The sequence below is a fragment of the Condylostylus longicornis genome, unplaced genomic scaffold (assembly GCF_029603195.1).
Source record: "Condylostylus longicornis isolate FDR11 unplaced genomic scaffold, ASM2960319v2 ptg000038l, whole genome shotgun sequence".
Classification (NCBI taxonomy): Eukaryota; Metazoa; Arthropoda; class Insecta; order Diptera; family Dolichopodidae; genus Condylostylus; species Condylostylus longicornis.
In genome coordinates, this window is record NW_026578007.1 from 7,343,290 (window position 1) to 7,487,468 (window position 144,179).

Here is a 144,179-nt window from a genome sequence, read left to right on the forward strand (position 1 = left end):
TAAATTCGGTAGAAAAATTCATTTGAAAAGGATTAATGTAAGTACTTTTCAATATCCTTCCATTTAGAATACAGAGAAATATTTTAAACTTAAAAATTAAAAAAACGTAAACGTATTACCTATCAAGCCACCAATTAAACTAATTTCCGAAATATTCCGAAATAATAAAATTTAAGAATATTTCCAAGATGGCTTTAAATAATATATTAAAAACATGAGAATGCTTAATCCATATAACAGAATTTAAACATTCTTGTAAATTTTATTACTTAAAATAATTTCGATTTAGTTGGTTAATAGATTACATTCAGCATTAGAAATTACAATAATTCATAATCGTGATTTACATGATTTTTTTAAACACATTGTGGAAGAGAATTCATGTAGCTCTCTCTAATTGAGAATACAACAAAATCTTATATGTAAATGTTTGTCTTTTAATTTTTATAAAAAAATATATTATAGAATATAAAAACAATTTGCAAAATATTAAGTTAAAATTTATAAAATTAATACATTAAAACTAATTATAAATAATAACAAAAAAAACATTCTTAGGTTATATTTTTATAATAACGAAGTTGGAAAAGTTTTCATCACAATTTTTTTCATATTTTTGTCATACTTTAACTTTTACAATAATTTTTGAGTATACAGAAACAATTAGCAATCAAATAATTCAATCAATTATAATAAAATATCTTAAAACTAACTGACTGAGTTGAGTTTAATACGCAACAGTTTCCAAAGTTATCGTTCTTAGACTAAAACTGAACCAATTTTATAAACCTAAAATTAATAAAAGTTTTTATTCAAATAGCAATAAGGAAAAAAGTAAATAATAAATACTTACAAGATTTAAAATTATTATCAAATATCCATTGTGAGCAACATGATTCGGTCCACAATCTCGCCATCATCTTATCCATTGAGCCTTTAGTTATTAAAGTTGACAAGCACAGCTGCAAAAATAGACCACGTAAATGCAAAAAAAAATTAGAAAATTTGTTAATGCAAGAAATTGGAATAAAAATCTAAAATATAAGTAAAGTATAAATTCATTAAGGGGATTTGTCTTTTATATATAGTAAAAATTATGCCGAATTTTGCTTTTGCATTAAAATAAATCTTCCCATTCAGTTAGTTCATAACAAGAATTTAGTTGATGAATAATTTATAACTATATTGATATTTGATGGTTGATCCTCTCAAAAAAATCACTAAATATAATAAAAACTGTTATACAAATTTCTGACTTTTTTTTTGTAAACTTTTGTATAAAATTTTACCTAATTAACTTAAAGGAGAATGATAAACTCATATGAACCGTGTATAATTAAATAACAGATTGATTTTACTTAAATGTATAATAAATTTCAAAAAAAAAAAACAATCATGCTTTTTCTTTACAATAAAAGAATTAAAAAAAAAAACTAATAAAAATTTTCGTTACGTAATAAATTTTGAAAATACATACATTAATCACTATCAAAAATTAAAACAAAAAAAACTAACTTACAAAAACTGAGACATATATAACTAGACGTGTATGTATAATAAAATGTGTAATTATGTATGTATATATGTATAACGAGAAACGAAACTATTATACTATATAATTTTCTTCGATGACGCAGATAACTTAAAACAAAACCAAATTAAATGCAAAATTTTTTTTTGAAATAAAAATATCGCCAATGGAAAATTGTACGCTTATACACATATACGCATAAATATACAAATATACATATATTATATACAAAAAGTACATCATAAGCTATATGACATGCATTGAAAATCGTGTTTATAAACGGTTAATAAAACATCCATTATAGCGTGAAATTAGTTTTACCTTCTAATTTGCAAAAAAAAGTAGTATTTATAGTAGTAGTCGTAGTAATAGCAGTAGTAGTTGATAACTATTTTAAGTATGTAATAGTACCTACTAGAACAAATTTATCTAACAATCAGTTATTTATTATGAAAGTTAATATACATAGGAGTGGGAAAGAGACAGGAAAATTAAAATGGTGCCGTGCTGCTTTTTATTTTTATACAAATGTATTTATACTTGTATAATATGTGTACATGAAATCAAATATATATTACTTGTACATACATATAAACCATTTAATATAAAAGAAATATATACATATTTATAAATACATATTTGATTATCTATATGTATATGATACAAACTTCATGTCGTGCATGTTATTATTATCGTTATAATCAAAAAATAAAACAAAAAATGTACAAAATATCTCAAATAAAATCTAAAAGAAAATTTTTTCAAAATAAAAATGAATTTCTAAACTTCTTGCGTTCTAATAAATTTAAACTGTTATATAAGTATGATATACACATTTATATATGCGTATTATGCAAACATTTCTTTTATATATAATTGAAATAGTCAAATATAAGATTGTGAAGATTTTAAATTATGCAGATACTTACAGGAATACGACTCTGTTAAAAAACTCATTAATAATTTCAAAATACATCAAATATTATAGTAGGGCCATACTTGTATAAAAAGGAAATTGAATTAAAAACAGTATCGAAATCGCAGAACGATCAGTTCTTCATAAAAAACGACGTTAAACAAATTATGACTTCAATTGAATACTTTAAATTTTATATATAATTATATAGAATATTGCTTCCTGAAACAATAATATTGATTAAATTAAATTTTTTGTGGAATTTTTCTTCTGATTATAAGGCAATTCCTAATAAAGAATTTTGCTGTATTTATAGGTTGTTAATAAACTGCACAAAATACTACACATCTAAATATGTCTACTATTAAATTTAAAACTGTTATACATATTAATTTTTTTAATATCTACATGAGCTTTCTTTATTATAGCATTTAAAATTTTAATAAAAGAATTTTTTTTACATATACGTATACACACATATTCTATTTAACAATTTTTATACACACGTCTATATTATCAACCACCCCCTTCTTTAGATAACGAAAACCCATAAATATAACTAGTATTTGCAAGTAACCAAATAAAAAAATACAAAAATCGTGAACTACCACTGCTATTATTATCACTTACCACTGTCGTCGACAATATATTGATTAAACTTTTCTTTTATCAATATAAAAAAAAAAATAAAAACAAAAAAAAATAAAACGAAATTGTATAATAAAACAAATAAAAAAACACAAGAAAGTAAAAAAAAATTAGCCTTAAAATCACTGTAATTTGCGTTAAATGTTCCTTTATTTCGTTTTTATATTTTTTTTTTTATTTTTTTTTTTACTTTTTTTAGTTTTCCTATCATATAATAATCATATTTCATAGGTTAAAGAAAGTAAAATAACAAGTAAAAAAGTAACGTAACTAATTTAGTATACAGAATTGCAGTTAAAAAATTTGTAATCATGCAATTCAGTTATATTAATGTATACGTTCGTACCATTGTATAACCTGACTATACATATACATATTTTCATACATATATCAAATAGTCTGTTAATTTACTTAATAAATATTTATTCGGTCTTTATGTGGTGCCAACTTTCTTAATCGAGTTCACAATATTATTCATTTCTATTATACGAATAATAAAATTACACATGAACATAAATTCTTCTATTTAATTTATATTTGAACTATAAAAAATATTTTGTATTTAATTTAATTTCTCTTTTTCTTGATTATTTTTGAATTTTTAATGAATTTTTAAAACTTTTATAATAACTCCTGTAATAAAAAAAACTATTACTACTCATACATATATGTATAAAAGTGTGTGCCAAAGGACTCATATTTAAACCAAAGGGGAAAAGGTAATAGTATTATATGTGTGCATTAAATTTATTGCACTAATATCGTTACATAAAAATTTTTAAAATGATCATTATAACCTAAAATAAATTTAATTGAAAATTTTAAAGTATTAAAACAATTACTCTTGTACTCGTATAACAGTTTTATTCTGTATAACAGTTTCGTGCAAAACTGTTATACACTTTTTTTCATAATAAAAGTTTATTTTTTGTTTTCCTTTCACATAATTTAATAATATCAAATATATTATAATATATGTATGTTAATGTTCACTAAAACAAAATATGTATTTTAAATTTATACTTGCATTTTGATTAATGGGTAATTAAATACATAAATGTATTATATGTATATTTAAATAAAGTTAAATAATAATTTTTTCATGCTTTATATTATTAAATTTCATTATTAATATATTTTATATTATGGTTCCATTGTTCTATTTAATATTATTATAATGATGATTAATTTTAAGAAAATAAAATAACTGAAAATTTATATTTATTTTAGGGGGTAAAAAAGGATGAAAACAATTTATTTTACTTTAAACAAAATTATATACATATTACGTTTGCCCAAGGTATATATACATATATATTTATATATGTGTAACGTAGTAGCATTCAAAGTGCAAATAAAATCAATTGCGCGATGTATAAGTATATGTTTTTAGTGTTTTTGACTGACATTTTCAACATGAAAAGGAAATGAAATTCGAAAAGAATGAAAGAAAAGGTGGAGTAAAAAGATTTCTAATCGCATATATAATAAGGATAATTACCTCCTAAGTTCTTTCTGTTTTATTTAACATACTGTTATAAAACAATTTTAGAGATTTTGTGAAGTATTATACATTTATATTGAGAAAATATTAACAATTTCCACTGATATTATAATATTTTTGATTTTAATTATACATTTTACATTATGTGGAGACTCAATTTTAAGTATTGGAATAATTTATTCATAAATATAAAACAAAAAAAAGAATCTGATATGATCAGCACGTAATCGATTTTAAACTGTATTTCTTGGTTTGGCGAATTTCATACACAAGGCTATAAGAAATGTGGGATATAGTGAGAATTGTAAAACAGACTATTATTGAAACTCGGTTTCCAGCCCTAATATTCCTATAAATTTACTAATTGATTATTTAGAAATTCTGGCAAAAAGAAAGAAAAACTGGTTAATTACTTCTCTTTATGTGTAAAAATTTAAATTCGGTATGTACTAATACTTCACTTGCTGACACCTGATTTTCTCAAAAAACTAGGTGACTTTATTTTCTGATGAAACTTATAGATAAAAGTTCAAGTAGCTCTTTTTACTATATTTTTTTTTATGAAAATGATTAAAAAAGGAAAATGAGCCTGTAGTGAAGCTCCAGCTTCAGAAATCTAATATAAATCAAAAGTTCATCAGTTCCTGACATAAAAAAACTAAACTCAGCTACAATTTTCAACAAAATCAGTACAGACAGTCCGAATAAACGACATCTATCAAAAAGTAATTTATTTTAGGTTACCGTACCATGGAGAATACTATATCCGCCAACGTACCACATTTGGTGCTATTGCATGACCTCCATTATTTCATGCAATACGGTCAGCAATGATTCATTAATTATATATACAACCAGTATTTGTGATTTGATCAATAAGTATTTGGAATTTGATTTTAATCTAAAATTTTGATTTAAATTAATAAAAAAAAATTTTTAACATTACCTTTATGATTTGCTTTTGTTATGATTCTTTTTGAAATATAGTCAATTTTTTAAATCTGAAATGCACCAGCTTGAAATTCGTGTTCATAGTACATCTAAAATTTAATAACAAAATCGATTATGTTAAATATATTTTTAGAATTTTAATGAAGGAAGGTTACTTATTTTAAAATTTACACGTATTTTATTTATTTTTTGTCAATTTTGTTATACTATTTTTCTAACTTCTATTAAAACAAAAAAAATATTGAACTAGTTAATTAAAAATAAAATTAAAATGATTTTCCATTCTTAAGTTAAATAAAATATTTTCAGTTCCTAAACTAAAATTTTGAATGGGAAAATTCTTTAAGAAACATAGCTATTTACTTACCATTATTAGTTTAAAAAGCTAAGGTATCTCAATTTCAAAATAACCTTCTTAGAAATAAACAATTAATCGATTAATCGGCAAAAATATTATGTTCGCCCAACTTTATGCAATTTGGTTGAATATGAAAAATATTTAAAACAAATACAAAGTTCGTTTGTATACCCATACAGTTTTATAAACTCTGTAATAAACAAAATTTGTATTAAGCTATATATGACATAAATCAATTTATAAGATATAAGTTATAAAATAAAATAATGATCCCATTAGTACTTCAAACTGATCTAAAACAACATAACGGCTGAAAAAAAAAATAATTAATATTTTGTATAATTAGCTCTATTCGAGTATTAAAAAAAAAATCGTTGCTTACTAAATCAAAACATTATACTACAATATCTTGTATTGAGTTTAAAGAAAATAAATTTTGTATAAATAATTTGTTATCTAATACCACATTTTTTGTTCTGAATAACAGAATATATAAATATAACAGAAATAATGATAAATATTAATTAATTGATTCCAAATTGTTCAACAAAAAATAAATCAATATGAACTATATGAACTCATTCTAATCTCTTGAATTGATTCTGCTTTATTATATATAAAAATTTTCAACCAGAATAATTAGTAAATGAATCAAATTAAATATTGAAATAAAAACTATTACTGGTTGATATAAAGAAATAACCGGTTGATTATACTATCTCTTACATAATTTTTCAAAAATTTGTACGTCATTTTATTTGGAAGTGAAACTGTTTCTTTTATACTAAATAGAAAACATAGGAAAGGAAACAATAAATTAATGGTCTTATAATTATAAACTTAATAAAATTTTTCCAAAAAAATCAGTAAAAGAAATTGTTTTTTTTTTTTAATTTTAACACATGAATTTTAGTGGTAAAGTCTTCAGGAAATATTTAAATAAAACCCGCATTAATGTATTTTGTAATACTATACTCATTAAAATTGAAATGTGAAATGTAATTTGAAAGACCTTTAACAAATTTCGTATCATAAAAAATGTGAATTTATTTTTATTTTATAAAAAATTTCATTTTGATATTTTAGCATTTATTTCCGAAATTTCTATTCCATTCCCAAATAATACAATGAATTTATTAACCGATTAAAATGCATTTATATATTAAGAAATTTACGCTGATGATAATTGAAAATAAAATTTGAAGATTAAAAAATTAATATTGAAAATATTTGTTCAACTGAAACGTGTAAATATGAGCGCATAAATAATCTCAGAGAATTGATTTTGTACGAGCAACAACATTGCTAAGATACGAAGCTAACATACGAGACTAAGATTTGACAATATAGTCCTTGACTATAAAAAATTTTAATATTAATACTTTTCATATGTAATTTATGATAAAATCATATTTCTATAAGCACAACTTATTATTTAGCAAAATAAAGTATTTTTCTTAATTCCATTTTTTGTTATCGAATATGTGAGTTTTTAAATTTATTTCAAAATTGTCGGAACTATAGATGCATTTTTCAAAATTCTAAATATTTTTTAATACGTTTTTCAATAATTTTGAATTTCGTATATTAAAATTTTGTAATGTATACTTTTGCAGTAAGTTTTTAAAAGGTTTGTTACATTAATTCTAGTATGATTATAAAAAATTTAATTGTTTTCTTTTAAAATTTTCAACACAATTATTTAAAATAAAAAATAATTTAATATAGAAAATATGTAGAACATCAACTTTTTATTTAAATTTCTAAAATATTTAAATTTTTAATTTTTCCATAATTTTAATTAAAATTTTTTTTTTTCGTAAAGAATTCATATTAAAAAATTCTGTTGTATAATAATAAAATTATTATTATTTTGTAATTATTTTAATGATAGCCCAAATAAAAAATAAAATAAATATTTTATGTATTTGTAAAAATTCTTAAATTACATTTTTCATATTGCGACCCCACACATCAAATTGAAAAAAAAAAAACAATAAAAAAAAAACAATTTAAAAATAAAATGTTAAAAAATATAAAAATGTATGTAAATTTGTTTGGGATGTACATATATATATTTGTACAAGTGTAAACCCTGTAACATGCATACATTATATATTCGCATTAATTATGTAACACGCAAGCATTAATAAAACATGAACAAAAAACAAAAATGAGAAATTTGAAAAAATAAAAAAAGTTTTTTTTTGTGTTTTTTTTTTACTTCCACTTTTGATTTTTGTTGTCTTTTCTTAGTTTTCCTTTCAAAATTTTTTAATAATTTCCTTACTCCACCCATATAAATAATTTTTATTTTTTAACGTTTTATTACAGTTTATGTTAAAAGTATTTATATATTTTTAATTAGATTTTTTTATTTTTTAACAAAAAATAGAATTTAATGTTCTAGTTAACAATTAGTTTAGTATATCCTTTCCATTACTTACTTGATTAAAAACAGTGATTTACGAATAATGATATGCAAAACGTTAAGTTAAAATTCGAATATATTAAAATTCGTGTGAAATCATGAAATTTTAGTTAATTTCAAAACCAGATTTTGTGATATAAACATAAGAACTAAATTATTGACAAAAATCTGAACTTATTTAGGATATTGTAAAAATACTTTTAATACCAAAGTTAATTGTGCGGGAATTCGGAAATTTATTGAATATCAAATATTCAAATATTATAAATATCAATTTTAAGTAGATAAATTATTTATAAATTTAGAATTACAAAGCTCTCAAATTTCATATTTGATTTTTAGTTCGAAAATGAAATAAATTTATATATAATATGAAATACATTTATATATAATAAAATTAATTCAAAATAATTTGAAATTTAATTCATTAAACAGTAAAACCTCTTTATTTCGTATACCTTTCCTTTCGAATACTCTATTTGTTCCTATTTTTAACCAAAAATTAAATGAAATTTACATAGGTGTGCTGCATTTTTATAGGGTTCAAAACTTTATATATCCGTAATTTAGTTTAGGTTTTCAACTCTAATCATTTTTATTAAAATCTTATTAAAAATTTTTCATTTAATTTAAATAAAAAAAAATTATTATAAATTTTATTGATTAAAATTTGTTACTTTTTTAATTTAGAAAACACAGTAATTCGAAATACTTATTGAAACATTATTCTAAATATATTAACTTCCATAAACTCAGCAGCAATAATATAAATATAAATTCAATTTTAAGTAGATAAATTATTTATAAATTTAGAATTACAAAGCTCTCAAATTTCATATTTGATTTGATTTCATATTTTAGTTTAATCTGGATTCCTATACTGCTATTTCAAAAGTAATATATAAGTTTTAATATATAAGCTGATGATATGTACTGCGATATGTATATTATTGTGAATACAATATCAAAACTATTACCTATACAATCAAAGTTATTACATATTCTTTTGTAAAATAGCGAAAAATATTCAACTATAGAATAACAATACTGACACAAAATGCAGTATGGCAAGAATAATCTAGTTTAACATCATTCTCAACTTTACTCGAAAATCGTCGGACCGATTTATTTGTAATACTTATGATTATTGGCATATAAAACAGTTTCCTCAACTAGTTCTCATGAAGAATTCATTGCATTTAAACAAAAACTCCAATTTATCAAATGAAAGTTTTCTTACTTTACATAAACACAGTTTTAGTGCATTATTTTTGCAGTTTATTGTTTTAACAATAAATACATTTTAGTAACAATCTCTTCTTAATCTATAACAGCACCAAAGTAATATTGATAATTACTAAGATTTAAAAACCCCGTAAAACACAAAATTTTAGTGTATAGGCGTAAAAATTAAAAAAATTTTGGAAAAGTACGAAAACGTGAAACGAAACTCTAAAAACAATTGCATATAATAGTTTAAAGCTCGACTGAAATAAAGAATATGCAAACAAGAAAAGACATGCTATACACGTTTATATGTATATTCTAAGAAAATTCACCCCGTGAATAAGAAACTTTCAACTTATTTTTATTAAAAAAGTTTTGTAAATTCCTTGAGCAAAATAGGGGGCCCAAGAGTTTCGGAAAATTTTGTTAAATATTTAGGAAATTCACAAATGGTTAGAGAACTAAAATTTCACTAATTATTAGAAATCACGTCATATTCATATTTTATGAGAAAAAGTCTCAAATTCTAATCGAAAAATATGTAATTGTAAAAGTTTCAGAAATGGCTCCAGACTTAAATACAATAAAGCTGAAAAATGTTATATTTATCAAAACCATTCTAAGAAAACTATTTTATAAGGCCTATTACAATTTGCCCCTTTTTTCCGTACCCCGTCGCCCCCCTAACACGCCCCTAATAAAAAAAACAGTCACTTACATTAAAATTATATCAAAAAAAAAAACGTAAAATTTTCTTCTCTCCTTGAAGTTGATGACTGTTTTTTGTTCTTTTTTTTTTATTTTCGGTGTTACCTTAAGAAAACGAACAGGTATGATTCATTCAAAATATCATATAACCATTTTACCTTCTCTTTTAATTTTTTTTTATATATTAATTTTCATTTTATTGTTTACTTTGCTGTTTCCCTGCGATGATTTTTCCTTTTTTCCTTATATAATAATATGTTATGCAATTTTAATTATAACTGTTGGCTTTTCATATACAGAAATATATTTGTTTATATGTGTGTGTTTAATATATTTTTAATGTTTTTAATAATAAAAACTCACGTAAAAATTAATTTAATAAAAATATTCTTTCTTACAGTTTTAGTTTTTTTTTAAGTTTATTTATTAAATTGTCAGCAATTATTTTATTAAAATTTTATTATTTTATTGTTTTTAACAATTTTTATAATTTTGTTATATTTTTTTAACTTGTGTATTATATTTTTATTTTTATACATAAATTGAATGTAGTTCTAATGTAGGTTGTACCCTAAACTTTGGCACAAAAAGATCCACAGATTTTTTAATATAAATTTGACTGTGAATTCTCCCAGTGCCAAGGTTTATAACGGCATATTTGTTTGCATATATGTTGCTGATATATTTTAAAACTAATTTTTTTTTTAGTATATAACATTTTTAAATATGAAGAAAATATATTTTTTAATAAAATAGAAAATAATAACTGTTATTAAATATTCAATAATTCTAATTAATTACCACATGCTTTATTACAAAAAATTAAATAAAAAACAAAATGTATAAAATTATTTCATACATTCAATAATTACATAATAAATCAAAATTAAAATTGAATTTAATTAATTTATTTTCAATAATTACTTAAAATAAATTTTAAATAATAATTAAAAACTAATAATTAAAAACTAATAAAATAAAAAATTATTATTGAAAAAAATAAACTCAAATTAATTAATTAATTTATTAATTAAACAATTGTTTTATTGTTTTCTTTTGCTTTCTTTTACTGAAAATTAATTATTCATGCAATCAAAATTAATATTAAAATAAAATTTCATTACAATAGCAAAAAAAAAACGAAAAGAATAGCAAAAAAATAAAATTATCATACAAATTTTTTTTTTTATTTTTTCTTTTAAAATTTTTTTATTAAAAATATGGTCTCCTTTTACTTATTTTTTGAATTATTTAAAGGACCTTTCCGAATCAAAGGAACTAATCAAACTAAAAAGAAATGCGCAATACTTTCAAGCTGAAAGCCTAGAAAAAAAGGAAAATAAAAATAAAAACAAAAGACGAAAAAAAAATTTTGTTTTTTTTTATTTTTCTTATTTTTGTGTTTTTATATATTTTTATTTTTATTGTTAAAAAATATAAAAAATAATAAAAAATTCGATTCGCAGGATATTCGGTTAAATTTTATAAGTTTCTTACCACCTTTTTTTTTCTTTTCATTATAGTTTTTCAGTGTTTTTCTTTTGTTTTTTTCTTGTTGTTGTTTTGTTTTGAAAAACAACCACTACTATACCACTCTCTTTAATATTATTTCTTTTATACTAACTTTATTAACTAACTAATATAATTTATTTATTACATACACATACATACTAAAATTAACTAATAAAACTAAGTTAAAATATGTAAAACATGCAATACACCTATACCTCAATATACGATCGAAAAATTTTATCAAAGCAAATGAATTGACGAACGACGTGCGGCAAATCATAATATTATGCATAAAAAACTGATTTTAAAAAATGCTATATATTTCAGCATATTCTATTACTGATAGCACCAAATGTCAGATGTCGGGTTTTTAGTAGGAACGCATTAAGTAGGAATTTACATCTTCCTGGAAGGGAAATGTAAATAGACTATTTTGGAGGGAAGTCAGTCTGTTTGTCTGTGTGTAAACACGTTTATCTCAAGTTCGGCTGAAATTTTATTTATGAGTTTATTTTGACTGACTTTCCTAAATAATCAACGATAATTTTCTTGAAATTTAATATCCAAATAGATCTAGGAGCTAATTTTACATTTTTTAGCATATCTGCGAATTTAATTTTTGAGTTCTGACTGTTAGCTGTTAACTAACTGGCGAACTCTTCAGGATATTCGAATTGCTCAAATCAATACTGCACTAACAATAAAATTTACATTTTTCTCGGTATACTATCCAAAAGCTTACTAGTATCCTTAAAATTATAAAGAATTGTTTAAAAGGTATTTTATTTTCATAATTTTTTAAAACACTTTCGTTAAACTACGCAATACACATTGCAGTCGGCTACATATTTTCCACATAAGATTTTTTTTCAATATACAGGTATCCAAAATGCAGTTATAACGCGTTATTGCTTTGTGTATTAAATGCAAAGCGGCATTATTGAATATTTGTGAACATTTTGAAATTTTTTGTTATATGAATAAATTAAAGTGTAGATGTAGTACAGGTGTAGTATGTATATATTATTTACATACATATGAATAGAAATGTAGATTTGTTTATTGTAATATGTTAATCATATTTATACAAAATGTATAATACATAAGGTGATATTTTCTAATGATAATTTTTTCCTTGACTTTATTTTTGATTTTTATTTAATATTGTGAATTAATATTATGTACTTACGTATATCAGTATGCTATTTATATATACATAAATTAATATGCAGATATTATTTAAAGATTTTTTTTTTTAATTTTTATTATACATTTACAATATTACATGAGTTAACATATGTATTTTATTTGGGTATATTGAAATAAAATCAAATTAAATTTTATAAAAAGTTTGAAGTGATTTCTATGCTCCTATGAAAGTCTTCTTGATAACGTTTTGAGATAAGAAAACCTAATCATTTGCACTTTTCAACTTAATATTACCTTAATTTTTTATCTTGAGAACCACCTGTGAAGACTACCCGGTGTTCACTTTACAAGAGAAGAAAGGGAAACCTTGGCGAATAAAATCGGGAGCATTTCAACTTTACAAAAGAAACGAAGCATCTGTTTTAAAAAATTTGAGCGTTAAATTTTGTTAAGGTTAGCATGATAACTGACAGTGACAGCTACAATGACAGTAATATTGACGGTAAAAATGACAGTTACAATAAGGATATCATTATATTAACTTCAATTGAATCCTTCTGTTTTCTTATTTGCGTCAAAATTTTTAAGCTATAATAACTCAGCTCCTAGATGGCTTAGCGAGTTGGGAGAAGGTTCGTTGGAAATGTCTCGGTGAGAGTTTTTTTTTCATACCTTGAAACCGAATCTGTCGCTAAGAGTGATAGGGAGATTATTACAGGTATGAATGAACATGATAAAATTATATGAAATTTCGATAGCTGAGCATTATATAGAAAGCATTATATTCGTTAAGAACCGATTTTTTATATAACTAATTTCAAAATAAAATTCTCTATAGTTGAATCCCTTCTATATATAATAATTCTTTGGAAATTTGCTTAGTTTATCTGAATTAGATCAGAAGTAATTATAGTTCAAATAAAGGAAAAATTTCATGTTTTGAAGAAATTCGAATATAAATTATCAAGTCTGAAAAGGTTTTCCTATAGCAAATTCTAAATTTTAATTGATTGGTATTACAAAAGATACCGATTTTTTTGCTTTGAAATAATTCTTAACTTCTTAGACTGTAGTTTTCCGTGAAAATATTTATTTAGCACTGCTGTCATTTAATATTTTTGTGCGAAGATCGGTGTTATGTAATAAATGATCGTTTTTTTATATTTCCCTATATATTATCTCTATTCTTTCTGAAGTTCTTTACTTAAAAATCGCGTTTTATTTAGAAGATTTAGCATAAGTCATTTCTTTTGAACATTTAATTTTAATACTTATGCATGATTTTTATATTGTTTTAATATGTATATATATGTATGTATGTTTGTTTGAGTGTATTCATATATGATATATGAAAAATACTTAATTTGCACGAATTGATTATTTCTGTTATTTAAACATAACGATAAAAAAATACAAAATAAAAAATAACTGTAATAAAAAAAAAAGAATGATTTTTCATTTTTTATTTGTGTTTTTTATATTTCTGTTTTAGTTAATAGAAAAAAAAACAAGAAGGCTTCAATCATACACGGCATTTATTATAAACACGGCGAAGGACATTCTGTGTTGACTAAAATTAAAAAAACAAAAAAAAAATTTTTTTTATTTTTTCTAATTTTTTTTTTTTTATAATTTTGTTTTGTTTTTCTTGTTACTATAACAACTTGTTATAGTCTCCTTGGCTACTAAACACTAACTAAAAACTATTTGATGAAATTTTTATTATTATTTTTCTAGTTTTTCTATTTTTGATATTATTATGGTTATTATTATTTCTTTTAAAGGATAATGATATGAAAATTAAAAAAAAAGTACTGAAAATACCAAATAAAAAACACAAGTAAAGTCCTGCACAAAATATTGTTTTTACATACAAACATACAAAAGTGTATATCTAAAAAATATACTACATACTTACATAGCAAAAAAATATACTAATAATTTGGTTATATTTTACATTTTTATTACTTTCTGTTATTTTGTAGTTCCTGCTGCTATTCTGTAGGTGGTGTCACGGTTCGTTTATTATATATGCATACACATGTATATAAAAACCATTATAATATGTACGTATGTACATATAAACTCCAGCAGCGGAATATAATTTTTTAAATATATCACTTATATATGTGCACACATTTGTTTTAGAATAGGCCATGCAGTAATACAAGGTGTTTACGTTAGAAAAAAAAACTAGAAAATAACTCTAAATGAAAATAGAGTTATTAATTGCCATCATAGCATTTATTTAAAAAAAGAAACTTGCATAACATTGTAATTTTATTGTACAATGCAAGTATACTTTAATTAATATGGGATTTTGAAAATATTATCACTCTCGGAGTCTGCTACTTCTTCCATTATTACATCTATGATAGCATTCGCTAATTGTGCATAACACTGAACTTAAATATAATTTTAATTTTGAAATAAATTCAAAAGAAACGAATCAAACGTATATATATTGCAGTTAATTTATTAAAAATCAAAATAATATTAGATTTGACTGTATCAAATGGTATGATTTTCAAAAATTCGACGATATTTAAACTAGTTTGACCCATATCTACCCCAATTTTTAAATTTGTCCATGTCATGAATTAAGTTCACAGTAATTTTGTTCCTTCTTCGTATTTTAAAACGATGGTGGAGATACATTTCGTTAAGATTATCGTCACATAAAAAAATTACTATTTTTGTATATGAGCATGGTAAATATTTTGATTCCGAATATCATTAACTTCCGAATATCATTACATTACATTAGGCTAATTAGACTAAGGGCTAAGTATAACATTAACTTTTTTTAAATTTTAAAATCATGAATCACTTACGAAAGCAAGTTTTTCATGATTTACGAAGTCTACTTGCAGGACACTTACGAAGTCTACTTGCAGCACATTTTTATAACATCGTTAAAACCACATTATAATGTCTATGTGGTTGCGTAAGTTCTCCAGGTAATTAGACATTTTGGACAGTAAGAAATTTTTCAGGCAATAGGATAGGTTAATTCCTTTTCTTTAATGCGAAATCGAAGTTATTATGGAAGAAATTTGAAAATAAATTATTTTACGAATATGTACGTCGAAAAAATTTTCACACCTTCTAAATTATCGTTCATTTAGTATTACAAAAGATACTAATTTTTTTACTTTGAAATATATAAAATTACTTATGTATGTATGTATGTATATGTAGGTAATTAAGTTCTTACTAAATATCGTTTTGTGTATACAGCAACTGAGATGAAACACCATGTAGTTAGTGGATACAATATACATACATACATATATAAAGGTAAATTTTAATATAAATTAATGTAAATTTACTATGTGTGTTTGTACATAATTGTGTATATAGAAATATGCTGTCTTAAATTATAACTAACCTTTAATATAAGTTAAACCCACCTGCCATACTTTCGTCCTGTCGCGTTTATTCGTTTTTAATTTTTCTTCTTTTTTGCTTTATTATTTTTATTTTTTACATTTAATTTAACTGACGTATATTTTGTTTTTGTATTTTTGTTTTGTTGTTTCAATTCTTATGAGTCTATTTCTTTTCTTCTTAGTTGTTTTGTTGTTGTTTGAACTATAACTGTATATTATCTAAAACGAGTTACGAATTTATTATTTTTTTTTTTTGGAAATTTCTCTGTTTTGTTTTATTATTTTTTGGTTACTATAACATTTTTCTATTTTTTTTTTAAACACTGATATGTCATACATTTCGTATATCTAAAACGATTGCTTTTTTTTATATTTCAAACATTATGGGGCAGAGATATTATGGTATGGTGAGCGGAATGAGAAAAATGTTTACTGTTCTTTTACAAGAAGTCCGCGAGGCCAAAGAATTTCTCTTTTTTTTGTTTGTTTTTTTTCTTGTTTTTTTTTTAGATAAAGATCAAATATTTCGATCGGTTAATAATCGATATTGTATTTTTACAGTCAATGGTTAAAGTCAGAGTACATTCGATAATTAATTTGTTTTTGTTTTTGTAATAAATGTTTTTTTAACGCATTCTATTTTATTACTATTTTATTAGATTTGACGTAAAACTCTACAATTCGTTTTACTCCTTTTATTACTTATCATCACTAAATCTTAAAAATAATTGCTGGGTTCAATAAAATCAGGTGCATTTTTAAAACATACCGCGAATATAATTTATTTTGCGCTATTTTATTATAGAACATAAAAATTCAAGTTATTACTTTAAATGTAAACAAATTACAATTGATTTCGACAATAACAATAAATTATAAAACCAAACATTTGCTTCACAGTTTCGGAATAATTTCTAAAAACAATCGAAAAAAAGAGCTCTTGGTTAGAGTCTCTAGAATTTTAATGTAAAATTTTAATACGTTATTCCCACAAGTTTTTGAGATATCTAAAACTTGTAGGAATAACGTATCTTTTCTTAATTTTGTTTGATCACGTTCCGAAAAATTGTTCGAATTATATCAATTTCAAATAAAATTAAATTTGAATATTTATAAATTAAACTATGTATACATGTTTTGCATTATAGCCGCAGAATTTTTGAGTATATTAGAAATATTAAAATATAATTATAAACAAAATCTTTACGATATTAGCTTTGTATTTTATAGAAAATATTATTAAAATTTTCAATGTCTAAATTGAGTTTAAGTAATCGAAAATTTGTGTACAATTTTAATTAATGAGTAAAGTATATTTATAATTGTAATTAATATAAAATATGTATATTCAAAAAATATAGCCATTTACAAAATTTTTAATTAAAAATTATACAAATTTTAGTTAAACTGATTAAGAATACTATCGATTTCGTTAGAATAATTAATATGTATTAAAAACATTATTAAACAATAAATAACATTTCGATATTCATAATTATAAATAATTATATAGACTCTGTATATGATTTCGTAGACTCTGTAAGAGTTCCGTTATATCCAATTATTTTACAATAATCTATAAATTTCCCCATTCCAAACAAATAAATCACTTTGTAAGATTTTAAAATTTCTAAGATTTGTTACCATACCCCTACCCTCTACTTAATATCATTAATATCAAAATTATTCGTAAGTATGTAAACTATTTTCTCTTTATTTTTCTTTCTTTGTACCTATTTCTTTTTTTTTATAGTTTGATAAATATCGCGTTTGTTCCTTTCTCTCTTGCTGTTTTCTGTTTTTTTTTCTTTTTGTTTAAATTCTTACCTTTTATTTTTTTATTTAATTTTTTATTTTTATTATTGTTATTCTTTCTGTTATTTTAACATTTTTTTCCCCGAGACCAAATAGAGTCCTGCATGTAATGAGCAATATTGGAAATTTATTTTGTTATATTTTCGTTTTTTAGTATACATAAATACAAATTTTAAATACACAACCTTACAATCTATATAAATGTGTATATATGAGGGTGATTTTACATACATCTCTACATCATGTACATGCAGATATAAGTATAAATATAGTTAATATCTATTATTAGAAAAAAGAAATGTAAAAAAGTTACTGTTTTGGTCAAAAACTAGTCATTTTATAATAATAGTTACAAAAACAAAACATATAGAAACATATGGGTTGTTTTACGGCAATGCCCTCTCAGTACTCAATATACATGTGGTATGTACATGAGAGCCGAAAATAAATAAAGTGAAAAGGAAAAAAAAATTATAGTTTTCTTTTAGTTGAATTTTTTTTCGCGTTCATTTCTATTTTACATTATAGTTTCCACTACATATCTACATAATATATGTATATCATATAAATATACACATTTATGCATACTAGCATTACAAAAAAAGTACAGAATAATTTTTAGTTTTAAAGTATAACGCGAAATACGAAGCAATTACCGACTATATTTTCTTTTTTTTTTCTTATTATTCTTCCTTTATATTTTGTATTATTTAGAAGGGTGTTAGAAAATAATAGTAATATGATGGTTAGTTTACACTTTAATAAAATTAAAATGAAAAAGAGGGAGAATAATTGAAGAGAACATGAGAGAGTAAAATACAAAAAAAAAAAATTTTTTTAATAACATGTTCAAAGAAATTATTCTAAAATTTGCAAAGTATGTGCCATCACTGAAAATACTATATGTATAATGATCACTATATTATGTAATTTTGTATATAATAAAATTTTAAAACGTTATATTGTTACACGCTTGATTAGTTTATATAGAAGTCTATTTGGATTATAATTAATCTAATTGATTTTCAAGATAATTTAATTTTATGAATTAAACTTTATTTGAAAAAGAATTTTCAAATTAACATTTGTCAGGTAAAGGCTTAGTTTATGTCCCTTACTCTAATGAATTATGTAATTAAATAACTAGAAAATATTTCGTCTGAAAATTTATAGAATATTTCAAAGGGGGCAATTCATAGAATTTGCTTTCTAATATCAATTGATTTAAAATGATAATTGTTTTCGAAGCTAATATAAGATATAATCAGATGTAAAAATGATCTCATTTGTAAAACTGATCTCATTGGGAATGTATTAGGGAAAATATCTCATCTACTTTGGCAGAATTTATGTTAGACACCTTAAAATTTTTGTGAACTATAGAATAATTTTTTTTAGTTTATTTCTTTATACTTGAATTATGGAGAAATTAAATTCTAGGTTTCACTTGTTAACCATTTTTTTTTTTAATTATAGAACATTCTATTTTCAATAGAACCTTATAACATAACAGAAATTGTTATAAAATCTTTTTATAAGCCCTATTATAAGCCCTATTATAAGAAACTATTTCATAAGCCCATTTTCTATAACTTAATACAAAACCAACACATGTTTTTGACAAAAATATTTAAAATTTTTGAATCTTTAAAAAGAGTGGAGTCTGAATTTGAGTAAACATAAAGCAATAAAATTTAGCAGAGTAAAAACGACGCAAAATAGTCATTTTCCCAAATAGCTCCATATTTTCTAAATGGATTCCTAATATTTTTAAAATATATTTAAAGCGTTAAAATTTTAAAATTACAGCTTTTTTTTTTCAGAGTGTTCTCTCAATTCAATTTAAACTAAGAAATACTAAAAACATTATTTTTACTTCAAAATTACAAGAATTTTGGGGTTCTTCTTCACTTGATTAGGAGGAAGGTGAGGTATAGAATGAGGATTGAAATAAAGAAATTTAAATGAAAATTGTATAAAAACGAACCTAGTTTTTGAAGTACTTAAAACTAATTAGTTATTAGCAAAAATTAATCAGTTTATTGATTAAACTAATCGAATAATAATGAAGCATATCAAAAATTTACCATACTACGAGTATGTTATATCTTAAGATGAAGGAATTTATTAATATTTCAATTATATTAAATTACATATATTTTGTTTTGCTTAATTTAAGCAAAAATTTTGCTTTATACATAAAGACTGTTAATTATTAAAATGGAACGAAATAAATTCTATATCATAATAAGCTGTAGTTATTTACATTATCCGTGACTTCCAAAACGCAGTGGAAACGTAAAATTTATAATATATCGTATATTATATTCCAAATTGTATTTTAAACACTCTGGACATTGTGCAATGTACACTGTTCTAAAATGTATCGAATACGCAGTCAAAACGTAAAACAAAAGCAGAGCGTGTAACACAAAAATTTAGACTACTTTTTATACACATATGTAATAATAAAACTGTTATAATTATTTATTGCAAAAATTTTTAATTATATTAAAACATTTTAAACTGCGTTTTGGATGTCACGGTACGAGTATCTTATAAATTTTAAAAATATTATTATTAAGTTCCTATATTACAAAATAAAAACAACCGAAAGTGTGTACTTCTCGCTAAAATTAACTCATTCAAAACTGAATAAATACAAATTTTTAAATAAAACTGTATTAAAGAGCTAATCCAACATTCCATCAATAAAATTATACGATTATAAAAAAAATTTTATGAAACGAAAATGAATACAGATCTGTTAAACCTTAAAAAACACAAAGTATTAAAGTCAGGTGGTTTTTTTTTTGTGCCTTCCTTTTATTAAAACACATTTTTATAAATGATTACATACACGATATCTGCAACTTGTACATTCTTATGTAGGCGCTACAATATTCTGTAACTATAGTATATAAAAAATGGCATATTTATAGGCGCCATCATTATTTAATATTTCTGTGTTTATTTTGCATTTTTTGTGTTCTTTACTATAAACTTGATAAAAATACAAAAATAATAATCGAAAATACAATATCATATGATTAATGAAATCCTCAAAAACTATGCATATTATTTGACTGTTTTTTTTTAAAGTCTCATGACATGATTCACCAAAAACAAAATATTATGTATGATAGGCACCTATATTCTTGATGTGAATCGTGACACGACAATGAATGAATGAATAATTTTCTTAAAAATTTTTATTTTCTATATTCTATTATAGAAAAATTTTTGTTAAAGTCCCAGACAAATATGCCTGCAACCTGATATAAACTTCAATTACAAACTGCTAACTTTCAAATATTTTAAATAACGCGTTTATAATTTTGTTTTTTTATTCATTCCTACCTTATAATTTTGTGTAGAAAAGACTTTATAATTAAAGTTTTTTACTTTTAAATAGAGATAATAGCAAAATTGCTAATAATAGCAGATCCAAAAAAAAAAAAAAACAAATAAAAATTTAAAAATTTCTTATAAAAAAAAGAACTAATTTAGCGTAATTTTTCAAATATAAAAAATAACAAATTTTCCAATTCATTTTTTAGTTTTCCATTTTTCGCTGTTATTTCGTTGCTAAATTAGCACGTCATTTTCGATCAATACAAAATTAATGTTTTGTTTCTTGTTGTTAAGAACGGTCTAGGTGTTTTTGTTTTCATCCCCTTACCCTCTACTATTCTTCTTCTATTCTGTATAATAATAGTATGTTAGTTTTCTTCAGGGGGTAGCTACGTACAAAACATACGTAATACGAGTATATATATACATTTCTGTAAAAATCTAGAAATTTTGGTTGTATACATAGATTTCTAAAAAACAAAAACCAAAAACACAAGTTGGATCGTTAAATTATAAGGTTAATTTTTATATACATATAAATTTACTTAAACGCTTTATGGTTATATATATACATACAATGTATATATACCTGTGTATATACCTATTATGAATGTGTGTAAATTGTGGGTATGTTAATATGCATGTGTGTATGTGTATTAATACAATATAGTGTTTTTAGATTTATGGCATAATAAAAGTGTGTTTGAAGAGAATTTGATTTGTTTTTTTTTTTTGATTGCAATCAGAAAAGGATATATATATATATATATATATCTACATATATATATATATAAATTTATCTATGTAGCTACATTACTATATAAGAAAATAGTATATTTTAACATAGGTTAAAAGAGTAAAAAGAAAGTTCGTAATTTTGGGGTCATTTTGTTTAAATTATAAAATAAACGTTGTAGAGTACTTTGAAAATTAAAAATTATTATTATAGAATTAAAAATCTTAAAATAAAATTATATTTCTTGGAAACTAAAAAAATTTATATTATTGAAAATAAAAACATACACTGTTAAAAATTATTTAAAATTTACAAATATTCTATATCGAATAATTTGAATGTTTAACAGAATATTTAAACTTTAAATTTTTATTATTGATTTTGGGAAGAATACTGTAAAATTATATAAAATCTTAATTAAAATAAAATTATATTTGTAATTTTTATTCACTATGTCTAAATAGAGGCATTGTTAAAATTTTATGATGAGCCCGATCAATCGAAAAAGGGCGGCAACCTTATTGGCTCGAATAATAAAGATTGTCTTTCAATTACGGTGCTAATGTCTAAATCATCTTTCAAAACCTATAAATTCAAAATTAAAACTAAAGATGAATTACAATTATATAGTCAATTAAATTTTAATTTTATCCTATATTAAAATTTTGTAATACGATTGGGACGATAAATTTATAATACAAAAACATTTATAACATTTTGCGCTAAAATAGAAACCAGAATAAGCTTTTACGAAATCAAAAGTATTAAAAGTATTAAATCAACACATTTTGAAGACCGAAGTTCGGGCTTATATGCATGTTATCTACACGAATTTTCTAGATAATAAATAGCTATATTATTATTTAAAAAAAATTTAAAACTTTGCTTATAATTAAATTCATTTTGTTTCAGCTACTTATTTTTTTCTGTGAATCTAACAATATTACTGGAATTTATATGATGATATTCGTTTAATGAAATTATCGGATAATATCGGATTTAATATGCATTTTATATCAGTTTAATAAAATATTTAGTATAGAGTATTCTAATAAATTAGAAATATTGCAATAAAATGCGAAAAATATATAAAATTATACAAAAGATTTAATTTTTAACAGTGTATACCTATTATATACTTATATAATAACCCCAAAATGTTTAAGATTTAATTAAATTCGCCTAAAATTTTGTAACTGCTTGAAAAATTAAGTACAATTTCCCCTTCGAGAAAAATAGAAGATTCAAATGAACAGTTTCTGAAAGGGCTAGGCAAAGGGATTTAAAACAAAATAAAACTTAATTTTCTATTTTATGTACTTTTTGGAATACCAAGCACTCGAATTTTATAAAAAAAGTCAAACTCTTCCCTTATATTAATTTTTTAGCTTCCTCTAACCCTATAAATTCGTACGAAATTTTTTGAAACTTTGAAATTCTTTTTTTACAAAACTTTATTCAGCTTCAATTTAATTCATAAAACATAAGTGGTACATAAGCCATAGTACAAAAACCATTCCTATATTAAGAATATTAAGAATTTTAAGGGTCCTGAATAAAGTGTAAAAAATCAAAAAATTGTCACTATTTTTAATTTTTTTTTTGATTAATTTTAATAAGTACTTCAAAATTATGTGACTAAAAAGTGTATTCTGTCAAGACTAAACAAGTGTTTCACAAATTTTGATTTTTCTTTGCCAAATATTTTTTTATTAATTGCTATCTAATTTCTTTTACTCACATAGTTTCTGAATCGAATCAATATATCCATATATATCATCGAATTTAAATATATTTTTGAAGTATATATTACTTACATTTTTCAATCGAATTTCACTCAAATTTTCAATGAATTAAATCACAACATAAATAATATATTAAAAAATATTTTTTTCTAAATTTAAATTAAATGTTGTATAAAAAAAATGTTTAAATTGAACGTTGTGGAATTTTTACAATAGAATAAATAGAAAAAAAAATAGTTTATTTATATAAATACATAAAAACACTTATGTACTTTCATATATAAAAGTATAACTATATATAGTTATGCATATACAGGGTGATTTTGAAAGGTATAATGAGTAAAATGAGTAAAACATTTGTTCCGAACTGGGTGCCAAATATCAAGGATTTCTGATTTCCAGGGATTTCAACAAATTTTCACGAAATTTTTACTTGTCCAAGTTTTTTTGATTACTCGTATAACTTTCGTTCCGAAAAAGATAGGAACTTAAAATAAACATGTTGCTTGATTCTGTATTTTATGTTCCTTCGGAATACCAAGCATTCGAACTTTAAGGAAAATCAAATTTTACCATTGTTTTATTTTTTCAGTTTTTTCTAACTAGAATAATTTCGTAGAAAATTTATTAAATACTTAAGATTTTTTTTTTTATAGAATTTTTTCCAGCTGCTTAAATTTAATTTACGTCGTCCAGCATTTTTATGGTACAGAAGATTTAGCACAAAAACCACAAATTCAATTAAAATCAAACCAAATGCTGATAAAATTAAAATTAAATTCAATATAATATACCTTTATCAAAAAATTTTACAAATTTCTCAAAACAAACACCAAATTTTCTTAGGAAATTCACCTCATTCGGAAAAATATTATGTTTTTCTTCTTTCAAATCTATTTCTATTCAATCACATATTTTAAATTAATTGTTTTACTGGAATACTTCTTTAGTTGCTTCAACCGTACACCAATTTTAATTCTTGTAGAAATTTGTTCCAAATTGATTAATCCCATTGAATTCTATTAATTATTTATTAGCTTCATAATTTTAATACCAAATCATTTACAAACTCCATTTTGTGAAAAAAAAAATTTTCCTATTAAAAAAAAAATTCTTTTAAAATAAATGTCGAAATTTATATGACATGACTTCAAAAATTAGCTCCAGCTGGATAATTTTAATAACTTCAGATGCCAAATGGTGTCTTGATTCCGAAAATTATTTTTTCAAATTTTTAAATTGCACCCAATGCGAGAAAAATGCATTTAAAAATTCCAAACCATATAGGTACCATTTCTTACAAAAATTGGCAAAAATAAAAAACCTATCAATTTTCTTTACCAAGAAAAGTTTCGAAAAAAATTTTTTGATTACTAGATTTTTTTTTTTGGTTTTCTTAATAAAAAAATTCTAGTTTTTCTTTTCAAAAATTTTAAATTTTTTAAAATCAATTTTTGTTTTTCAAATTAAAAGTTTGTATAAAATTTCGTTTCAATTTTATTATCAATTGTCACATTTTTATAAAAACACTAAAATTTAGATTTTGTAAATAAATAACGACTCTTAAAAATGTCAACCGTTTTTTCAAGTGACTCACGTCATCCAGGTTTTAAAAAATTTCTTACGAAATTATTTTACTTAGAAAAAAGTGAAAAATTAAAACAAGGGAAAAATTTGATTTTGCCTAAAGTTCGAACGCTTTGTATTCCGAAGGTACATAAAATGCAGAATCAAGCAACATATCTGTTTTATTAAGCCTTTCAGAAACTGTTTGTTTGAAGTTCCTATCTTTTACAGAATGGAAGTTATAATCCAAAAACTTGGATAAGTAAAAATTTCGTAAAAATTCGTTAAAATCCCTGGAAATCAGAAATCCTTGATATTTTTCACTCAGTCCGAAACAAACGTTTTACCTATTTTCGATCCTCTAACGAATTTTTTAACGAAATTCGATCCTCTTACGAATTAACGAAGAAGGTATATTTTGTTGTATAACTTTCAGAATCACCCTGTACGAATAATATGCATTCATGGTATAATTATGTTGCTTATATATACCTGTGTAATATATATATATATATATATATACAAATATGAAAAGTTTAAGTAATTATTTTAAAAATATTCAAAATGTGAAAAAAACAAACTACTAAATTAAAGGATATTCTTTTATTAGCAGAATATAAAATGAAGTATAAAATTCTGTACATATTTGCAGGCATTCGAAAATTACTTGGTTTTTGTGTTTTTCATTTAAAAAAAAAAGAAAAAACGAAAAATAATGAATAATTTTATTTTTGATTAAAATTTTAACTTTTATAATTTAAAATTATTAATCTCGTATTTCGAATATAACATATTTTTTAATATATTTTAAATAAAAAAAGCAAATTTGGTTGATTTTTTTGTATTAAGAACCCGACTACATTATTAAAATTTTTTTAATTACTCCTTTGCTCTATAAATTTTAAAATGTATAGCTTGAAAAAATACGTCTTTTAACTTCATTTTGTTCGGCCGTTTGTCTGTTTTAACTGTGTATTTATTCCGATGAAAGGTACTATTTCTTAAAATTATCAATTCATTAAAACTATTCAAAATTTATAAGGAAATATTGTGTAACAGTGAAAAATATAAGAACACAAGAAATTATATTGTCACTGACCTCTATTTAAGAGTATAAACCCATAATTTCTTCAATATTTATTAAATTTTTTTTATTTCACCTCCAGCTTCCACCCCTATATGTATGCAATACTATAATTATGTAAAGATCCTTTCTTAAATCAAAAAAAAGTACATTAGCTATATAAAATTGTTAATTAGAATTTAAGAAAGCTAGTTTCTAATTAGAAAGATAATAAATTTTTATCCGACAAAAGAAGCATTTTTCTCTTGAACAAGTGAAAACCCTTTAACAAATATGAACTTTTATTTTAAATTCTAATTATTTATATACCAAAATAATTAAAACTCTTGCATACCTAATACATAATAACTCGTGCATACATAATAAGCGGATTCGAAAACAACTAGGTGAAAATTATATTTTTCAAGGACAAGACGTTAATCCTTAATTTTGACGATAATATCAGAAATTTTGGAAGGCGACAATTTTTAAAACATTAAGATGCCAAAAATCCTAATTATACTATGTAATTTCAAAAAGCGATAACATGGAAAGGGAATGTGGTTGAAAAGAATTGTTTTCTAACAAAATAAATTATTTAATAATATCTAGAAATTGCTATGCTTTCTGAGCCCTACAACTTTTCATCCTAAACAAAAATGAGTTTAGGATAAATGGATTCATTTTTTATTCTAATATTAGAATATGCTGTTCTTCGATAAAAGAAACAAGTGGTTACTCTTCTTAGAATTTCGAAGGTAATTATAGTTTCGATAGAATAAATTTAAAAGTGGTAAGTAAAAATTGTCTTTCATATAGTAATCGGTTTCTAGTAAAGATCTAATTGTGTAAATAATTTCAGCTTTCTATATTAAGCTCTGCAAACAGATTCAAAGACAGACAGATGAAATATCAAGTGTCGTTGAAAAAGGGCTTAAAAGCAATAAGAACAAAACTACTCAATCTTTAATTCAATAATTAGGTGTGGCTACAAAGATTTGTAAAAAAAGGGTCATAAGTATGTTCTGCAAGTGCAAACTATAACTCTTAACAATCGAAAAACTTAAGTTGGCAACCAATTCTCAAATAAACTGTACAATAAACAAGGTCTTTTATGAACATTTATTTCGCTCGCGAAAGTTGCCTCAAAGTATAACTGAACAACTATTTTATGCAATTTTCGTTTTTCTTATTCTGTTTTTCTGGTTTTTTTCTTTTTTTTTTGTTCGTGATTTGTTTTATTTGTTATGAAATTTTTAGATTGCGTGATCCTTTTCTTGCACAAACCCACAAACCTTTATACAATATGCACAAGTATATGATTTTTTTTTACTTTTTTTTTTGATAAAATTCACATTTATTCACAAAAAGAACACTGAGAAAAAAAAAACAAATATAAGAAAAGAAAAGCTTCGTGTTTTTTAAGTTCAAAACGTTCTCCTTTTTTCTTTTATTTTTTTTTGCAATTGATTTTTTTTTTTTTTTTGATTTTTTGTATTTTGTTTTTCCAAGTATATTTTTTTTATGCATAGCAAATCAACCTCCTTTAGAGTAAATAAATCGCAGTTATTATGTAATTATGAAACAAAAAAAAAAAAGAAAATCAAGAAAATGTAATAAAAATTCAGTAACTAACAAACGAACGGATTTTCTTTATATTTTCAATCGATTTTTCTTTTTTTTTTTCATTTTGTTTTTCCTTTACATTTTTGATTATTTTTCATTTTACCTTTTACTACTATGGTTAATTTTTTGGCTTTTCGAATAATAATACCTAAAAGGGAAAAAAAATTAAAAAGCATAAAAGAAAATTATAATTTCCGGATCATGTTGGAACACTCGTTCAACTCTTTGAAAACAAAAACGAAAAAAAAAGGACTAAGAACCAATATTTTCTTTTTAACAGTTTTTTCCTATTTTACCTATATATAACAAAACCATATATGTATGTAGGTTTTGTTGTAAACAATATTGGTAAGTTATAAAATTATAAATGCATATATGAAGTTTATACTTCTACATACATAGAGAGATAAGGTTAATGTATTTCCTTGAATTTGCTTACTGTAATCACAAAAAAAAAACCAAAAAATTGAAAATGGCTTATGGAAAACAGTAACGATTTTTATAAATAAAACCAGTCACAGAACAGAAATTAATCATTATTTCATACTATTACATAATACTTACATATTATATATTTGGAATTTATAAATAACTGGCGCTATATTATATAAAAATAATTGAATAATTAAATATTAATTTGAAAAAAGAAAATCTAAAGTAAAATGAATTACAACTAGAACTAGAAAAAGCATTTTCCATTGAATTTCAAATATTTTACAAATTTTATTTTTATGTAATTTAATTTTCAATTTTAAAATTCTTTTATGTTTAACGTTGTATAACTATTATGGTTCTCTTATTTTTCTTAATTAATTGCAATGACAATTCAATTTTAATTACAATCATAGTTCTATTTTAAAATTTTCATAGCCATATTTAAATAGTTGATTCATTAAAGCAGTTTTAAGAGATCTCTATAAAACATCATACACTCAAAAAAAAATATTACTACATTTGCCACAGTTTTGCATGTTCCAAGTGATAAAAACTGATAGAAATCGGAATAGTGCGAAAAAATAACATTTTCTGACACGTTTTATTGCACTGCATTCTTAACATTAGTTGCTATTTTTTTTATCTTGTGCAGCTAAAACATACAAATCGTTTCTTTTACTCAGACTTCAGACGCATATATTATTACAAACTCAGCATAAAATTTTATTGTTTTCACAATTATTTATTTTAGTCAAGACTATGTAACCTAACTCAATCATTATCTTTCTTATTAGATTTTATATATAGAAAAAGATAATTTGTCCGAATTTTCAACACATATTTTAGCTATTACAGCAATGTTTTACAACTGCGCAAACAAAAAATATAACAGTTAGAGTTGTAAGTGAATATGTTCTGTTAAAGAAACCGCAATAATTATTTAAGTAAAATTTCAATGTTACCCAGTAATTTTAGAAATGATTTCTTTGTCATGTACACATGAAGAATCTCATAAGGTCAATTGAAAATGTAGTCATAAAATATAGCTACATTTTATATGCCAAAAATCAGCTTGGTATATCACAAAAGAATAAATGCGTAGATTAAAATATAAAGTTGTAATCATGTTTTTTGGCTCCCAAAATTCACAAAATAAAACCATTTTTTTTTTCGGTGTATAGTACGATAAAAAAACAGCCCATTGAAAGTTTTATTTAATTCTGCAGCGATTATAACTATGACTAATTATTACACATTTTGTATATTTTATACTGAAATTTTAATAAAAAATTGATTAATTTTAAGAAACAACTCGTGAATGCATACCTTTTGAATTTCCATAATTTAACATATCGTAAATATTCATTCAAATATTTGCATATCGTTGGGAGTTTCTTTAAAATGTGACAAATTTGAAAGTTTTAACTTATAAGTATACAAAAATACTTGGTTTTTCCTAAAAACAAAAAGAAATTTCCCAAAAAAAACATTAAAATATCTTTTTGATCACTGTTGCCAAAACACGTTTCTGTGCATTCAAATCTAACAGTTTTAAGAAATTTTACTAATGGGTTAAGGTAGCTGGTAGACTAAACAATAAATGTGCTGCACGATTTGGAAACTAAATTCTTAAATTCTCCAAACTCAGGATTCTTACATTCTCCAAACTAAAAGGTAAAAGTATTTAAGAATCCAGAAATAAATTGAAAATGAGAAACTAGAAAATAGTACCTTAGTAACTATTATAGTTAATAGTACTTTAGTTACTGTACTTTTCGAAAAAGGCTTTGAAAGGCTATACTTTCTATAAGGGTTAGTATGCGAAAATCTATTTTTAAAACTAGGCGTGATCTCTTATTTACTTACATTATTTTTTTTGCAGACAAATTTTTTGTTTTAGTCTTAATTTCTCAGAAATTCTAATGAAATACGAATTAAATTAAGCGAAAAAGTTATATTGGTAACGACATACTATATTTTAAAATATTTAAAAAAATTTAAAAATATTATTAAAAATTTCAAATCATGAAAAAAGTATTTTAATCGATTTTTACAGACTGCCTTATATAAAATAAGAGAGGTATTGTTTTCAAAACAAAATGTCAAACACCGAGTTTTCTAATAAAAAATAATTTATCCTATATTTTATAAGGGGCCGCAAAGAAACTATTTTTATTAAAATATACTAAGTTTGTCGGAATTATTAAGATTGTATTTTAATTTCATCTGATTCAAATTGAAGGCAAAACTTTTATTTTTGATAACGAATTGAACAATTTTTATAATAGTTTTGAGCGTCAACTGTCAACTCTTCACTAAAGGAGAATTTTTAAATTTGCAATTTATTTAAAACATTACTGTAAGAGTTATCTTAAAAAGAATTCACAAAAGCTTCGCAATAGAAAAAGAAACTTTTATAAATGATAAAAGAAAAAATTCTTAAAATTTTGTATTTTGACTTTTGTCATTAATTCAGCAAACTCTAAACAAGTCTTCTAAAGAAATCAGCTTCCAAAAGCCAATGTTATATATTTTGGAGATTACATAGTCTTACTAAAAATATGGAAGACTATGTGCTGACCACATTAAAATTATTTTCTTTACAGAATATTAAACAAAAAAAATTCGTTGTAATAACATGGGCTCCAACTGCAATTTTATTTCCTTTTTCATGTTTTGTAAATACCGGCATAATCATTATATTTAAATGTATAATTCATTTTTTTTTTCAATAATCAAGATTACATCAAACAAAATCCGAGTGTCAAGAATATTTTACATTAAAAAAAATATTACCATATTATTCAAAGTAACAAAAAAAAATCTAATATTTTATTAAATATTGTAATAAAAATACATATATAAGTATTATTTGATTGAATTGAATAAATAATAATTGACACAGTAAATTATTGTACAATGGCGAGTTTGAATGTATAGCGTAGCTCTTATTTATAATTTTCATTTTTTTTTTTCCTAGTATTTGTCCTTTTTTTAGTATTCAATATTTACCATTCTCCTTCTTTTTTTGTTTTAGAAAAAAAACACCTTTAAAAATATTAACTATTTTACATACTCCTTCATATATATGTATGTATATTACTCATAAGGAGAGATTGATGCCATCTATATACGTGCACACATGCACAATATTGATAATGTATTATTATTTAAAAAAAAATAATACAAATTAACGCCTCTGCAATATTCTAATGTATAATATTAAGTGCATGTACACCTTACACGATATTACATACACATATTCTAAATATTCATATATTTATGTAAATAGAAATTAAATTTGAATTTTATATTATGTAAAGTTTACCATAAAAATATTAAACATTATATGCAGCAGAAAATATTTCTTTGGAATTGATTTTGAAGGAAAAGTTTTTGAAGAACATTCTTTGAAAAAATTCTATGAAATGATTCGTTTTGATGAATTTCTAGAACAAAATGTTCTCAGTGTTCAACTACTAAAAGTTATAAGCCTTTATAAAATTACAAATTTTTAGTATTCGTCAATTTAAACTGTCAAAACCAGAAAACTTTTTTTAATTCCTCGAATTAAGAAATATTTTTCTATTGCAAAATAATATAAGTAATCGTAATTATAACAAAATGGCGGCTAAAATCTACTGCTCCATCAAAATATCCATCGTTTTTCCTTTAGCGGTACGTTGTAGAAAAAATATTAGATTTTTCCCGATTAGTACTTTTGATTGCTTATCTATTTTGATATTCCAGAATAATGTAAAATATTAAAAAAATTACGAATTTAAACTTACGAGCTGTTAATAACCAACTCCCACTTTTTCTGTTTTCTTTTCCCACGTAAATAAAGAATTTCCTTCTTAAATCAAGCACAACATAAATTTATAATTTCCAGACAATTATAAAATTGAAATAAATTATGCTAGATCAATCGTTAGCATTTTTAAAAAATTTTTTTGAAAAAAAGTGCTTATTAGTTTCACTCTGTTCATCCTTCCGTCCGTGTGTCTGTTTACAAAACTTCTACACCCTTGAAGATAGAAAGCTGAAATTTTATATGTACATAGAGCTTTACTAGAAATTAATTTTCGTAGAACAAAATTTTTATCAATACATACTACAATATAAACCATTGCTTTGACCCAATTTTATTATATTTGATTTCTGTATGATAAAATTTATAAAACAAGTGATATTTAATGATTTAGTTAAAGTAGAAAGCTTGCATGGCGTTTAAAAAATTCATTATGTATATTTTTAATTCTACTCCACTCTGAATTAGACTATATTAGACACTTAAACCACACAAATATCCTTGACTTCCGAAATACAGTAATACGGTATTACAAAATAAATTCCGCTTATAAGTTTGAATTACTAAATTGTGTATTAATATTGTATTATTGAATTTTAGAAGTCATGGTATTTCTTTTCATCATAAATTTAAGTATTTTAAAACCGAAAACGTCTTTCGCGTTTTGAAGAAAGTTCTCTACGCAATTTAATTATTGCTGACACTCGCAACTTTTTCGCACAAAATTTTAGAGCAGTTTTCACAGACACCCACACTCAACCATTTTCGCTTTCTTAGATTTTCAGATGGGTCTTCGAACAAAAATTGTAGAGCATGCCGAGGCCTTTTAAACAGAGCCTCATTTGTCTATATTTAGGAGCCTTTAGATTATTTTGGAAAAAAAGGGACTGGAACGGCTTTTTGGAATTCCAAAAGCTATTTAGATTGCTAATAATTAAGCTGTAATCGAGAACTTTCCAACAAGCCATTTTCTAGCTCAGTAGGTCGTTTGAGAGTTGAGTTATTGGAGTTTAAAAATTGCAAAAAAATTCAATTATATTTGATTTCCGAACAAGCAAACGAGAAACCAAGTTAAGAAAAACGTAGTAAAAAATAAAACTGTCAGTCTGTATGAATGTGAGTCATATTGATCTTCATTAAAAAAAAAATTCATTTAGACACTTCGGTTTTTTTATTGTATTTCGAACAATTTTTATTTCTTTCCTTTTTTTTCTTTTTTTTATATATTTTCTTTTGTTTTTATTTAATATATACATGTACGCAACAAAAAGTTGTTTGTTTTTTATTTTTTTTTTATTTCAATTTTTCAATACAAATATTTTCATTAAATAATTCCTATTTATTTCTTAATTAAAATTATACAATTTTTTTTTTTACTCCTTAATATATTTTTTTTAATACTTTTTTTTCATAAATATATTTTTGTTTTCGTTTTTCTCTCCATTAATATAATTAAATTTTTTATTTATTTATTTTTTTTGCTCTTTTACTTTTTATTTCATTTTAATATAAGAATGTATAATTTCACCTAGCTTTATTTAAATTATTTATATTTAATATTTTATTAAACTATAAATATAAATTCTTATGTTGTTCAATATTATTACTTTTAAGAATTTCTGCATTATTTCTTTTTTATATTTTTTCATTTTTGTTCGATATTTGTAAATCATTTGTTATTTTTATTAATCATTTAATTTTTTTTTTTAAACTATTTTTCAACAAGTATTAGTAGAGTTAAAATAAATAGTGAACTATCTATATATGTTATATAGGAATCGTAGTAAACATTAACACTACAATTTTCGTAAACTTATTTGACTTTCTGGATTTATCCTCTACAAGCTACAGGTTATACCATATAGGTACGATTTCTTTCGGTATTTTAACAAACTATGTTTTCCAAAAAAACATTTTAAACCCGAGAAAGAAGTTAAAGAGATCACGAAAATCAAGCCTGTTCCCATAGAATTCCGATTTTAACTCCACTACTAATGAATTCTTTTATATTATTATTATTATGTATAATTATTAGAAATTTATAAATATAGTAATACTGAATTATAATTAATAATATGTTATAAATAATATAATCAATGTAATAAGTCTGACATACAAAATTTACTATAAGAAAATATTTTTTAAACAAACAAAAAAATTATAACGCATACAGAATGTAATAAAATAACTCAATTATGTTATTAAATCCTTTCGCACACGAATTCATCACTATAGCAATAAACATACAATTTTTTTTTTGCACATACATGCTATTATAGAGCTATATAAGAATCATTAGGATTTCTAATACACACATGCATACATATACATTTTTTCTTTAAAGATATTACAACCATACACAAAAAAGTTTATTATATACGGTAGGTGATAATTAAAAATGAATAAATTAAATATTTTTATTTCATGATCAAAAAGCTAAACTGTTATACAGAAATAAGAAAATATCATTAATTAAAAACAAATAATATTTTTACATAATAAATTTAAACTTGTTAAAATTCGACGTTGCCATATTAATGAAATTAATTGAAATCTTTTACACACTTTAAAATATCATCAATTTAAGAGTTCAATAATATTTAAATTAACATTGATTTTTTTCGTGTTGGTTGTTATTTTTAAAATCTTCGTCTATTTTTGTTATTTGCTAAATTAGTTTGTTACCCATGAGCAACACATTTGAGGCTGGATAAAAGAAATTTCAAAAAACATTTATTCACCAACGTAATAAGTTGTTTAAAAACACAAACTAAAATTAGAAGCAAATATCTTGTAATAGAAAATTTCTTTGGTAAAAATGTACTAAATTTAACAGTAAAAATAAAGAAATTAGTAGAAAATAAAAAAACAATCATTCAAGGTAAAATAGTTACAGAAATAAAAAATTAGCCTCTTATACACGTACACAAGGTTTTTTTATAGTAAAACAATTAAAAATTTATAGTAAAACGAATCCTTTAAATAGAACCGAAACATTATAACGAATTTTTAATAATTCGGGCCTTTAATCCAGTTTAGATTTGCTTTTCAGAAAAAGAAAATGTGCGGATGAGGCAATTATATTTATAACCTATTTATATTAATAAATATAATATTAACCTATTATATTTATACAAATAGGTTAATATACCCCTATACTTTATTTAACAGGCAATACCTCAGTTATTTTAATTTACAATGCCGAATTTCCATAAAGTGCAATATTAATTTTTATTTTCCCAGAAAATTTGGAAAAGTTTCAAAAATATTGAAATTATTTTTTATTTATTAAACTTTACTGAGTGAGTCCTGACGTTATTTATATTTAATTTGTTTATTTTTCATAATAGAAAACAATTAAAATGGCAACATTCATTGAATATTTTTTTTATATATTGTATAGAAAAATAATACTTTAATCAAAATTAATTAAGTATAACATAATATGTAACAAAAAATAATAATAATTATTTTAAATATTAACGATAATTCTTAAATTAAATTTATATAATTATATTATAAAATAGAATAACAAAGTAAATGTTTATTTCACCTATATATAATTAATAATATATTGTACTTTTGAAGTTATTATAATATGTAATACAAAACAATAATATATAATAAAAATTCTTTAATATAAACTTTAGTTTGTAGATTAAAAATAATATAAAAAACAAACTTATTTATTAATCAATTCATTTCAAGGAATTTTTAATAGATAATTAGGAATTTTTTAAATAATTTAATATTTAAATAAATGAAAATTATACTAAATATCTAATATACTTTTGTACATATATTTATATAATTATAATATAATATAAGCAAAATAAATATATCTTAAATTAATCATATTGCAATTGTACACTAAACAATTGTACATAGAGAATAGTATTTGTTTTATTTATACGAGTATAATAACAATTTCAAATAAACTAATTTATTTTAATATAATTAGTAAAAATTTTTTCTATATTGAAACTAGGACTTTTTTTCAAGTTATATTAATATTTGTGTTAAATGTAAAATAAAAATTTTACATTAAATATAGGATAGTTAGTAGTACTTTAATTTTATATTTATAAAGAATATAATGTACCTACTCTTTAAAGTATATTGTACTATTTATGAGAAATATATTTCTAAGAGGGCCTTAAAATAATTTAGATTGTTTTAGTATTGACTTTAACAATGAAAATAATACACGATATTAAAAAAAAATGCATATTTTTAGGATACTCAGAATTTCTATTTTAAAATTTTATTAATTTAATTTTTTTTTCTTTTTAATAAAAAATGGTCGGAATGATTCTAATAAGTGATATGTTACGATTATATAAAATGTAACAAATATTTTTATGAATATAATAACAAGATTATCTGGTGGGTCTGAATGAATATTGAATCAACTTTTTTTTTGTTAAAAAACATGTATAAATGTAGGTAAGTTTTACTAATAATTTGGATATGTAAAAATTTTAAGAAGGTGGTTTGAAAAATTTGCATTTTTCTTAACAAATTTTTTTAGTCAAATTAAATATTAAATGTACGAAATCTAAAGAAATTTGTATACATGTTCAATTTGTATTAATATATGAATATCATAAGTAACAATTTTAAAACACTTATAAATAATGCTTTTCCTAATAATAATGAATGACGATTATAGGTATTTTTGTTAATGTTATGTAATTATATTATGTAATACAAATATAAACTGAATGAAAGCTTATATGTTTTTAACGTAAATGAAATATTTTATTTATTACTCTGATTTTTGTTAGTTTACTTGTGGTGCATATTAGCTTTAACTACCGAAAAACAACATATTATTTTCGAATATTTTGTAATAAACATTTTATTTTCGAAATTATACAAACAAATTAATTTCATTATTTTGGTAGAAAATTAAAATATCATTATAAAGGAGATTTATGAGAAATATCAGGAAGAATGCTTATGTTAGAAATATTAGGAATGAACGATTATTGTACTGAAAAAAATTAACGTTAAAAAATATTTTAAAATCTCTAAAAATTATTATTCATTTGTATTTCCTTAAAAATTTTAAAAAATACAAATAATTACAATGAAAATGAATTATTAGTTTTTTGTTTTTAAATTACAAAATTTTAAACAAAAAACATATTACTTTAAGAATAAAATTAATAAATATTTGTACGTAATATTCATTCTTAAAGTGCTTTAATCTATTCTACTTAATAATAAAAATCTGAATACCCCAAATTATATACAATCTTTTTAATCAAAAATTTAAATTTAGTCATTAAAAACTCAAAAAAAAATTTATTTTAATTATTACAAATCATTGATTCGAATTGTTATCCTGTTGAATTGAATTGAACTGTACATTATGGATTCAATGATTCTAATGTCGACTACTATTTTATATTAGCTATTTTGTAATCTAACAATATAAGTATAATATAGTTTTTATTAATAGTTTTTTTTTTTTGCTAATTTTAAATATTTACTTGGAAATCATGCCAAATTTTTGTAGGTACATCCTTGTTTCTCAAAACTATTCGAATAAATTTCATAGATTTTATTGGTTTATTCTAATGAATTTTTTTTTTTTTGAACAAGAAAATTTCTGCCAAAGTTTTACAAGATCCATTTAAGTCAAAATCTAAATTTTTTTTATTAAATATTATTATTTTTTAGATTGATATAGAAAATTCTAGGTAATTAAGAGAATTTCAATAAAGAATGTTGAATTTAATTTGAAAATAACTCAAAACTGTGTTTCAAAGAACCTTCCGTTTTTCCTGGTTTAATAATATTTCATCAGGTATTATAATATATTATATATTATTATTATGATATACCGAACACATTTTTAATAATGGATTTTTTTTTTGTCATGAGTTTTGGATAAAATTTTTATATATTAACTTCTTATAAATGGCAGATATCTTGAATGTTTTATGTTACTGTTAAATTTCTGTTGTTTATAAATATTAATATTTACTGAACATTTTGTGTTTTAAAAACTTTAAATGATTAATTACATTTTGTACTGATAATTAATTATAAATAATAAGAACTTTTAAAAAGCTAAATAAAAGTACTCAAAATATAGTAATCAACAATTTTTCAATTCCTTAATATATAAATTTTAAATAGTTGCATTTTGCCATTTCTTATTAAAAAAATTTTTTTAAATAATATACAAGTATTTAAACAAAAATTTAAATAACATTTTAACGAGTTAAATTTAAATTTTACATCAATTATATCATAAGTTAATTCATTATTTTCTAATTGAATTACTTTATATAAAAAATAATTTATTATTTTAATGAGAGAAAAATTAAATTCGATTTTATCATTTAATTGCAAAGCTATTTCCTTTTTTATATTGTAATTTGCAATTTCATTACATTTCTAAATGCTTAAACATTTAAGCTATACACATCAGCATATAAGCGTCAAACAGTTCTATCACATACAACAACACACAATAATTTAAAAATTAATGTAAAAATTTTGAATATTTCAATTTAAAATACTACTTATAATTCTTATCTTATTTTTATAACTAAAATATAAATAGTTCATTTAAATTTATTTTGAATCAAAAGTATTATATTTAAAACAAAAAATTATTAATATTTATTAGAATAAATAAAATTAAAATATTTTTTTTTAAATTATTTAGACTTAAATTATATTGCAATAATATTATGGTCAATTTAATAGACTAAAATTCCTTAATTATACAAAACATTTCTTTTCTATATTAATACATTTATATTATAAAAAACGCTTTTTTTGAGAAAACTTAAAATTAAAAAAAATACTTACTGAATTACATTTATAAACTGCAATTAAATTAATTTATTATTATAAAGTATATAATTGCAAATATTTTAAGAATTTAATTACTCAGATTCGGTTCAATTAAAAGAAAATTTTTTAGAAATTAATAGTCTGAGTAATGCATAAAAACTTCCAAAGTATTTGACCAAATCAAATTTTTTGAATTAGCCTGTTTTTTTGTACATAAATTTGTATTGAATATCTTAAAACTATTAATTAGTTTTCCTTTTTTGAATTTAAAAAATTATCATTCAAAAATTATTAAGGAATTTATTTCAAGTATACATAATACGATTGCCAGTGGTTACATACAAGATAAGTTTGTTAATTTCCTTTTTTAAATTATATAATTATTAATCTGGAATCTTCGATAAATGCAAATTATGTACGCCAATTATTGCAAACTCTTTTTTTTTTTTAAACAATTTAAAGTTTTAGTCGAATATTTTAGATAAATATAATTTTTTTTTTCTTTCTGTACTTTGTATAGAAAAAAAATTAAATAAATGCACTTAATCAAATCTAAAAATTACCCAATTTAAAAATTCTCTTCACATTTGATTATCCTAAAAACCGAAATAGTGAACTTTGTATGTAACAATTGAAATTTAATTATTTTATTAGAATAGCTTCTCAAATCATGTTATTTTGTAGATAAACCATCAATCATTTAATTTTTGCAGATAAATGTAGGTACAATTTTTCATATCTTTTCATTCTAAAAATTTCACATTTAGTGTCTATATTATTATTTAAAATAAATGTAGTAAAATAATTAGTTATGTGTATAATTATAAATTTAGTTCCGATAATTTAAAATTTTTAAAAACAATTTCAGAAATGACTAAAATCAAATTAGGAAATGTTTATTTGCTGTCTTAGTTCAATATACCAATTTTTTTTATTTTTTTTTTTTTTTGGATCTCTGTACTGTTTTTTGATTTATTTTTAAATTGAATAAAAAATTATTTAAAAAAACATTTAATTTTTTGTCTTCTTATTTTGTTAGTTGAATTATTATTTCTTTTTCTTTTAATTTGATTTTAAATCTATGTATGTTTCGTTAAATTTGTCTTATTTGAATTCGATTTTGTAACTATTAATTAGTTTTTTGCTTATTTGTAAAAATAATGCCTTTTATTTTTTTTTTGTTATTCTACATATTGCATAAAAGAAATTAAATTATATACAGTGATTTTCTGTTGAATAATACATTTATAATTTTTTTTTTGTGAATAATGAAATTCTAAAACAAATTTTTACTATAAATTAAATTTTATTTTGAAATGTAACAATAGTTTAAGATTAATTCGGATAAGGTTAGAGTTAAATGGACAAATGATGGTTATTATTTTATTGTGTAAGTTGTCAATTTATAATAATAATTAATTATTGTTTTAATTATAGTAGGATATTATTTTGATTGAAGGTTATATAAAGTTATTAAATAAAAACAAATTCAAATTAAAAATTTTTAGTAAATAAAAGATAAAAATTTTTTTTTTGTTTTCATTAATAATTAAATAGAATATTGTATGACCTCTTTCAAATAAACAATTTAGTTTTAAAAGTATTTTAAAATTTTATTGAAGTTCCAATAACAAAACTGTTCAATTTAGCTATTTGAAGAATTTTTAACAATACAATTAATAGGAAATCGATTATATTTACATTTATTAATATTTACATTATTAATTTGAAAAATGCAACCTCCGAATAGTGATTTTGTAATTTTATAATAGCGAAAATAAGCACTATAATATTTCACATTCAAAAGCATAATAAATATATAGTTACATAAATACATATATTGAAAAAATAAGGAAATACATCATTTTATAGATTTATAGGACATACGAATTAGTTAGAAAAAAACAACTACTTGTATTTAACATAAAATTCCCATTTTCTAAACCAAATTTAAGATAATCAATTTAAAATTATAGCAACAGATTATAACATGTCTTACGCTAAAAGTGAAGCTTTTTTGAGGTTGCGTGCTTCAAAACGGTGTTTTTTTTTTTTTAAATTGAGAAAAAATTGCATTTAATCATAAAAAATTAAGCTAAAAATATAAGTTATGTTGAAATGTTTGGATCTCATCTTGTTAAAATTTCAACAAAATCAAACATATATTAAATCTATTTTAAACCTTATTATATAAATAATATTTATACGCTATTAGTGAATTATTAAATTTAAGTTAAATTTTTGTGTTTTTTTTAAAAGGGCTTAATCTAAAAAATGGCACTTAGATTGCATTGCGAAAATCTCAAATTGTAGAAAATATTCCACAAATTATTGAATAATACTAAAACGGTACTATTGAATGGTTATAAAATATTATTAAATTCTTATGAAAATATTTTATAAAAGTTATAAAGAATGACTTTATAACTCACATCTACATAATAAAAAACTTTATATAATAGATATTATACTTTAAGTTATAAATACCTTATTTTTGTATTGAAATATACTAAATTACTTATTTCGTACACTATAGGTTAATTTAAAAAGTTTATGTACTAATGGCAATAAATTAAAATAAAAAGGAATTTTTTATACACGGTTTGGTTAGATGCCGGTATTTATTTATAATTTCTTTGATAAATTAAAAGGTTCTATAACGAACAAAAAAAAAATGAATACGGGCTCTAGGTATTAAATTTACATTATTAAATTTTAATTTAAAACTTTTAAAATTTTCATTTCAAGAGCACTGAATGTTTGGTTTTGTAATTTATAGTTACAATTAAAAAAAAAATACGCTCGTTAAAAATTCTTACTCATATAATTTTATGTAGAAAGAATAGAATTGTATTAATATTACTATTAAGAATTATATAAATAATATAAATTATAAATAATTTTAATTATTATCCATAAATATAATGAATAGGTAAAAAGAAAACAAAGAGCGTTTGATCGACAAAAAAAACCTTTAAATTTCTCTTTATTTTCATTCTTAAGATCGACTTGAAACCATTGGTATTGCTTATCTCGATTTAAATACGGCAATTTCCTGTAAAAATTTGTTTTGCTATCAATAAAAATAAGGCCGGCCTTGAAAAGTTTTGTTAAGAAATCATTTATAATATTTAATAGCAAATTATTATTTTTTAAATCGGTATTTAACCATGGTCAATTTTGTATTACTTTTTAAAAACGATTCTTCCTTAAAAATAAACGAATCATATTAATTTTTGCCATAAACGTGTTATATCAATTAATTTAATAAATTGCATTTAATAATATTTAATAAGTATATTTAATAATTTGCATTTAATAATATTTAAATCGAGCGATGACTAAAATTAATAAGTGTTTACTACTACTCGTATAGGCCAAAGGGAGCAATTCATGGAATCTTTAATTCAACAATTATTTAGTAATTTGGGCTAAAAAACAAACTCATTATTTTAAAATTAAATTATTTTAAACTAAATTAAATAACATTCACATGTTAGGCCGTTTCTAAGCAAAATTTTAAATTTAAATTTAATTTTATCCGATAGCAAAAACCAATTTTCATATTACAATACCCCGAAATTTTAATTTTAATTATTGAATATTTTTTTAAGATATCCAATACAGAAAAAAATTACATTACAGTTCAAAAAATTACTACAGTTTAGGAGAGAGGACATACAATTTCTAATATTGTTGATTTTTTATGATTTTTATATTTTTTAATTACATTATATTTCATATTTATTTTAGCTTCTATTTTTTTATTTTAAAACATATTTCACTATTTAAATTCGAATGTTTTTATTTTAATTTCTATATATTTTTTGCTATAAAATAATAATATTCTTCTTTTTAATATTATTTATTATAAGATTGCGTTTCAGCAAAACTTCTTCAAAAAGTTTTAATTTAAAAAACGCTTAATTTATTTCTTTACCTTTTTATATTTTTTAATTTTAATATATTTATTATTATTTTTTTTTTTTCAAAATTTTTCATATAATTCAATATATTAAATTTCAATTTGATGAGTTTTGTTTTAGACACGTTGTAGTTAAGTTTTGATATCGTTTTTTTTCTTTTTGCTTCTTCATATTTTTGGCATTGCATTATAATTTTTGAAATTACAACTTAATTGTTAATTCTTTTTTAAGTTTATATTTTAATATGAATTAATGTAAATTTATGTTGTGTATGTATGAACATATATATATCTATATAGACGTATCATGAGAAAAATTATTTTTAATGAATTCATTTTCTATTAATTTAACTAAGTATCTTGTAGTCTTATAATACAACATTGTTTATTTTTGTTATTTTGCTTATTTTTGGAATGGATTTGGTTTTCATTTTCATTTAAATTTTATACATATTTAGCAAAACAAAATTAGAAATAAATGATTTCTTCTTACAATATTTTATAATACAAATTCTATATAATATGTTTACATATAATCGCTTAATATATGTACATAATAAATTATAAACTAAAAGCCTTCGGATGGAGGATGGAGGCTATCTTTTGATTTATGCTCTTGTTGCAATTGTCCCAAACGTATTTTCATCTCTTGTCTTATCTCTTTTTGTTGTAATTCTTTTTCAAATCTCATAGCGCTATAACTTCGAATCGATGGTACACTATGTATTGATGTTAAACTTGCTCTTCGGGAACCTAAAAATATTTAATTTTTGTGTAGTGTTTTTATAAATTTCAATTAAAAAAACATTTATTTTTGTATATAATAATAATATATACACATACAATTTGAATTTTAGAAGAATATAATATTAAAAAAGAAAAAATAAAACAATTATAGGAACAATTCTCATATTTTTTGTTTGCAAAATAAATTGTAAATAAAAAAAAAGTTAATTATTTAACAAAAGCAACATGGACAGAAGTGTGCAAAGCTTTAACTTTTTTTTTTGTTTTCGAATTTGTAAAAGTTGTATATTGACTTTTTTTTTTGTTAAATTTAAACAAATAATATTAAAAAAATTAATTCAGAACATTTACATTAACAAGGACATTTCCATGTGAATAAACAAAAAAAAAATATTTAAAACATTGAAATTAACCAATAATAATTAAAAATATAATAAAAATTAAAAAAAAAAAGTTTATATAATTTAGGAATGATAAATAAAAATTTTGGGGTTGAATGCAGGACATTTTTGAGTTTTATAAAAATTTTGCGATAATTTTAGTGGAATGTGCCATTATTTGTGAAATGTAATCATGTTTTGTTTTTTTTTTGTAATGTTAATTTTAATTTTATGAAATATTTTTTTGTTTTTTGTAAAAAATAAAAATTTAAACTGCAATTAAGTGTAAAATTGTTTTTGTCAAAATGATCAACTACAAAATGTAAGAATTCAACTAATAATGCAGAGTAATGACAATGATAGATGCATTCATTAATGATCATTTTTTCAAACATTTCAAATGAAAATAATGAAAAAAAAACTTTTCAATAAAGGACATTAAAGGATTCCCATTATAGTTTTAAAATATTAAACATAAAACAAATAATATTATTGTGAGGAGCTGGAAAATAGTTTTCATATAGCGAAATAATTTCATATTTATTTTTAATAAAATATATTTAAATATAATCAAAAATTTATAATTTCTGTAATGGAAAACAAGGAATTTAAGTATATACTGTACATAAGAACAATATAAATAAATGGAATTGAAAAAAAATTTATCGATAAAATTGAATGGCATAAATTCATATTTTTACACAATATGATTGAAATTACTATAGTTTGTCATTAATTATTCTTATAATAAAACATATTTATTATACTCGTAATTAAAGTATTTTATTGGAATTATTATAAATTATCAAAAACTAATGTATACCCTTTAAAATTATACAAATTAAATTCTATATAGCTACTCGTATTAAAAAACTTGACAAAGATATAGCAAAAAATTTTCATTATTAAGAGAATAATTAAAAAAATGTAAAATAAGATGTTAACATTAAGGCGATAATGATTTAAAAAATTTATTATGCTTAGTAATATTGGAAAACTTACAATTTAAAATCAAAATTCCTAAAAATTTATGTTTTTTTTAGAATACTAGAAAAATTAATCTACACAATGAAATGTGCAATGAAACGTGCCTCTTTTATGGGTTATTTGCGCACTATATATATATATATATATATATATATATATATATATATATAGAGAGAGAATTTTATTTAAAAGATATTACATTCGCAATGAGACCTTATAGACTTTTATACCCCCCGCAATTTGTTCGTCGACTTTCGTAACGAATCAATGTATTTTACATAAAAATTTGAAATCTCAAAATAATCAAAAAATTTGAATCAAATTTTACTTTCCCTCTGTCAAAAAAAAATTTTTTTATTAATTTATATACCATACTACTACACACTCATACTATTCTCGCCAAAAAAAAAAATTGTCGAATAAAGTGTAATAGAAAAAATCTGCTCAGCTTATTTCAAGCGAACCAATAAACTGCCAAGAGAAAAGTTAGTTTGACTTGGAATAGCTTAGCTTAAAAGAGGACAAGCGAATTAATTTTTATTTTATATCTTATATCATTTACATTTTATAAACCAGCTCTTATTCGTACAAGGTCAGAAAAATAATTCTTGCATGTACAGAGAATACACATAATCTTATACGAACATAAAAAACTAAAACCATTTAAATTGCATAGTTGCTGCGAAATTATATATACTCGTACGAAAATAATAAAATTATATTGAAACTCTTATATTTGATATTACTAACATTAAAAGTTTAAGCACCAATATATGTGAACAATAACATTCGTAGAAAAGCATTAACTGTTCTTAAAATAATTAAATAATCTCTAATTTAAACATTAAATTTAGTGTTCTTGTAAATTTGCGCTACACTTCATAATTATGACAATTTATAACAAAACGTTATTTATTTTTTGTCATTTTACAACATGGCAACATTTTATTATGTAAGTACTTTAAATTTCTGTATGATAAAATGAATCGTGTTATGATGAAAAAGAAATTGAAGAAGTACAATTTTTTTTCTTTTGAAATTTTGTAAGTAAAATAAATTTTAACAAAAAAATATCCAAGTATATTATCAACATCAAGAATTGTTAAAATATATAAAATTAAAACATTCCATATTATTTAAATGAAAAATTTCAAATGTCTCAGATAGAAATTATAAGTTATTTTTTTTTTTAGTTTCGCTAATAATAAAGAATTTTGTAAAACTAATAATAATAATAAATTTTGTATGAATTCAAGGCTATAAAATTCATCTCCTAAATAATATGTTCTTCATTTTTATAGAAAAAAAATATAATTTGTTAAAATTTCTTACATAAAATTTAACAAATTTTCGAATACTACAACTATTTCTTTAAAATTTATTGATTTATTAAGAAATTTGTATATTTTGTTTTTAATTACGTATTTAAAAAAAAAACTGTAAAGCAAATCATGCATACATTTCAAGTACATGAAAAAATACTATAGTTAATATTGTTAAAAGTTGAAAATAAACAACTTGTCAAACAATTGTCACATAGTTGAAATTAATAAATATAATCAAAAATTTGATAATATCTTTTATATATTGTATTAAATATTTAAACATTTATGTTTAATTAAATATTAGAATTCGAAATAAAAAACACACATAAAATGAAAATTTGAGGCGTCCACTTAAATGCAAATTCATCTATACAAAATATCAGCAATCAAATCAGCAATTAAAATTGTATTCCTAAGTAGATCAATATAATATTAAATCTGCATTTATGTAAACGATTGAAAAAAAAGAGCAATGTCCAGCCGAAAATTTAAAATATTATTAAAATTTTTGATATTATAAAACATTTGGAATTTATGGAAATATAGAAGAGAAATTAATGGGAAATTGTATAACATAACTATTGTACTTGAATAAAGATAACTTTATTATTATAAATTTTTCCTTTCGAAAAGTTTTAATTAGACTATAACCTGTAAAGATAGCAATACATATATAAATAATGAAAAATTAACATTATTCGCGGAGATCCAGCAGCACGTAATTTTATTAATTATCCTATAAAATCAGTACTTTCAAAAGTTATATTCATTATTCCAAAAAATTCATTTCTTTTCATACAACTAAAAAAAAAATTTATATATATTATTTTTGTTAATATTAAATTTGAGATTTCTTTATTAAATATTATTATTAAATTAAAACAAAAATGGGATGAATATATTTCATAGAAATTTAAAATTTGATATCTTGTTTAATGACATTTTCAGTACCAAAAAATTTAATAATCGTATGAATTTCCACAGTATGACTCTTAAAATATCTACTTATCAAAATTAATGATTTTTTAAAGAACATTTACTAGCAAGGAAACGTTGAGATAACAAATTCTTTAATTTATTTTATTTTTTGCTCTTCAATACATATATGGAACAAACAATTTAAGCTCTGCATACTTTAATTTGATAAAAATTACTTTTAAAGAAATATGTATATAGCGATGTACAATATAACAAAACACTTATTTATTATCATATACACAATTTCTCATTATATGAGAATATGTTCTTGTGCTCCATAATTGATAAAATAGCACAAATATGTAATTAATACATAAAGTACAATCAACAACATATTAAAAACTTATAATATGATTTTCTTTAAACTTCTAAAAATGTGTAAATTATATAATGGGAAATAAGTTTTTCGAAAAAAAAATATTCTAAATTGCGCTAGAATTCAATTTTGATCAGTCAGTGATAATATTAGAAGTGAGTAAGTAAATACTATATAAAAACTTTAACTCTTATTATTCAAAGAGTGCTATTTAGAATTAATTAATGTTATCCTTTCTAAGTTAAAAAAGAACACAATCATTATTGTACAATAAAATTCATAATTAATTCATTTTAAATGTGTTTAAAATTTTATATTTCTTTATGTGGTGTTTTTGTTTTTGTAAATTGCATGTAATTTGTGTTGTAATTATAAGATTATATAGATATATATATATATATACTTAAATACAAATTTTGGAAACAAAAGAAAAGCAGAATTATTACACATATGTATAACAAAAAAAAAAAACATATAAATTTTTTAAATATTATCAAATTATCATTTTTTATTTTCGGCTGGAAAACCAAATGAAAAAAAAAAAGAAAATTTTATATTTTAATTTTTGTATCCAAAAAAAAAAAACCAAAAAACAACACATTCTATATAAAGATTTCTGAAAAAATTAAAAAAAAATATTAAAATTTAAAAGAAATAATTTATAGATTAAATTATAGAAAAAAAAAAATGATTGTTATACAAATCGGAATTATTAATTTTCTTTTAATAGAATAAGAAGAAAAAAAAACAAAAATTCTATTTTGCTTCATTATTTTTTTTTTTTGTACACCACAATATTGAAATAAAAAAATCATATAATAAGAATATTTATAATAAATATATATACATACATATATATATAGTTGAATTTTTTTTAATATTATTATATACACATATATATAAATATATAAAATATAATATATATATATATATATACATATATGTATAATATAATAATAATATTTTTTTTTTTTAATAATATTTTTATATTTTGAATTTAATACCGCGAATACAGGATTTCCACTAGCTGGTGTTGGTAATGCCCCAACCTGTAAATTACTATCTAAAGAATCTGAATTATCAGTGTTTCTATCTATTCCATTAATTTTCAATAAAGAACGAATTTTCCGATTTTGTCTAGTCGGAGATAATTCCAGGTGTAGTAGCTTACGCTGTTCATTTAATTGATTTTCTAAATGTCTATGCAAATCGGTTTTTTGATTTTTTTTACTTAATGCAGTTAAATGACATGATACAAGTAAAACAGCGGCCGATCTAGCCGCACCTGCAGAATATATATAACAATTTTTTTTTTGTTTTTTTTTTTTTTTTTGATTTGGAATTAAATTAAAAAAAAATTAAAAGTAAAAAATTATTAATATTGAAAATTCAAAATTAAGATGTAAAAATAATAAAAAAAATAAATACAAAATCAAAAATTTTTTTATGTTAAAATTTAAAAAAAAAAAAAAATGCAAAAAAAAAATTAATTTTTTTTTTTTTAATTTTGAAATAGCAACAATTTTGTTTTTTTTTTTTGATAATTTTTTTTTTGTTTGATTTGCGATAAGAGAAAAAAGAAAGATCAAGAGGGGAAAAAGGATTTAAGAAAGAAAAAAAAAAAGAAAAAGAATATTTTATTTAATTAATTTTTTTTTTATGAAATTTGCTTGTTTTTTTTTTTTTTTGATATTTTAGCGCTTTTAACTTGAAAAATAGTTGTTTGAGATTTGAATAAAAAAATTTTTATAATAAAAAGTTAAAAATTAGCTCATAATGCTTTTGCTAAAAAAAATGTATTTTTTATTTTTTTTTTATTTTTTTTTTAAATGAAATATATAAGAATAGTGTATAAAAGGATATTTTGACAAAAAAAAGGTATTAAATTTAAGTAAAACTTAGTAAAAAGTAAAATAAATATTTTTTAACATTTTTTTTTTGTTAATATGTAATAAAAACAAGGTCTATAATACTTTTTAATAAATTTGAACTAAATTAATTGAATATAGAAAACTATACCTGTACGAGATGTTGAGACTAATATTCCCTTCGATCCCGATTGTAAAGCACTTGAAGGTCGACGGTTTCCATAGGAACCTAATGAATCACTTGAATGAAAACTCGAACGTGATGAAGGTCGTCCAGATCGTACCGTTAAAGGAATACCTAAAAATTATATTTTATATAATTAATTATTTGCAAATAATTTAAAATTAAAATAATTAACAATTAATAATTTAATATTTAATGGGATAGTACAATATTACAGTATGAAATATTTAAAAAAAATAAAATATAAACCAGCAGACAGATTGTTTATTTGTTTCTTGTTTCAATTAAACCTCAGTGACAATGTTTATAAATCGAGACAAATATTTTCCGAAGACAAACACATATTAGAAATGAATTTAATATGAAAATATGAGCAATATATTATATATGGGAGTGAAAATAAATGTAAAATTATAAAATTTTGAATAAGAATTGAAGAAAAAGAAAAATTATTTAATTGTTCCAACACTTCGAAATAGACAAACAAATCTATAACGAAAATTGAATTTATGGTTCTATAGATTAGTAGGAAAGCGGCTAAAATTTGATTTTCAATATTGAACTGGTTTTTAAATTTAACATTTCAAATGCTTCAAATAAGGGCTTATATCAAATGTATTAGAGAAAGGATTTGAAAATCCAATAATTGATAGAATGAGTGATCTTATATAGGAAAAAATTACAATATATATAGTTAAAAAAATGAGAGTTCTAATTTGAAAATGACTCAAAACGGTGACTGAAAAATGAATATACATCATCAGGCTAAAAATATCCGCACAGTTTGTAATTTTGTATAATTCTAATACTTTGGTATCGAATCGATGTTATTTTAATAAGCGGAAATTGGAGAGCAAGCTCATATAAAACTTTATCTTGACAACTGTCAAGAACGTGGTTTATCGTCATATAATTTCAATTAATAAAATCGCCAAGTTTACCTTAAGATAGTTATTACAAATCCCATATATAAATAATAGCAAATTTGCGAACATATACATGCACATATGCAAAAAAAAAATTTAATACAAATTGAGAAAATTAATTCAATTAAAATATTTACAATAATTTCTACTATTCCTATCAAAGTGAATTTTCTGAAAAGAATCCTCTTATCTTTGAATATTTTCCATATATACATGCTCATATAAAATTTTTTTTCTTTAAAGGGCAAAATACTGAATAAAATGAATTAATCCTTTTTAATTTGCTAAATGAGTACAGAGCACTTGAACTTTAAAACTCTTTCTTTATTATACGAGTTTCTTTTTTACAAAACGAATCAAAAATTGTATATATTTCCAAGATAAAAGGCAGTCAACAATAAAAAAAAAAATCATATACCTTCTAAAATTTAATTGAAAATTATACAATTCTAAAATAATATTGAAATCGATCTAAATAACGCTTAAATTAATACAAATAATATTCACCTGTATCATTCGAGTTATATAATATTGTTGGAGATGGATTTGTATCACGAAATGGCCTACGTGGATATTTTGTTTTACTAAACAAATGAAGCACCATACATATTAGACCAGCTAAAACAAAAATACCAGCAACTACACCTAATAATGTTGGCAAATCAGAATTAACTAATACCATATCTAAAATGAAATAGAAAAAATAAGATTAATTTTTTAATAATTTGAATTATAAAAATATGTTATATGTTTTTGCATATAAGTATAAAAAATTATAACATTTTAACATATTATATGATTATTTTCATATTTACCTCGAGTACAAAATTTCTTTTTAATTGGTTTTGTATAACTAACCATATGGTAGCCATCTTTGCATTGACACATCGCATTGTGTTTTATTTGAATACATAAAGAATTTTCATCATTATATAGGCATGATTCATGATAATGACATTGTTGACCCAATCTTTTTGCTATAATTATAGTAAAAAAAAGAGAAAAATAATAATTTAATATTAATTATAATAATTTTATAAAAAATAAAAAAGAAATAAAATCAATCTGAATATAGTACATTTGGCGCATCCTTTTGCAAGCCCAATAATAACAGGATGGTTCTTGTCACAGCCACAAGTTAAAGTCGATGGATCACAATATACATGCGCTAAGTCGCTATGACATGTCCCATTACATGCAGCGCCGATAAACATTCCTTGCGCTATAAAACAAAAAAAAATTAAAATAATTATGTTAAAAAATGCAATAAAGAATTGTTTTGTATTATAACAAAGAAAAAAATTGATTTAAAAATTCTTATACGAAATCTAGATATATTTGAAATGCAGTTATACAAAATTACAATTGAAACAAAAGATTTGAAGAAAGTTTGTGTTTTAGCGATAATTAAATTTGAAATACAAAACTGAAATTTGCTTCAAAAATCATTTTTTACTAGTCTTACTACGTAATAATTAATTCGTGTATCGTATAAAATTTCTTATTAGTCTGTTTAACGGTTTTTTTCCTATCTTTCGATTATAAAAGGTTTTGGCGGCTGTAAAGTAAGTCTTTATAAGCAATTTTTTCTAATTTGCATATTTTTTTCATATTGCAACTGTTTAAGAAATTTTCTTTACTCGCAGAAATAAGGAGTTCAAACTTAGATTATAAATCACTAAGATTTACACAAAAGCACACTTTAGCACGAGTAATTTTGGAAATTCCAACCAGTTAGCATAAAGTCTTAATATAGAGGCATATTCATTGAATACAATAATTAAATTATTTTTCTTTTTCGATTGTAATTACGATATATGTATATCAATATAAATATACACCATATATACAATTATGCTCACACAAAAGTTATATATAAACGTAATTCGTGCTTAATTCAATATTCAAATTAAATCATTAAATTTAATGTGAACAGTCAAATATCCTTATTGAGTAATTTTTTAAGTTACTATTTCGTAAAATATTTATATTACCTACACATTCATGAACACATGCAATATATATTTATAGTAAATGCATATACATATACATATACCACTCTACAATAAGTATAGATATTGTGCTTCTATTGTATAAATATTTTACTTTTTTCTATGGTTTGTAATTGTATATCTGAACATTTGCATTATTGACAGTGACAAATGTAACAAAAGAAAAAATAAAACAGTATTTTACGTAATAAGAAAACTGGGTCAGAATATTATGCATTTTTTTTTCCATTGCTATTCGAAACTTATTTTTGTGACCGCCTACTAATGTACCTCAAAAATATATATATATATATATATATATATATATGTACTAAGAAATTGTAGGCATACAGGCACGGATTTATACAATATTAGAATTCTGAAATAGGTGAAAAATGTTTTGCCTGTTGAAAACTAAAGAGCACTTTAGTGAACGTTTTGTATCATTCATAATTCAGGAAACACATTGTGTACGATATTTGCACAATATAAAACAAAGAACGCAAAATAAATTTTTAATTTTGAGTTAATTGTAAATTTCTTGCAATTTCTTAATTTTATGAAACAAAATGTACTAAATGGCTGTACATGAACCGAGTTTTCTCTAAAAACTAAGCTAAAAACATTATAATTTTGTTGCGCTTCTTTTTGAGTCATATCTACATGAATTTCAAAAACCTTTCAAATAGAGAATTTATAATAATTTATTTATTCTCACGCATTTTATTGAAAGTAGGGCGCGTTTAAGTATAATTTATTCGTGCATCGTATAAAATTCTAAAATAATGTAAAACTCATTTCTTTTCAGAACTTTTCAAGTTTATGGTAAACAGCTAAACCCGACACTGGATATACAATCATATGTATATGTAATTATTTGAAGTGAGTTATTGAAAATTTGGCAACGTAAATACTATACCATATACGAATATTTTAAAATTTTAAATGTTTTAGCGACATATTTTTAATTTTTCAAATCTATACATACATAGATTTAATTGCTTGTATATAACGCCACTGCACCATCAATTAAATTTCATATCAATCGTCATTAAATTCATATCAGTAATACTAAAATAAATATATTAAAACAATATATACACATTAACATATACGTATTTTTCATATCAATAAATTATTGAACTCGTACGTATAGTTTACACGTATTTCTTATAATTAATTTTCCACCTACGCTGATTAATTATTTATATATTAAAATACTAAAATCAAAGACAATAATGTATTCGCCATTTCCGTAGTTTTGTATTATATGTTCAGTATTTTGTTTATAGGTGTAAGCTAAAACCATCATGAACAGCTGGAAATAAGAATTACCAGAAATATAAACGTCCTGTTCACATGATTTTATTAACCTTTTATCCTAATCGTCTTCTTAGCTTATTATCATTGAGAACTTTTGAATCAGATAACTTGCGGTTAGTTACGAGTAGATAGTTAACATTTATTTTGAAAAAAAAATAAAGTTGGGTCAAACCAATGGTTTGTATTGTAGCACTTTTCCCTTCAACAAGTGAAAATACTGCTTTTAAAAATCTATGTATATCCACCACACTATTAAAATTATTTTGATTCATAAACGAAACTATTTCTAGGATTGCATATATTTAGGATGAACGATTTATGCAGTCTTTGAAATATATAAAAATTAATATAAAGAGGGGTTAACATAATGCTCGATTTTAAGGGTTAATTGTGTGAGTTAAGAAAAATAATTATATTTTTTAATGTCATGGAATTTACCGTTAGCTTTTTGCGTTTATAGAAATTTGAAAAAGCTTGCGGTTTCGGAAATATAAGGTGTCAAAAATTCAAATTTTACGAATTTCAAGAGGCGATAACATGAGAGGGGTTAGAGATGGAAAAAAATTTTCTTCTAACGAAATAAACTATTTGTTAATGTCTAAAAGCTCCTAAAATTTCAAGCTTCTGCAGGTTAGGGTATAGGAGAAAAACGACATCAAAAATTTGGAAAAAAAGGACTTTAGATAACGGTAAATTTGAGCAGCCATTTTGTTTTTCTAAGGTTTAACTATCGTATACCGCGCTAGGGAAAGCCAGTCGCTGCCTTTCTGCGTTTGCAAAATTTCAAAAATGCTTATGGTTTCATTGCAACAAATAGTTAAAATGGGCCATTTTTGTGGCTTTGGGGGGGTATAACTTCTAGAGGGGGGGAGATAGGTAAAAATTTTGTTCTACGAAAATAAGTTTCTAGTAAAGATCTATGCACGTATTAAATTTCAGCTTTCTATCTTTAAGAATGTAGAAGTTTTGTAAACAGACACACGGACAGACGGACGGACGGACGGACGGACGGACGGACGGACGGACGGACGGACGGACGGACGGACGGTCGGACGGACGGACGGACGGACAGAGTGAAACTAATAAGCACTTTTTTTCAAAAAATTTTTGGAAAAGTGCTAAAAAGAATATAGAATGTACATTCAGCAAGATTCATCATTATACTCGTAATGTTGTAGAATAATGGAACTGAGGTAAAAATTTTGATAGAATCAGTTCTAGAGTCAGTTCATAAGTAGTCAGACGGTAGATATTAGTCTGCACAATTTTGTGTTTTGAAACTTCAAGCAAATCTATTCTTACTCAACATTTATTTACAAATTTGTACAAAATTTAATGAAGTTCGCCTTTGCTGAAAACCATATTTATCTTTTAAATTTAATTTTCTGTAGTCCGATTCGACCAGAACTAACATCTCCCTAAAAATACTTGATTCTCATTTCTCTATACTGCATGCATTTTCGTTAAAAACTCGACATGGAAAATTTGTGAGCGATTGCAATACTTTTCTTATAATTTACGTGATTCAGTCAATTCAACAAAGAGAATTTATCACACAAATAAGTTCACATATCAAATGCAAAATATAATCCTCTTCATTTGTTATTGGTTTTTTGTTATATAGTATTAATCATAAAATTTTATTTTATAACTAAAATACTGAAGCGTTTCTGAATACTTTTTTTTTACAAAAGGAACATTCTGCGTGCGTTTAATTTGATAGTTCTTTATTATCAACGTTCATTATTATTCCCAAAATAAAACTACAGGATGTCCATTTTCCATGCGTGACCTTATAAATGTATGTACATGATTATAAAATGATTTTACGTCCTACAGTATAATTATTTTTATATAAAAATAAATGCAATTAAATATTTTTTTTATATAATTTTACTGAAAAAGTAGAACTGAATATAGACTTGTATAAAAAGAGATAAGTTGAAACGCAATGCTAGTCCAGATAGAGATTATGAATACTTAGTAAAAAAAAGTTTTTGGTTATTAAATTAACTTTTCTTATCCGTCTGTTTATTTAGAAAATTTTTAAGAACTTTGAATAAAGTGACATATAAAATACAAGAATGTTAAGTAAAAATGGATCCTAAGGAAAAAATTTACTTACGAGAACCAAATATTTCTGATGCTTGTCTGTTATATAATAATAATTTGAATAATAATTTGAATATTGAATGATAATTTATTGTTTTTGTAAAATTTATTCAATATCATAAGCGCGTCGAGGAAAACTCAAATCTAATAGCAACGAGTTTTAAAACAATCACTTCGCGACAGCTTTTTCTCAGATATTAACCGCTATAATTTCTTACGTGGGAAAATATAAATAAGCAAATATCAGTACTAGAAAGTTATTCTTGAAAATTTTCAATATGCGATTTTTCACTGTTTCGAGTCTCTTAAGATTAGGAAACTATATTAATATTTAGTAATTTATATTTTTTAGAATTCATAAGTTCATTTACAATTTGAAGACGCCTTTACTTTAAAAGCAATGATAATTTCAATAGTTGAATTTGAAACCTATGTAGTTGGATAGAAGAAATTTATACTATGCATATAAAATAAATGTCCACTTAACTAAGCTGTTACTTTAAACTGAAAACTAAGTTACTTTAAAGTGAAACTGTAAAATATTTAATTTTTACTTAAAATGGACTTAACGGACTCAATGGAATAAAAAATAAATCATCGATATTGTTAAGTAGTATTTTTTTATATAATGATTAAGTACGTATATCAAATTACTGACGTATAAAAGTGAAAATGCAACAGTATAAATTTGTTCTGAAACAAAAGTTGATATAAAAGCGTTCAATTGACCTAATTAGTTCCCTAATTCAATCATTCTGTTAATGTTCCATTCAATTTTATTTTACTCACTCCGAAGCGTATGCAATACGAGAACATCACTTTTTTTGCAAAAACAATTCTTTTAGAAATTTAAATTATTTAAGAGAATTGGTTTGATTTTTTATTAAAAATTTTTTTATTTTGAATATTCAAAAAATTAATATTAAAGGACAGAAGAACGTTATGAGTGATGACAGAGGAGTTTAGTTACAAAAGTATGTCCTTCTTATGCCGTTTTACAGAAAAGAAAAAAATAGAATAGGAATAAATTTTTATTTTTATTGTAATTTGCATAATTTTAGGAGAACTTATAGTTAAAAACAATTTATAATTTATGAAGTAGGAAAATTTCCAATTTAACAAACTGAGAACAGACACATTTTGCAATTTACTACGAATTTCATTTTGAAATTCCATGGTTTTCCAATGAATTCTGTAGATTAACTTTTTTAAATAAATGTGAAAAAAATGTAATAATGTTTTGGAATGAGTTGTCATTATAATTTTCTGCTTTTTATAAGCTTCATGAATAGTTTTTTAATTTTAAAAGCGATCATAATTTTTATTTTACGTCAAAATTAAAATCGTATATCAGTTTCACTTGTAAGTAAAACTGATATCAGTATGTTGAATATCACTACGTTGTATTATCAGTATCAGCTGTAATATCGATCAACATCAGTTATATCAGTATGTTGAAGTATTTATTAATATTGTTGAAAGTACAAAAAACTAAAGCAAAAATCTCTAGGCATTTATTGTTTTATACCATTATAGCACTTAATTTTTTTATGCCATATACTCTTAAGAACAAAGAGTGTAGTCAGAATAACACTTTCAATAGAAATGCGCTCGGTTTTATGACATTAAAATTTGAAGTTAGATTGGTTCCCAAATAAAAAAAAAAATAATTTTCAATTTTATTTTTTCAATTTTTTTTCTGTATTTAATTATTAATTATACTTACCAGAAGAATTTCGTAATAAGAGCTCATAAGAATCATCGATATCATCTTCTAAATCTTCATCATCATAAAAATCAGGTCTTTGAAGCATTTTTGTATTTAAGTCTTTATTTTTATTATTATAATTATTATTATTATTAATTATTTGTAAATCACCTGAATGCCTTTTTATTCTATTACTTTTATTTTTAATATTATTTTTATTTTTATTTAATTTATTATAATAGTAATTATTATAGAAAATTAATTTATTTATATTATTTTTATTATTATTTATACTTCTTTTAATTTTATTTTTAATTTTATTATATTTTTTAATTAATAATATTCTATTTATTTTATTGTCGTATCTTTTTTTAATTAAATTAGTCTCATTATTATTATTAAAATTCTTTTTAATTAATTTTTTATTTTTATTTATTATATTTGAATTTATTATATTATTTAATATTTTTTTATTATTTGGTATTGTTTTATTTGATTTTATTAAATTCGCTGCTTCTATATCATTTACTATTATGTCATTATTTAGCAATATACTATTACTGTTACTATTATTATTATTTTTTAATAATATTTTATTAATTGGTTTAGCATTTAGAATTCCTGTTTTTATCGTTGTTAATTTTACTGAAGATGATGCTATTACGGAAGGTTTTACAGTTGTTGTAATTGTAGTTAAAGTTGCTGTTATTGCTGTTGATTTATTTATTATTCTCTTTGTATCAATTATAATATTATTTTTATTATTATTAAAATTGCTATTATAATTTTCTTCTATATTATTTATATTATTATTATTATTATTATTTTCATAACCATTCACAATAATACCATTGCTACCACATGAATTATCACATATTAAAAATAAGCAACACCAATATGTAAAAATTTTTAATAAATTTAAGCGTTTTTGATTATTATTTTTTGTATTGTGTATATTATTATTAAAATTATTATTATTATCAATTAAAAATGATAATATTGTTTTTTTAATATTTAAATTATCATTCATTTTCGAATTCAAAATAAAAAAAAACTATTAAATTTCCGTATATTTATTTCTGTAGTAATAGGTTAAAAAAAATTATAATTGTAATTTTATTTTTAATTTATATTTTATAATTTATATTTATATTTTCAATTATAATTAATTAATATTATAGAGTGCGACATATATATGTATAAATTTATAGAATAAATTTTATAAGCCCATCCTTTATAAATTCATGTGTTTTTTATTTTTTATTTACACAAATATTTTTTTAAAAATATTATAAACTTGCATTTTTATTTTTTTTTTTTTGTATTTTTAAATTTCTTAATTAAAATTTTTTAAGATTTTTTGTTGCATAGCTTTGTAAACTTACTTAAGCGTAGTTTGATTGTTATCTGCCTCCAATTAAAATAAACCATTTCTTTCAAATTTTATTATCAAGATAACAGCAGTATATAGAAACTAAAGTCTTCAGTAATTGTACAGCGTGTTTGCAAATTAAAAGAATTAACTTTTTCCTAGCTTTTCCGTGGTTATTTTTTTTGCTTTTATCATAAGCAAAAATTAAAAGTTTTATTAAGCAGTTGAAATTTTCAAATATTTTAAAATATTATGTACTTCTGAAATAAAAAAAGTTTGAAGAGTAAATGATTATTAAAAAATTTTGTAAGTACAACTTGTAAAAATTTAGATTGAAAAAATTTTTGTGAATACATTAAAAAACAATTATAATAAAAATGAAAAAAAAAATTAAATTGAAGTGAAATATTTATTTAAAAAACAATATTAAAAAAACATGTTTTATTAATTCAAACACATACATTATAATATACTTAAATACTGAATTATAATATGCATGTATTAGGGTGGGCAATTCGCAAATTTTTATTCTAAAATTTTGCAATTTTTTATATTGTCAGCATATAAACGATGACATTGTGTATTTTCTGAATAATACATAGTGTATAAAGAGTATTTCGCATAAGGTGGCAAATAATATATCAGGGATGATTTTCTGATCAATTTCCAGTAAAACATTGTATGGATGGCGGGGTACACTCGTTTTCGAGCTACAGTCTGTTGAAAAAAAGGGTACCGGACTTTTTATAAATATAAATAAATATTTATAACTTCGGAACCATAGAACATTGAGTTATCATTAGGAGCTTGTTTTACAGATTGTTCTTTATTTTTTTACACTACAATTAATTTGACTTGAACCATAGTTTTCGAGATACAGCTCGTCAAAGTTAGAATTTTTATATTTTTTTTTGAATTTTTTTTTTTACAAAACTCGAAATTTTTCGAAAATTTTTGAGCAAATTTGGGAAAATCTTTTGTTATGCTAATTAAAAAGAGATAAAGAAAAACAGTGCTCATTTTATTTTTGAGATCCGATTTTCTGGAAAGGCTTGTTATTTCCTTTTTATTTGATTTTGCAGTTCTGCATTACAAAATTGCGAAAATTTGATACATTAATAACACATCCTATCCCATGAAGTCAGGAGAAACTACGAAACTAGTAAATTCAATTAAAGAATTCATTTTTTGATTTGAAAAGTGCAATTTTTTTAATATTTCTTAGTAGAACTTAATTCAAATTGTTTGGCAATATTTTTCAAAAGAAAATTAAAGCTCAGTCCACCCTTTTTTATATTAATGTTAATCGGTAAATACCATAAATATTATTTAAAAATTTATTCAAAAAAAAATTCTTTTCTTTTTTGCTTAAAAATATTTTCCGGTTTTAAATTTCTTTTGGTATTTCTTTTAAATTTTTCTAATGTCCTTTAAATATGGACTTCCGTTTTCTATTTATTTATTTATATATTTTTTTCTTTTCCTTTAAAACTACATTTTTTCATTTCCTGTATTTCTATTTTCATTAAAATAGAAAAAAAATATATAAAAAAAAAATTCTTAAATAATGCAAAAAATTTTCAAATGTCCATTTGTGTTTAATTTCTAATCAATTACAAAATAAATTAAATTCATTCTTCATTATTTAAAACACATTTGAAAATGTTGATTTCTTTAAGTTCATGTTGTACTTATTAACATATTTTAGTTTATAGTCATAATATTTTCAACACTTTTCCAAGAAAAAATAAAACGTGAAAAAGTGCTTATTAGTTTTACTCTGTCCATCTGTCTGTCCATCTGTCTGTCCATCCATCCGTCCATCGATTCGGGTGCCTGCATAACTTCTACCCCCCTTAAAATAGAAAGCTGAAATTTTATACGCAGATAGATCTTAACTAGAAACTTATTTCTGCAAGAAAATATTTCAACCCTCTTTCATCCCTCTAAAAGTCAAAGTTTCTTAAACCTTTGAACTTTTAAATTTTTTGAATTCCGGAGACGCAAAAAAGTAGCTACTAGCTTCTGCTCCCGTCATATATTATACTGAAGTATAACCATAGCAAAATGAAAAATAAAAGGACTAATTTCACAATGTTAAATGGTTTTTTTTCTGCTTACGATTTTTCTTCAGTATTTGGTATTACTGATATCGAGTCGATGACGAGTAAGTTTTATGAATTCATATTTGAGCGTTTGAATTATTTATTCCAACTATGAGGAATAGGAATTCCGATTCCGGTCCTCTATGGTTTTTTAAGGAACTGAGAAGGTTGTGTAATAAAAAAAAATAAATTTTGGCGCAAATATCCTTCTTGAAGGAGTGCTAGTGATTACGGCAACTTTCAGCTTGCGTATGATACCTTCAAGTTAGCAGCTTAACAACATAATGATATGCATATTTTAAAAATTTCCGACGGCATTATACATAATCCTAGAAGTTTTTGAAAATTTTTTAATCATAAGAGGAAATGTGATAGCTATCCAACTTTTTTGAAGTTTAACGGTTCTTCAAGTAATAATTCTAAAGTGATTTCCGAACTTTTTCGTGACTTTTTCGCCGAACCATACTCCTTCCTCCATTTCCATTATTTGAGGAACCATACTGCTTCCTCCATAGATTCATATATATCGACACATATTTTGCGTCAAACTCGCCTTGAAAAATACCTCAACTTAGGTTCTAGCTCTTTTCGCGGGCCTGATGGTATTACTGAAATAATTTTGAGTAAATGCTGTTCTTCTTTAGCGGCTCCGTTATCTGGGAGGAAACCTTTATTAGATCGATTCATAAAAAGGGCAATAAAAGTGATGTGGTAAAACTATTGTCCTATTGCTAAACTTTCGGCCATTCCAAAAGTTTTTGAATTAATGATATATGATGGCATTTACTCCCATTGCATTCCATTTATTAGTAGTTGCCAGCACGATTTTCTAAAGAAGAAATCAACGGTGATCAAAATCCAAAACAGAAGCAGCTTCCACCAGATCATCCATATGGAAGATGGGTGTCAAACAGATGTGATTTACACTGATTTTAGCAAAGCCTTTGACGTTTTACCCCACGATGTAATTTTTTTGAAATAGAGGTTCTATGATTTTCCCAACAATGTTGTAAGTTTGGTTGACTGTTATCTTTCTTATCTTTCTTATCTTTTATCATCGGTGTCGTCCCTGCTTGTGGCTAGTTCTGGAGTTCCCCAGGGCAGTCACCTGCGTTCATTGCTCTTCATCGTCGCTGTTAATGACATAGCATGCGTTTTGAATCAATATTTTGTGTATTCCATATTATAAAGCTATCAATTTCCTCGGCTTTTCTTTAAGGTATTTTGAACATAAAATCTTTTAGGTATTTTAATTGTTCAAAACAAGTTGTCTTATAATGTGATTGTTTCGCATTTTTTAACATTGCTTTGAATAGAGATATTTAGAAAAAAATTTCTTTTTCGGGGTCCATTTCATCTTTTCATAGTGTTAATTAATAAGATATTAAAAAGTTATTATTTATTTTATTTTAGGGCTAGCTTAATATTTAATAAAGCATTCCAATTATTTTAAATTCAAGTACATGAATACAAAGTTTTCAATATAATTCTATGAAAGGTAAGGGTAGAATAAATTTTGAATTTAATTTTTCAATTATAACAAAAAAGAATTCAATTATTGCTGAAATTTCATATAAGTAATTAACATTTTCATCTTCCATATACGGATGAATATATTTATATGGGAAATTATGATTAATCTTACAATTCTCGGAAAATTTAAATTTTCAATTCCAAAAATGCTCTAGGTATTTTCTGTATATTTTTTATTGCACTTATTCACAATATTGTTTAAAAAATTTTCTTGAATATTCAATTGTGCTGCTGGCATATTAAACTTTGATTCAAATTTATTTCATATTACCATTTGATAAAATGTTTATTGAAACGTTAACTGGCAATTTTTAATCGAATTAGTAAGTCCAAAAAAAAAATAAAAACAGAATAAAGACTTTTTGTAAAAATTAATTAACCTTCACTTTATAGTTTTTAATTAAAATTAAAACGGAATATTTAAAAGAGAGATACGAAATCGATTTGCAAAATAGACTATCTGGGTAAATAAGAACAAAAAACAAAAACGATCCCTTTGGTATTGAATTAATGGAATTTTCAAAAAAAAAAGTTATGTATGTTCCGGAAGCTGTTTACCCAATAAATAGGGTGTAAAAAGTGAGAACTAAACCAGGTAATAAGTTGAAAAGGTGATGCTATTGATCAACAAAAAAATAACCTACTAAAATATCCATAGTAATTTCACATAAAGAAAATCAGAGACCACATTTATTTAGTCAAATATTTAAATTTGAAAACCATGAATCACAATGAAGCTATTCTTATTAACAAAAGTATTGTTCAAGATTGTGAAAAATATTTTTTTAACTTTATGCCAAATTTCTTTCACATTTATGTCAAACTAGAACTACTCCAAAATTTAAATTAAATTTTAAGTTTATGTTCAATTTTTTGAAACTAGCTTTCTTTTTGGAAACCAGTTTATTTAATTTTTCTGAGCAATGAGATTCATATACGAAATTTAAATGAAGTCCGCCATTTCTTTAAATATGCTCAATAATGTCCCTTTTGTAAAGGTTAAGCACACGGATTTTATTTCTCCTAAATATTAAAAAAATACCCTTGATTATTATTTTATAGGTAATATGAATAAAAATTGTTGTGGTCAAATATCGGTCCATGTTCAGGTTTTATTTAAAAAAAATAATAATACGTAATAAAACTAACGAAATTCAGTTTATGCATCACAGGTTGTTTCACATAAGGTGGCAAATAACTTCAGGAATTTTCTTGCATATAAATAAGTGCTTATAGCTTCAGAACTATGTGACGTAGAGAAATCATCGGGGTCTTGTTTTACATTTGACTGATTAATCTTTATTTTTGGTATCACAAACAAGTAGATTTGAGTTATAGTTTTCCAATAAAGTCGATATTTGTCAAAAATTTTGTATTTTTTTTTTATTGTTTTTTTTGATCGCTACAATGAGACCTAAAACTTAACTTATATCTCATTTTTTTAGATACAAAAATTACATTAATATATTTTGGTGCAGAGACCGACAAACAATTTGCTGAAAACAGCTATTTTATACACAACCCCAACACAAAAATTTTCATTTTTACAGAAAAATCAATATGTGAGTTTTGTAAAAAGTATATCTCCCTTGTTTTATAAAATATACTATTACGTAGTATATGAAAAGTTAAAATCTAGTCAAAAATTTAGTAAAAATATAAGCTATATGTAGTATATTATTTTAAATTGTTCTTAACTTTATTTAATTTTCTTAATTCTTTTTAAATAAAATCTGAGTTCTAAACAAAAAGACAAGTATTGCAAAAAATTTCCATAAAGGCAATTTTTCCAATAAAATAGATGTCAATATTAGGTTTCTTTGCAAGATCAATAAATATAAATTCAGCAACAAATCCCATTTGAAATTTTAAAAATTTTACGAATAAATATAAATTCAGCAACAAATCCCATTTGAAATTTTAAAAATTTTGTATAAAAGTTTATACTATTTTTGATTTTAATAGAAACTATAAACGATTTCGTTTATAAGAGTGTTAGAGTTAATAAAAATTAAGCCTTTATAAGTATCTCACGGAATCTAATTAAAATTATGTTCAATTAAATGCTAAGGGAGTTAAGGACCTTAATGCTATGATATTCTATTTTTTAATAACTTTCAATATAAAGTTAAATATATAGAACAACATTTTCAAATGTTTTACTATAAATATTATCGAATATTTCTTATTATAGTTTTTATTCAAAAATCATTAAAAAGTTAAAAAATCTTAAAGGCAATCATTTAAATATTATTTAAAAATATTGATATTTTAACGAACATAATAGAATTACTCCAATATTTTAAAAATAATATCAAATTAATCGGTTTAATTAAATGCGAAAGGATGTCTTTAAGGAAAAATAATCCTCCACTCATACATATGTACATATGTTCATTACATATTGAGTTCAATATTAACAAAAAAACAAACCCACAAGAATAGAAATTATTTTTTTTTTCCATTTTTTTTAACATATGTTTTTAGGAGTACATATGTATGTGTTTATTACACTTATAAAAAAAAAAGCATGAAAATATTCAATATTTTGGCAATTTTCCAAAATAATTTTCCTTTTATATAAATCTTCAGTACATATGTACATATATTTACATTATATATTATGTACAATAACAAAAAACGAAAAATGTCAATTTTAATAATCATGTGACATGGTTGGTATACGAGAACACAAAAAAAAATTTTCTTTATATATTCGGAGAACATGTCCTGATAATAAATTTCTTAAATACCTAGGAACAAAAAAAAAAAAAGTAAAACAAGCAGAACAATAAAAAAAACTGCAACAACTTTAAGAATTATGTAATTAAATCGAATTTATTACCTCAAAATTTGTTGGACATTTTCCAAAAACCTATAAAAAAAAAATAGGGGGCAAATTAAAACAAAGATTCTTATTTAATTTTATTTTTCTTATTTTTCTTTTTGATTAAAGAATTGCAAATATTTTTTTTTAAAAGTAGCATTTAAAATATAATAAAATAAATTTAAGATTCAAAAGACCATGAATTATGAAAATTCATTTAAATTAAAAAAAAAAAAAAAAAGAGGATTTTTTTGATTTGACTTTTTCCATTTAAGAATAAATTATTTTTTATTATAAATTTAAGCTAAAAAGAGCTTATGTTTCTAAAAATAAATTAATTTTTTTTTTTCATTTTTCAAATACCACTAATAAAAATTTTAAAGGAGGCTTAAAAAAATGTTGAATATTGTGTGTGTGTAAATTGTATTTATGAGTTATACACGCCTTTTCATAAGCATACATACACACTTTTTATTTTTAATTATCATATACAAGTATTTTATATTAATAACAATAAATTTTTTACATAGAGGAGTACAAACGCATATAGAAATGTCATAAAAATCGCATATTTGTAACTTCTTAAAATAATCAATAATCTGAAGAGCATTAAATTTCTAAAATCTTTTATTTAAAACATAAAATAACGCATTATTTGAATTACATAATTTTATAGAAATATTTTATCAGTCAACACTCTTTTTTTCAATAACTATTGTCTTAAAAAGTGTGTTAGCATATGGAATAAAATAAAACCACAAGAGATGACGTTTAGAAATATTATTTCATCTCTATATAAGAGAATTCAACGCGAGCACGTGCGGTTTATAGGATGGTTTTATCAGCAGAACTGATTTCCGCAACACTTAAATTGCAGCCCACGGTATGAACAATAAAAATTTTCACAACACACTAATAATGTTTACTAAAATATGTTATAATTCACTTTCAATTATTAAATTCAAATTTCAATAAGTGAGTATCCGAAATAGCAAGTTCAGGCGATTTGAAGCCAAAATTCTCTATGAGATTATGTGAAGTCGCTGATTTATTTTATTATCAACAACACTCTACATATTTGATATCAGAAATGTTGGTATTATTTGTGTTATACGATCATCCTACGCTTTGCTCTAAAAAAAATTTCTAAAATTTTAAATAATAGCATTCATCGGGAATGCTATTATTTAACAATAATTGGGGTGACAATATATCCACGAACATTTACAAATGAAGTCCTGATTTAATTTTAGACATTAAGAGAAAAAGTTTATACAATAAAATAACATTTTAGGATGCGTTTACAAATATATTGTGGGACATCAAAAGGAATGAGAATACTACAAATACAAAAATTTTATACTAACATATTTATTGTTATAATTATTGCAAAAGGATGCTATTATACTTTTCAAATGTTCTGGTGAATGTGTAACTAAATCGATTTTAGTAAAATAAATAATATAAAAACCTATCGGCGGTTGGATCAAATATTATTTAGTTAACTAAGCTAAAGTTGAAATAGTTAAATGGACGATTGAAAATTTTAATGGAATTTAAAACACAGAACTTATCCATTCATTTGTTATATACTCATATTTAAAAGTACTTAATGAGCTACAGTGTTAATAGAGCTGGACTATATATATTTTGTACGATTATAACCGATAATGTATTGAAAAACTAGATTAAACATGTACAATTTATCTCGATTTTATTCAATTAAGTTTAAGACTTCGCAATGAAATTAAAATATTTCAATTAAATTATACGTAAATTTAGGATGAAAAGAGGGCGTATTACTGCTTCACGGAATTCATGGACTATTATTATTTTGAAGAAAAAAAATTTAAGGAAATTTAAACAATTATTTACTTTATTTATTTCATAGGTAAGTAGGACGTAGTTATTTTAAATTTTCACTGAATATTCTCTCAATTTTCCAAAAAATTTAAAAAAAAAGTTCTTATTAGTTCGTGGACATGTTTACAAAACTTCAACACCCTTGAAAATAGAAAGCTGAAATTTAATATGGACATAAATCTTTACCAGAAACTTATTTCCGTAGAAGAAAATGTTTACCTATCTCCCCCCTCTAGAAGTTATACCACCACAAAACCCTAAAAATGCCATTTTTTAACTATTTGTTGCAGTGAAACCATAAGCATTTTTCAAATTTTGTAAACGCAGAAAGGCAGTGGCTTACTTCCTTCTGCTATCGTGTCATACTATAGTTAAATTTTAGAAAACAAAATGGCCGTTAAAATTTACCGTTATCTAAAATCATTTTTTTTCCAAATTTTTGAGGTAGTTTTTTTCTAGACCCCAGGTTGTGGGAGCCTGAAATTTTAGCAGCTTTTGGGCACTAACAAACAGTTCATTTCGTTCGAAGAAAGTTTTTTTGCATCTTCACCCCCTCTCAACTCATCCTTTCTTGAAATTAGTAAAATTTGAATTTTTGACGCCTTATATTTCCGAAACCGCAAGCTTTTTCAAATTTCTATAAACGCAAAAGTCTAAAAATATAATTATTTTTCTTAACTCACACAAGTAACTATTAAAATCGAGCATTATGTTAGCCCCTCTTTAAAGTAATTTTTGCTTTATTTCAAAGACTGCATAAATCTTTCATCCTAAATATATGCAATCTTAGAAATAATCTGGTTTATGAATGAAAATAATTTTAATAGTGTGGTAGGTTGTTAAAAGGAAAAGTGCAACAACACAAACCATCGGTTTGACCCAACTTTATTAAGTTAAACATCTGTTTTAAAGGAGTTAGGTATGCAACATTATATTCATTGCTCAACTTCTTAATAAAATAATAAAGATTTTATAATTAATTATAAAATTATTTTGCAATAAAAAATATTAAAATAGCTCTACTCAACAGATCTGATGAAATTTATTTAAAATATTCAAATTCGAAATAACTTTTAATACCCAATTTAATTTTATATTATAAGAGAAACTTAACACTATAATTATTAATATATAAAAAATAATTTTATAATATTTTATTATTATTTCACAGTTTTGTGTTATACACTATGAACTTTCGCGCCATTTTTCCATTTTCAACTAATTATGGAGGACCCCGGTAATTAATTTTTAATTTTTTATATTCTTCTTATTAAATGTAAACACAAAACAAAAATGAATCACAATTGTATATAGAGAAGAATAAAAAAATAATTTTTTTTTTGAAATAAATTTTTTATGGGGAAGAAAAAATAAGAGAGAAAAAAAAATAAACAAAAAAAAAATGTATGTATAGAAAAACAAAAGATTTTTTTATTGTATTATTTTTCGTTTTTTGTTTTTTCTTTATGGAAGTCATCATAAAAAACGCTATACGGTATATGTATATATACAAGTACACAATAGCATACTAGTTATTTTGCAAAATAATTGTATACATACATATATACCTGTACATTTTCTCTTCCATATTTATAAAGGAGCCTTTTTTAAAGTAAATAATGTGAAACAAAAATTGCACTTAAGAAAAAAAAAGCACATATCAGCCTCCCCTTCACATCTATCTATATGTATATCACAATTTATATTAAATTATAAATGATTTCAAAAAAAAAAAATTCTACTTATTTATTAAAAACATACTAAGAATACTTGGATGCTTGCACAGTAAACATTTCTTTTCTTAAATAAGTAATACGTGTACACAATGTATTCATATACAGTAGGTATATAAATGCTGAATATACACGAATACATTCAGTTATATACGTATAACACATTACAAAAGAAAATTTATTAAAGAATCATGCTGAAAAATTAAATTTAAATTATAATTTTATAAAAATTCATTTAAGGGAATAAAAAAAATTATACAATAATGGTCATAACTAATCTGTTGTTAAACTTAAAGCAATTGTTATTTAATTTATGTATATACTCGTATATTATATAAAATTAAAATCAATTGTCACTTGATTTTCAGTATCATTTAATATATAAGCCCATGCATATAGATATTTGGTTCCATCTAGTGTATGTACTCATAAATTATGAAATTTATAAAATTTCATATTAATAAAAATAATTATTATTAAAGTGAATTTTTCATCACAATAATTTAAGAATAAAATTTTAAATATATACATTATAATACCAAGAAATATTCAAATGGTAAAAATGGTTCCCAACAAATATATAAAATTATTTATGGTAAAAAAAATGGGAAAATTTTTCAACTTTAAATTCTTCAAATATCACAATTCAAAAAATATATATATATTTTTTTTAATATTAAAGGTCATCTTAATGAATTATTTTTTACCTGTTCGAATATACGATACATACACACTTTTTGCATATACACCACACTTTTTGCATATCGTATACATATCGTATAATACGTTATAAAATTGTAGGTGTTTATCAGGATATTCACGTGAATTTAATGGCATAAGTATGTGTATATGTACTAATATAGAAATATGTACATATTTATATACACAATATTTCATTTGAATATTGTTTAAGTTGAAAATTTAGATTTTTATATAGAAAAATCATTACAATTTCCATTTAATGTTTTAATATTAAAATTTTCTTAAAATATAATTTATTAATTGAAATTTGTTTTTTTTTTTTTTCATTAAAGTTAAATTCACAGAAGCATCACTGCGGTTAATCATTACAAAGCTTTAGGCCGGAAGGTATAAATATTCCGGGAGTTGAAGTACATTTCATTATAATTATTGTAAAAGTATGTATGTATATTACGACTACTTAATATTGTTATCAATGGCACAAAATGTTTCAGATGTAAGGAGAAAGAATATTATATAAACTTGAAATTCCGTGATTTCCCTTTTAAGAACAAAAATAATAAAATTATTTCATTAGCTCTTTATAGAATTGAGAGTTGGAAAACAAATTAAAAATTTTATTCTTAAAGGATTTGATTTATGATGAAAATTATTTTACCGGAAATTATTTTAAAGCTATACAGAAGGGCGAATTTAATGATGTTTTGAAATTCTTTATAAAATACATTTGCGGGTTGCACTTGCCTAACTAATAGGGTTTCTTCTGGAATATGTTTTTCTTATTAAAAATTATAATTTTTTTTGCTAATTTTTAAACGTGCGAGTACAATATTAGAAAAATTAAAAAAAAATGTATTTATAACATTAAATGATTCGATGAAAAAAATTTAATTTTAATTAAAGAAAAATATTTTTGTTCTTCACATTATATAAATTGAGTTCTTTTATATTATTTACTATATATATATATATATATGACTAACGCAATTTCAATATAGGAGAAGGATAAGTTCATGTTGGCAGATCTTAAAACTTAATTCTATTTCTGCTAGTGCTATTCTATAAAGCAAAAAATTAAAAAACTGAAGGAATCAGATTTACTTTTAAAAACAATTGATAGCATTGCATTAATAACAATAAATTTTTGAAACTAAATAATGCCTTTAAAATTTATTTAAAATAATTAAAATATTAAATAACATTGGGCTTTTTCGATAATTCAGTTCTAACTTAGTTCTGAATGTAAAGCACGTTCGATAAATCGAATCTGCAAAATCTGTAAAAGTAGCATGTTCGATAATGTTCTCGTGCAAAAAAAGCTCGTTCGAAAATACGATTGAGCTTTAAGTTCTTAGGCAATTTTAAAGATTTTTTTTTAATACTGCAATAAAAGTGAAAATTAGTAAAATAGAAAAATGTCGGATATTGAAGAATTAATGGGGTAAATTTATGCAATTTTTGTTTTGTACATTTAATAATTTATGTTTTTCTTTCATAGAGAGCTAGAAAATTAAAAATTTTGGGATAAATGTAAAATAAAAATGTTGATACAAGCCAGACTTGATGACGAAACAAACTACTACAAAACATGTTCAAAAAATATGGTATCCGGCATCAAATTGATTGTTTCTAAGTAATTGGGTACCTTAGGTACAAGGTTCTTTTCTTTTTTTTTAATGTATGTTAGTAACAAATGCTTTCGTCTTCTTTTATTTTCCAGATAAAAACGTATATTACTTTTTTCAATTTTTTCATTAAGTAGATCAATTATCTGATCTGTAACATATTTGCTTAGAAATTTTTTTTGTTCTTCAGACATCTTTCTTTTTTTATTTTTATAAAATTGACAATTTGCAAACAACAAAATAAAAGCTTGTTAAAAAAATTTTAGACATTTCAGACATGCAAAGATATGTCATTCAGATTGTAGAAGTTTGTAAGTATGCGTAAAAAGTTTTTACAAACCTAAGTTAGATCTTTCAGTACAGAACTGAATTATCGAAAAAGCCCATTGATTCCTCCATCTTCACTTCATAATTATAACTTTTCAAATGTATTTTTAAGTTATGTCAGTTTCTGATTATTAGCAATATTAATTTTCATCCTGACAATATGAGAGTAGATGTTTCAATGTTTTTCACAAGACATCGATCTGCTATTTGCAGTATTGTCACAAAAATGCACTACATTTTCAGATTTTAGTAAGATCTGTCAGCATGAATTCAACCTGTGTTTCGTATAAGGTATTCAACTTTTTTGAAAAACAATTGAATTTAAGCAAAATTCAGTCACTTTATTTCGGAAAATGGCAAGTTTAAAATTAAAAGGAAAAATTAGGTATCGAATCCAATTAAATTCATAAAATAAAAATTCTAATTTAAATTGAAACTGAAAGAGATTTCAAATAAAATGAGATACAATACAAAAAGTAAGTCCCTTTATAACTTCTACTTCTCGTTAAAAATAGATGATTAAATTAAAATTCATGCGAAATAATCTTTGTTTTTGCACTCTTTAATATCAGTCAATTATACAATCGCTAACAGAAGAATTTCTTGAGCTTTAAAATGAGTATACCAAGTTGGATTTGCCTTTTATATTTTTCGAATTATACATAAAAATATGATAAATCGATTGTTCTCAGAAAGACCAACTTTGGGGCTTCATAGCTCCAGAAGAAAAGCCAAAAAAGTAAAATTGTTCCTTGGTGTTTTTTCTCCGTCTAAATGCATTCTATGACCTTAATTCGGCAGTACCATTAAGTCTTTGACAACATTTACACATTCATATATACTTAATTAACGTATTACGATGTATTTTTATTTACCATAAAATTATATGCGTTATCGAATAGATTTTTCTATAAAATTCAAATTTATTTTTAATATACAGAAACAAACATTTTTTGTAATGACATACATATGTACAAACATACAAAAATAAATTTTTTTTTGAAGAAATATTTCAAAAGATGGGATATTTATAGCTTTTATTCAGATAATCGTTAAAGTAAATATAAAAAAAAAAAGCGAAAAAAAAAGAATAATGAAAATCCTTCAATTTAGATAATTTCAAGCCCATATTATACTTTTAGAACACAATATCTCTTATTTTTTTTTGTTGTTTAGTTTTTTGTTTTATAGAACATTTTTATATACTTAATATGTATATATATTAAATATTTAAATATAAAATATTTCTTTTGTTTTTTTTGTTTATAAAAAAACAAAAAATAAAGCAAAGTTGAGAATAGATAAAATGAGTTTTTTATCAATTCTAGGATATCATACAAATTTTATCTAAACTCATCAACATAATCACCATAAAAATTTAATTCATCTTTCAATTAAGTATCCAAGTTAAAATGCTGATTATGAGAAACATGACAATTTATGAAATTTTAATAGAACAAGTTTTCTATTAAATTTTAGAGACCAAGCAATTTCTAAAATTTTCTACCACACTTTACCAAATTTACCAAATCTACCAAATTTTCTACCATAAGTTTTTCCAGAATTTTCTTAATTCAAATTAATAAATATAACAGTAAAGAAAAGTAGTATATACTAAAAAATACTTATTCAAAAATGCACACTTTATCTATGAAACCAATAATTTGTAAAAAAACCTAAACTATTTTACTCCAATAGTTTTAGTGAAAAACTTTCACTATAAAAAATGAAAATCTAATACATTTGTATTATAATTAATATGAAAATGCTAAGCCTTTTCATAAACTCAGTCATATCGCGATATATAGCGAGAACTGCGCTATTTTTGTTTTCATAAACAAATATTGCTAATCAAGTTTGTTCATAAACATTGCTAAACTATCACAAAAATATTTTAATTATCATGGCTAGCCCAGTTAAATCAGCTGCACTTTTTTTTTACTAGCTTTTGCAGTTTTTTTTAGGAATTCATTTGTTAATTGTTGTACTTAAACATAACAAAATTTCTTTTTGTTTTAGTTTTCTGTTTTTTGTTTTTCTTAATGTTTTTTTTTTTCCTGAAATAGAATTTTCCGCTATTTGGCCCAAAATAAATAAATTTTTTTTTGTTAAGAACATTTTTTGTTTATGAACACAATACTCGCAGTAGTTTCGAAATAGTTTTTTTACAATTGTTGAAAATATATTGCGTATGTATCACACTATTATTTTTAAGGTATTGTGTTTATAAAAATCTCTGGTATATTCCAATTGTAATGCCATTAAAAAATCACTTCAAAAATGTAAACAATCATCTAAAGAGGTACTTTGGCTTCATGACAATATTTCTATAATTTTTTCGATATTCCGAAATCTTTTGAGTTCTTTATAATGCTAAAGTAGGAAATAAGAGTATATGAAAACTTTCATCTAGAAATTTATTGACTTAATCAAATCTTAGATTTTATCCTGAACTAATATTTTATAAATACTTATTATTGCAATTGTAATCCAATGAAAATATTTCTACTGCAAAAATTCTAATATTATATAAAATTATAAATTTACGTATTGCAGATTATTAAATTTTAAAAAATTTCTTATATCAAAATTTTGCTATTTTATTAATTTTACGTAAATGGAATACAAGATTCAAATAGAGTACCTGAAATATCGAGATTTCTAAAATAGAGATGAAAAACAGTTCTTAAACTATAAGATATTCCTTTGGAACCGGGTTAAATATAGCACTTTTTACAACAAAGAGAATTTTAAAACAAAATTACGCTAATTTTTTTTATAACAACTCTATCAATTAGAAACATATAGATTTAAATTATTTGTTAACGAAATAAACTTGGATGATGTTTTTAAAAAATCTACAGAAAACTACTTAAAAATATCTCGGTAACAATTACCTAGATTCTAAAAGCTTCTTATTAAATTCCTCATTTATAACCGGAAAAAGAAACTTGACATACCATTCAAATTGTTCGTACGTTTTTCTAAAAAAAAAAATTCTTGTTTTTTTCTACTCATATTGTTTTTTTTTTTTATTCCTTTTAATTGTTTCAATATTGTATTTTTAAAACAATTCTTAGGCTTAAAATATTTTTATAAATAAATATTTTGTACTAAATATAGTTTATTTTTTTACAATAAGATGCACGTACAATAAGATTGTGTTGCAGACATGTGTGTTTGCTTTTTTCTTTTCATATTTTTTTTTTTTTTGTTTTTCATAATATTTCTACGTCAACAACAAACGATAATAATAATAATAATAATTATACTTAAGGATAACAATACAATGACAAATATACATTATAAAAATCTTAAGGTCATAAAAAAGAACATGTTTTTATATGAATTTCTCTTATTTTAATAAGAAAAATCTGATTTAGCATCAAAATTTCTTAAAATTTTCTAAAATATTCAAAAGTTTTCAAGTTCTTTTTCAAATATTATAACATGAATTTGAAAAGAGAATGTCATATTTTACTTTCACTTTTTGTTATAAGTACTCTCTAGTAAACATACTAAGGTCATGAAAAACATTGGACATAAACATACTTTTAGCACATTTTCAAAAATACAATTTAAATTGTTTAAGGGAAATGAGTCATTTAATTAATTATTGGTTCGTATTCATATTTATTCAAAAATATTATTATTAATTTATCATACTTTTTCAAATTCTTATAATATTAAAATAAAATTTTCATAATAAGGAATTGAGATTAATATCAATACTAAATATTCGACTTGATTAAAAAAAAACTCTTCCTAGATCAAATATTCATATGCCTTTGCTTATTTCAGCTTCATATGGGGGTGTGAAAACAAAAACAAACATATAATTCATAACACTTGACCCTATTAAAGAGGTCGATATGAATTTTCATTAAGTTTCTCTAAATTTAATATTTAATAAAAAATTTTTCAATAATTAATCTTCCACCACTAGAAGGTTAACGTATATATATATATATATATATATGTATGTACATAAAATTTGAATAAATTAATTAATCTTTTGTCAAGTCAAAAATTTTTATTATTTCTATAAATTTAAATTAGAATATTATATCATACCAATATAGAATATATTAAACCAAATAGTTGATTATATAATCTTTTTGGAAATAGAATTTATAACATTCTAAGTAAAGATCCTTTTTTTTTTTAATTAATACAGACCAAATATTCTATTTAAGGAAATATTGTAATATAATAGGAGGAAGAAATTGTGAAAGAAAATATCTAAAATATTACGTAAATATATATATGTGATGAAAATTATTGATTATCGCAAAAATATCAAATTGACTTTATTTTGTATTTAACAATATAGTAACATAGAATCAAACTTAAAATGAATTATGAAAGTAAAATTAAAAAACAGTTTAGTGGGAGATATTTATTTTAATGAGAGATATTTATTTTAAACAGTTTTATGGCAATGTTTAACTTGGAAGGGGAGTTCGAGTAATTTTGGAAAAAAAAATTATTGATTGGAAAATTCTGTTCATATAAACACAAGACTATTTACTTTAGAAAATTTGTATATCTCGAAAGTTTTGAGGATATCGCATTCCTTTACTCAGCCACTTAATTTACAATTCAATATATTAAAATAACAGAATTAATTTTGAGAAATTTCCTTAAATATTTCTAATTTATTATAATTTAATTTTTAAAAATTTTGATTTTATTGAGTTCTGCTTTTCTCTTCTGAATATAAAATTAATAAGAACATCTTTATAATATTAATTTAATATTGTTATAAATTGAATTTACACCATTATTAAATATTTTTTCACTCAATATTTACAGTATATGTAGGTTATTTGGACCATAATAAAAATTGAGAAATGTTTTAGCTATAGAAAATGAATTACCATCGTAATAGAACTACATATTACTTATGTTAAAAGTACTTGGTAATATTGTTATTGGTAATTTGGTATTGGAATAAAATGTTATAAAATTTAAAAACAAAACTCGTATGTGTATAAGCAGTTTCAAATACAAAAATAACAAAATTTGTTTTTTAATATAATCTTCCATAAAGAACTTATTACAATAAACTGATACCTATACTATATACTTGAGATTTCCCTTTAGAGAAAAGTGTACAAAATTAACCACAAAACTTGCACCATAAGAATTATATTTTTTTTTTTTCGAAACAACCATATGCATACATAATTATAATTATTCATTAATATTTTATTTTCTATACAGAACTGTTAAGAGAATAAAAATTACGTTTCAATATTTGTATATATATATAATAAATGCACCTTGGTTATTTAAGAAAGAAAAAAAAAAGTTAATTAAAAATGCATTTAAAAATGTTTAAATGTCATAAATAATAAATTTTATATTTTATTTTTACCGTATATAAAATAATATGTATGCATATAATAAGTATAATATATAAGAATGTATACATTTTGTATTAATTCAATTTAAGAAAAAAAAAAAAATAACAATAATTTAAATTCATCTTGAAAACTTACGTCTCGAAATACTAAAACATTTTATTATACAAGTATGAAAGCAAGAGAATTCATAAATAATATGCGAATACCTTTATATAATTTATAACCTATATATTGTATAAATATGAACATTTTACACACGTATATTTGTGTTTACATCAAGTTATTATGTATACATTATACAAAAGTTTAAGCTAAAGTAGAAGATTCAACACAATTTTTTGTAGTATAGGACAAGGTACGTAGTACATAGGTTACAGACATAACATATAAATGAGTATATTTTGTGTCCTGATACACATTATGTATGAAGCATATTAATCATTTCATAATATATATACGAATATCATATACATATACATAGATGTAGGTAAGTATACACAACAATATTTATTATGCAAAATACATATTCTTTTATATACGTAAATATTTAGGTTCATTATATTTTTTTTTTTTTGTTATAAATTTATAAGATATTGATCCCTTTCAATTATAATATTAATATTAAATTTGATAAACTTAAAAAAAATATAATTATGTATTTATAACTATAGATAAATTCACAAATGTATTATATAGGTAAGTATAGATTTTCAAAATAAATTTTATATTCTAATATATTTTAAGTATATAGATATATATTTTTATTTTATATCTGCGATTTTTTTGCTGTTCTCTTTTTTTTGGAAGGATATCCTTTTGCGATTCCTCTTTTTTTATTTTTATGCACTCAAATATTTTTTATTCTTATGTTGTTATTTTATTCCATCTTCTTTTTCTAAAAAACATATTGTTATACAAAAAAAAACAGAAATAATAATTAATAATAAAATATCCGAAATGAAACTACAAAAATCTATACTTACTCTACATTATAATATACAATCATTATAGTAGTATACACACTCACTACAAATTTACTACCATATTAAATGATATATTGTATATATACTTAAATAGTACATAATTGATTTTATATATAAAATTTATAGTATGATACGAGCTAAATATCATTTTATACCTATAGTATTATTGTGGACTACTTTCTTTTGATATAGTTTCCTATAATATAGTTATGTTATACATATACAATTTATACATATATAAAATGCTCATAATATAAAACGTAATTTTTAGGCATGAAATTTTTAGTAAAATAAATCTATATTTATAGTATGTAAGTATATATGTATGTTTTTACGCAATATAATATTATATCACTTTAAAAAAAAAAAAAAATTGCATAATTTATAATATGACCGTATACAAATTTGTTTATTTTATTATTTCTTTTTTTTTTATTTTTTGCATATTATTATATATATATGTATACAGAATATGTAGTATAATATAATAGAATTTATGTATATGCACCCTACATCTAAAATTACAAATTATTAATGTATGCACGTACAAAATAGTAACATGAGATGAAATCAGAATTGATATCATAATATCATATATATAAATACATATCATACCGTATTTATATAACGTAATATGTATAATATAATATATGTATGTTACCCACATAATATTATTTTAAATAATAAAAAATAGGTTTAATAATATTTAAGAAAATATTTTTTTTATTTTATGTTCTGTAAAATAATAATTTGTAAATTATTAACAACAAGTACTTACGACTATTATTTTAAACAATAAATCTTATAATCTAATTAAATTATTTATTTTCATTTAGTATAGCAAAATTTAAAATAATAAAAATATATAGGTATATACAACAATTTGCTTAAAAAAATTGATTTACAATAAAAACTCCAAAAAATTAATTATTTAACAAATTTATAAGTAATACAAAAACAAAACAGAAAAAAAAAACTTTTTAAGGGAGACTGGAGAGAAAGAGTTGAGTTGTGTTGTGTTGTGTGAGAAAGAGAGATAGAGAGAGAGAGAGAGAGATTTAAGAAATAAGAAGGATTAAGAGAAAAAGTGAAAAAGAGTGGAGGGCTCAAAAAAAACAAAAACGACAACAGAGAGTAAATGAGAGAGAAGAGTGAAAAAAATATTATATTTTGTTTTTTTTTTTAAGTTAAAAAAAAATAAAGCTCACAAAATATTGTGTATTTTCTCTTTTTAATTATTTAATATTAATTATAAATTTAGTAGAATATAAAAACACAAAAAATTACCTTAATTAAAGACATTTCGTTTATATATATGTATATGGGTTTGTATAAGTATGTGTATAAATATACACAAATTATAACAATTAATTTGTTATAATTTTCTATTTGTATTTTATTACTTAATTAAAAAATTTGAAATTATTGAAACTCGAATGAAACGAAAAAAGAAAAAACAAATAAGGAAAACAAAATAAAAATTTTAAATTTAATTTGGTATACTTTTTTTTTAACTTTTTTTTTCTAATTATTTTCCAATTTTTTACTATAAAAATTTTAAAATTTCACTTGATTTTTTTTTTTACTATTTTTATGCTTGTTTATTTATTTTGCGTTTTTTTTTTTTTTTGTTATTTTGTTTAATATTCTATTTAGTCCTTATACCACGAAATTTTCTTCTGAAATCGAAATCCTTTCGAGATTTTTGCAAAATTCTTCATTTTTCTTTCATTTTCTGTTTTTATTTTTTTTTTTTTGTTGTATTTATATTTTTTGTTTTTCTGATTTTCTTGTATTATTCATTTAAATTTTGCTTTTTTTTTGTCAGTGTGTGTTGCTTTTGTTGTTTTTTCTACTATTTTTTATTTTCATGTTTTTTTTTCTTTTCTTTTTTATTGGTAATGTGATTTAATTTATCAGAAAATGTTTATTTAATATATTTTTAATTATGTATAATTTTCTAGATTTTTTTTTCTTTTTATTCTATTTTACTTTTTATCGTTTAATATTTATTTTATATTGTTACAAATATTTTTTATCACTTCATATTTTTATTCCTTAAATAATTTTATATTGTATGATGTTACTTTTTTTTCCTTGCTTCTTTTTGTAAGAAAAGAAATTTTGTTTGGCGTTGATTTTAGTAATTTGTTGGGCTTTTATTTTTTATTAAATAGAAATTATTAGAGAAAATAAAAAGTAAAATAAAAACATAATTTTTTTTTAATTTTTTGCTTTATTTTACAGCGGTTTAATGAAAAAACTTTTTTCATTAAATTTTATATGTTTTTTTTTTCCTGATTTTATTACCTTACCATGACCGACTGACACTTAATTTTTTTTCGTATAAAATAGAAAAAAAAATAAGCAAAAAAAATGTTTCAATTTTTTTTTTGTTTTTTTTTTTTTTAGTTTTTCTTTTATAGTCTTTGGTGATTTTTTGTTATTCTCACATATTATAGATATACAAATTTAGGTTTTTACCTTCTTCAAAAAGGATTTCCTTAAGGATATCAATGTATAAAACAAAAAAAAAAAATTATATGGTTTTTTTTTGCTTTTGATAGGAAATTCTATGTGCTGCGCATATTTCAAAATTTAGAAAGGAAAAATCATATTAAATTTTTAATGTGGATATCTAATAAGAGATGGTGCTTTCAAAGTAGATTTACCGTTATTTTAAGGTTATGTTTTCTTGTTTCAATTTTTTTTTTAAATTTGTAAATGTTTCAATTTACCTTTACATGAATCTAAAAAGGTAAACCGCTATAATTCGGACTTATTTTTTACATTTGTAACATAAAATGCACAATATCTTTAATGTTTTAAGGATTAAACCGAATAATGTAATATATATTTGAAAAGTTTGAACTTTTTCCTTTATTTTGGTTTCGATCGGTTTTAACTATTTTCTAGCAATTTGATTCTAACAAATTCCCTATATAAAACTAATCGCTCAAAAAAATAACATTAAAATAATTTAAATAACACGTTTCAATGCCAATGTTCCTAATGTTGTCCTAAAAAATTGACGAAAAATGTATAAAATTAGAAAAAATAGATCTAAATCTTCATATGTTTTAAAACCTTAACTATGAAAACCTAAAAACCTAAACTTAAATATGAAAAATTATGAAAAATATTTTTGTTTTTAAATTTTAGATGAAAGTGCAACATTGTTTGGTAAAATCGAACCGTTTAAATCCCACAAAAACTAAAAATTAAATTAAAATCATTATGGCACTAAACTTGAAAATCAACTTAATTGTAAATTATATAGGTACCTACATATTTTAAAATATATTTTGTTTTGATTTGTACCTTTATGTAAACTTTATAAGAAGTTATTATAAAATAAACGCAATAGGATCGAATCATATCCATAGGACTGAATTACAGACGTTTACCTTTCAAAAATAATTAAATATGAAAATGATAGAATAAAAATTAAATTGGTAGAGTAACAGCGAAAATGACAGTGTATAATATTATATAATGGCATTAACAATGAATTTATATAGGTAGACACATTACCTACATACATAATCTACATACATAAACTAAAAATTTGTATATTACTTACATGTTTCCACAATGCTAATATACCTGCATCATCAAGCCATTTTTGAAGTTGATTTTGTTAAATAGTAAATATTTTAACAATGAAAACCATCACTATACTCTTCTCAGATTCATATCTCGGCTTTCAACTTTTCTGAATGAAACCTTTAACTATTGGTTCCTTTTTCAGTTCCAATTCAACACAGACGCTGCTTAAAATGTATATGTTTTTTTAGATATATCTTTTGGAACTGAATAAAGTCTAAAATATTGCCTTTTATGATTTTGTTTTTTATACAATGTAGGTAGGTATCTGCTCTTATTTAACTTTTTCTAGCATAGTTAAAATACATATTAAAAAAACAGCGTTCCACAAATCGCTTGAACTTCTGCATTATATAGGTCACTCCACAATAATTGAAATATTTTTAGTCCAAACTTTGATTTCTTTGGAAGAAAATAAAATTTCCTTAGAATAATAATTTTCGTTTTGAATTCCATTTGATTTTCGCTAGTAAATTCTCCTTTGAATTGTTGATTATATTTATCTTTATTTAAAATTCATTAGATCGAATAACTTGTTATAATAACTAAATATTCCTATTATATATTCGCCAATAAAAAAAATACAAAGCTCATTAAAAAAGAAAAATTCAAATAACGAAAAGGAATTTTTTTTTAAAAGTGACAACGTCATTAAAAACTCAACAATGTTGAACAGTTAAGTAAAAGCGGACTACGAGCAAATTTTTGATACTTTTTGCAATCAGGAAGTTTAACCTAAGAATTTTATTTCAGTAACCAGGCGTATAATTAAATTAAAATGACAGAATTTAATAAAATTTAACAAAAATATTATAATTTTAAAACAAATACAAAAATATCAAAATTTACTAAACTAAGTTAACAAAAGTGAAATTAATAAAATGAAAATAAACTTTTGATGTATTTATCGGCTTTTACAACTACATGAACTCAATGGTAAGGTTACAACTTCCATGTCAACATTATTTTATTGAACTTAGAGAATAAAAGTTAAAAATGTTTTTGTGACTATCTTAAAAAAGTTAAAATTATATTTTTATCTTTATTATTTATATTTTAAATGTAAAATATCATATGATATCATAATTGCGACTCTACATTAATTTTCTCATCTAATTTTGTCTATTCCAATCTTTATCCCATTAACTTTTATTATTTGAAAAATTCACCATTTGATTGTGTCAATAATTTGTTGTCATTATAGTATGTGTCAATAATTTTAATTTCCTAAAACATGCCATTTAAGTGTCAACTTAAAAGCAACAAGCGAATTAAGTTCCACTAAAACATATGATGTGGAATTTAATTTTGACAATTCAAATTTGATAATTATTTGTTTATAAAATTTTTTTATCACTTTTGAATTAAAAAAAAAGGAATAAGGAAAATTTTTAAAAATTAAATTCAACAAATTTTGTTAAATTTTAAAATTTCAAAGTAAATTATAAAAATATGGAAGCTACGCATAAACCAATTGTTCTTGTAATTTCTGAAACAACAAAAACAACACCTATTAGCATAATTAACAGTATGTGTAACAATTGATTTTTTTTTTTAAAGAAACAAATATGTAGTAGGTGCATAGTTACCTAGGTATCTATGTACAGAAATTTAGAAATATATTCCTAGTATTATTTACTAAATATTTTATCATTTGCAGAAATACGTAAATCAGATGAAAATGAAAATGTTTCAGAAGTTGAAAACAAATCTGGATCACCGCTTAAAGGATATAGTCATGGTATTAAAAATAAATATTATGAAACACAAATACTGCTTATGCCATTCGACGATGATTTAGTTTTGTTACCTTCAGACATTCTGCCTCAAATCGAAGGAATTTTAATATATTTTGATCCTAAAGTTGTAAGTCATGTATACTACGAGATTTATTAAAAAATTTTTTTAATATGTTACATACAAAAATTTTAGAGAACTTTTTCAACAAAAATACAAACATATGCTGATTTTCTTGAGTCAAATGGAATTGAACTTGGTATTTTACTATGTGATTTATTGTATGACAATATTGCAGAAGGATTAACATACAAAGAAGTACGAGAGAAATGTACAGCATTGGATGTTATTGAATTAGCTCGCACAAATGAAGAGAATGAGGATAATCATTTAAATCCTTGTGGATATGATGAACTTCATCAAGTTTTAAGAAATGTTATATGGTCAAATGTCAGTATGACAGGAGGTTAGTTTTGAATATCACAAAGTTTTCAGGAGTTCTTGAAATATTGATGATCTGATTCATAAATGAGAACTAAATTATTTCTGAATATTTTGAAAAACGCATCTCATATAATTTACTATATATATGCATATAATGTACATATGAAAGTTGAACAAATAAGAAAATATCTTAAAAAAGTAAATCATTTCGGAGCGGCTTTAAAACAATTGATTATATGTACATATGTTTCGAACAAATAATTAATGTATTTTCGGTGCAAAGAAGCTTCAAGCTTAAATATCATGATAAAGTTATAATTAAAAATTAAGTTGGCACCTACCACGTAATTTAAATTACTTGGAAAATTCAAAAAAAAGTTATTTAACAAGACAAGATCTCATAAATTCAAAATTTTTGTTAAAATTTCCATAACATATTAATAGCTTGCTGTAGGGCAATTCAGTTTTAAGAATACACAATTACATATATTAATTCGGAATTCCATAGATTATGTTCCTATCTATGTACAGGTATACTTAACGAAAAAAACATAATACAGAATCCACCACCTCCTGAAAGTATGCAAGAATATTCAATAATATAAATCCACAAATGAATGTGAGTTACATTTTTTAAAATCAATCTTTAAAATTCTGAAAACTTAATATTATTATATAACTAATTTAATACATTAATTGTATCCTCATCCTCGTCATTCATGAAATTTATTGAAAGAATATGGACTTTGTTTTCAGTTTTTTTTTTAATCAGTTAAGCATTTTGTTAATTTGAACCTGAGTTATATTTTAATTTCTGTCAGACACCTTCCAACAGAAATTTTGTAATATTAGAGGAATGATTCAGCTTGATTAAGAACGACAGAACTGTGCTAAATTAAAAACTAAATAAGTCTTAAACAATTACAAATTTTTTATTTATAAATCTAATAATTTTGAGTTCCAAAATATAAGTTTGCACTTTAATTTATTTAATTAAAAAAAAATGTAGGAATAAACTAATAAATTACAGATACATATTTTTATTATTATTATTAAAATTAAAACAAAAGTGTTACAGCTTTATATTATAAATTAAAAAATAAACAAAAAAAGAACAAACTGAAAACAAAAAATATACAAAAATTTTTCAATTTTAGCTTCAGCAACCAGTAGTATTGCAGCAAGTCGTGTTAATTCAGGTCCTTTGAATCCAACAAATCCCACGGATCGTACTATGGAAAATGAATTGGAAATGTTTGAAAAACTTTTAAGTGAAGTTCTTATGTTCAAAGATACAACTTCCGGTTTATCACGTAATGAACGTCTATTGTATGCTGAACAAATAGCTGGTAAATTTGATAAACTTCTTGAAGATGATTCTAGTGATGCCGAAAAATAAATTAAATTTTACATTATGTTAGTAAGCACACAATGAAAATAAATTAAAAGACATAAAGTTTTATTATTTATAAGAATATTGGAAACAAAATAAAATATTTATATTATTTTAGGAATAAACCTTTAAAAGTTTTCGAAAATAATTGTTAAAAAAAAACTATAATTATTAGATGTTTCATAATTATATTGAAATAAATAAAATTAATTATAAAAGTAAAATATTTTTATATTTTTTGTTAATTATTTTGGTAAAATTTTATTGTATTTTGTTACAATGTTTTTAACTATTTTAATAACTTATCTTGCAATCTTTGATTGAAAATACTTTATTAATGTAATTTTATATATTCAAAAGATTATTTCCACAATATTTTGTTAAGGAACAAGCACACTTTACCGGCACATAGTAGCAATATTGTATAAAAAGTTTGAGCTATGTATAATCTTTTTGTATTTAATTTTTTTTTTAAATACATACGAACTGGAGGTTTTACACATTACGGGATATAGGAATGCATATTTCGTTTTTTATAATTCATACTTGAAAATTATCATTTCTAGGATTACATTATTGGTTAAAAAACTAGGTGAATTCTCAATAACCTGCGATTAATTAAGTAAAAATCTCAGAAATGTAAAGAATTTTGTTATAATAGCTTGCCGGGTAATAAAGCACTATCAATATTGGACTTTGTAAAAAAATTGCTTTGTAAAAAAAATAACACCAAGTATTTTAGCGAATTCACCAGATCAAGAGATTTCGCAAAACATAATAAACCTGTTAACATGTCAAATATTTATCTAATTTATGGATGTCTAATTTGTAAGCTGAATATCAATCTGCATATTATGCTAAATATTGTGAAGTTTTGTAATATGTAAATAAATCAAATATTATTTAATTATTAATTTAATAGCTTTAATAGTTTTTAGACTTTAAGATTTCCAGGATTAATTAAAACAAGCTATCTGACTGTAAACAAGCTACCTGATCAAAAACACATGTATTATTTTCCATTTCCGAGTGCAATAAGGCCTCAGCATGGTGTTTGTAGTGTTAGAAGAGTTACTATCTAAGCATCTTCAAAAATTCAAAACAATTTTAAATTATGTTAGTACAATCATTGAATGAACTAATTATTTTATTAACAAATATGTAGCTTCAAAGATCTGTTCTACTCATATACACTCAAATAAAACAATTCAAGTAAGGTTAATAAAATACTAGTTAAATAAGAAACAACTTGTTATTCAATTCTAAATTAAACCCCAATTAAAAGTATAAGAAATTAATAGCTAAAATTTTATATAAAATAATTTATATTTTATTATTTATTAATTATATTTTATTTTTCTCAATAACTTAAGTATTATATTCATGTCAATGGATTTGCACTGGAATTTCACTTCTTATTAGGGTATTTAGGCTCTGATCATCTATCTGGCTATTTTTCTCCAAGTGAGAAGAAAGTGAGTAACTATCACATATTAATTTTATAATGTAATTTTCGAATGAGAAGAATTATTCCGTATTGGTTCCGTATCTGGTTTTTGGTTAAAATTTATACAAAATTTATTCACTAAATTTCTGAAGGTCTTAAGTTATTAAGTCGATAATTTGAGAAAAAATGTAAAAATCTAATTGAAAAACTGAGTAAGTAATCTTATTGGAGAAATGAAATATCCATTATAAAAAAACAGAGAATTCTGATTTGAAAGTGAATAAAAAATGAGCTAAAAAAACTAGTTAAACAAGATTAGACTGTTAAATGTAAGAGATTCCGATAAAAGTGCTGGTAAAACCAAAATTATATTGAAATACCCAAATTTTTAAAAACAAATTTAATTAGCAAAAACACATATCATAAATAAATGGGTCAATAATATAAAATGTAATAAGAGCTCTTTCAGAAGCTAGGACAGAAGCTAGTCAGCTGGGAAGCCGTTGAAAATGTCTCAGAGAGCTCTATATATGAATGTTTTTTTTATATTATGTAGCGTGTATCTGCTTTTTCTCCTATAAGTGTAAAAATTTTATTGCTACCTTACAAATTTTGGAAGTTTTACTTTTGACTTGACCCTTAAATACATTATGATTATCAATTGAATAATGCTAATTATTTAAGTTATATGAGCTATCGTAAAATATATAAATTTTATTCGAATTTTGTATAAATCTTGTTCAAAATTTCGTATACCTGAATGTTTCAATATAATTAAAACAATTTTAATTAAATACTTACAACAGAGCTTACCATTTTCTTCCTGTATATATATATAGGATATATACTATTAGTTAAAGGATCGAAAATTAATAAAACTTTTGTTCCAGAGTGAAAAGAAGAAAATTTCAGAATATGTTGATATACCTTAGTTTTTTGCTTATAACTTCCGCCCCAAAAATTATAGAAACTTTAAACAAACAGCTTTTGAAATAGCTAATAGAGTTTTTGAAAGGGCTATACTGCTCATCTTACTATATCTCCTGTACAACAAAGTAATTTTTAACTTCAGTGTTTTAAGTTCAATGACTTCAATTAATGCTTAAGAAACTGCGCAAAATTCTATAAAAAAGAAAGTTTCTAAAAAATTCATACAAATTTGACGAGATAAGATAAAAGATAAAACATGGAAAATTGTAATTTTTCTAAGGTTCCAATGTTTGTGCTTTCGAAAATACACGAAATACTCAAAAAGTAATTCTTTGGAACGGAAATTGTAATCAAAAAGACTTGAACTAGTATAAATTTTTCGGAAACCATTGAGATTGGACACTCATTCCTGAACAAAAGTTTTATACTTACTCTCGAAATTCACATTTTTTTTAAACTTCAAAATTCAAAATTTACAAATAGTACACTATGTATATGAATTAGTGATGCGGTTTCGTTTGATATAATTTAAACTTCAGGATTCAGTTTCTACATGCGTTACCAATTACTATGTTCACATATTATGATGTAGTAATCACATATCTGACTTTAATTACTGCTCGAAAGCCAACTTGTATAAAAAAAGGGCTTTCTGAGCAACAATCAAAATTGTATATGTAATTTTTTATTGTACTGCAACTCGTTCTTTAACCAAACTCTGAAATGATAAAATATTAATAAATATATAAAATTAAGTATAGATTTTTTTGATAATTATTTTATATGCCGGTTTACATGAGAAAATGTGTGGCATATTTTCTATATAAACCCTTGGGAGAATTTAATTAAATTATAGCTTTCATCCTTAAATTATTGCTATAATTTGTTTTTGCTTGATATTTAAGTATTAAATTCCTGCAGATTATCTGTTTCATTTAATTTGAAAATATAAGTAAGCCTTTACGAAAGGAAGAACGTGTATACATATTTGAAAATGCATAAAAGATAAGTGTCTCGTACAACACCAATCATTTATTGATCATTTGAAATTACACTTAATGACTTTCTTATAGCATTGGTTTCATACTTACATCGATTGTATTTTAAAATTATTAGAAATTATTATTTCAACTTTTAAACTATGCAACCAACATATGGCAATTAATTCATAGATAGATTAAGATACCATTATAAAGATCTTTCAAGATCAACTCACAAACGCAACGAAAAAGAAACAAAATAAATTGTTTAAATTGTTAAGAATTTTAAATATTATTCAAAAATCCTAACAATAATTTCCTTTCCAAAGCTATTTCATCGAAAATAAATTAATCCGCCTATTCGGTAATACCGCAATGTTCAATTAAGGGTTAAAATTGACTTTTAAACGTCCCAAGTATTTCAACCAAAAATTTTATAAATATCCTTAAAATTGTTAAACGAAAACATTTTAATTTATTTATAAATCTAATTATTCATCTTTTGTCCTAAATAGGTTCACTGAAACAAAGTCAAATTTATTCAAAAAAGACGATACAAAAAACAATTTGAAGTAGAGTCCAAAAACTGACTTTATGGCGATATATGGAAATAAAATCAAATTTTAATTTCGACAATATTCCCAAAAAAATTACTTCCTTCTTCTAATTAACTATTAAGCTATAATATTTCAGACCCAATTACCAATTAAAGTCAATTCAACTTTATTTAAGTTTTTTAAAAATTCCCAAATTTTTTTTTTTGGAAGTAAGGTCTATCATTATTTTCTTTTTGATTTTGTTTCTAATCCCTTTTTTTTTCGAAATTAAATTGAGTTAAAAATTTGACGTAATTTCGATAGTTTTGGAATGAAAGAATATGAGTACGAATTAATTTTTTTCAATACATTTCAGTGTACAACAAAATTAAGTAACAAACATGAATAAATAGTTAAAACTTTCTCATGCAACATAGAAAATTTGAAACATATCAATCTTGGTACGTGTTCCATTGAATTGCCATTCAGAAGTTATGATACCCTAATCGACACTCTGTGGAATTGAATCTGATATACAATAATGAAATCAATTGTAGTGGAATTGAAAAAAAAAAATTAAAAGTTTTTAATTACTAATTTAAATTATTAAAAAAAATTTTCAAGCTCAATTTAAAAAATTAATTTGAAGTTCTGATTTTATTTCCACAATTAATTTGAAGTATAAATTTTGTGTTGTTGAAATTTGTGCCCATAATTTGCTCGTGCATCGAAATAAAGTGGCCGCATTTCTGCAAAATATATCAATAAAACTAAAACCCAATTTAGACAATTTTGAAATTATAATATATAAATAAATAATAAATAATTTGAATAAATCTATTTTATAATAAGCACTTCAATAAAATCATGTTGAAAAATTTATAAAATGTTCACAAGAAAATTAAAATTTAAACTTAAAATTAAATACAAAACTAAGAGAAGAGAGCAACACTTTTCAAATTATTAAAAATTTTTTGTTATTACAATTAAATTTTACAAATAAAATTCCAATTATTTTCTGAATTTATTTTAAAAATTATTAAATTTTAATGAAACATTACAAATTTTCTCTCCCAATTTGTTAAAAAATTCAAATTAATTTCTGCCAATTTTTATGAAGTTTAGTTAGAATTAATTTCACCATTAATTCTATCAAACTATATTTTTAATTAAAATATTATTTTGAAAATAAAAAATTATTATTAAATTTTATTAATATTAAAATAAATTTTGAAATTTTTATCTTCTTAACTCTATGAAATCTGAATTGTAACTGCACTGTAAGAAAATTCATAGTTATTTCAAAGATCATTTTCCGTACATACACAAAATATTTAAAAAAAAAACAATAAAACTAAAATAGAAAAACCAATAAAAATTTACAATTCTTATATAAACACAAAAATATATTTTAAGGATTCGCGAATTTTTTGTTTTATTTTGATTTTTTTTTGTTTTCTTGTTCTTGTATTTAAATGATAATTTCCTTTTGTATTCCTTTTGACTACAATAATATCAATTACAATTGTAAATCAATTATCTTTTGTTGCATGAATGTATTGGTGTTGTAAATAAAGAAATAATGAATATGTATATATGAACACGTGGTTTTACAACTATGTATATGTTTATACATAAGGTCAGTTATGTATTTGTATAATAGTACAATATGATTTTTTATTACTACAAATATAGATAACGTTTAATAAATTTTATCAAATGTGAATATAGGCAGTTCATTTTACTAATATTAAGAACTAACGTTGGAGACCTTAAACTAAAGTTATAGTTTTTGTAGCTAATGAAAACTACAAAGAGAGAGCCCTTGTAAAAATTGATTCAATAAAGTTTGAAATAAATTGAAAAATTTCAAAGTAAAATATTGAATTTATATTGAGAAATTATTTCTTTAATAGATCCACTCCAATATTCTTTAAATATGTTCTTATTGTATTTTAATCAGTGTTATTTTATTTCAGTTCCAAAACATGCTTCCTACAACTCGAATTTATAGATGTGATGGTATTATGTGGCGAAGAGAATGGAAATTAAAATTATGCTGCATGAAAATTAATGTATAAAGGCCGTTGCATTTTTGAAACATGCTATTAGACTCATAGGCTTCATCATGGTTTTCCTAATCTACTTTCTGGTCAGTCTCCCTGCTATTTATAATATAAATACTGTGTGAACACAGGTGAATACTATGTATTACAATGTAAAAAAAACTTTTTTAGTAAAAGTAAAAAGAATATACCCTGATCCGATATTGTGAGGAAAAATAAGAATATGGTTTAAAAAATTCATGGAGTTTCAAACGGTAATAAGTGCTTTTTGCAAATTGGTCTGAAAATAATGAGAATTTCTACGGAGGATGTGATTTCTTATAATTTTTAAGGAAAAAAAATTTTTCGTATAAATTTGTGTTTTTCTCGAAATTACATGTTTAAGAAGTAGTAAGTCTATTAATTGGGAAAAAAGTTGCCAACAATGCATTAATAACAACAATTCTGATTTTGTTGTATCTGAGGCTTGAATAAAATTTCCTTCTACTTTCCTTTTATACTTTTGTTATTAAAAATCTCAAATGTAGATATCTGGCTACATAAACTTAAAGCTATAAATAAATGCAAACTGTAGTTGTTGAACAGACAAAATGTTATTTAACAAACCCTGGGCTAAATCGACTACATTCTTATATCAAAATTTAAGTGTTTTCAAGCCAAGATTCCACTTTATATAATTAAGACTATTTGTACTAAAAAAAAAGAAAAATAATTGAATAAAAATTTATAGCAAATCATAAAGTACTCGTAGTATGTAGATTTACAATATAACTTAAATATTTTTTTTAGTGTTACCGCATATATAACTTACAAATTGCATAAAATATAATTATTAAACCTAGTTATAATTTACATTATACGTTTGTAACTATATGAGGCTAGTTATACATTCAAGTTATTTTTTCAAAAATTTTATCCATTTGAATTAAAAAAATATTAGGGAGGAGGGTTTTATTTTTACGCCTACAAGAATATAGTCAAATTAGTTACATTTGTATGTATTAACATACATATTTACTTTCATATTATATAAATAAATCAAAAATATAATAGCGACCAATAGAAAAAAATATCACAACTTTTTTTTTTATACTAAAAAATAAAACATTACCAATATTTTCCATTATACAATGAAAAAAAAATATTTTGTTATCATACTAAAATTACTTTATATATTAAGAATAAGCAAAATATTAAGCATATTTATTTTAAAAAAATAACTAGATTATAAATACTAGAATATATACTTGCATAACAATAAAAAACCAAATTCTAGAATTTACTAGTATTAAAATCAAAATATTTAAAAATTTACTAACCAACTATACACAAACATGATCTCGAGCTCTTATTTTAAGCTTACCACATAATAAATCTATTGTTCTATAATAAAAACACAAATACATCCAAATATGTATACAGAGTGTATAGCAAAAACATGTATGAAATATGCATTTTTCGTATGATTTTTAGACACATTTAACATTTTTTACTAGAAAAACTATGAGAGATAGAGGAAAATATTATATTCGGTTAACTTTTAGCTCTCATTAAGGACTTATCGAAAAAAAAAATAACAAAAAATTTTTCGACAAATTTCGAGTTTTGTCAAAAAAAATTTCTAAAATGTAGGCTTAAAAATAAAACCCACCTCCCTAATATTTTTTTTAATTCAAATGGATAAAATTTTTAGAAAAATAACTTGTATGTATAGCTGGCCTCATGTAAAAGCTTTATCTCGAAAACTATGGCACAAATCAAATTGATTGTAAGACCGACAATAAGCAACAATCAATTGACTGTAAAACAAGACTCCGATGGTTACTTTATATCAATTGGTTTCGAAGTTATAAGCATTTATTTATATGCAGGAAAAATCTGGTATCTATTTTTTTAAGAGCCTGTAGCTCGAAAACGAGTAATATCTGTACCCGTCCCCTCCATGCAACAATTTTTTTTTTGCAAATTTATCAAAGAATCATCACTGAAATTCTTTTCCACCTTATGTGAAACACCTTGTATATGTACGTTCATACATTCAACTACATATAACAATAATTATTAACTAAAATAGTATGACTGTGTAAAACTGTAAAAATTTTTCCAATACATTCCGTTATTTTTCTGCATATTTTTGTTATTTACTGACTTTTTTTTTTCTATACGGTTGAGATTTTTCTACTGATTTTTCTTTTTTATTTAACCTTTTTTTTTTTATTCTTGTTCAGATCAACATCATTTAAAATAATTGTTTTTGTAAAAGTTTTTCCTTTTGGGAAATTCAATTGACTAATGAAGACAATAACAATATTGTACAACAAACGCAAAAAGAATAAAAAAAAAATAATAAACACAAGAATTTTATGCCACGATATATAAAAAAAAAAAATAAATAACCAATCTTAGTTGATTTTATACCGTTATACCTAAAATTTGAGTGTTAAGAAAATTTCTCAGAGTTCAGTTCAGTTCAAATTTAGATTTTGTTTTTCTTTGGTTTTTTTATTTTATTTTTCTGTTAACCTTAAAACTTTAATAATTTATAACATTAAAATTGATTGAAAACTTTAACTATGCTATATACATACATACAATATAGAATCGGAGTGAATTTTGTAAATATATTGCAGACAAATAAATAATAAATAAATATCAAAAAGGATAATTTGTATGTATATATATATATATATATATGTATGTATATGCATGTGTTATGAAAGTGTATATGTATAAGTATATGCATGTGAAATTTGGTTGAAAATTTTGAAAAATAATCGCGAAATTAGCGTTTATATTACTCTTATAATTTAGACTTTACAATATCCCAACAACCCTATATATTCAGTTATGCATGTGAACAATAATTTTTCATAAAGAAGACCTTAAAAATTCAATTGTATATATGAATAAAATCAATCAGTTATTTTGCATTTATTTAAAATTATTTTTATAAAAGTCAACCAAAAAATATTTTCATATTACATAGGTGTTGGCTTTTTATATTTCTTAAAATATTATATTATTAGAGATGAAGTCTTGTACAAAATAATAATGAAAAAATTTAAACAAGAAACCTTTGAGACATTATTTTGACGGCTAAAAGCAATATTAAATATTCAAAAATTCATCCCATATAGTTAAACAACACATTAGATTACAATGTGGAATCTATTATATTATACATAGTTCAATTATGTATATACAATGAAGAACAACAATGAACACACATGTACACGTAACACTTTTAGATTTGATGAATTAGAAAAATAATAAATTTTATTTTATAAAATAATTTTCATCTTCTTTTCCTTGCACACATACATACATATTTGACATTTTCTATTTAAACATTTTGCAATTTTTCTAATAATATCTATCTAGTAATGTATATTTTTTTGAGAAAGGTTTGAAATATTTTGACTATCACACATATCATTCTATTATTATTGATATAAACGTCAAGTTGACGTTATATAAGTTTATATTATGCATATTTTGTATACATATACTGCCTATCAGGTATATTTAGGTATATACTCGTACAGTGTATATCATAGGGGTCCATGTTATGAACTTATTTACACGTTTATTTTTTAATATTATTAGAATGAAATCACAAAATGGAACAAAATTATTGAAAGTATGTACAATAGGAGTAGTGTCGTGGTCTTGTACAGTAGAATTTATTCGTGTAAAATAACCTGTTTTGTAACTTTCATTTGTATAATTATATTAATTAAATTAAAATTTTTTTTGACAATTCAAATTTAAAAGAAAATTTATGATACAAAATGTCCGAAATTTAATGGTGTATTTTCGAAATAGTAAAATTTTTTTTTTACAGTTTAATTTACTCCAGAGTTGAAAATTCACTTTTGTTCCAAATATACAGCAAAATTCTTTACAGTATAGCTTGTCTATAAGGCCAAAGCTTGTGATCGAAAATTATTAATTAAAAAAATTTTTATATTCAAAATATAATATCACGAAAAAAAGTTTTGTTTTGATTACCTTCCAAGAAGAAAAAAGTTTTGAAGTCCAAAGAGAACACTGAAAGTTCGAAGATGTTCCTATTATTGTTCATCAGGATCCTTCTTATGGCGATCTTGTTTAAAAATAATTACCGAATCTCGAACGTTTTGAATGTTATTCAAATTGAAACACGAATTCCTACTGATATCATCAAAGATTTTAGTTTGTAATAAAAGGCTAAGAATTTGTTTGACACACTTCTGATGCATAAATCAGTAGATGATTCATTTTTGAGTTTGAACAGGAAATCGCATCACTGCAATATGACATTTACTGTATTTATGCATCAGATTATATAATTTGGCATTTAGAACTAGATTTTTCGGTTCCAGAAACATAGAATTAGCCACTTCTATACCATTGACCTTCCTTTCATCTATATCATTTGTTTTGATATACATATCTTGCAAAATTTCAATGTTATATTGTTTCTTATGATAGAAATTTGTTTAAAATTCAAGTGTTATAAAAAAAATTATAATTACAGAACTCCTCTTTTGATTCACTTTCAAAAATCCATTCAATACTTTTTCTTAGGAAATTCTTTATGTTAAAACAAAATATAAAAAATCGACACCACATTTTAAAAGTATTTCAATTGTACATTTTATTTCCGTGAATTTGAGAGCAAAATTCACCAAAAAAAAAAAGGTAAAAAACGAAAACACAAAAAAATCAAAATAATCTTGTTCAAAATTAGAATGTTACCACACATTATTATTATTGACACGTGTATATTACAGAATTTGACATATTCTGCTTGCTTTGAGAGTGCGAAAATTCAAAAAAAAAAAAAATTTATAAAAAAAAAAGGTAAAAGGTAAAAATGTTAACAAGTCAATTTAAAATTCGTCACATAAATCATAAGTTCGATTTTTTTGTTTGCCTTTAAATATTTTATAGCAATCTCTAATAATAGAATTTTTGATTTTGATTTTAAGGATTAAAGGGAATAAAATCGAAAAAAATTCAATTTACATATGTGAATTAAAAAATTTTGTTTTTTACTCACTTAAAATAAATTCAGTAAAATTATTTAAATTTCAATTTAATTATAAATAAAATATTCTTGTAGAATGCAGTCCTAAATCGTAAAAAATCGTAATGATCTTCATAATAATTGAATCGCTGGAGAATTAATATGCTCTGAATCCGAAATTTTAAAACAAGATTTTTATAATTGTACGCGGTATATAGTATATTATGTACTATATGCAATAAGGGTTTCTCAAAATTAATGACAACGCGACCGCAAAAATTAATGGACAATTATTTGGTGACCTCGGTTTGTTTGATTTTCAAATTTTTGCAGTAATATTTTATTAACCCTTTCCACTCCAAATGTAAAAATTTATTGATACTACATAATAAAACTAGTTGTTATCGCACAGTTATATGTTCGCGTTGTAAACAACTTATCTCTATGCTTCATCTGTTAGCGTGCAGCTGGTGGAATAAAAACAAAAACAGCCTTGGAGTGGAAAGGGTTAACATGTTTTTTTACAATGTGCATTAAAATTAGTTAGTTCAAATATTGCAATGCATAATATACTAGAAATACATTTACGTTTTAATGTCTTTCATGCGTTGTTAATGCACCTTAATCTACTTTCACTTCTTATCTACTCTTAGTTCTATAGAACCAGTTCAACTAAAATCTTATTAATTTTTTATTTAATATGAACATTCTTATACTATTCCCAACGATCACATTTATGATCGAGATCCCCTATTTGAGAATCGATGCTATATACTATATTATAAGTATACTATATTCTCATGAAATTATAAATCTGTACATGTTTGATTTTACAAAATTTAATTAACTTATACTCTTTATATAATTAAGATATGCTTAAGATAGTGCATACTTAATAGTGCATGAATTATTCTGTGGCAATAACTTGCTAAAAAATCAAGTATTATGAATTAAATTTCTAAATTCTTAAAGAATTTGGAACCAAATCTAATTCTAAAAATCTTTAATCTAATTATAAAGGTATTTAAATTCATAATTGTTTTGAGTTTTACGGATTTCAGACAAGCTATTATACTTGGTATATAGTGTTATTTTTTCACCATAAAATCTTATTTTAAAAGAACACATCATTAAATATGAATGAAATTCGCGTATACTTCTAAAATTATGCAAAAATAATAGGGACTTATTGTCTATTTATGATTTAAATTACAAATATTAAAAAAATGTTCTATTGGTCACATGATTTATTATCTGATTTGATCAACTTTTAAACTTTGCTATACTTTTTAATAGATCGATATTTGAAATTGGTATTTTAATTAATAGCATAAAATTCATTTAATAAAAATGCTGCCACTGGAATATTTTGGTTCTACATTTTATAAAATTCATTTGATTTTGGTTATAAAAATCGAAGACAAGTAAAACTTAATATGGAATTAAAAAAATATTCAAGCATTCTACTTATGCATAAATAATATCGTCCACATCCTTTACAAAAAATCCTTCAATTCTATTATAAAACAGATAAGACAATTGCTTTATACCAAAACATTTTCTTAATATTAATGTTATAAATTTTCCTTAATATTATATTTTCCATTCTATTTTGAATTAATTATAAAATAATTCTATTATTGGTCAAATTAATAATTAATTTTAAAATAAAGATTCAACAGGTTATCAACCAATTAATCTCAAATTGACATACACAATATACGTATATCAATGAATTTTTAATGATTGTATTTCAATAAGTACGTATAATGTGTAAATTTTGGATGTTCGAAATTAATTATAAAATTTGTTATTGTGTTATATGAGTGTGTCAATTAATAAAATAATTCTTAACCTAAGAAACTTTTAATATAATGAAAAGATACCCCAAAAGGATATCTTTAAAATATCAAAATGTCCTTATTTTGTTTTAAGAAATTCAAATGAAATCTGCTCATTAGTAAATTTTTTTGTTAAACTATTCATTGTAATGAACGGTTTCTCTATAAATTTGAGCATGACTGTATTATGAAACCAACTCTTTAATATTATGAAACCACTATGTTACTAACAACTTTTGTGAATACTTTATCTACACATCCGACACATCTTTAGTTCAAAAATACTTTTAATAAGGACTTTTAAATATTATATAAAACAAAAATTTTAAGATTTCCCCACAAAGCAGTAGATTTCTGTAAATTTGCATAACTATGCTCCATAACTGTAACCCACCCACCTAATGAACTCGGTCTGGAAGGTGAGAGCAAAGCCCATCAGTAGCTCTCTTCTCGTGTGAGCGAGAACACCACACGCCCTCAGATGGTGCACTAAGATTTCCCCATTCTCTCCACAGAAGCTGCAAGTATCTCCACAGGCCCAGCCGACTGAGCCACAAAGCATACATTACATACAAAACTGACACCAAAACTTTTCACATCCTGAATTTATTTAATTTGCGTGCTTTTATCTTGTTGAAAATTCTTTTGGAAAAAAAACATCTCATCTCATTTAATTACTTAAGAGTAATTATAACATTAAATTAACAGAAAATTGTGCTTCATTGTAAGCCTTAAACTTATTTATTATTTTCATATGGCGTATACGTCAGCAATATAAATTAAAAATTTAAAATTATTCCCTAAGTAGTTAAGATATTAAACGCAAAGTAATTATAACAATAATAATAATAATTTGAATAACATTCATTTCAACTTGTTATTTTAATTGAGTCGCGTTAATTACTATTTTAATCAAATTAAATTTCATATAACTGGCTTAAAATTATCAATATTTTGGAAGCTCTAGACAATTCTTTAACAATTTTAAATTGAAAATAAAATTTTAATTATTTGAAAATCTTAATTTAATTAATTATAAATTTAAATATTATATTAAAAAGTTTTTATTGTTTAAGTGACAAATCATGTACCTACATAGTATAGTAGAGCAAAAATTTTTTATATTTTGCTAATGTCAAAATGCATACATTTATTATACTGGTACAAAAAAATTACCAATTAAATAATGAATATTTAAAATATTAAAATTTATTTTGATTTCATATTCTTCCTTATGGTATATAGGAATGCATATAACGAGAACTTTAAATTTGCATAAATATGCAAGTACATAATTTTTACTCGTACATAATGCCTATATACCAGCTCATGAACACTTTAAATGTTGTTTTTGAGTACAATTCCAAATAAAACTACAGGGTTTAACAATGAAATTGTCTGAGATAAAATTTAGAGCGAACTAAAGAAGAACTAAAATTTTGTATTACAGTTTAAAATTTATAACGATTAATTGTGAAACAAAAGGGGGCCCTTAGCCTACAGCTAGATATTGTTTATGCTAGATGTTTAAATGTTTTGTAACACTTTTTTATTCCAATTGAAAATTATAATGTTTAACAATAAGAGTGCCTGAATTTATTCTTAAAATAAAACTTAAAGTTAATTGACGAAGAAGAAAAAATTTTTATTTAAGTTTGAAATTTATTGTGATTAATACTGTGAAATGAAATATATATAAACTTGATTCAGAGGGCTTCACCTCGATTGCAGCTATCCGTTTCCATTCCACATTGTCTTGTTGCAAATACCAAAAATTAAAGAAATATTTATTGTCAAAGCAACAATAATGTCTAGCTTATTTTTATATAAAAAAAAAACTATTTTAAATAGCTCCGAAAAAAAAAATCAAACACAGCTTCTTTTGGTGACCGAATGTGAGATAAATTGCGCTCTATAGTACTAAACAGGGAAACAGTTCCTGCTTCCTTATTTTAAAAGAAAATTTTTGTTAATAATTCTCCCACACAGTAGATTAAAATTAAAGGTTAAAGGTTTTAGTAAATTTAAGGCAAGGCGGTGGAGGGATCGTGAAAAAAGTATATGTGTTTTCTTCATTCCAACAGTTCGGTTTATTGATGCTTTGATCAGCGTGATCATACCTACATATGTAAAAATACGCAATATGTTAGCATACCAGACCTGTTACTTTAATAATATATTCGAATGATTTGTAAGATTTGGTTGAGTCGTATATCATTCTATGATGAAATTTTAAACTTTATTAAAAAAACTGATTCTATTGAGGCTATAAATAATTGTAAATAAGATGTGAAGATTATAAATTTACATTTTGTTTCAAAAGTCTCAAAGTTCTTGCAAAATTTATGGCAAATTGGTGGTTCCTTCGAAATATAAAATTTTAACATATTCTAACTATGGAATGTTGTGAATGATATCTAAGGAAAGTTAATTATTTATATAAAAATCTTAATCTTTACGTTTAAAATGTATTTAGAATTGCATTGGTATTTATTATCGATTAAGAATTCTCTAAAAAATATTTTGAATTCGAAAACTATATCAGGAATTATCAACCTTTTTATTATTTTAAAATTTTTATTTATAGTTTAAAAAATGTATTCCAATATAAAACCGATATTATTACCACACTAAAAAAATATTAAAATTGAAATTTGTAAAAGGTAATTTTTAGGTTGGTCTAAATATTTTCCAAAACTTTTAATTGCAAATATATTCCTATATCTTTCGGGAAGGCATTAAATAAAATAAAGATTATATTGGAATACAAAATTCTGTTTCCATTAAAATAATGAAAAGGGCACAGAAGCCCTTCTGTCCCCTTTTGAATTCTGAATTGTATTGTTAATTTGAAAGTTTTATGGCGTTAACATATAAATTGTTGGTATACGAAAATTTTTCAAAATGGTTTTTCCAAAATTTGAAGGTTTTGTGCAATTTATTCATTAATACCGAGATTAAAAATCACAATATTTTACATGTTTAAATAGATTGCTATACAACATATTAAAAGAATACTGGAGGGTCTGAATCAAAAACCACTAAATTCAGTCATACGACACATGCAGTAAAAATTTTGAGGAGCTTTAAAGATGTTTTCAAGTAAATTTGTATTGCACGAATTCTCTTGAACAAGTAAAAATGCTTTTTCTTAAAAAAATAATCTATTAAATATTTCAAGTACTTTTATCAAAATACCAAAAATATTTCAAAATATTGCATACATTCAGGATTAGAAAAAAAAAATTGAAAGAAATGTTAATACAAAAGGCGAATTCGACGGCTAAATCAATGAATTAAGATAAAGAACTCTTTTTTATGCCATGGCATTTACCGTTAGTTTTTCACTTGTATCGAAATTCGAAAAACCATACAGTTTCAGAAATACAAGGCATTGAAAATTCAAAATTTTCAAATTTTACAGAGATGATAATTTGGAAGGGGAGAGAAATGGAAACAAATTGCGAAATAAATTATTTATTACTTTGAGAGGCTATAACTTTATGCGAAGTGAGGAAGGGCGGGGGCGAATATATCAAAAATTTTCTGTGAAAGTAGTAAGTTTCTAATAAATATTTATTTGTGTTCAAAATTCTAGCCTTATATTTTAAAAGAAGTTTTATCTTAAGTTTTGCAAACACAAACGGAAGGACAAACGGACGGACAGACGGATGGGCGGACGGACGGATAGAAGGAAATTAATAAGCATATTTTTTCAAATTTTTGTTTTTTTGGAAAAGTGCGGAAAATGGACTCGTAAGGTGAATGTTCACAAAAAAGTCGCAATGATTAAATACATTCAACTTTCTGAATTTTGATAATGTAAGCATAATTTAATAGTTGCTTTACATTGAATATACGGGGTTTAATAAAGTAGACTTGGTTCCAAAAAAAGGAAAGTATTAAAAAGGATTTTGAGGATTGCATTAATTGTCTATCGTAATTTATATATAGGATTTTGTTATATAGGTAATACATTTCAAAAATTTTCGAAATATTCAAACTATTTTAACTATTTTATTTTTTATGTGTATGAACCACTCTAATATCATGCACGAATTCATGCAAAACACATACATACATACATAAATAAACATTAAATTTTTGCAAAAACAAAAAAGAAAAAAGAAAAATTTGCATTTTATTCTTCATTATTGGAATATAAAAATTTCAATATTTCAACACTATATACAAATTTTCCCAATTATCGAAACAAAAAAACACAATTACCCTTTTAACTTTTTATTAAATATTTAAAATAGAAAATTTTGTCTTAATTAAAAATGGGCGGAATATATCATGTGTCAAGCCGTAATTCGATAAACTGATAACTTGTCACACAATTTAAAGTTCGAAGAAAAAAAAAAAAAGAAAGAATAAAATTGCAAAAACAAAATCATGAAATCAGAAAAAGAAAAGAAAAAAAAACAATTTTACAAAATAGACTAAAATTTTTACCATAAAATTCGTAGGTAAACTAAAAAAAAAATAAGTGAAAACAAAATTATTTATAACAAACTGAAAGAAAAACGACAAAAAAATAGCATTATCCTTTTTCACATTGTCTCTTCCTTGATGCACTCTTCAAACGACATATGTACGTAAAAAAAAAATTATTTTTTTTTTCTGTTACTTTTACTATCATCTTTTATTTTTGTTTTTTAAAAAAACAATTCACTTTTCAATTAAACAATTACGGTAAAATTTTCGAACAACATTATAAAGAAGTGAAAAAAGGATATTATCTTATATTTATAAGTGCTTTCGAAATAAGGATAATTAGTAAGAGAATTTAGTGATTTTTTTTTTTAAATGTTGTGAATTGTGACTTGTGAATTTGTTTTGTTTTATTTATTTTTCATTTCTTTCTACATTTAAAAACTTTTCAACGTCTAATTATCAAATTTGTTTTGTATACATATAGAAGTGGCAATTGTCCTGATATTGTTGTTATTTTTACTTTCAATAAGAAAACATGTGAATTAAATTCTTTAAATCGGAACGCTTACGGAAATTATTATACTTTAATGCTGTGCTTTATGTTAATAAGAACGAGACAAAACAGAGTTAATCATGTCAACTCTGTGACACTCGTACGAACTTATTATTCTATGGGCGAACAAATATTGTATAGTTGACTATGGAGCAGATTATGACTTTAATTACGCTGATTTTGTTTTATAAACGATTACAGACGGAATGATGAATTTATAATACTTTTCGAACATATATGTTCGAATGGAAATAATAGTTACCGTATTACCATATTAATTTCAGTACTGTAATTATTGAAACTTCTTACATATGATCAAATAGCTATTGAAATTGTATGACAGCAACCACAAGGAATCAAGAAATTTCAAAGATTTCTATCAAATATAACAGCATCAATAATATATTTGTTTGTTCGAAATTTCAATATTACAGTTTGAATAATTTCTGATATATAATCAAATAACTTTTGAAGATATAGGGCAGCTACGCGAACCACTATCAGAACCGCATCCAATTTAAATAACATTATTTATAATTATAAATCATTTGTGAAAATTTGGTAAGTGTAGCTCAATTAATTTTTGAGTTAGCGTTGAGGCGAACTGACAGAGGTAATAAAATCGAATCAAAATTCGACCTTGATCAAAAAACATACATTTATATCTATATCTCATATACGTTCGTACGGGTTTAATATGTTTGTATATATAGAAAACAAAGAAGCCGTGGGAGTCAGACCTGACTATCATACCTTAAGCTATACAGATTTTGAATTGAAATTATTTTCGAATGATGTAAGGGACTATGCAAACTCATGTGTTTGTATAATGAGCTTAAATTGGAAATTGTTTAATAACATTACGAACAGAAGGGAACTTTATTACAGTTATGGAAATTTAATTGAATTTTTTCAATTATCAACTTTTTATTATAGAAAAGAAGTACACATTCAAATATTATTAAAAATTTGCAATTTCAGAATATTGAACAGCAATATAAAGAACTCCTATAGATTTAAACAAAAAATTCCGCAATTGAAAATATTTTTTGTATGCTTAAAATTTAAACTTCAAATCTTTTTAGTATGGTTAAGCAAAAAATTAAATTCTTTTTCATATATGCATAGCTTTAGTTAAAAAATACAAAAGAATTGCTTAATGTAGAAAATATTTTTTATAGAAATGAATTCCATACATATATAAGATACCCCTTTTTTGCTTAAAATGAGGCTTTTCGAAACCTATATGTACTATATTAAAAATCCAATGTCTAAGATAATATGCAAAAATTTGGAATTAACCAAAAATGTATTATTATTTAAGAGTGAACTCAACTGATCAAACTAAACTGATCTTTCGGAAAATTATTTCAAAAAATCTATACTTTAACTCGTTCAATTACAGAGATTGTTCAAATAATTTAAAAAAAAAGCCTCCCTTCGAGTATATTAGCAAAAGTATTGCGTAGCATTAGAATGTGGAGGAAAAGTGCAAAAATGTGCCTATTTATTCAATGCTTCATATCCGTATTTAACACAGTACAATGAATACTTTTTACATAAAAATTTTAAGGGTTTCAAATAACATTACAGGTCTTCATGCATAAAGTAAAATGAGGAGAATGTAATGGGACCTCAGAATCACTAGTTATCTCAATTTTTTTTTTGAAAAATGGCATATGTATATTTTTGCACCCAACCTCCACGTATTTGTGTCAAGTTTGGATTTTTTTCCATAAATATTAGACAATTATTTTAATATAAAATCTCAAACAGAATACAAAAATGCTAAAGAGTTTATTCTTCTTTATCATCTAAAATACTATCAAGCCTAATTGATTAAAATTCTGATATAAGAACTCGAATTAATTTAAGTGAATAATTTTAATCTTATGATAACAATCTATAATACCAATTTAATTTAATTTTTAATTCATAGAAATTAATCTACATATATACATATATACGAACAATTTATTATTAGAACCGCCATTTAAATTTACATTATTTTATATACATAGTGCTCTTATTTTTAAAACACACCACGTATTTACATGATATAAGAGCATTGTCAAATGAGAATAATGTAAAAAAAAAAAAATAAATAATTATTAATAAAATACATTTACATATTAAATAAACACACAAACACATTCACACTAAAAAAAAATTAAAATCATTTTCCCTCCAATATTTTTTTCTATGCTTTTCTGACATTTGATTCAATGTGACATTTAACGTTCAAATGAAACATTTATTTTTTTTGTCGCTGAAATTTTCATTGTTAATGAAATTTATACAAAAAATAATAACTAACGCTCTACCAGAGTTTAATAACATTTTAACTCACAAATATATATATACGTACAAATATACTATTAAAACAACAACATAGTAACAAGAATAATAACAAAAGGATATATAAAAACAATATTCAAACAAAAAGTAAGTGTAAAAATGAAAGAAGGGAAGAAATTTAGCAAAAAACAACAGCAAAAATACACGCCTTGGTTGCAACGGCTACAAAATTTACTCATAAACATTTTTAAGATTCATTTTTAAAATGTAACAAAACCTACATAATATATAAACGTATCATAATTTTAGTTAATACACACATACATATGTACATGTTAATAATATCTTTAATATGCATATGGCATGTACATACTTATTATACATGCATACATACACGCGTATATACGTATGTTATCCTTGAATTTTTTTTTTGTTTATATTCTTTTTCTCCTCCCTTTCTTTTAAGCCTACAAACATATATATACAACAGAATTTATAACATATTATTTCCGCTGACCAACCATATTATATGTATACATTTTTGAATTGAAATATAATATTATTAATATTGTTGTAGTTGTGTGTGTTTGTACGTAATTTGTAATGTAAACGAATATGTTTATGTTACTCTCAGAAATAAAAAAATTTTTATTACAATTTTATTATTTCTGTTTGAATGAATGTATGTATATAATTTAAGTATATGTGAAATATAAAATGGTCAGTATGGTTGGACAATACACAAATTAAAATTTCTACAATAGTATGTGTGTTAAATTTTTATATTGACTATTATTTTTATTATAGAAGGTATACAAAACGTAGTATGGGTAAATGATAATGATCATTACTAAATTTATAGGAAGATCCTTATAATGTAAATTATAGGAGAATATTAAAAAAATGGACGATTGAATGCTCTTTTAAAAAATTCATATGATTTTATATTTTAAATAAAAACTATGAATAAGTTGAAATATTCTGTTTCGAATTATAACAAAAATTAGATCTAAAAAAATTTTTTTTATGCTTTTCATACTTTTAGCTTTAATTTCGGAAATAAGTGAAGTTCATTAACAAAATTAAAACTTATATTAGTCTAAGCTATGTGTATAATTCGAATATATATCGGTTTTGAAATAAAATAAACATCGGTATATAGCTAATTCGACTGCTCATGTAGTTGTTGCTTATAACCACAGAATTCGAAAAAATTAAAATTTTAAATATTTATGTTCAATATTTGTAAATTTATGCTTCTAAGAAGATAATATCTTCGGCTTATGGGGAACACCCTCAATCTAGTCTCTTTTAATTTACGATCTACATATTTGTAATGAAAGGGTAGCGAAATTTGGAAAAAAATTCGAAATTGAGTATTTTCAAATTTTTCCCGAATTATTACAAAACTTTTCAAATATGGCATACATAGGAGGTTTTTCTTATAATCCCATGATATACAGCGTACCACGTGCACTATATATACCATTGCATAGGCCCTTATGAATAGACAAAACTTTTGTATGGAAATTATGTTCGCAGCTCAACAAGTTTCGAATTACAGGAATTTAAAGTTATTCTCGACTGATTTTTTTACTTTTTGAAATATTATGTATAACTTTATGTGCCTGTGTAAGACAGGCGCGTTCTTAAATATGATTTAGAAATTCCAGATTAGGAAACCCTGAATATTTACATTAGTTATAATTACAGGACTTTAAAGTTCGAAATATTTGAAATTTTAACTTTCCATTTTTAAAAAATGTTAATTTTGTAAGCAATGTAATATTAAAGCTTTCTCCAATTTAAGTACATCTAGCAAACTTTTCAAATTTTGTGATCATGCTATCTGCTCTGGTTTAGGAGTTATTTAGAAAAATAGAGTACTGCAAATGATGTTTTATGCCACATTTTTTTCTTCAATGATCAAAATACCGTTCAAAGTGGTGTCTCTCTTCTGTTATGCAATTTTTCGAAGAAGCAAACGAGTTTCTCTTACATTTAGAAAAATGAATGGCCCAATATATTAATAAATCAGTGTAATAGGCACAATACCTTTTTTATGTTCTTGTATGATAATAGACAACAGATTGTATGTTGATATCTCATGTAAGTAGTACTGGGTAATCATATGGATTACTGTAGAAAGCAATGTGAAAAGCAATTTGCCGGTAATTTCTTCATACCTCTGTAGCTTAGTTGGTAGAACGTACGTCTAGAAAGCGTTTGATTCAAGTCCAGTTCGATAAAAAAAATTTTTAAATGTTTCTGCCTTGACACCTTCCTTTGTTTACGTCATCCATCCGTACTGCAGTGGTATGAAGGAATTCCCATTATTTATTATTAATTAACATTTTTCATAAGATTATAGAAGCGATTATTCTTATTAATATACAATAGTGTTAAAGAAAAAGGAATTTCGTTAGGAATCTTCATTTTATTCGATTTGGTCATTGCCACTAAAATTTCATAATCATTTTATTTTATTAAATTTCTAATTAGTAAAAATTCAAAATTTTATGGATTCGATACGTAACAAAAGAATGAATTAAAATTTTTAAATTTATTAATGTCATTTTCATACCTTCGTGTCCCTAAAACAGTATGTTTATTAGGTAAAATTTCCTTTCTAACAAAAACATAATTAAATTTTATATACGCTTCATCGTCATATATTTAATGATATTATTTGGAGAAAATTTTAATACCTAAAAATTGAAATGGGTTATTGTATATTCCAAATTATTTCCCTATTATTGAGCTATTTATAATTGGTATTTGATCTGTATTACATGTAATTAGAGAATTCTGGAAGAAAATGAAAAAAACTGAGTATTTAGTGATAAACAAATCACGTATCACCTAAATTTTGACCAAATATAGAAGCTGATGCATTTGAACCAAATACAGACATTCGTCTAGCAAAACAATCAAACATATTATTAAACATTGACTTAAAATACAATTTACTTGAACTAGAAATTTCTGTGTACTTAACATAGCAAGACACTATAATTTTTTCACAAATTTGTCTAATAAATCTTTAAATTTTCAAAAGAGATTCAACCGTGAATTTTGATTTGAAATCTCTTGGTTATTCAAATGATAGCTTGTTCCAACAATAATTTGTTATAAGTACCCATAATTTGTTGTAAATTTCGAAATTGATTTTTCAAATCTGAATAAAATTCAATTTTTTATTTAATAAATTCTTTAATATTCGAAATCATCGAATATATTTTAAAATATTAAAATAATTTCTTGATAAATCTTGCGCATTTTCCAATAATCTAATAAATTCTAATTAATTATTCAAGAATTTCTGAGAAATTCTAGGCTATTTTTAAAATTCCATTGAAAATAATTAAAAATCTTAATTTATAGTCAGTAATATGTAAAAATTGCAATTCAATCTATTAATAATTTTTAATTCTCCTTCTATATTACAATACGAATTTCAGTGATTCTATATATACTCAGAATCTATCAAAATCTAATTAAGTAAAATTATTCAAATTCTATTATTAGCTTTCAAATATCCTTTCTACATACCATTATATACTATTAAAATATTGAAATAATATTATGTACACCCACTTCTTGTATCTAAATTTAAAAAAAAAATTCAATACAATATATAGGAAATTACAAAAACAAAAATATATAGGGATTTTAAAGAAAATTACTGTGTAATGCCTACAGAACCTTTTCTAAACAAAATCTTTCAAAATCAATTTAATTTTAAATATTAAATTTTATAAAAAAGTAAAAAATTCTTAAAAATTATTTACTTTTATAATTGCCTTAAAATATCCTTATGCTCCTTCTGTTTTCTAATATGAATTTTCTAATTTCTATATGGCAATGTTGTTGTTATTCCATAAATTTAATTTCCAATACCTTAAAATTTGGAAATAAAATTAGTAAAGTTTAAAATATTGAAATTTTTTTTTAAATATTTAAATTACTTACAATCATAAATTTATATTTTAGGAATATAGAAATAAAGGATAGAAAAATACACAAGTTTTTTTTTAAGAATGTCCTTTTTGTTGCATTGAAGAGAAAACATTGAAAATTTTTTCCCTCTTATTTTAAAATCAAAAGTTTGGTTATGGTTTTTTTTTTTTTGCAACAAATTGTAAATTTTGAAGCGAGAATCCTTTTTCCTCTGTTTCTTCTCATATTTCTTCCACTTTTTCTTCATCTCATATTGTAAATTTCAATTTCACGCCACAATTTTTATATATGGTGGTTGAGTATTTAATAATATAACAAAAAACGTGTCCTGTTCTTCTCTCTCACTAGAGAAAAAAATTGAAAACTGTTGTTAGTTTTTCAATAAAAAAAAAAAATACCGCATTTTCTCTTATTTTCTTTTGTTGTTCCTTTTTTCTTAATTACACCAATTTTCTCTTAATTTTTCATTAAAGAAACTCCTCACATTTTAATTTAAATTTTTACACACTTTTTGATTTATAATTAAAAAATTTTTTTTTTCTGTGTACAACAAATTTTATTATTGTTTTTCATTTCACTTTCAATATTTTAATTTTCTTTCATTCATCCAAAAACAAAAAAAAAAATAGAAAATAGCAAAAACAGGAACATCAAAAAAATTCAAATTTTTTTTCTTTTTTCAAAAATGTTGAATTAAAAATTTAAAGTTGCGTAAAAAATATGTTTTTTTTTCTTTCTTCTGATTTTCTTATTATCCTTTTTGTATTTGTTGTTGTACGTCTCTAGTTATTATGCCTTTTTTTGAATATTTCTTTATTTGTACGCAAGTTTTTAAAATGTACGCCATATTGAATATATGTATGTATATATATTGTATATGTAAATTTATATTAACGTATACGTGTGTTGTGCATTTAATGTAATGTGGTGATTTTCTTATATTTTTGCATTTAAAATTGTGTAACTGAAAATATAATTCGGCTATGTTAATTTTTCTAAATTTTACCGTTTTTGGTTAATAATTTGGTTTTGGTTAACAGGAATACCTATGTAACTCAAATTTATTAAAGTACATTATGTACATATGTATGTATGTATTTAAATTATAAAATTGAAGACGTTTTTAAGGTTTTGAAGTCTCGATTCAATGATAATTCTCAAGACAGCTCACAGAATTCTGTAGATAGTAAAATGTTTTCCTCATTAGTTTTATTTAAATTTTCAGTTTTAATGACATGATGTGCTTCCTATTGAATTAGTTCTATGTTGAAGACCACTATCTATGTTTATTTCAATTTGTTTTATAATTAAAAAACATTAATATTGTCTTTCCGAATATTCTTGAAATAAAATTGAATTTGTAAATTTTTTTTTATTAATTATTGTGTTTGACAGAAAAAAAATTCTGAAAAATCTACTTAAATTAAAATTTTAAAATTCTATTAAAAATTGACTATATTGTTTTCTAAGGAATTTTAAAATTTTATAAACGTTTTTTTTTTTTGTTTTAAAACGCAAATGGAAACTATTTGCCATTAGAGAACTTTTTTCAATTTGAAATAATTGAGAGGTAATTTTTTTCGATAATGCAATCAATTTAATCCAATGAGTACACAGTTGTGACTGTTTTTAATTATTGGCACTGTCTTATTAAATTTATAATTTATTAAAATGTCAATTTTGTCTGAATGTTATTCCGAATGTTTAGTCTGTCTGTAATTACTGTGACTTTTTCAAGAAATAAAATTATGCATTAATTGAACCTTCAAATTCTTTTTGTAAAACATTAAAATTAATTAATTTTTTAACAATAATTTTCCTTATTTTGCGTTCAGCTTTTTTACTATTTTATTGTCATACTCTAAAAATCTTATGATTTCGTGTTGTAAACTTTTGAAAAATTTAAATTTAGGCAATTTAAAAATATAAATAATTCAAACAAGTTGTTAGCTGACAAACTTATATATATTTACAGTACATTTTGAAATAAGTAATTTTCTTGGCTCGATAACAGCTAAAAATTTGTATTGTTTAATAATAAAATTTTTTCATGTTCTTCAATTTAAAAATTTTTAAAATGTCAATGTCCTTGTCAGAAATATATGAACTATACAAAATTCTTGAAGTCAATTTGTTATCTATTCGAACATGATTTAAAAAGAATTTGTTAATTCCCTAATTTTTTATTAAATAGCTGCTTTCAAACTAAAAAGATTGTTCTACTTTACCTACTTTTACAAAATTTTTTCTAGAAAACCATATAAAATTAATTTTTTATACTACCTAATTATTTTATACATCTCTATGTTACATCTTCCTTATTTTAAAATTACTACAACGTTGATATACTCATGTAAAAATAAATAAATATAAGGAGTCCTTCATATCATATTTGTTTTTATTAAAAATGTCTATTTTAATATTTTACATAATTATGCTAAAATTTCCAACAAACGCGACAACTCAAAAGAATAAAATGATGATTTTTGACTTTTTTATACTGAAGTAGCAATCAATTATGGCAACATCAAAATGTCAAGTATGAAAAAAAAACCGTAATATACGTATTTGCATGTATAACAGAATACATATTCGTGACAGAAATTAATATTACAAGTACACAATATTTATGTTTTGATAAATTTAATTCAAAACTGCAATACTTGTATAATTGAATTTAAAGACAAAAATATTTTAAGCAATTACAAATTATTACAAAAATAATTATAATATTTATTTTATTTCTCATTATGGGGGCCATTTTAAATTAATACTGCAAGCCAGTATTTCTGTGTTAATTTCTTTTTTAGTAATAAATATTAAATTTGTATATAAATTATAAAATCAGAATTTGAGAGCCCGAGACTCTTCGACTGAAGGGCCGATGCCACAAATTTTTACTGATCAAATATATATTTTTTTTTTAAATTAATTTTCTTAAATGTATAGACAAATATGGAAAATTTTGAATTATTCTTCAAGAATTTAAATTACTTTCAGTTCAGTCAAATTGTGTTCAATAGTTTCTCTATATGTTTCATCCTTGTTTTTGATTATCATTTTATTTAACAAAGTTTAATTATCTAATTTAATGTAATTATTTTATTATTTATTTTATTAATTTCCTTACAGTTCATTATTAGTAATTTATTTTTGTATTATATTATCGAAATTGAAATTTTATACAATTGATTTTATAAGACTTAAGTTATGCTAATATTACTAAATATCCAACATTAAATGCGTAAATTCCCAATTTATGCAGACAAATGTGCGGGATCCAATGTAATTTTAATTTTACCCTCAATATTACTTAACTTTAGAGTAAATAATAATTATTATTTTTAATTAAGTAATTCCATATATATAAATCACTTTATATTAAATATTATTGTCATTATATTTGTAAATTATTTAATTTTAATTATTTAATTTTAATTATTTAATTATATTTTATGAATTTTAGCAAATTAATAAACTATTAAAAGAGAATTTTAATATTTATATTATTTGGTAAATTATTTTTTTTATTATTGAAAATTTATTATTATTTTTCATTAATTAGAAATTTAAAATTTAATATTTTTTTTTTCAAAATAACTAAAATTTTTCTAATAAATAATTTGAACACACAAATGAATTATTTTTTAAAAAATTATTAACAAAAAAAAAATACGCTGTATTTCTGTTTTAATTTTAAATAAAAAAACAAAATGATTAGAACTGATATTTAAGGGGTGCAAAATTAAACTAAAATCAAGAAGAATAAAAAAACAAGAAAAATTATTCATCCCTTTCTCAATATGAAACGGGTTGTTATTACGCTTTCCTCCTTATTTTTTATTTTTGCCTTATTTTTTTTTTTTAAATAATTTTTTATTATAAAATTTTTTTTTTTATTATTGCTATTTTATTTTTTTATTTAATTTTTAATTCTCATCATCGTCATCATCATCAGTTCTCTTTTTTTCTTTCTTTTTTACCCATTACCGGTGAGATCTATCAGATTTCATATACAAACTAATATACTTATGTTATACACGGAGATATACGGATGTATGAAATATATTTAAAGTATATTGGTACATTATTTACGTCATGGTTTTGTTTTTTACAATTATTTTATTCTTTGTATAATAAATCCAAAATAATATGTACGATATTTGCTATAATATAGCGGCTATATTATGTAAAGGTACACCTATGTATATGTATGTGTGTAAAGGGATTCATTGCTTTTCTCAGCGTTATATATAATATGTATTCATATAGTAAATCTAGAATACTTCTTCTCCCATATATTGAATTAAATTTTATTAGATCATATAAATTTTTATATTTGATCTAAAATTATTTTAACAAAAAATATATAGAGAGAAGCGATTTATCAACGTACGTATCCTTCATAAAAATTCTTTTCTTTTAAAATATGATATAACACAAGAATAAGTCAAGCGAGTTACCCGAAACATATACACAAACATCTGTGCGTATAAACAAATAGCACCAATACGATGATTTTTATGAATTCTACAATAATTATAAAATGTGATTCTGAACTTGATTTTAAACAAAAAAAATAATAACGAAGAATCTACAAAACTAAAATAAAAAAACAAACTGAAAGGAATAAAACTAGTAAGGATCAGGATTTTAAACAATGGGATCGGAAATTTCTTCCTTTTTTTTTTTTGTATTTTATAAATTTTTGTTTGATTATTTTATCGGCTCGCTTTTTTATTTCGTTGTGTGCAAATTTATTATTTTTGTTTTTTTTTTTTTTTTAAAGAAAGCACCCCTTCCTCTCAGCGATTTTTATTACGTTATTTTTATTATTTAACTATATACTAAGGTACTTTATGGAATTATATATAGAAAAAAAAAATTTGTTTTGTTTATTTTTTATTTTTAAATTTTGAATTTCAAAAAAAAGAAAAAGCAGAAACACGAGAAGAGGTAGAGTTGAGCGTGCTAACTTTGTGATACTCATATTCTTGTAGATGTAGATATTATACAATCGAGGCAACAGTGCACTGCGACCGCTTGTAAGGATCAATTATCCACCCACTCCTAAGTGCAGGATCATGTCCTACAACATTCACTCGAAAACTACCCTCCTAATAAACTCAAGCAATTGTCCGCTGCCGTGAAAGCCTCCCAGCACTTTCTATCTCCTATAAGTATCCATATTCTTTCTATGTATATTATATTCTAAGATTTGTGTAAATCATAATTCTCATAAAAATCTAGTTAAACCTGAGATCTGAAGTTTAAATACTTTCTCATGCATACACATTGAAATAGGCAGTAAAATCCGCAAGGTGGAATCGCAACAGACTAAAATTTTTTAAGGTTTACATTTACTTTTACGGGATAGTTAGGTTTCACTTAACTAAAACTAAAAATTTTTTAAATTTTTCACAAATTTCAATACTTTTTAAAACACTGGCATTTAAATTTTTACAGTCTTTACAGTACCAAATGCATGAACTTTATATGTTGTGTTTTTTGCGGTCATGATCGGATTTCATTGTATTCGACCGGATCTTCATGACATCTGACTTTGACAGATTTTGACGTATATGAAACATGTCAATTTTAAAGTTAGTATGATTAATTAATTATCTTGTACTGAATGTTAATTATAAAATTTGAGAATAACAGTTTACATTTTAAGATATGGCAAAATATTGAACTTCAATTGCAGCTACTCAAATGGAAAAGTTGAAGTTCAATATTATATCCCACACTTTTGAATTTGATGAATTAAGTCGAAATTATTTTATAACTTTTATTTTTAATATCTAGAACAAGTAAGCAAAGAAACGGGTATCTGGGTAAACGTAACTGAATCGGCTCCGAAAAAAATTTGACCCTGAAGAATAAAATTTTGGTATGTCTATATTTTAAAGAATTATGTGTTATCGTTAGAAACGGAATTGTAAATTTATAATACCCTACAAAAAATGTTCATGTACTGCTTTTAAAGAAAGGAGTCAGTTTTTTTATTCATCTTTTATTTTGTTCTTTTTTTGCATTTACGATGGCGCGCGATTACTTAACAGAATTTTTAAAATTTTTGAATATCATGATTTTTTTGTTTCCTTACCTTTTATACTTGTAATAGGTCATATTGTATGTTGTATATGTACAAAATAAAAACGAATGAGTAAAAATTCGTTAATTAAATCTAAAGGATCTTCTATACTTTTTAGTTATGTTTTAAGGGTAACTGATGCTTACCTATGGATACAAAAACCAAATTTTGAATATAGTTAACAGCTGATTTGTACCAAACATGTAACTAATATACTTACAATATAATATGAAAAAGCATTTTTAAATTTTATTATAAAATGTACTCAATATTTTCTTTGGGTACAAGAAACTTACTTTACAATACATCATCGCTTATATTTGAATTATTGAGTTTTTTAATTTCATTTAAATTTTCTAGAAAAATTTTCACATAATTTAATTTTTCTTCAATAGAAACTGAGATGGATTCGTTAAAGTGCAACTTAATAAATACCTACAGATACCTCATTTGTTTATTCAAGAATAGTTCAACTATTTGGAATATTGGAAACGCATTAGTTTTTCAATGCTTATAACATTTAACTCGCGAGCATAAGTCTTAGATATTATCCAATAAACTATTCAAAATTTCCAAATTTATAAAAAATTAAAAGAGTTTTGGCGTTCTCTTTTCGAAATAGCGGTGTGCTCTTATTCAAAAATAACAATTAGTATGGGATAAGCTATAAATCTTTTATAATTTAAAAACAATAATTGAATTCATATTTGCAGTTGTAGATTAAAAATTGCAATCGCATCCCATTTTTGTTAATGTACTGTGGAAAGACATTCATTAAACGCAGCCTCAAGCTTACTCGAAAAGGAGAGCCCAAAAAGGAAAATGTCACTTAGTATTATTTGTTCGCCTCGACGTATTCTTTTACCTTGTTTCGCAAATACCTTTCAGTTTACGGCACCCTGTATTATTTTAGTTTTACCATTGGTAATATAAGATTTTAAAATGAATAAAATATGCCCTATTAAATTACTCTCTTTTTACACTTAAATGAAAAATCATGACTCCAATATAAATAATACATAGATCTTCACCATCCAAGACAATTTTTTAACATACCTATGTGCATATATATATTCACATAAATACATCTGCTTCAAACACTCTACTCTATACCTTTTACTTCTAGCTATTGTACTTTATACATACCGTGATTTATATATCATTTTTTTTAAACACTACATAGGTATTCCACTTTTTCAGTTTAAACTTTTAGTAAAAACTACTAATGATAGGCAACAGTGCCACAGTAACATTTTTATTTGGAAAATTATGTTCTAAAGTTCTTTGTATAGACCTCAGCTATTTATAATCATGATGCAAATAGGTACATATTTAAAAATTTCAATGATTATTCTCATAATATTGTATGTATTTGATTATAAACGCTTCGTTTCGAATAATTTAGATTTATTTTTAATAATTATTTAAAGGAATTTTAAGAGCGCACTTACTGCTATATTCTGGTACTCGCCTATAATTTCTCAATTTTTCATAATGTGAAATTTAAATTTAAAAAAAATTTTTAAAGCATTATTTTTAAAATTAGCAAAAAATTTTAATATTTTTCATGTTCAACTTCCCCTCTTCAGTATATAAACTAGAAATATTATAAAATTTCAATATGGTCACTACCACAAACACGAGACCCTATACATTGCAAATGTATATTTTTTCATTTTATCACAATTTTTTCTAAAAGAATAACATCATTTCTTAAATGATTATTCTAGAGTTAATAAAGGGTTGTTGTATGTTATTTTCTCACAAATTTCAATAAGGAATAAAAAAAAAATTATTTTTGTCCTTTTTAATATTAAAGGAAACAAAAAATACAAGACAAGAGGAGAAGAAATAAAAAATAAATCAAATGTATTAAAATAAAAAATATTTCTAAGACATTCTATATATATAAAAATTTTAAAATACAAAATAGGTTCAATGAACTTCTGAGACTCCTTGTTCGAAGCAACTGTCTAAGAATTTCATTTTTACAAGGATAAATTTATTTTTTATAAAATTTTAAAATGTGTTCGTTTATTACAATTTTATTATTGTGTATATATGACTTTGAATAAAGAAGCAAGATCAATTTCAATTTTTTTTTGTTCTACAAAATTAGTAAAGTTTTTTGAACTTTTGAACAAAAATTGAATAAAATTAATGGATTGATTCGATTAAAATTATTAAATTAAAGAATAGATGTTAAATATTTTAATGGCTCACGTGGGATGTTCATGGGCAAACATGGACTAGATATTGAAAGTGTCTATAGTATACAAATAGAGCATAAGTATAGAATAGTGTGTATAGAGTTGAGATATCCCAAATAAATAACAAAGATTTAGACAGATTTCTTAATATGAAAATACTTAAACTGAGTTGCAACCCTCACAAAAGTCAACTGTATAATTAAAATTTAAGATAACTATTTAGAAAATAATTTTAAAAAATATTAAAAAAATTTAATAATTTACAATTTACTATGATAAAAGCCCCATATATAAGCATTCTATTAAAAGTACTCCAAGATTTTCTAAATAAAATATTTGAAGTTTAAAACCAATATATACGATCATTGACCTCATTTTTTTCAAAATGTGTTATATTGCGCCAATATTTAAAAAATCATCATCATGATTTAAAAAAAAAATTACTGAAAAACGAAATAAAGAATTAAAATTTTTAGATTTATATAGGCTGCGTTAAATTTCTATTCACTTCTTCTCAACCAGAAAAAAATAAAATGCAATTGGGAATAAAATAGAAAAAAAAAAAAAAACAAATTCTTCTCATTTAATTTTTTCCTGGCAAGTATAAAAAAAAAACCCTAAAATATCCTTTTTTTTTTCTTAATCAAAACGAAATAAAAAAAAAAATGTTTTTTATTGAAGGATTGAGTAACAAATATTGCATGAAGCGCCTCTAAAATTTTTAATATTGCATTTTTTTTTTTAAATCTCCCATCATATTATTGCCATAAATGATCGCGTCACAAATTATTTTTACTTTCCAAAAATTTGTAAAAAAATTACAAGGCCAAAAAAAAAGGGGAAAATAACTATTAGATTTTCTAATATTTAGAAAAAAAAAAGTAGAGAAAAAAATTTCAAGTTAAAAAATAGTTATAGAAAGGAGTTGTCTCAGTTAACTTTAAGTTAATTATGGGGAACAAGCACTATTGGATTTTGTATTTAAAATGGAATTGAATTTGAGCCCTTTATTCTATAATATACGAGTGTTTTTTATGGTCTAATTTTAATAAATTTTCAAATTATTTCCGAATTCATTTTCGCAAAAAATTTCAGATATCAAAAGAAGTCCTTACATCGTCCGCTCATTTCATTCTAATATTGCAACAATCTTGGTTAAAATATATAAATATATAAAAAATTTGTATAATATATATATAAAAAATTTGTAATAATAAAAATAATAGAATTTAAGATGCTACAATTTTATGTAATTGGTTTCATTATAAGAAAGTAAGGGCATTTTGTATTTCATATTTAAGTATAAGAGATTCCGTAACTTGCAATTTCGAAAAATTTTCATAAAAAACTAAAATTCATTTAATTGCATCATAAATTAGTATATCCCAATCGAATTACTAAACGAGTTATTGTGATTACACTAATTTTTGACATAGAAATGATGTTACTTTCTTACGAATTCCGTTTTAGTCTGAAATTTTGAGAAATATATCAGTTAGGCGGTTCTGTTTGCGACACGGCGATGCAAGTACTTAAATTCTAAAAAATCAGCCATAACAATAAATATTTTATTATTAAAAAATCTAAATTTCATTAAAAAAAGATGTTATTAAACGAGTTTCTGTTCATTAAAGGACGAAGCACTAATAAAATATTTTTTGAATATGAAAGTACAGGAGAAAAATTTAAATAAACATTTTTGAGTTTCCTATTATGGCATATCCATTCATAAGTGGACTTTCTACATTATAATGCCATTTTTAAGTAATTTTTCAACTCAACAACAATATGATCCTTTAATTGTTTTAATATATTGCAAAAATTCTCAATAAAACATTGAAAAAAATAAAAATTCATTCTCCTATGACTAATGATAAAAATCAACTCATATTACATTTATGTATATGTGTGTTTGTTTGTAAATGCATGTATCCTTTAATTTTGCAATGATCCTTTATTTATTTTTATCATAATCATCCTTTATTTTTTGTCTCTTTCCGTTTTTTACGCTCGCTTTTTTTTGTTTTTTGTTTTTGAATACTCATTCCTTTTGTTCGGGCAAAAAAGAAACCCTTCAATTTAGGTGACAGACCCTTATTTTTCTCATTTATTTCATTTTTATTTCATTTTTTTTTTTATTAATAATTATTCTCGCAAAATGCGCACCTTTTTATCCTTTCTTTTTCAATGTGTTTTTTATTGAATCACTTTTTTTTTTAAAGTTCGTTGCAGACAACACACACACTTGCGTAATATTAGAAATCGTACGCACAAATACAATTATAAAATATATTTTTTAAATGTTTTTTATGAATTAATACAAAGGCTACAATATATAAAAGGAATACAAAATATGTATGTGATGTATACCTTGAAGCTTATCAAGGATTAAATGAGAAATATTTTGATATTCATTGAATACAAGGATTTAAGATTTACAATATTTTTGTTTTTTAACAGAAGAGTAGGGTTAAACCAGAAAACGCAATATGTGAAAGAGAAACGTTGGATTTTTAAAATTTTGAAAAATTTGAAAAATTTGTATTGTAGTTTATGGTTTAAGGTTTTGAGTAAAATGAATTTTTTTAATTCAAATAAAAATTTACAAATATTGAGTCTGTTGAATGCTTGAAATTTTGACTGTTTTATATAAGATGGATAAAATTAATTTATGGAATTTTTATTAAATAGTGTATACAGTGAGGTTAATGCTACAACTAGATATCTCGAAAATTTTATATTTTTAGATAATTAACCCTGGCGTCATAAAATCGAATTCTCATTCATCTGCGACCAATATCCAAGCTTAAAAGTGTTCTTAAATATCTGAAAATGATAATACCAAAATTAGATATCTTCATGATAAATTATTTTTTATTGCTAAATTTTGTGTCTTTAAAAGTCAATATCTCCAAACCAATAATTGCGAATTATCTAGTTGTAGCATTCACCTCACGATAACGTATATGGCAACTGTTGCACTAAAACACTGTCGTTTTAAATTATTTGTGAAATGAAAATTAATTTTAGGCCGAAAATTTTTAATAATAATTATGAAAACCAAACTACATTAAAAGAAACTAATTTGATAAATGAATAATGCAATGCACAAGACTATTTCTTTGGATATTTTCCAGGTTCTAAAAATTATTAAATAGACTAAAAAGTTAAATCTAATGAGCAGCAAGCTTAATTGAAAATGCCATAAATTGAAAAACAAATTAGTAGAAATATAGAATAAAACTTTTTTCGCATGTATGCATGTAATTAGTAACGATTTTTAGCGCTTATTGATTTCCTTACATAATTGGTCACGTTAAGAAACCAAAGTATTTCACAAAATCATTTACAATTTTGACTTCTCAATCGATCTTGTACGATCGCATCCAGCAATACTCGTATCTACAACCATATTAAGTTTAGAATAAATTCCGTTGCTATAATTTCAGAATTTAAGAAAATTAATAATATTAGTAGGGTTATATAACAGTAGACCTATATCATAACTACAGTAATAAGTATTCCTCTTATTGCCCTTACGCATTTCTAAATAATAAAGCAATAAAGCAATGTCTACTTCATAAGAATTTCGTATAAGTATACAAATTCCAAGATCTTCGCTCTATATCTGTGTATTTTTCATCCCATTAATTTTTATATCTGAAGACATGTAGTTTTACACATTTTTGTGGCTAAGCAAAAAATCATCTGCAATGATTTGTTTTTCATTGTATGAAATTGTATGAATTGGGATGGTATAGCTAGATATACCTAAAAATAAAAATAATAATCCTGAAAAATTACGTAGAAGATTAAATAAGAACAAAAAACCATAGTATTTCATTAAATTAATTTTCTTATTTTAGTTTTCAATTCTTTAACACTTTTTTCAATTTTTCCATATTCTTAATCAATTTTAATTTAGTAACAGTTTTCATAGTTTAAGTTCATTTTGTTACAAATAGAAGTCTTTTTTTTTATTATCCAGTACAAGCACTACATTTACAGGTTTCTGGAACTTCAATCTATAAAAATTAAATTTTTTTTTATTATTTTAAAAACCAAGTTAATTTATTTTAAAGTTAATACAAACCTCTTTATTCATTTTATAACCATCTTCACAAATTAATGGAACGGAAATAACTTTGAACTTTTGAATACCACAGCAATCACAATATGATTGATGTTTTGCTAAAACTATAAATATAAAATTTAAATAAGAATGTAAATTCATGAATTATCTTAAAGAAATTAATTATACCTTTACTATATTTTGTACCAGACGGGCAACTTCCAACACAATGAGTAAAACCTACAATTGGTTCCTTATTTATACAGAGTGAATGTTGTTTATCATAGTATGCAATAAGTTTTATAGTATCCTTATTTTCCATTGGTACAGCTGAACATTTTTCTGCAAAACATTCGAAAATAGACCATATATTATTTATTTATTATAATATTGCATAGAATTTGAATACCTTCTGGCTTAGGTTTGCATTTTAGGCAACAACCATCCTTATATTGTAAACTAACATCACAATCAATTAAAGGACATGTCACAGAATATGAATCAACTTTGGCAATATTATTTATTTCTTTACATATGTAAGTTGTACAACTGTCATTACTTGTCCATTTTTCATTAATTCCATAAGTTTTTCCTTGCCATGTACATACGATTGCTTCTAGTTTTGGTTCTAAAAGTTAAAAAACTTTAATTTAATATACATTATATAATAGACATAAAATTCTGTTAGTTTTACTTTTAGTCACCGGTATAATTGGTTCTACATCACATTCTTCATCTTCATCATCTTCACAATTTTTAATTCCATCACACCATTCAGATTTCTTAATACAATCACCACTTGTCGGACATATTCTTGTATCGGGTGGGCAACTTTCACATAAACATAAACATTTTTGATCATTAACATGTCGTAAACCTTTGGCACACGGTGGACATTTCTTTGGAGTACATTGTTTTACACCACCAAGAACACAAACACATTCTTCGCAATCTCTAGTTTCAAACTTAGCTCCAACTGGATATCTAAAAAATAAATATGAAAATGAATTAAACTAACTTAAGTAAATGTGAGTATGTAATGAATGAATCGATCTGATGAAAAATATTACTTACGTTATATAATTATCAACACAAGGACATTGATCAGACGATACACAAGTTTTTCCATCCCAAAGTTTAGGTAACTTACATTTGCATGTTGCGCCTCCTAATTCATCTACTCCAGGACATATTGAACAATTACTGATTATTGGTGTTACAGGTTTTTCTGTTACTACCGGGACGAGCGCTATAACAAAATAACTTATATTAGAATACTTTAAAATTTTTGTAGGTCATAATAATAAATAAAATTTATAAAAAGTAAAACATGTAAAACACACTTACGATATGGTTCAAAGCAACCTAATGGTTCTACTTTTAAATTAATATTATTTTCCCATTTTGCTGGATGAATTTTTAAATGTTGTGCCTTAACAGGACGATTAAAATAATTTACTTTCAGTATGTCCGGCCCTTGATTACCGACAAATAATTTGCCACCTTCTGCATCAAGTACATTGTTCCAAGTCCTTCCATCATTTGAATATAAAACGTTATATGCTGTAATCCATCCAAGGGGACCACCGAGTGTTTTTAATCCAGTTAATTTTCTTGGTTCTAAGAAATCAAAACGTACATACTCATTTGGTGAATTTATAGCTGGTTGCCATCCTTGTGTTGAGTTTAATTTAATTACATCGATAAGTTTTGGTAAGTGAGATTTAATTCCTTGTGTTGCCCGGCTACTACCTTTAACTTGTTGTGGAAGCATTACGTTATTATAAACTCCCATTGAATCTTCACATATAGGAACGATTGGTGCTTCAGTTACAATATATGGTTTTATTGTAGTTGACACTGGCATTAAAGGTTTAAAAGTTGGACGAGTTGTTATATCAGGCAATCTAGTTGTTTTATCAATTACTATGTGGGGTACTGGAGGTGAATCAGTCGCATAATATGGTTTCTTTGTAGTTTTTTCAGCTGTTGGTGGTTGTTCTGGAATGTATGGTTTCTTTGTAACCTTCTCAATTTCTGGTTCTACCGGGATAAATGGCCTAATTGTTGTTATTTTTTCCAAAATTGGCCGCAGAGTCGGTTGTTCTGGAATAAATGGTTTCTTTGTAATTTTTTCAATTTCTGGTTCAACTGGAATGAACGGCTTAACTGTTGTTATTTTTTCTAATGGTCGTACAGGGGGTTGTTCTGGTATATATGGTTTCTTTGTAATTTTTTCTGCATAGGTTTGTTCTACAATCGGAATTAATGGAGGTTGTGTTACCATATGTGGTCTAATGGTTGTTTTTTCTTCTATTTCAAATTTCGGCTGACGTGGTGTAGTAAGTATTTGAATTTGTGGCAAGGCAGTCGGTAACATTGGATGACCTTCATCACATCCAAATAGTTCAACTTGCATTGAAACTGCATTATGCCATTTTATTGGATAGAGCCTTAATATTTTTGCTTCGATTGGCACTTTAAGAACAGTTTTTACTGGATTGTCTGCATCAATTGGTCCGCTAAATAATTGTTGTTTTCCTTTTTTGTCATTAATTTGATGATATGTTTCTCCATCTTCACTGTAAAGTACCTATAAGGAGTTTTTAGTAAATTAAAAATAAAGCGAAAAATAAATTAGAAAATTTTACCTGGTATAAAGTGACATACTCTTCCTCAGTGGGACTACCTTGAGTGAGAATACCGAAAATTTTTTCAATATGTGGAAGTTCGATTTGCAAATACTCAGATTTTTCATTTTTATCAGGTGACCATGCATATTTCGAATCGAAACGAGCATAGCTAGGAAAATGTTTTTCTGATTTACTAGAGCTTGCAGAGAATATTGTGTCAGGTAATCGTACTGGGGCGTTAATAATTGGAGTGAATCTAAAATCAAAATAAGTTTTTTATATATTTACATTTAAAAACAAAAATAATTACTTCTTTGTTGCGCAAGTTATAGGTTTTGGAATAGCTGGAACAATACGTATCTTTTTCGGTAAAAATATATCAAAATCTAAAGATTCTTGTCCAGTAATTTCAGGTGCTTCCTCTGTTATATTAACCGACTCATAAGCTTCTTTGCAAATATATTGATTATCAAGACACTGACATATTTTGAATTCATCTGCAGGCTCAGTATGAGTTTGATGTGGCTATAACATTTTAGAATTAAATTATTAAAAGCATTACAGTTTTTTTGTAATTATAGTTTACTTTAACGATAGTACCATCCAAATTCATACAAGGACAATCTTCTGCATCAACACATTTCTCAGCATCACGCCACAATTTACCAATTCCACCACAGTTTGGTAAAGCTTCTTCAACACAGCCAGCCTTACATCTTTCTTTAGGACCGCATTTACCTTCTCGAATCAAAGTCTGTACAATTAATATAGTTTACAAAATAAAAAAATGCAATTTTCAATTAATAAAAACTTATCACTTACTTTTTCATAATAATGACACGATTTTTTGCAACGATTTGCACATGAGACCCATTTCATTCCTTTTGGACATTTTTCCAGCTCAACAATATGTTCTGAAATATTTTTAACAGATATTATTGTTGATTCTCTTGATAAAGCAGGAACGGCAAGTTCTCCACATTCCGGCTTAATAGCAATAACACTAAAAGTGTGATCACAAATATTGTTTGTAGGATTAAAGAACATTCCAGGACCACATATTTTCTCCACATATTTCCAAGTACCATCGCTTTGTATAGAGCAATGTAAGAATTTCTGACAATCTCCTTTATACTCTTCATATGCTTTTATATTAACATCACAGTCACCACCAGTTGGTATTTTGGGTAATAATGGTGGTTTAGTAGTACCAGGCACAACAACTGGCTTGTAAGTTGTAGTTATTGGCAATTTGGGAATACTTTGAATTGGTTTAATAGTTGTAGAAGGCAGTATTACAGGAATACTTGTTATTGGTTGACGTGTTGTTGGTGAAATTTTTCCACAATCTGGTTTAAGTTTAACAACATTTGTTATATGGTCGCAAATGTTCATCGTTGGATTGAACATCATTGATGGGCCACAAGTTTTTTCAACATAACCATAGGTACCATTAACGAGCGGAGTACAATGATAAAATTTATAGCAATCTCCCTCATATTCTTTATACTCTTTAATAGCACGATCACATCCTATCGGTTGCGCTGTTTGAGGTTCTTTAACTTTATCACATTCACATAAAACACGTATTTCGTATTCATTTTTAGCATTTGGTTTACATTTCAATCCATTTATTAGATCACACGTACAACTATCACCAATTTCATTTGGAGTCTTATGTGAATCAACCGTTCGACATTCAATTTTTTTCATAAATGATTTTTCACATGATCCGTAAGTTGTTTGTAATTGAGTAGGTACCTTTTCGAATGATGGTGTTTTCTTTGATACACTTTCAAATACAAATTCATCTTCACTTAACCATTTAGACCAACCATTCGCACATAATGGTTTAGTTTCAACACATGGCTCTCCACTGCACACAACTTTATTTTTACTACAGCGACATGTTTGACATTCAGTTGACGGCACAATATCACCTTCATAGTATTTTTTACCTTTGATTTCAGTACAAACTGGAGCGCACTTTGCTTTTGGAACACACTCCAGATAAGTATCGTTTGAATAAATATACCCTTCCTGACAAGGTTTAATATCGCATCCTTCAGAACATTTTTGTTGTTTGCACATTAAATCAGAAATTCCCTGATCTAATAAATTATCACAAGTTTCAATCGGACATGGTGATACACAAGCTGAATAACTAGAGCATTTAGAGTCACATTGCATTGCTAAATTCGAAATATTTAATTTATTATTATCAATGAAAAAAGTACTTTTGGTAGTATATTTAACTTACGGCATAGATGTTGTGTCCTCCATTTAATATTAATACCATGTTGCGAACACTCATAAGCATACGCTGCAATAGCTGTACAAAGACATTCGCAGTCGCCTCCTTGATCACAAGCACAACTATCAAATATACATTTTTGTAAATATTTGTCATAAGAAATTTCTCCATGGCAGGGCTACGAATGAAAAATCAAATATATTTTAATTAAAAACTTGTTGACTATTAAATTTCACAAATTACTTTAAACACATCTGATTTTAAAATTCCACATTTTAAATTTGCCCAACTTTCTCTTCCAGGATGTTCTTTACATGCGTTTATTGGTTCTGTGGGCATTAAACAATTGTCTTTTGAAACCCAAGAATGTCCAAATAATGTTGAACGAGTTTCCTTTGCACCACTAGGTGTTATCATGTCATTGGTTGCGTCGCCATTATAATCACCACATAATCCTTTAACTTTGCCTTTCCATTTATTCGCTAACTTAACATATACTCTAGTACCGAAATCCCATTTTATTTGTATACCAAGATAAGAATCTTCAATAATTTGAAATATTCCACTTTTATACATGATTAAAGAATTTTTGTCATTCGGTTTGTAAATTTTTTCTGCGGGAAAAAAATATTTAAAGTTATCATTTTGAGCATTTTTAACAAAATATATTTACTAGGAATATTAGCATCTGATGATAATGTTATCGTTTCTGATGTATAACCACTTAATGAAACTTTTACTGACTTTGAACATGTAACACCAAGAGATCCGCAAAGTACATTTTGAATGGAAATTGTAAAACCATTTCCGTTGGCATCAACACCTTTGGATAAATAATAATCACAGGCACCTTGGAAATTGAAGCTTAATCCGTCAAAAGTATTAAAATGTGAATCACCCCATACAGAACACACAGCGTCACATGGTTTTGCAATGCAATTCCATTTACCTCCAACACATTTACTATTGAAAACACATTATTACAAAATTTAAAATTAAATTGTTTGAACGTACCATGTAGAACACGCTTCATCAATAGATTGCCCTTCTTCAAAACTTCTACCTGAATGATGACATGAACATTCTTCTGGCACAACACAACGTTTCTTCGAACGATCATAAACATATCCTTTAACGCAAATGCAATCTGATTTGCAGTTCTCCAAATTCTCTTTATAGTCATGCATGTTATGACAAGTTTTTTGTTCAGCTGGAGCACACTTCGAAAATTCCATGTGAGGTTTATCTTTACAATTTCCTCTATATGGTGGATATAAATTAATATCTTGTGGTTTAGATGACTTACAAATCCAACTACCTTCGGTACATACACTAAACACATTTTTTTTATTAAATACTGTCCAAATGGCACTAAATATTTATATTTTTACCATAATTCAGAGCCATATTTTCCAGGTCTGACTTCTTTATAGCCCGATTCAAAATTCAGGCCATCGTAATAACACGGACATAACTTCTGTTCAATACACTCTTGTTGATCGTTTAATAGTTGGCCGTGCGGGCATCGACATCCTTCAACAAATGTTTCATTATTGCAAACATGTCCTAGTGATAAATCTTTGCATGATCTAGTGCATATTAAACCACTTTCTTCATATATTTGCCCGATTGGACATTTTGATGCTAAAAATTAATCAACTTATACTTGAAAAAGTATTTAAGAAAAAAGATAAATTATTAATCTTACCACATTCTGGTATCTTATAATGACTGTCAATTTTAATTCCGTGCCGTGAGCATTCATCATTATATGCCGATATAATAGGACAATAGCAATCGGACATTTTATCTTCGGTACAAGCACAAACATCGAACATACAATTTTCATAGAACTGATTTGGACATACTGCCCAATGACACTCTAAATAGCATGTTGTATATTATGAATATTTTTCTTTATTCTTATTAAGAACAGTATTTACGTTACCTTCAAATAGCTTTCCAGTCAAATATGCGCAATATTTAGCTGCTTTCTCTTTTAAATGTGGATTTTCTTTACAAGGATGCAACTCCATTGGTGATTCGGCTATTGCTGGACACGAATCTACAGCTCTCCATTTATCAACAAAAGGAGCAACTGCAGTTTCGTAATCATTTTCAGGGGTAATAAAATCTAATTTTGTATTAGAATTGAAAGCGCCACATAAACCACCCGTTTTATTACGAGTTGATGCTGGAGCATCAATATACGCCCTTGAATCACCATCCCATAAAACGCGAATTTCATTATCCAATTCAACTGTAATAAAATTTGAACTTGCGAATCTCACAACATTTTCCCCAAAAATGAATGGAAAATTTGATATTAAATGGCCATCTTTGTAAACAGTTTTTCCAGCATCCAATTTTAGCTTTATTTCCTTATTTCCATCATAAACATGTGATATTGTGACCCATTTTGTTGATGGCAATTTTTTAAATTTACCGTTTGAACCCTTTGGAACTACACCCTTTTCCACTTCAACCACTAATTTTCCAGTTTTAAGCATCACATAGGAACATTTTCCGCTAAAGTCATATTCTTGTCCATCAAAAGTAATAAAATGTGAGCTACCATAGCTTACACATCTTGCACCACAAATATTTTCAGTACACTTCCAGTAACCATTTTTGCATGTACTAAAAAGGTATACATACATATACATACATACATAATTTCAAATTACTATTTTAATCAGAAATTTCAATGCTTACCATGTATTACAATTTTGTTTAATTACAGCGTTATTTTTAAAATCTTTTCCGCCTTGTGAACATGGACATTCGCTCTCACGGACACATGCGTTATTATGAGAAACAGTTCCTTCTGGACAAAAACAGCCTTCAACACATTTTCCTTTTGCATCAATTGTAGCTGAACCACAAGTACGTTCTACAGCTGGCCCACACTGATTATATATCCGCCCATTATTGCATTTAACCGCTTTAGCCATAATTAAAACAATTTTAAAACTTTATTATACAAAAATAAATTTGAAGTTACGAAACTTACGGCAAGTAGATAAATCTCTCCATCCTTCTTTAATTTCAATGCCCATTGAAGTACACTGGGCGACTAAAGTTGCTAAAGTTTCACAAGCGCAAGTATTACGGTCTGCTGTGTTTGGACAATTGTAATAATCTCTTAAAGCAAAGTCAATAGTTGCTGATTTGTTTAGAACTTTAAAACAATTATCTAATCTATTATTATCGAAGAGTTGTCGAAGAATTGTTTCACCTTTTCTCTTAATTACAATATCATAACTTAACATATCAAAATTAATTTCTCTTGAAACGTCACAACTTTTCTCTTCCGGATAATAAACTGACCATGTGTCAACAAAGGCCCGTGGTGTTTTTAATGTAATACCACCAGTTCCTGCAAAATCATTACGAACATCACCATCGAATGTACCACACAATCCTCGTGTTCGTCCAAATAACTTTTTATTTGCCTCAAACCTAATAAATTTATTTTTATCCCATAAAATTTTCAATCCAACTGTCTCTAAATCTATTCTTAAAAATCGTCCTTCGTATGTAATGTCAACTCCAACTATTTTCACAGGTATGGTGATGATTTTATTATTTGGAGTTGACAATTTCATTTGTCCATCTTTAAAAAGCGAAAAAGCATTTTCATTTTCTAAAAAAATAATTTTCAAATTTGACGTGTGGTGACTCACCAACATTTTCGATAACACATTCAAAGTCATTCCAATAGATCAATAACGCAAAATTACACTTATCATCACTAACACCAGCCTGACATGTTCTCAAAACAATTTTGAATGTTCCATCAACACTGTCTTCTATCATGGTGTGGGAGCAAAGTAATTGAGATCTTAAAAAAGTTAAATATGGTAAACTTGCTTTTATATAAATTCTAAAGTCTTAAACTTACTGATATGTTACTCCATCAAAAGTTTTAACATTCATTCCATTCCATGTAAAACATAAGCCTTCATCAGACTTACCTTTTGAGGATCCGGCTAAGGCAGTCATAGACATTGACCAAGAATATGTTCCTGGAGTATTGTAAAAGTAATATCCAAAGCCCTGTAGGAACAAGAAATTAAAAGAAGGAACAAAGTAATGCAAAACGATAAGATTTTGCTTTAAAATTTTACCATTTTTTCGCGTTCAATTAAAGAAATTGAGGATTGACTTAATTCATAGGTCGACCCTCCTTGTGTTTTAACACCGCCATATCCTAGCCCAAAATCTACTCCTTCCATTACACCTTTGGTTAAATCACTATTGATGGCATAACTACCTTTGACGCTACTACTACTACCTCCGGAACCATATCCAAGAATATTTAAACTGCTACTACCGGTACTAATACCACCACCACCACCAGACCCAATGCCGTATCCAAAACTAACATTACGAACACTTGTACTGCTACTACCGCCACCAGAACCAAATCCTAAAATGTTAAGTCCACTACCAATAGCACTGCTAACTTTGCTTCCACTAGAACCAGACTCAAACCCAAGAATAGAACCACTTGAACCTCCTGCACTACCCCCGCGTATATCGAAACTGCTACTTCCTCCACTTATATTTACGCTGCTGCCATATTTACTTCCCCCACCGCTAATGCCATAACCTCCACCACCATATCCGTACTTAATTACACCACTTGAACCACCACCGACTACGTAATCGCCATATTCCTCACCTTCCAAATAACCAGATGAGTGAGTACGTGATGTTTCTTTGTTATTTATTTGATATTGTGAATATTTTGAGCTTGTTAAAGAATATCCTTCAGCTGTTATCAAATAAAATTATAAAGTATAATCGAGAGCCTGATAAACATTTTGTAAATTTAAAATAGTATAAAAAAAATACACTTACGGTATTTGCACAATGGAACCGGCTGTGGATAAAACTTTGCTTCAGAAAATCGACAAGTATACAACGGCGCAGGTGTTGAGGAAAACTGTATTCCAGTTGGACAGTTAATAGTGCAATTATAATAATCTGAATCCATTTTGCAATTATAACCACCATTAAATTTAGCTACTATTGTTATATTACAGGCAGATCTTTCTAATTAATCCAAAAAATTGCTAATTTGAAATAGCTTTCATTAATTTTTAACTGAAATATTACCATACTGACAAGCAGCACCTGCATATTTTGATGGGCAACTGCATAAATTATATGCAATACATGTTCCTCCATTCTTACATGGTGGATCGCAAGTCGCTGTTCATTTATCAAGAAGTTCATTGGTTTTAATGTTATACAAATATATATGAAAAACAAAAATTACTTACGAGCACAATTTTGTGAAAAAACTTTTTTATCAACACTATCAGATCGAGTCCACGTTGTACTATCTAAGCATTTTAAATCAACTTTTTCAATATTACCTTCCAATTTATAACCTCGATTACATTGCACTATACATTTTCTAATAAGAAATCAATTTCATTTGAGATTAATAATGTATTTGAACTTAATATAGCTATAATCTACAATAATTTTTTATAAACTAATTATTACCGATAACCACTAGTAGCAGTACCAACACAAGAAGTTAATGCATTCGATACAGTTGGTCTTGTTTTACAAATAGATTGAGTTTCTTCACAATATTTTCCAAGGAAATTATTATTACATTTGCATACATTTGGTGCTATGCAATTTCCCCCATTTTGACAAGGAGGTGAACAAATTGCTATATTATCAAAAATAATTAATTTTAAAATCTAGTTGCTATATTAGTATATTTTACCTTCGCAATCTGGCATTATTTTCCACTTGGCAGTCTCCTGTATTACCCAACGTCCATAAATACATGTTAGAGTTAATTCAGTTCTATGATCCGGAAATTCGTAATTATCGTAGCATTTAACTTTACAAGCTGAACCTTCACATGTAAAATGTGAATTCAATGGAACTTTATATGATGTTAAACAATCTGCCAGTGGTGGTATATTCAAATGATTTTTCAATAATATAGTGTTGGTTTTAACACCTGACTCACTACCATAACTTGAACCATAATGACCAGCATAATTACTACTACTGCCACTACTACTTAATCCACTACCACTACTGGAACTACCGCTACCACTGGAACCACCACTACTATAGCTATATCTATTTGGAATAAATTTACATTTAAAACGATTAATATAGATTAAATGAAAAAAAATAAATAATTGAATTCAAAATGTGTACATATATAATATGGAAAAATTTTATACAAATGTTAGTTTTCAAAACTAGTATATTGCATATACTTAAATATGAAAGATGTACATATATTTTTCAGTCCTATATAAATTTAGATGTGGTTCTATTGAAGTCAGTTGATTCACCATTTTTATAAATTTTAACAATAATAAAAATTTTTCGTATTGTGTTGACAAATTCAATTACACCCATTATTGAAAAGTTATTATTGAAAATGAACGTCCTGCTTCATATCAATTCGGCCATCAGAATTTTTTTTTTAAAAATGGAATTGAAGTCATAATTTTTAATTTTTATTTTTAAAATTCCTTCCTTAGTATTTCTAATTTTATTATTTTTTGGTGACAAATATTTCAAGGCATTAAAAATATTTTTTCTCTAACTATATTTGAAAATTTATACTGTATATACTTATATACTGTATAAAATCAAACTATTCTTCGGAACGCAGAACTCATTATACGAAATGCAAACTACATGACAAAATCTTTTATTAAAGATCTTAAGAGATTTTGTTCACACTGTAGGCAACCGAATAATTTATTATATACATGAATATTCTAATAACAAGAATAAAATAAATCAAATAAAATCTGACATAAAAGCAATGGGAAATTAGATTAATTAGATATTACATGATTAATTTTTCAAATAATGTTCGATTTTAAGCGATTTTTGACTAGAACTTTGTACCACAATTTTTCACCTAAAACATACGAGTACGATAAGATTTTTCATTCGTAGACAATAATTCAATCGATTGTCCTTTTTTAGTTAAATAGGACAATTTATGAAAATTTTTCATTTCTAGACTAAATTTATCGTTAAAGAAGGGTTTCGTTAAAGGTTTACTTGAACTTTTTAGGTTCATTTTTCTATATTATAGTTTTTTAATTAAGTTTAATAACACCATTGGTTATTTCAGTAATTATAAGCTTCTTCTAATACAATTGAATAATATTTATAAATTTAAGAGCTTCAATAATTTAAATTGTAGCAAGAACTGGCAAGTAATTGCTATGTAGCTGTTTAAATAAGTCGTATAATTTGAATATGAGGCGCTCAGAACATTAGTGACATGCTTGCAAAAATAACATTTCAAGTAAATTGCGATTGAAATATTTAAATATTTAGTTCATAAGAAAATTTTTAACAAGCAAAAATGAACTTATGTCAAAATAGAGTGAAAATAGGAATAAACTGAGTATTTTTATAATATAGAACAATTCTTTAAGTCATTACAGCTCTATTGAATATAATAACTAATTTTTGCAAAAATCTTGTATAGACCACTAATGTGCTGAGCGCCTAATATGTTAATTAACTTTAAATAATATACACGTTTTGTAACATGCGGTAAAACATAACATGCATGCGCTTCAAAGCAAAATGCATTTAAAAATTTAATTAAGCAGAAATTTTATTTTTATTTGCGAAAACTTTATACAAAATTAGTTCCGATAAATTTATAAAACATAAAATATTCAATATTAAATTCTAAAATTTTGTTAGTGAAATAGCTGCCATTATTTTATTATTTTTATATTACATATCTGTAATATGTATAAGAAAATTCAGCTAAGTATTTTGTACTAAGATTTCGATGTTCTTTTGAAATGCTTCATTTAATATATTGTCTATATTTTTTCAGATGATAAATTTGCAATATTTGTCATTGTTTAATAAAAATTCGGCAATTAATTTTTTACTTTTGGATTTCATTAAATTACCGTTTGATTAAAACACTTAAGTTTTCTACAAAATGGAGAAAAAAATTTTTGATAAATTTTTTAAGAAACAAATTACTTAAAAAATTTATCAAATATTTTTATTCTTACTTTAAAATTTCCATATTTTATTTGATCACAAAATTAAGTTAATTAAAATTTTTATATGAATTTAAGAGCAAGTAAATGAAACTCTGACATTTTGTAATGCACATATGAGAAATTTTATTTTGAATGAAATCAGAACAAAATTATTTTAATTAAAAAATAAATTTCGAAAACATTTGCTCAAAACAAAAAATTCTAAATTTCTTAACTATAACACCAAAGACCTATATTATATTTAAGTATTATAAAATACAGACCCATATATATTATTAAATATATGGGTCTTTGCTAAAACTCAAAGCAAAACTTCTCATATAGCCACCTGTAATTTTGATATTAATAATCATCACAAAATCCTCACAAATCATCACAAAATCCTCACAAATCATCACAAAATTATTGACAATTTTATTTAGAAAAATCATCTAAATTAATTTATTTAAATATTATAAAACTTAAAATCACGTATGCTAATGCTAATTTTTCAATATTTAAAAAAAAAAATTCAATAAAATAAATTTTAAGGATTTTTCATTTTAATAAAAATTATTCACTTTTTTGGGAAAATACAAGCCACAAGAACAATTTAATATTTTTATTTTTAAAAAAATTTAGAAGCCTTTTAATATCCATATTGCAATAAAATGGTACTCAAGTCCGGCTCAGCTTAAATAAAAACTGATGAATTCAATTTTTAATATAATTTTTTGAATTTAATGAAGATTTTTTATTAATAATTGTGAATTATTTTATTTTAGAATTTTACATAAAAATACGAAAACTGAATATTTAATGTTAAATTTTTTCTATTTTAAAAATTATTAGCAAAATTTTTATTTTTATTATACGAGTATTTTAGAAATTATTATTATATTTTCCTATTAAATTTTTTATATTATTTATTTTTAATAATTCTTACTATTTAGAGAAAATATACTCTTTTAAATTTTTTAATAATTTTCCACAAGTACATAAGGTTTTTTTTAACACATTTGATTAAAGCTACTTGTATATAGAAAAAAAAGAAACTTACGAATAACTTTTTGAATATGTTTTCGTTCCCGGGACAATACTAAAACTTTGACTACCCGGGATTATACCAAAACTTGAACTGTAATTATAACTACCATATCCAAATGTTAAATGTAAAAATGTTATAAGAAAAATAAAAATTAAATGCATTTTTATTATTTTTTTTTGTTATACAATTGTCATAACTCTCAAATTATTCCGATATTTAATTATTATTTATTTAGTTTATAACTTTTCACAAAAATAAAATTATTATTTAATTTTAAAAAATAATTGTTTTATACATTTTTATGTATAAAAACAAATTTTTAAAATTTCACTTGAAAAAATCACTTTTCTTTTAAATTAATATTTTAATTAATATTTTAAATAAATTTTAAAATATAAAAACCCGTTCGCGTTTAATTAAAAACTAAGAAATTTTCGAAATACTTTCCTGCTTTTATAAGATTTCGATTCATATCCGAAAAAAATAATATAAAAACTATAAAATAAAAGTACTTAATTTTTTATCAATGTGAAAAAAAAAAAATAACAATTTTTTTTTTCCGCCCGCGCATAAACTATAATAATTTTTTTTTTTTTTTGAAACGCTTTATTTATAATTAAGTTTTAAGAGTTTTCATTCGAATTTAGTTAATTTGATAAAAACTTAACAAAATAATGTAGAAAATAATAAAATAAAATTGAAAGTAAAATTAATTAGTATACAGGACTTTCATTTTTTTGCAATTTATATGATAAAATTTGCATATCATTGGCAAAAAATATGACCAATTTTTTATTAAAATTATCCAAGGTCATTGATTAAAATATATTTTAGTTCCCGTCAATTTGTGGTAACTATTAATGATTTTGTTTTTCCTTAATTCAATTTTTTAAAATAGAAATTTTTTTAGAATATTTGTTACGATTTTTAAATTCATAAATAAAGAATTTGAAAAAAAAGTGAAATTTGCATAGCTATAGGCGTGATTCTTAGCATTAAAATTAAAATACATTCTTTTGTATTAATTTTCTCATTTATATTGGATGTAATAATTTCTCGAAATACCTATAAATAGACGTTTTTTTACCCTTATTAATTTCACTCTGCCCGCCCGTTTATTTACTCATTACATGTGTGTTCAAAATTTCTATACCTTTCAAAATAGAAAGTTTCTAAAATCTGTAAAATTCTAAATACGCTTAAAAATGCGGTTTCTAGAATTTTGTGTTACTCGAAATATATGCAGTGCTTATAAGCATTTTAAAAATTAATATTTATTACAAAATCTTGTTTTTTTTTACAATAAAACGTAAATTTGGGTAATCCAATCCTAGTTCTAGACCTTAGAAATCTATTGCTCTGGAAAATAAAAATTTATCATTCAATCGTTTGAAAATTATAACCATTTGAAGGGCTAAAAATGCCATTTTTCGCAATTTATCGTGTCACAAATGCAGAAAAATAATAATTTATTTCTTCCAAGTTATCACCTATTAAAACTAGCAAAATTAAAATATTAGAATTCCCGAAACTCTAACCTTTTCGAGATTTCTATAAAAGCAAAAAATTAACGTTGAATGTTCTGCCATCAAAAAACATAATTATTTATTTTAGCATGCCCAGTTATGTAGCCATCCAACCCAATTATTTTGTTAGTGCTTGAAGTTTTGTTCTCATCCTGAAAGTATGCAATTATTATCAAATATTTTAATATTAATGAGAATAATTAAAAAAAAAAATCATTTTTCTTCTTCCCTTTTTTTTTAGGAGAAATGTTTTACTTTTAAAACCATAATTGGCTTGATTTCAACTTATTTTTGAATAAATGTTCGTTCAGTTATAATTTAAAACCCTTCTGAAAATATTGAAAGATTCAAACATTAATCAAATTCCAAATTTATAATATTAATTCAAAAATACTAATTTGATGATCATTACAGTTTACGATATTATTACAATATTACAGTACTAATGAAATTTTGATGTAAATAAAAGCTTACAACCGCAAAATATTATGATTTTTTTAAAAGGGCTTGTATACTTAAGTTCAATAATCTTTAATCATATTTAATTTTATTAACATACAAAACTATATTATTTATTTTAGTCATAACCTTGAAGTTATAATTATATGAATGTACATTTCAAATTTCTGTCAAATATTTTTTTATCAAATTTTGCTAAATTTTGCAGAAATTTCATATGATATGAGATTACGTAAGTTTCCTTTAAATTTATGAATTACTAATACAGTCGAATATATTTTTATTTATTATAATTTTTAAAGTTAATGCATGAAAACAATATAGAGAAGAGTACGAGAAGGCTGCAATATGCGATAATAATTTTACGGTATATGAATGAATGATATTAGTTTTTTATTCTATATTAGAATTCGCGTATTTTACATGAAAATTATATTAGAAAAAATAATAATGTTGCTTTGTTTCTTTCTATTAGGAATAATGTAGGCATATGTAGTAAAATTTTTCATCTTGCAAGTATAAAATTCTTAAATCTGAAGAGAAATTTAACATTATTATTAAATTTAAACAAAATAAACATAAATTTAACTTGAATTTTAAAATAGACAGATTTTTTACATAAGAATGTGATTATAATAAAAATGAAATAAATATTTACAATTTAAATTATATCCTTAATTTTTGTATTCATTTGTATGTAACTAACATGCAATTTGGAACCGGTATATTTTAAGTGGGATATGGGAGGGCTAAAATAAGCCATGGTTGGCTGCGTTGGTCGGAGGAGAGGAGTCCCTTTGCCTATATCTAGCTTCAACAATCTACAATCTACTAAGATATCATGTTCATTTTGCCAGTAAGAAGAAATTGTAATCAACTTAATTAAGTATTTATATTATTCTTCAATTTCACATCATACTAAGATTTTAAAATTGTTGGTTAAGGTTTACAAATCGTCTTTAAAAGTTACGTATATTTTTTTCTTTCTAATAAACGATCATAAGACTGTTCTGCTTCCGAAGAAGATGTCGTATTATATAATTCTTTTGAAATTTACTTTAAAGAGAAGTATTTTAATAGAGAACATTAATTTGGAATAAGTGTTTTAATTTCAATAAGACCAAAATAAATTTTTTGTAATTGCACATTATTTATTAAATTTTAAAGCTCCAATATGTAAATTTAATTTATAATTCAACTGTATACCATGAATTCAAATATAACAGTTTTAATTGTTAATTTTTCTAATATTTTTTTTTTTATTTCTTTCCTGATAACTAATATTTTAAGATTTATTTACAATGAAAGCATATACTTAAATATTTCATGTATATGATAAATAATACTTGACCTTTATTTTACTCGCAGCTTAGTTCTTAAACTTGCCATTGATATAACCTCAAATTTTAAAAATAGAATTGAATGAAATTAATTTTTCTGATAAATTGTAGTATTTAGAAATAAAACAAACAAAAAAAAATTATTGGGACTTGGCGGTTATTTTGTAAAACAAATAAAATTAGTTCAAGATTCTTTCTCTTTTTTCATTGCATATAGAAAAATTGCAGTTGAAATTTTTTTCATCTTGAAAAAAAATTTTTTTTTGTGTTTCTGGATATCAAGGAAGTAAAATTTTTTCGTATTTTTAGGAAAATGAAGTGCGTCTTAATACCAGTTAATTTAAGGAAGTGGAAAAGTAAGTATATTCAGTATTTCATTCAGTATATTCATTAAATAATATGAGCATTCCAAATATTAAGTATAATATTATAAACATATAATCGCTTGAAAGACGAACATTTGATTTCATTTATTTAACAAAAAAAATATTGTTCCAAATTGCAAATAACACAAAAATAATATGTAAACGACTACCACAAAATCAACGAACTTAAATTTCTTCAGTAAATTTTCATTAATATTTTCTTAATAAATGATAAATTAGATAAACGATTTTCTTCATATCTACTCATTTATAATTTTTCAATCCAAAAATATTTCGAAATTATTTAATTAAAATTCCATTAATAATTTTGTGTAGAGAGGCTGATAATCGGGTTGTTTTGTCAGAATTTCATTAAAAAATATGAAAAGCCTGTATATAGATTTTATAATCTCACAAATATTCAAAATTAAATTTAAGAATCCAACTGATTCTTTTATAATTATTCTATCAAATACATAAATATTGTGTTACAATAAAATTCTATGTATCAATCTTTCATCAAGCCACAAATGACTCACAAATATCCTCATTTGATCACAAATCATCATCAGAGTGATATCGCCACTTGATCACAAATTCAGTGCAAACCTCAGTGTTGTAAAAGGACTAAGAATTTTATTATACGATGCATTTTTTAAAGGATTTCTTCTTACAAAACTGATTATATTTCTTAGAAAAATTATCGTTTCTTCTCTTTTCATTTATTTTTACAACATATTTCTCTCATTTAGGTCATGATATAAATAACTATAACAAATGGGTCATGATATTACGAGTATTTAAAATAAAAATTTACAATAACATTACCTACATAATTAAAATAGTAGCTATACAAACTAAATAGGTCAATTAATTGTTTATTTTATTGCTTACACGATAGTATCGTATACAAAATGTACTGTGACGTCTCGTTTTATGCACTAAAATTTTTGACTGAGTCACTACTATTTACGATTCAAATGACTAATAATTACAATTCCTTGATAATTTTTTGTAATTTACAAAAAATGTATAGAAAATTTTTTATCAGATTTGTTTGATGCATTTCAAAAAAAAATCTTAATAAATTAATTGAAATGGCAATATTAAAATACAATTAACGTCATCCAAGGGATTCTGGAAATTTTATGCATTTTATTATATTGCATAAATTCCAATTAAGTATTTAAAATATTATAATTGGAATTGTGTTTAAATTATAATGAAATATGAAATTTTTGATAAGAGAATAGAAATGACGTTGAAATTCTATATTTTCTATAATAAATTCATAATAAAAAATAATAATTTGATATGTAGAGGAATTTAAAAACGGAAAACATAAAAACTCAATTTAAATTAGGAAGATGAATAAATCATTTCCGGAAATTTAAAATTTTTAAATAATTTTTGTTTTTATTATTATAAAAAAGAAAGGTTCCGAAATATGTAGACAAGAGTGTTGGAAAATTAAAATTTCAGTATCATTTATAATAAATATTATGACACTAGAAAGGGCACAATAGATCTTTTAAGCTGCTCGCCGTGCACTGTTCTTCTTTGCAGCCTATATAATAGCATTATAAATTATTATTTCAAGTATTGAAATACTCAAGAATTTTCAGGAAAAGTTCCATATATTTTACTAAAATTTCTCTTAGCTAATGATAGCTTATAAAAGACATCACATTTAGCTTATAAATGAAATCATTTTCCAAAATTTTAAAAGTACGAATTAGAACAGTTACTTTTATCGTCATACAAATTTTTAAATAATACATTTTATGATGATCAATTATCTAGAACTGCACACAAGATGTTTGGCTAATATTGGTACTAAACATTGGGGGAGAATTGTCTACATTAAAAGTGTTAACGTTCGATAGCTACAGAATTTTAACACAATTTCAAAGTTCTTTATTTTTTTTTAACTACAATAGAAGCAATTCAGCTCAGAATAAATACTATTGAACGAGTTAGTATTAGAATCATTCAAAATGACAATAAAATAAAAAAAATCTAATAAAAAAAGTAATAAGGTATGTATAATATACTGCAAATAAATGGCTTGTGTTCAGAAGAGAAAATACTCATCACAAATTATTACTATTCAACTATTATAGCTACTTTATTTTTGAGAACCGATTGTAACAGAAGAGACAATTGTACATATGGAATATCAACCGTATTACCAATAATTACGTTGCTTTGATTTATGTGCTATTTTTGACAAAAAAGTGCAACTTAAGTACACTAACACTTAAATGAATTGTAATAAATTTTCTTTCATTAGGCTAATTACGAATTTGTATTATAGTGTATTAAAAGTGAAACTGTGTCTTATCCTAATTCCAAGCCGCACAAATACAAATTTTTTACTATTTTCACTTAGCTAAGTTTTAATATTTTTACGCCATCCCTTGCAACTTCTGAAAATATTTTGAAATAATCCCCTGCTTTTTAAGTTAGAAACATTTTTTTTTTTTAATTTTTGATGCATATAAAATAACAAAGATGAAAAAAAAGATTTAGATAATCTACTCCAACAATTTCCAATAAATGTTTTTCTATTAATAATTTTATTTTTGTTATATGGAATATAAAAACTCTTTTTTTAAATGGAACTTTAGCGAAAGGTTTTACTGAAATTTTAACCCATCAGGGGAATTAAACTTTCACTACATAGGGACTGAATATTCAATTTCCTGTCATAGCAAAGATTGCGTTATTAACATATTTTTAACGCTTTAAATAATCCTGTATTAAGAGAGTCAAATAGTAAACTTTTTGCTGAAATTATTAAGCTTCGATTTCTATTCTGTATAGACATCCTACATAGAAATTAGCTTTAAAATTTACATAAATTTATCTTACATTTTTATATAATAATAATTAATTGAGAATAAAATTTATAACCAAGTATATTTAATCGCAACAGTTAAGAAGGGTTCAATGAAACTTTTCTTGTAACAATAATATGAAAAATTCGTCCTATTGCACCTTTATTATTTTTGTTATTGCATTCATTCTATATATAAAATCTGCGCGTAGAAGGACAAAACAAATGTGTAATCTCCCTTGTTATTTTCTAAACTACCATATTTTTTTTTCTATAATATAGAATTACATAGAATTTATGCAAATTAATGTATAAAAATAAATGAAAATAATAAAATAGAAAAATTGCAAGGATGAAATTTATCGCGAATAACAAGAAATACAAAAACAAAAAAAAATTTCAAATGCAAAAATCTCACGGTTTTTTTTTTTTTCTTACATTTCTTCATATTTGTTGCATTTCAATAACAAATAAAACTCACATTTTCTAATATCATTAAAACAAGTCCTGTAAAATGTTATTTTTTTTACATGCATTTAAACATATGGGCATATGAAAATGTTTGTATTGAAATGAAAGGTCGATAATCTTATGGTATATGAAAATATAAAAGAAAACCGCTTTGATCAACACAATATTTTTAGAAGACGCTGGCTAGTCTTTGTTTTGTCTTTCTTGTTTTATTGAAAAAAAAAATATGCACTTTTTCTATTCTTTGAATTGCACTTTTAGTTTTGAAAAAGAAGGAAATTTCGTAATAGATGAGAAATTTTTTTTTTTTTTATAAACATTTGATTATATAATTATGAGATAAAAGATAAGTAGGTATAAATGTATAATGTGGGGAATTGAAAAAAATAATTCACTATATAGAATAATAATGAAATAGAAAAATAGAAATAGTTGAGTATAGAAAACTGCAATTCCTTTACAATGATTTTATATGCTATTAAAAATATTTCTTTATAGTCCTTTAAGTTAGTTTTATTATAACTTTTGATAGAATAACATAATTTTAATTTTTTCTTTTTCTATTAAAATTTCTATTTAAATTAGAAAAAAAAAGATTTGCTATAGTAAAATTTTTCTGTTAAGTTTTGTTTTATTCAGTATTAGAGCATTCGGTATGACAGCATACGATGTGACTCAGTGTAAAAATTCATAGTTAAAATAAATTTGAGTACAATTTGAATTCAACATTAAGAGAGTTAGTGTAAATTTAGTATTAATACTAAAAAAATGTTATTGAGTAAAAAATATATTGAGTGAAAATTTAATAAATAATATCAAGTGCAAACTGTTAATTTAAGTCTCTTAAATGAGGGGATTTTAAATTTTTTATTTTTTTTTTTGAAAAAGTGATTGTGAAATCCATTAAAAACTATCACGTTTTTTTAATATTTAAATAATAAAAATGTGGTAATTTTTAATGGAAATATACAACCCAAATTCAATCAACCCAAAAATCATCATAATAATTTTATGGTATTAAAACTCAATTGAATTAATCAAGAAACATATAATTATTGTAATTAATATTTTAAAGTTAATAACATGAAGGGCTTAA

General features: G+C 23.5%; 3 protein-coding genes across 4 annotated transcripts; 1 reads left to right on the forward strand and 2 right to left on the reverse strand.

The window, feature by feature from the left end:
* Positions 1-43,072: 43,072 nt before the first annotated feature.
* Positions 43,073-59,141, reverse strand: LOC129609150 (putative uncharacterized protein DDB_G0282133). Of its 2 annotated transcripts, XM_055521045.1 has the most exons (7): positions 58,083-59,141; positions 52,009-52,152; positions 51,746-51,907; positions 51,438-51,614; positions 49,972-50,118; positions 48,957-49,237; positions 43,816-43,972 (listed from the first exon to the last, which is right to left on the reverse strand). In XM_055521045.1, exons 1-7 carry the CDS (start codon positions 59,092-59,094, stop codon positions 43,952-43,954), a joined length of 1,944 nt encoding a protein of 647 aa, XP_055377020.1. In that variant the 5' UTR covers positions 59,095-59,141; the 3' UTR covers positions 43,816-43,951. The 2 variants fall into 2 exon arrangements, with proteins under 2 accessions (XP_055377021.1, XP_055377020.1); XM_055521046.1 differs by lacking the exon at positions 48,957-49,237 and having other exon boundaries at positions 43,073-43,972; positions 58,083-59,137.
* Positions 59,142-83,442: 24,301 nt separating this feature from the next.
* LOC129609204 (alpha- and gamma-adaptin-binding protein p34) lies at positions 83,443-85,874 on the forward strand. Its single transcript, XM_055521129.1, has 4 exons — positions 83,443-83,637; positions 83,770-83,975; positions 84,042-84,312; positions 85,448-85,874. The coding sequence occupies exons 1-4, from the start codon at positions 83,562-83,564 to the stop codon at positions 85,687-85,689; spliced, it is 795 nt and encodes a 264-aa protein (XP_055377104.1). The 5' UTR covers positions 83,443-83,561; the 3' UTR covers positions 85,690-85,874.
* A 36,066-nt stretch (positions 85,875-121,940) lies between these two features.
* LOC129609258 (uncharacterized) lies at positions 121,941-133,355 on the reverse strand. Its single transcript, XM_055521192.1, has 29 exons — positions 133,294-133,355; positions 132,764-133,131; positions 132,532-132,706; positions 132,303-132,439; positions 132,136-132,231; positions 131,878-132,072; positions 131,214-131,791; positions 130,916-131,070; positions 130,698-130,855; positions 130,025-130,627; positions 129,727-129,955; positions 128,960-129,651; positions 128,720-128,893; positions 128,403-128,655; positions 128,026-128,343; positions 127,648-127,974; positions 127,255-127,588; positions 127,018-127,189; positions 125,580-126,949; positions 125,344-125,511; positions 125,068-125,282; positions 124,776-125,013; positions 123,472-124,717; positions 123,199-123,373; positions 122,819-123,108; positions 122,534-122,752; positions 122,314-122,466; positions 122,146-122,249; positions 121,941-122,077 (listed from the first exon to the last, which is right to left on the reverse strand). The coding sequence occupies exons 1-29, from the start codon at positions 133,353-133,355 to the stop codon at positions 122,033-122,035; spliced, it is 9,249 nt and encodes a 3,082-aa protein (XP_055377167.1). The 3' UTR covers positions 121,941-122,032.
* Between the last annotated feature and the right edge of the window lie 10,824 nt (positions 133,356-144,179).

Coding starts and splice junctions, on each gene's coding strand:
- LOC129609150 (XM_055521045.1), bottom strand. CDS start 59,094: ATGAATGATAATTTAAATATTAAAAAAACAATATTATCATTTTTAATT. Junction 51,908..52,008: donor TGCAAAAGGATGCGCCAAAT/GTACTATATTCA, acceptor CTATAATTATAG/CAAAAAGATTGGGTCAACAA. Junction 50,119..51,437: donor ATATAACTCGAATGATACAG/GTGAATATTATT, acceptor TATAATTTTTAG/GTATTCCTTTAACGGTACGA.
- LOC129609204 (XM_055521129.1), top strand. CDS start 83,562: ATGGAAGCTACGCATAAACCAATTGTTCTTGTAATTTCTGAAACAACA. Junction 83,976..84,041: donor TATATTTTGATCCTAAAGTT/GTAAGTCATGTA, acceptor CAAAAATTTTAG/AGAACTTTTTCAACAAAAAT. Junction 84,313..85,447: donor AAATGTCAGTATGACAGGAG/GTTAGTTTTGAA, acceptor TTTCAATTTTAG/CTTCAGCAACCAGTAGTATT.
- LOC129609258 (XM_055521192.1), bottom strand. CDS start 133,355: ATGGTGAATCAACTGACTTCAATAGAACCACATCTAAATTTATATAGG. Junction 128,894..128,959: donor GACTGGAAAGCTATTTGAAG/GTAACGTAAATA, acceptor CATGCTATTTAG/AGTGTCATTGGGCAGTATGT. Junction 122,250..122,313: donor TGGTACAAAATATAGTAAAG/GTATAATTAATT, acceptor TTATATTTATAG/TTTTAGCAAAACATCAATCA.